Source organism: Marmota flaviventris, chromosome 9 (genome assembly GCF_047511675.1).
Source record: "Marmota flaviventris isolate mMarFla1 chromosome 9, mMarFla1.hap1, whole genome shotgun sequence".
NCBI classification, from domain to species: Eukaryota; Metazoa; Chordata; class Mammalia; order Rodentia; family Sciuridae; genus Marmota; species Marmota flaviventris.
The window spans coordinates 31,917,411-32,061,589 of record NC_092506.1 but is presented as its reverse complement, the minus strand read 5'-3'; the positions used below and the strand labels follow the sequence as shown (position 1 = coordinate 32,061,589).

The following is a 144,179-nucleotide window of genomic DNA, read 5'->3' as shown; positions in this document are numbered from 1 at the left end:
AAGGTTCCTCAAAGGTTTCTGGAGCAAAATGAACAAATTTGAAAAATTCTTGGAATTCTTGACTACATATGCTTTAATATTCCTCTAGAATGCCTGATAAACATTTATTTTCTAATTAACTTGTTATATTAAGGAAATATAATGAGCCGGGCATGGTGGCACACACCTGTAATCCCAGCTACTGGGGAGGCTGAGGCAGGAGGATAACGAGTTCAAAGCCAGCCTTAGCAACTTAGCAAGACCCTAAGCAACTTAGTAAGATCCTGTCTCAAAAACAAAGCAGTGGGGCTGGAGATGTGGCTCAGTGGTTAAATGCCCCTGTGGTACCAAAAAAAAATTATATATATATATATATATATATATGTATGTATATATAAAAATATATATATTATTATACATATATATATATGTATGTATATATAAAAATATATATATTATTATACATAATATATATATAATATATATTATTATATATATAAAATGAAAGTGCTCGCTTCAGCAGCACATATACTAAAATTGGAACAATATAGAGAAGATTAGCATGGTCCCTGCGCAAGGATGACACGCAAATTCGTGAAGTGTTCCATATTAAAATATAAAATGAAAGTAATTCTCACATTTAGCTACAATTCTGAATATAAATCTTAGGGCTCAAAGGCTTAACTTCAGGTGCTGAAGGAATTAAGTTTTTTTCCTTTAAGGAAAAGGTCTATATTCTTTATTACTTTGAAAATAAATTCTGCTTTTAGCTGGGGACTGAACCCTGGGGCAGCTTACCACTGAGATATTCCCCCAGTCCTTTTTTAAATTTTTGAGACAAGATCTTGCTACATTTCCCAGGCTGGTGATCTTCTGTCCTAGCTTTCTGAGTCACTATGATTACAGAGTGGGCCACTATGCCTTGCTAAGGTTATTTTATTTTTAATTATTTTACCTTAGCAGATATTTTTGCAGTGCAGTTAAGAAGATGGAAATGTTTGAAAGGAATACAATTTATATTTTTAGAACTTCCTTAGTTGTATATTCCAGTAAACTATTAATATAATTAGTTGAGTTTCAAAAGGTAGCTTAAAACCGTAGGTGAAAAAGTTAATCCCAACATTTAGTTATTAAACTTTGCCTATATAATAGAAGCTTATTCTACAGCAGTTTAAATTGTTTTTCTTCAACCTAAAGTAACCTGAAAACACTTTATAATTACCTTAATTTTTATGTAGAGAATCAGAATTTGTGCTAAAGCAACCTTAAAGATCATCTAGCTACATTTTATAAGCTTGATGATACCCAGAGAGATGAAGTGACCTGGTATAATTTACCTGGGTCATGGCAGAATTAGTTGTTTTCAGTCTATGGCAATAGAGAATGTGATTTTTTTAACTGTATATATTAACAAATAGAATATCAAGTATTAGTCATTTTAGTCCATGAAATGTAATTTTCTTTTTCTGAAGTTACCCAGCTGGTATTATTAGACATGTAATTGATAGTTATTTTCAAACTTTATCTTCCTTTATTTTATCCTAGCCAAAGTGAGAGAAGATAGATCATATATAGCTCAGTAATGAACTAGGTTGTATTGCAAAAATACTGCTTTAGGAGTCAGGTCCGAGATCTAGTTCTACCAGGGGTCTGAGCAAGTAAATTGGAATTCCTGAGTCTACACTGGAGATGTAAAAAGTAGAGTTTGAATTTTGATGTAATAGTTCATTTTGGGGATGGGAGAGGAAGACACACTAAGCTAATTTTTAAATAAAAATCTGTGTTATACAATTTAGCCACATATAAAGATAATTTAACACAATTCTTAAGAGTGTAGAAATATATCCTGGTTGCAGTGCTTGAAATGGCTAGTAAATTAGGTACTGTGTGTATTTTATTCTTTGCTGTTTAAAGTATTCCCTTCTCCCCCAAGGGAAGATGAGTGGCTCTCTGCTGCGATTGACTGCTTGGAATACCTGCCAGACCAGATGGTGGTAGACATAAGCAGAAACTTTCCTGAGCAACCAGACAGAACAGACGCAGTTAAAGAACTTCTGTTTGATGCCATTGGCAAATTTTACAGTAGTAGAGAACCACTATTAAATCACTTATCTGATGTCCATAATGGAATTGCAGAACTCCTAGGTAAGTAAGATCATCCTGGATTCTAGGCTTTATCTTCTGGAGGAAATAGGAAAAATTGAATCATCCTCAAAATTAGTTCCTAAATACTTCAAACTAGGAATGGATCTGTAATAATGCGTGAAAAATATGTTTGTTCTAAAACTAACTCATTTGGATAGAGGCTTTAACAAGCTCTAAAGTTATACAGAAATTTCTGGTTGCCACGGGAGAATATTACTTTTGCTGGAAGCTTAGGTACAAAACAGCATTCACTTTGGAAGAATTATCAGCACCTTCATCACCACTCCCACCCCTCAGTATGTTCAAAGTGGCAACTGCTCTGCTTTCTATCAGTAAGCCATCTTATTCCATGTCTTGTTGAAAATAAATTGGGAGGCTAGGGTTGTGGCTCAGTGATAGAGCACTTGCCTAGCATGTGTGAGGCACTATGTTTGATTCTTAGCATGGCATATAAATAAGTAAGTAAAATAAAATAAAGGTCCATCAACAACTTTAAAAAAAATTGGGGATTTCAGAGAATCCCTTCTATTTTTCTCAGATGGTAGAGTTGGATATATCACAGTAGCATACATATAATAAAGAAAAACAAGCTGTTCTAGAAAATCAGGAGTTAGATTTAATGCCCTAGATTATATGACAAGGATTTAAGGTATTAGTTGTCAATTTGAGGAAAGGCTGCCTTTATGGTATTGTTCATTCCTTATAATTCCCAGTCTTGTTTTTGCTTTCATAAATAATTTGGAATAAAGTGCTCTATTTAGCTTATACTATAACTTGAGTTTTGGTCCTTTAATATAGTCATATTTAGTCAGTTAAAAGCAGTTTTCTTTTCATTTTTGTAAAGTAAATGGGAAGACTGAAATAGCATTGGAAGCGACTCAGCTCTTTCTGAAGCTTTTGGATTCCCAAAATAGAGAAGAATTTAGAAGGCTACTGTATTTCATGGCTGTTGCAGCACATCCTTCCGAATTTAAATTACAGAAAGAAGTAAGTCTTTTGTCTAAATGTTAACTGTATTCCATATCCTTAATATTTATGAGACCCATCTGTCTGATTATTCCATCCTCAGCATCAAGTATGCTGAAGTGGATAATAGCTATTATTAGATAATACTTCCTTAGTATTAATTTTTTAAATATGTAATTATAGGCTGTGTTTTATTTTTATAGAGTGACAATCGAATGGTTGTGAAAAGGATATTCTCAAAGGCTATTGTTGACAATAAAAATTTGTCCAAAGGCAAAACTGATCTTCTAGTACTCTTTTTAATGGATCACCAAAAAGATGTTTTTAAGGTAAAACTCTGATAGTAATGAAACTTAGCTTATTTGTAATGGATTACTTATGCATAGCTTAAACTACATTTTAATAATATCTTGTTGTTCCTTCTTTTTAAGATTCCTGGAACTCTACATAAAATTGTTAGTGTTAAACTTATGGCCATACAGAAAGGAAGAGATCCAAATAAAGATGCAGGTAATCCAAGAGATATTATTTTTACAGTCTTCTGGAGACAAATTCTTGGTATTTATTTGAAAGTATTTTGCTGTAAGTAGTTCATTTCAGCTAAATTCTAAACACTCAGAGTATGAGAGCCTCCAATGTCAAAAAGCAACTTGCCCAGAGTCAGTCGACAGTATTTATCCTCTTCAGTGCATTTCACAAAATGGGGAAGAAACGCATAAATATAAAAATATTGACTTTTCCAGTTAAATCTGAGGAATAGAGTCATTAACTGAACTTTTTTTTTTTTTTTTAAACTTAAGGGTATATTTATTGCCAGAGAATTGATCAAAGTGACTATTCCAGCAGTACACAGAAGACAACCAAAGATGAGCTGTTGAATTTACTAAAAACTATTGATGAAGATTCAAAACTGTCTGCCAAAGAAAAGAAGAAATTGTTAGGTCAATTCTATAAGTGTCATCCAAACATCTTTATTGAGTATTTTGGAGACTGAGTTTCTAATATATGTTATGTATTTTAAGAATAAATTATGTATCTTAAAGATCCAATCACATTTGTAAATTTGATTTCTATATAAAACTGTACTTAATAAATTTTTTTTATGACCTTATGTGTCAAAAACTTAAGTTATTGGTCAGATGGTGTAGTGCTGTTGAGTACTGGCATCTCTTAGGTAGTTGGTTTATAGCTATTGTGCCCAGTGCTTTATAGAACACCATAGGGATTTAGATGATGCCGCAGTCCGGCTGGGCAAAATAACCGGGAGGTGACAAGCAACTTGAAGATTGAAGCGGGAACTGCTTTATTGCGGGGGTGGGGGAGGCACTGAGCGGGCACTCAAGGTAGCGAGAGCCGCTTTATTGCGGAACAGCAGAGGTATATATACCTAACTGATTTCACAGAGCTTAACTCAATTAGCATCATCTAGATACAGCAGTCAGCCAAAAAGGAATTCCCACCATCTTAATGGCTCGGTGGTGGCGTTGCCTCACAAACCACTCCTCCTGGCAAACTGCCAGGCGCCATCTTGACTTGATTTGCGGTCCCCAACAAGATGATATGACAAGTAGTGTTTATATGAGAATGTACTTAAAAGTGAAAAAGTCTGTAATTACAAATTAATAGACTAGTATGATTTGTGTTTTAAATGATACTCCTTAAAGTTACAAGATACATAGAAGAAACAGTCTATGATAAAATGTATTTGCTTATTACCAATAAATTGTAGACAAGCAAAAAAAAATCAGACCACCCTAATATTTCTGAAAACGTCATCTATTTTTAAAAATTTTTTTTAGACATTGATGGACCTTTATTTTATTCATTTATTTATATGTGGTGCTGAGACTCTAACCCAGTGCCTCACACATGCTACGTAAGTGCTCTACCACTGAGCCACAATCTCAGCCTGAAAACTTCATCTTTTTAAACTTCTTGTGGGAGATTTCAAACAGAAATGTGGGGAGAGTGGAATAATGAACTTGCCCATGTACCCATCAACCAATATCTACAATTATCTACTTCTGTCCAATTTTGTTTAATCTATTTCCTCACGCATTCCCCCCAACAAATTTCAGATATCATCTCACTTCCTGTAAAAAAAAAATTTCAGTGACTATCACCAAAAGATAAGAACATTTAAAAATAACCACAATGTCATCTTCACTCATACAACTGTATAATTTTTATTATCAAAAATGCATTTAATGCTCAAATTTTCTGATGATCATGATTTTGACAGTTTGTTCAAAGAGTGAAACAACATCCATAATGTGCTTCTTAAGTTGCTCTTTGTTGGTTCTCCCTCCATCCTTCTTTTCCTTGTCTATCTCTGCTGTCAAATAAACCTGGTCATTTGTCCTTGAGTTTCTCACAGTCTGGATTTTGCCTAGCCTGTCCTTTATCATGTTCCTTTGTGTCCCATATTTCTTATTAATTGGTCACTAGAGCTAAAGTTTTTAACAACTTTTTAAACAAGTTCATGGTTATTCTGGAGCAACTGTCACAATGTATTTGATAAAGAAGCAATACAGCACAATTTGAAAAAAATTGCAATACAAATTGAAATTGTTCATCCTTATTTTAACCTTTTAGCTTATTATGAGCTGGGATTTTATATTTTAACTCAGACTTTTAATGAGAGGAAAACAAACAATGCATAGTATTCTGCTAGTAAAGTAATGATCTTTCATTTTCTGGTGTAACTGATGCTGGCTAGTCTCCAAAAGGAAGGCTGAGGACTAATATTAATATCCACAATGTATAATCTATGATACCAATTTTAATAAAGCAGGGAAAGTCAGGTTTTTTTGTATAGGAAGAAGGTGGGGTAGCAGCTTTCTTTACAATTAGGTGAAAGAGAAAAAGAGTTCATGACTTAAATGTGAGCAAGTTTTCATAACAAGCTGAAACTGGTGAGACCAACATTGTTGGCAGAACAGCTGTACTATCTGACTTTCAATCTTTATTTTGCACATAATTAGCATGATTATTTGGCAACCAAACTAACACCTTCAGGGGAAGGCAGAACTAACTGGTTAATGATATTCATGCTTCTAAAAGAAGCAACATTTTGACAGAATAATTTCATGGAAAATATGATTGAAATGTTTCCATCAAAACTTCATTAGGATAGAATAAAATTCTAAAAAAACTGGATGTTTACAAGCATTATTAAAGTTTTAAGGCACAGTCTAATGCTACCCTGCATGCCTTGGGCAACCCTCCTGGGTTACTGGGACCATCAGTTATTGTCAGCTGTATGCCCTCATTTATTCATGATGCCTTCCTAGAAACCCATGCCCACGTGTCCACGTGATGCCTAGGTGATTGTGAGCCTGGCCATCACCTTAGCAGAGCAGACCAGTGCTGAGCGTCTCATCCAAGGGCAGCCTCCCTACAAGCTAATGAGACTGCAAACATCAGCTTGGTCAGTTGTTCCATACAGGTAAACCTAAATTGTGGGGGAGACAGAAGCAGAGATGTGATGAAAAATTTTGTGTGTTCCAGGATGGTGACAGAGTAGCAACTCACCTCTACAGCGGCTGCCACCTTTCTCCTCCCAATTCCTAGATAGCCTCGCAGTGAACTCCTTTTGCCTTTCAGTAGTTCTTTCCAGTCCTTGCAGCCAGAGAGCCAACTGGAACATGTATCAATGTACTTAAAGGAAATGGTTCAGAATACATCAAAAGATTATAGGTAAATCATTCAAAATGAAATCAGAGTGGTTGCCATATAGTCAATGTTGCTCCAAGTGAAACTTGCTTATACTAATCCTTCAAGGGAGGTAGGGGACACTTGATGGGTGGAGGTGATTGTAGCTTGGCCACACACAAGAGTTATCCAGGAAACTTGAATACTTCTTGCCTGGCATCACTCCCTGGGAGTTTTCAGGTGATAGTTTTGGAAGCCTCTTTGCCCCCATAGGCTAAAATATAGTCAGGGTTGAAGAACAACAATGTTTTCTTCGTGACTCTTAACACTTCCAGAATATTTTAAGATTTGATTTTTTTTCCTCTCCTAAAGTGAACCTTCATCTGAGAACTGTTCTGTTATTTTTTTAAGGGGAAAATAATGTGCTGATTGGTAAGTGGTTTGAGGCCACTGTATTGCACTTAGCCATCAATACTTAATTTTGTTCTAGTTACAACACATTTGAATACAGAAGATTTATTTTAAGGCATTTATCATTTATGTCCAATTTTAAAGCTTTTTTTTTTTTTAAAAAAAAGCAGTCACATGCTACAGTGGCATGTTGGTGCATGCCGGTAATCTCTGATTCCGGAGGTTGAGGCATGAAGATGGCAAATTCAAGGCCAGCCTCAATAATTTATGGAGGCTCTTGACAACTTATTATTTTTTAGTTGTAGTTGGACACAACGCATTTATTTTATTTACTTTTATGTGATGCTGAGGATGGAACCCAGGACCTCGCACATGCTAGGCAAGTGCTCTACCGCTAAGCCACAACCCCAGCCCAACTCATGACAATTTAATAAGATTTTGCCTTAAAAAAAAAAAAAAAGTCTGGGGATGTAGTGGTAAAGTGCCCCTGGGTTCAATCCCTGTTACCAAATAACTGTCACATGCCTTTTTATATTTTAAGATTAAGCACCATAACTATTTATGTTCCTGCAGGTTAATATTTTACTGCTGCAGGCAGAGCTATCTCGGAGCAGCGACTCTTAGCAAGGCAGCTCCACGGTAGTCACAGGCCCACTACTTGGAACCGAGGGAGACGAAGCTCTGAAACGGGCTCGAGTCAACACGATACATCAGGGAAACCACCTTTTCTGGACAAGACCTGAAACGCCCTCAGCGCTCCCCGTGCTTCTGAACGATCTGCCCGGAGCTGAGCCCTCAGGAGGCGGTTTGCCCGCTGCCTTCCGTCTCTCCAGAAGTCTTGTTTTTTCCTACGGACAACGTGCAGCAGCCCCTGAAGTACCGACTCAAAAATCCAACCGGGTCGGAGCCTCGGAGACTGCTGTTAGGTAGTGGGCGTGGTTTTTTAAGTAGCCAAAATGAGGGAAGGGGAATAAACTTAATTTAGTTACAAAGATGTAATATTTAAGTTTCAAAATCCGGGCGGAGGTTTTAAATGCTATTGGCTCTAAGGATTTTTTTCCATCCATTAACTGACTTCATGCCACCTCCTCAATCTCCTCTCCAGGCGCCCCCTCGCCTGGCACCCGGCCGCGCCTCCGCCTTTCCGTATGGAAACATGGCGCCTCCCTTCGTGGAGCGGGAGCCTCCCGGCCATGAGCACCGCCCACTGGAACCCCTTGGCCGGCAACCGGCCCGCCTTCCTGTGCGGAAATATGGCGCCTACCGGCGCCGAGCCTCTTCGGCCAGCAGGAGACCTAAAATCACTCGACTCTCCGTACAAAAACATGGCGCCGCCCTGCGTCGAGCAAGCGTCTCTCAGATAAAAGCAACCTCCCCCTTCCACACGCTGAGGTGCGGCTGCTCTGGCCGCTGCCCACCCGAGCCGGACAGGAAGGACCGCTTGCGGCGCGGAGAGGGATGCGGCCTCGAAGAGGTAGAGGCTGAACCGCCCCTGCCCGCCGCGCATCGCTCCCGCCTCCTCCGCGGCGCCCGCCTCGCCTGATTCGCGGCGGGAGCGGCAGGAGGGAGAACGCCGACTCCGCGGCAGGTGAGGGGCGCGGGCGCGGAGGCTGGCGGGGCCCTTACAGGAGGCGCGAGGTCGAAAGCACAGCATTTCTTCGCCTTCTCTCGTCGGGTCGGGGCCCGGTGATGGGTTGAGGCGAGGAGGAGGCAAGGGCCGCGGGCCGGTTGAGGCCCACCCTCGAGGCCGCCCGCCGGCGCGTCCCGCTCCGCTCCGCTCCGCTCCGGTCGCTGGCTCCAGGCCCGCCACTCCCTCGCCGACCCAAACAGCTGTTTACAACGGAATCCGGACGCGGGGAGAGAGTGGCGCTGAGCGCCGGAGGGAGCGACCCCCGGTGCCCGTGGACAGCCCCTCTTTTACCGTTTCTGCCGGGGCGAGGGGCTCTGGAGTCCGGCCGAGGCCCGCGTGCAGCTCCGACAGATGCTGTTCTTCGCGGCCGCTGCGTGGATCCTTCCACCCCCGGTTTCCTTTTTAGGCACAGTGGAGGCTGAGGATCGTTGAATGAATGAGCGCACTCAGAGCGCCGGAGTGGCTCCTGGCGGCACCCTGTAGCCCTTTAATTGTGGTTAGCGTTTGTGAAAAGCTCGTGTGCCCATCTGCTGGGCACAGTCCCCGTCTAATCGTCCCCCCAATCCTAGGAGGTATGTAGCTCCGCTTTCCAGGGAGGAAACCCGAGCCACACCGCTAGTAAAGAGCCAGGATCGGACCCCAGGTACGTCTGAGACCCACACCCAGCCCGCCCAGATAGACTGACTCACAGCGATGACACAGGGATTCGTTTCTATCCACACCTAGGGGTTATCAGTTTGGGGGATATAAGTATGCAACAAATGTGGAATCGGGGGTTCTGCCTCTAAGTTCAAAATCTAGGTGAAGAGATTTTTCGTTTGTTAATAAAAACGATCACTTTTACCATATGGCCCCAACCCATCTTTCGTCTTTACCACCTGCCACATTTTTTTTTTCTTTTTCTTTTCCTTTTTTTTTTTTTTTTTTGGTATGGGGATTGAACTCAGGGGAAGTCAACTACTGAGCCATATCAGTATTGTATTTAGAGACAGGGTCTCACTGAGTTGCTTAGTGCCTCACTTTTTGCTGAGGCTGGCTTTGAACTCGCGATCCTCCTGCCTCAGCCTCCCGAGCCGCTGGCCCCTGCTACTTTTCTTGTTTTCATGTGCGTTGGCTTCTGCTCTCCGAGTCAAATGCCCCTCTTTTACCTCTTCTGTCTCCAGACATTTTATAACCGAAAGAAATTCTACTTTAAAATTTTTTTTTTGTAGTTATAGATGGACAGAATGCCTTCATTTTATTTATTTTTATGTGGTGCTGAGGATCGAACCCAGTGCCTCCTTCTGAGCTACAGCCCCAGCCCCGTGAAATTCTACTTTCAAACATTAGTTCAAATGTCCTCTCTTCTGAGAAGGAACTAGTTTCTCCCTTTGTTTTCATAACAGCAATTTTCATGATGCCACTAAGGCTTGAGTTTCATGATCATCCTCTGTAAGCAGTTCTGTCTCCTTCTCTAATCTGTGAGTTTTCATCCCTTTATTCCTATTTAAATAAGCATATTTTGAATCGAATTTAAGGTAGCAATGACTGTCTGATGTCTAGCAACCAGCCCTGTGGGAATTTCTGGGAACTGTGCAAACACTGTCCTGAGAAGAGCTAGGACCTGATGCATCTTAAAAGGTGGGTGGGGTTAGTTTACCGAGCATCAAAGGCCTAGGAATCTTGTTTTCGCTTTTCACTGCACAGGATGAATTACTTCATCTTTTCTGGGCTCCTTCTCATCATGTGAAGAGGATAAAATTAGAAATGTTTTGTCCTGTCTCATACAATATGGTGGTAATATCATCCTTTGGATCTTGGAGCATTTCCATACCCTAATAGGATTTAGCACAGTGAGGAAATGGATATTGGAAAGTAAAGTTGGATTGCAAACGGGAAAATACATTTTTTAAAACATGCATATTAATATTATGGTCCTGAAATTTTCAATTCCAGTAACTTCATTCTGTTTAATGGAGGTCTGTGAAGTTTCAGATAATTATATCAAGCGATTGTTCTCTCTAATGTGCAGAAGAGAGTCTGCCAAACCTCCCTAAAGCAGTTCACATTTCTTTTGATGTTGATTACCTTCCAGGTGTATAATACAGTCTAATTAGTGTTTCTGACAATGTTTTGTGATCTTCAAGTGCTAATGTACAAATGTTAATTATTTTCAGAATTGTAAATGCAGAAAACATTTTGTCTTCTCCCTTAATTAGAAACACCCTAGGAATAGAGGAAAGGGGCTGGGGACTTAGATGCAATTAGAGGAGGCCTTTATTAACTGGCTCAAACCAACGTGTCAGGTGATATTCTTATTCTAATCAGCAACTAATAAAATGAAAACCCACCCAACCACATACTTTCATGATTGTTTGCAACTTCCTTCTTTACTCATGATCTTTTTCTGCTGACTGGCAATGCATGAATAAAAATATTTGCTCCATACCTTTCCCTTAAACACTTCATAAGAGTCAATTGTACCTTTGAAGTCCCCAGGTATTTTTATCCACATGATGGGATTAGGGAACCAACTCCTCATTCCAGCATATTCACTCTCAAACCTGATTATAAGCATTGTTTCCAAGTAGTTTTTCTTTCAGCTTACAGGATGAAGTAAAGAATTTAAGACTGAATTATTCCCTTTGATTAAAACAGAAGCAGACGATTTCTAATGTTGTCTTCTATTAGTTTAAGGTACTGCATTTTTGTGATGTTAGAAGTGGGACAAGAACATTTCAACCTATTACTCTGTGAGGTCCATAAATTTGATAAATTTTATCGACCTCACAGAGTAATTGAATCTGTTTAATTATTGAAGTAGAATATTGTAGTTGGATAAGATCTTAGCAGGTCTGTTTATTTTACAGACCAGAAAACAAACCAAAAAAATTAAGTGTGCCCAGAGTCACACTGGTAGTAACAGAGCTAGAATAATTTTGACTCTTTTTTTTTTCTTTCCTAGGAAAGTGAATAAACTTAATTGAGAATGTCTGAAAACCTTGACAAGTCTCATATAAATGAAGCAGAAAAATCAAAATCAAATGAATCTGAGAAAAGCCTGGGAGGTGCTGTGGAATGTTCTGATGAAGCTTTACAGAAAAAAATAAAGTCGGATGCTTCTAATCCCCAAAGAGTACAAAGACCTCACTGTAAGCAAATTTGACTTTGACTAGAAGAAGCAATACTATCATTGTTTTCAAATGGTATTTTTATTAGGCTTTCTTGTGTATGTGGTCCTGAGCAAAAGTTCTAGTAATATGATAACATTAACTCCCACTTAAGAGTAGCCGTATTTTCCCAGCTGGCAGTCTAGTTGCTTATGGGTTTTCAGTTGCATGAGAAATTAAAAATTTTAGAATAATTTCCCAAATGTTTCTGTCTTTGTCTAGCCCCAGGGCATTCTGATTTCTCTGAAGTCTCTGAGAAACAGAAGGGTGGAGTGTAAATTACAACTTTCATTAAAAAAGTGTTTGAAAAGTCTGAGGCTGATTCCAATCAGGACTGTACTTGTACAGGTTTTTTTAAAAAATGTGAGTTCACCACACCCTAAATTCACTGCCTGGGGGTTTAGTTCCCATGAGGTTAAGGGGACTCAGTCTGCTGAGTCAGTGTGAAGTCATTTCAGGTCCCTGGCAGGGAGCAAGCTTCATACATGAAGGGTGGCAATGGCTGTGTGTATTGCCAACAGCTGCCCCAACTCATGTCTTTTATTAAGAATATATAAGCTTTAGAAGTGAGTCCAAAAATGAAAGTTTTAAGAGGGAGTGGTCATAATCTAAGAATGTCAGTGTTGATGTTATCTCTTTAAATTATAAATGATCAGTAATTCTGCATATTTGGAAGAAGTGCAAACATTTTGAGGTTTCAAGATGAGTTTCTTCTAAAATGATCAAAGCCCTTCCCAGGAATTTATTAGTCAATATTATATTCTTATAGCAAACATTATGGACCATGTTTTAAAATTATTTTAATTACTTAATTTATTTTTAATATTAGGTATTGAACCCAGGAACGTTCTGCTACCAAACTATATCCCCAGACTTTATTTATTTATTTATTGAACCCAGGGGTGCTTTAACCACTGAGCTACATCCCCAACCCTTTTAATTTTTTGAGAGACATGTATTTTTTTAAAAATAACATTTATTTATTTTTATGTGTTATGTGGTGCCGAGGATTGAACCCAGTGCCTCACACAGGCTAGACAAGCACTCTACCATTGAGCCACAACCCCAGCCGGAGAGACAGTGTTTTACTTAGTTGCCAAGGCAGTCTTTAAATTTGTAATCTTTCTGTCTCAACCTTCTTTTATATATATATATATATATATTTTTTTTTTTTTTTTGGTACCAGGGATTGAACCTAGGGCACTTAACCATTAAGCTACATCCCCAGCCCTTTTTTTTTGGCGGCGGGGGGGGGGGGGGGGGGGTTGGACAGGGTCTCACTAAGCTGCTGAGGCTGGCCTCAAATTTGTGATCCTCCTGCCTCAGCCTCCAGGCCTCTGGAAATGCAAATGTGTACCACTGTGCCTGGCCTACCTCAGCCTTATGAGTCTCTGGGACTGATTGTCACACAGATTTTGATAAACTACTAGGCCAAATTGTATATAGGGAAACATGTTACCAATAGCATAATTTATGGTACATGTGATAGGCCTTGTCTCAACATGTATAATTAGAAAAATTTTGTTTTCCTATTTTTTAAGTGAGGGAAATGCACCTATCTCTTAGGGTGGTTGTAAAGATTAAATGAATTCATATAAAGTAGTTAAAACAGTGATTGGCACATAATAAATGCCCAGTGACCATTAGTGGTGGTTCTTACTACTGCTGTAAATATTATATCATCTATTGCATTTCATGATGCCAGGATTGATTGTTGTAATGTGGAGGTACTATATTTGGATCTGAAATGTCCTCCATGTGTTAAAGGCTTGGTCCCCAATCTGGCACTATTGGGAGATGGTAGAAGGTTTGGCCTAATGGAAGAAACGTCATTGTGTGGATGAATTGGGTATTGGGAAGCCTCTTCTTCCTTGCTCTTGTTTCCTGATTACTTCCTGACCATAAAGTGAACACCTTTGTTCCACATGTTCCCCTCCATGGTGTACTGCCTCATCAAAGACTCAAAGGCATGATCATGATCATGAACTGGAACTTCTAAAACTGAGAGCCAAAATAAACCTTTTTTCTTAATTTAATTTATCTAGGTATTTATTACAGTAAGGGAAAACTGACTAATAAAAAATGATGGTTTTATTACCTATAGTTTCTGATAAAGGAGAACTTTCGGTTTGTATCTTCAGTCATTCTTTGATTGATGGCCTTGCCTTTTGTATTCTGTCAGTCTCATGGCCTCATTCTAAATCAATGTCAATCCCAAAATAGGCCATGTTATTTGAAATTGTGTGTAGTTATGTTCCTAAGGCAAGAGTACTTATCCTAGGACCTGTGTTCAAGTTTTAGAGGATCCAGGAACAACCAGCAATGTACATTAATATTTATGCACATATGCAATTCTAGGAAGAAGGTCATGGAAACTTTCATTAAATTTTCATAGAGCTGGGTGTGGTGGCATATGCCTGTAATCCCAGCTATTTGGAAGGCTGAGGCAGAAGGGTCACAAGTTCGAGGTCAGCCCTAGCACCTTAGCGGGAACCTAAGCAACTTAGTGAGACTCTGTCTCAAAATAAAAAACAAAAAGACTAGGGATGTAGCTCAGTGGTAAAGTTCCCCTGGGTTCAGTCCCCAGTACCAAAAAAAGAAAATAAAAAAGTTCTTATAAAAGTCTGCTGTGGTTGCATATGGTTTGTCCTACAGGGTTCATATTCTGATGGCTTTGTCTCCATGTAAGGATCTTGAGGTAGAGGAACCTTTGTAAGTCATGGGGACTAGTGGAAGGTGGTTAGGTCATTGGGGATGCTGCCCTTGAAAAAGATTAGTGTAGTTCTTATGGAATCCTGGTTAGTTCCTGAGAAGGGGATTGTTATAAGAGAGCAAGCCTCGCCCCTGAATCCTGTGCTGACTTCCTGTCTCATCATGTAGTCCCTTCTGTACACACTCCTGCCATTGTGATGTCATCCATCATGAGGCCCTTACCAGAGCAGAACAGATGCCATGCTTTTGGACACAGACACTATGAGCTAAATAAACCTCTTTTCTTTATATAGTATCTACCTTACATATAGCAGTGGGAAACGGACTAATACAAAGGTACATACTAAAATGAGGTTCTAAGGCAGTGTTCTCAGATGTTCCTTTTGGCTTCTTGATTTTCCTCCTTGTAGTAATAGATAGGTATAGAGGAATGAACCCAAAAGGCAAGACTGAGAGCCATGATTTGTGGACCAGATGAGGAGGCATCATTATCCACATAAAGTATAATATTGAATAATTCAAATATTTTCCCCAAGCTGCTGGATTTATAGTATCACTAAAAATCACATTTGGAATTTTGCAAATTAAAATAATTCACAAAAAGAAAGTATCTATTTTCACAAATTATAGTATAAAAATATTTTAAGTGTAGAATTGCTATGGTAACTGGTAGAGAATACTTGAAAAAGGAAAAATGGCTGGCTTGTAAGAATAGATCAGCACTAATCTGAGATGATGATTTGAGTTCAAAAGATAGATCTGTTCTTTACACATAAAGAGCCTTAGAGTAAGCCAAGTGTGGTGGTACATGCCTGTAATCCCAGCAGTTTGGGAGACTGAGGCAGGAGGATTGCAGGTTCAAAGTCAGCTTTAGCAATTTAGCAAGATCCTTAGCAACTTAGTGAGACTCTCTCTCAAAATAAAAATAAATTAATTAAAAGGACTGAGGATATAACTCATTGGTAAAGTGCCCCTGGGTTTAATACCTGGTATTATGTATTTTAAAAAAGGCACAGTGATACAAATAATTCAAAGAAGTTACAATTAAAAGAGCCTTAGAGTAAGGAGCAGTCAAGTCTCACAATTAAAAAAAAAAAAAAAAAATATATATATATATATATATATGTATATATATATATATATATTTTAATTGTAGTTGGACACAATATCTTTATTTTTATGTGGTGCTGAGAATCAAACCCAGTGCTTCATGCATGTTATGGGAGCACTCTACCACTGAGCCTCAGCCCCAGCCCTAACAATGTTTCCTCTAAGACCCTCCACTTCTATATAATTTACTTCTCTCCTCTACCTTCTGCTCTAGAATTTAATTACCTAGTGGCCAGTAAATGATGCTATATTTATTCAGATTACAAACATCAATTATTATTCCAGTTAATAGTTCCCATTTAGTAGTGCTTGCTGTACTCATGGGTTCCATATCTATGTATTTCATAACCAAGTATGAATTGAAAATTCTAAAAAAGAAAAAAAAGTTGTAGTCTTATTGAACACAGACAGGCTTTTATTTCTTATTCCCTAAACAATACAACAGCTATTTGTGTAGCATTACATCATCTAGAGATGATTTAAAGTATATGGAAGAATACAAGATATTTAAGTATGCAGATTTTAGAATCTGAGGAGGTTCTGAAATCAATCTCCCAAAGACTCTTGAGGGATGACATAATTTTGCTTATTAAATCAGTTAGTCTGATTTGCTAAATTAAATCAGAGTTTAATTAGTAAATCCCAGTTTACTAATTATGATTTTAACTATTAAATTTAACTTACTAATTAGTAAATCCCAGTTTACTAATTATGATTTAACAGCTAAACTTAATTTACTAATTAGAGTAAAGTATAATTAATAGCTTAAATTAGCAGAGCCCAATCATCATTGGATGAATAAATTTATAACACTGAGTTTTTCCCTTTTTTTTATACTCCATAAAAATGGATTGGTCGGGCTGGGATTGTGGCTCAGTGGTAGAGTGCTTACTTAGCATGCATAAGGCCCACTGGGTTCAATCCTCAGCATCACATAAAAATAAAATACAGATATTGTGTCCACCTAAAAAGCTAAATAACAAATATAAAGAAAAATAAAGGATCGTCATTTTTTTTCCTACATTTTTTTTATTGGTGCATTATGTATATAACGGTGGAATTTATTTTTAACTATTCATATGAGTTTTTACCTTTTTTAAATTTATGAGAATTATGATGTCTTTATATAAAAACAAACACACACGTATTTATTGAGTGCATACTATGTATCAGGGATCCAGCAGTGAACAAGGCAGTAAACATGTTGTCTCTGGCTTGGTGGAACCTTCAGTCTTGTGAGGAAGACAAATCAACCATTTCTATCCAGTGTAACAAGTGCTGTGGATAACCTTTGCCCTTGCTTTTTCATACTGTTTGGGTAAGATTCAACATCTACCCTCCACACGTGTCCATCTACTTATGTGTTTAGAAACCTTTCTTTAGAGTGTGTAGACTTCTCAGATTCCAGGACACCTTAGAAAAGAAAGGTAAAGAGTACAACCATTCTAAATTAGTCTGCTAGCTTCCAAGAGGGTATGTTTAACTTAAAATATGTTTTTCTATGTCTCTGACAAGACATCAGTGTTCAAAAGATATAATAGAATTTAGCATTATGTCCGTCTAAAACACTAATTATATATATATATGTTATATATATAAATTTTATATATATATACATATATTATGTATATACTAATTATATATTTACATATACACACACATACTGTCTCTTTTTAGTTGTTGATGGATCTTTATTAATTTATTATTTAGCTTTATACTAGATAATAAAACACCAAGGTAAGATACATGTAACCTGACTGTTTTACATGGCTCTTATTATAACTCATATTCTTTTCACAAGTTGAGGTGAGCACCATGGTCTCCACCACATTGCATCTTTGTAAATTTTTCTTAATGAAATTGGTAAATTTGAGAACTCTCAAAAAATAAAACAAAATTTTGTATGCAGTAAATTATTCCTCTAGATATAGATCTGTAGCATATCCTGATTCTCTTAGAATTGTAGCTTTTCTCTTTTTTGATCAGATACCTTCCATTAATAATTCTGATTTTTAAGTAGTCTTTAAGTTGGACAGCTCCGGAGAACTTTCTTTCTGGTTGTCTGATGTTTGGTTCTTGGTGCCATCTGTTTTGTCCCTAGTGTGCCCTAAATACTGAGAATACACTTGCCTAGAATTTGGAGGATTCTTATTCTCATAGAATACCCCTTAGGGGGCTGGGGTTGGCTCACCTAGCATAGGCGGGGCACTAGGTTCCATCCTCAGAGCCACATAAAAATAAAAATAAAGGTACTGTGTCCAACTACAACTAGAACAAAACATTAAAAAAAAAAAAAAAAAAAGAATACCCCTTAGTCTGACTATCTTCTTTTTGCATATGGAGAAACCATGGCCCTAGAAAATTTAAGTGACTTTGTTAAGGTCATACTCAACACAGTCTGGAGGAAGCCAAATTTCCTCCTGATTCTGTGTCCACGTTTTTTTGTTTTGTTTTGTTTTATGTGTGTGTGTGTGTGTTTAGTTGTTGATATATCTTTATGTATTTATTTATTTATATGTGCTGAAAATGGAACCCAGTGCCTCAAACACGCTAGGCAAACACTCTACCACTGAGCTACAGCCCTAGCCTCCTCCACTGCTTTATGACTAGGTAATCAACCAACAGTGTTCCTTATTACCCAGATGCCTGAACTTGTTGAGAAATAGCAAGTTTTCATAAATTTTATATCAGACTTTATTTTTGCACAGTTAAGGTAAAAAAGAACTTTGAAGCCCCGATGAAAATGTCTGAATTTCTCTTTTAGAGACAAGAACTTGATGGAGTTTTCTGGGTGCAATAGTGCATGCATATAACCCTAGCTACTCAGGAGGCTGAGGCATGAGGATTGTAAGTTCAAGGCCAGCCTGGGCATTTTAGCAAGACTCTGTCTCAAAATTAAAAAATTAAAAGAAAGGGACCGCTGGGAGGGAGGAGGGGAGGGGCAAGGGAAATACTAGGGAATTCTATTGGCCAAATTACATTGTGATATTGTGTGCATGTATGAATATGTAACAATGAATCTCACCATTGTGTACAACTGCTGAGGTAGGAGGACAGAGATTGAGGCCAGCCTTGGCAACTTTGCAAGACCCTTTCTCAAAAAAACAAAAACACAACAAAACAAAATACACACAACTGGGGATGTAGCTCAATGGTAAAGAAACTCTGGGTTCAATCCCCAGTGCCAGTGAAGTAGAGGTGGGGGAAGCAAGAACTCAGTGGAGTTTAATAACTCCTGAAGCTTGATACTGATATACCCACAGCAGAAGTTCCATTTGTAGATAATTGGTAACAGAAAATACAAGCTTGAAGCAAAGTATTAGTAATCTTTGTGTATATCTCAATTATGTATTTCAAATATGTTATCTGAGATAAAATGCCTATATGTGTATTTATATATTTTGTGTTTTTTTTAATATTTATTTTTTAGTTTTAGGTGGACATAATATCTTTATTTTATTTTTATGTGGTGCTGAGAATCGAACCCAGTGCCCCATGCATGCTAGGCGAGTGCTCTACCACTTGAGACACATCCCCAGCCCCGTATTTATATATTTGATATTCATATATCTCACATCCCTATTTGAGTGCCTTAGAATTTTAAAACTAGCTTTATTAATGTATAATTTGTATATAATGACATGCACCAATTTTAAGTCCATATGATTTGTGACTACCACCACAATCATGAGCTGCCAGAACATTTCCGTCATCTACCACAATTCCCTAATGCCCCTGGCAGCAAATCTCTTCCCTTTACCTCCTGTGCTTCCCAACCACTGATCTGCTTTCTGTCACTATCATATTGCCTTTTTTATGATATAATATAAATGAATCATTGTGAATGTAATATTTTATATCTGATTTATTTCACTAGGAAAAATTATTTTGTAATTCATCTGTGTTTTGCATATATCAACAATTTCTTTTTATTGCTGAGTACTATTTCATGGTATGGTTACACACAATTTGTTTATCCATTCCGCAATTGATGGACATTTGGATTAGCTCCAGGTTTTGACTGTTATTAATAAAGCTCCCATTAATATTTTTTTGGGGGGGATTGAACTCAGGGACACTGAACCACTGAGCCACATCCCCAGCCCTTTTTTGTATTTTATTTAGAGTCAGGATCTCACTGAGTTGCTTAGTGCCTCACTTTTGCTGAGGCTGGCTTTGAACTCTGGTTCCTTCTGCCTCAGCCTCCAGAGCCACTGGGATTACAGGTGTGCATCTCTGTGCTAGCCCATTAACATTTGAGTAGAAGTCTGCATGGCCATTTGTTTTTTTGCTTTCTTGGGTAAATACCTAGGAGTGGAATTTCTGGGTCATATGGTAAATATATATTTTACTTAATAAGAAACCACCAGACTGATTCCCACAGTAACTGTTTCATTTCACATTTCCCCTCCCAGGTATGATTATTCCAAATATTTTACCTCTATGTCAATACTTGGTATGTTTATCTTTCTAATTTTGGCCGTCCTAGTAGATATGTATTGGTATCTCACCATAATTTTAATTTGCATTTTCCTAATATTCATGATGGTAAGCATCTTTTCATGTGCTGACCAGCCATTTATGTTTTTAGAGAAATGTTTGAATCTAAGTTTAGTTTGGTTTGGTTTGGTTTTGTATAAGGGATTGAATCCATGGTTCCTTAGCCATTGAGCCAAATCCCCAGCCCTTTTTAAAAAAAATATATATATATTTTATTTAAAGACAGGGTCTCTCTGAGTTGCTGAGGCCCTCGATAAGTTGCTGAGGCTGGCTTTGAACTCACGATCTTCCTGCCTCAACCTCCCCAGTTGCTGGGATTATAGGGGTGTGCCACAGTTCCCAGCCAAGTTGTTCCTTTTTTATATGATATTCTTTGTACAAGTCCTTTGTCAGCAATATGTTTTGCAGATATTTTCTCCTTTTCTATGTCATGCCTTTTTTTTTCTTTTTCTTTTTCATTAAGAGTTTTTCAGGGGCTGGGGTTGTGTCTCAGTGGTAGTGTGCTTGCCTAGCATGCATGATGCACCGGGTTTGATTCTCAGCACTACATACAAATCAATAAAATAAAGGTCCATCAACAACCATATATATATATAAAGAGTTTTTCAGAGTACAAGTTTTAATAGTCTAGTTTACCATTTTTTATAGTTTGAACTTTTTGTATCATAAGAAATCTACCTAATCAGAGATCACAAAGATTGTCATCTGTGCTTCCCTTCAGAAATCTTATTATCTTAGCTCTTTAAAAAAAATTTTTTTTTAGTTGTAGATGGACACAATACCTTTATTTTGTTTGTTTTTATGTGGTACTGAGGATTGAACCCAGTGGCTCACATATGCTAGGCAAGCCCTCTACCACTAAGCTACAACTCCAGCCCTTATCTTAGCTCTTAACAATACATTTTTAGTTTTTGTTTATCATAGAGGAAAGATTTCTTTTTGCTACTGGGAATTGAACCCAGAGGTGCTTTACCACTGAGCTACATCCCTAGCCCTCATTATTTTTTATTTGGACATGGTCTTACCAAGGTTCTTAGGGCCTTGCTAAGTTGCTGAGCCTGGCTTTGAATTCTCGATCCTCCTACCTCAGCCTCCCCAGTCATTGGGATTTCATGCATGTGCCAACATGCCTGGCTATCATGGAGGAAAGAATTAAGGGTCATTGTTTTGCACATTAGATATCTAATTGTTTGTTTTAGAAATATCTAATGTAAAAAATACTTAATATTAAAAATATTTAATTTAAAAAACTATCCTTGCCTTATTGACTATATATATATATAGAGAGAGAGAGAGAGAGAGAGAATTAGTGTAAGTATACATATGTGTATATGCCTATATATCAGGCTATTTCTGGATTCTCCGTCTTGTTCAATTCACCTGTATATCTATATGCCAAAACACACTGTCTTGATGATGACTGTAGTTTTATAGTAAACCTTGAAATTACTGTACGTTCTCCAATTTAATTCTTCTTTTCAAAATAGTTTTGACTTTTCTAGGTCTTCTGCATTTTCAGACAAATTTTAGAATCAGTTTGGCAATTTCAACAAAAGAGTCTGCTGGGATTTTGACTAGGATGTGTTTAATCAATAGATAGATTTGGGGAAAATTGATATCTGTTTTCAAGTCACAATATTATTAAGATATCTGGGCTTTGATTTTGGATATATATTATATTTTTAATACTCAGGAAGGCAATTTAAATGGTTTTGTGTTCTTATTAACATTCTCTGAAGATGCTGAGGAGGAATTTTGAACATTTTCCCCAACTTCCCTTTATGTGAATAAATAAAGGTTTTTAGCAGACAATGTATGACCAACTCTCAGATTCGGTTCCTTTTTGGCCGGGAGGGGAAGGGCAGAAGAATAGAAGAAGGAAAGTAACTTAAGAACTTTATATCTGTTAAACCCTGGACAACCACTAACATTGCTTATCTGATTTTAAGGCCAGATCTTATTATCATCCCATAAAAGTAATGTCATCTTCTAGGCCAATACTTCTCAAACTGTGGTTTCTGGGACCATCAGCATCAACCCAAGACTTGTTAGAAATGCAGGTTCTCCAGGTCTGTCCCAGACCTGCTAAATCATGAACACTTCCTCTGATTCTGCAGAAGTTAGAGAACTGTCAGGTTTTTTTAGGAGTTAAGAATGACCTCTTGTTCCTTGGTGCAGAACACCTGGGGAGACTTGAGAACTAACTTTCTGGAAGATAAATCTTTATCAAGATAGAAATCTAGAAAAAGAGATTTAAAAAAAATTTAAAATTTGTTTTAATGAGTCATATATGACAGTCGAATGCACTTTGATACATCATATACAGTGAAGTATAATTTCTCAGTCTTCTTGTTATATATGATGCAGAATGCCACCAGTCCTATAGTTATATATGTACATAGGGTAATAATGTCTGATTCATTCTGCTCTCCTTTTGAAAGAGATGTTAAGGGCTGGGGTGTAGCTCAGTAGTAGAGCACTTGCCTAGCATGCAAAAGGCCCTGGCTTTGTTCCACAGCACCAGAACCACTGCAAATAAGAGAGAACATATCTGGTATTGCCTTTTTTTTTTTTTTTTTCCTTTTAGGGAAGACAGGAGGCAGAAGGGTTAAAACATAAGCCCTTAGCTTATTGGAAAAATGAAAATCTATAAATTAAGTTTTTTAAAAAAATTTTTAGATGTTGATGGACCTTTATTTTATTCATTTATTTATATGTGGTGCTGAGAATCGAACCCTGTGCCTCACACTTGCTAGGCAAACGCTCTACCACTGAGCCACAACCCCAGCCCTAAATTAAGTTTTTTGAAATCTCAATTTACTGTAATTATTTTCTGTTGACCATTCTTAGTAAACACCAGATGTTTTGAGTATTGTACATGATCGCTGCTTCTAGAATTCTACTTTAAAGGAAAAAAATGACAGTGAAATAGCTAAAACTCTATTGCTGTTTGAAAATGTTGGAATATTTTAAAAGATACATAATTGAAATTATTGCCTGGTAACAGAACCACTGCCTTTTCTGTATTTTAACAGAAATTCTAGTGAAGAGAAGCAAATCTCTTACACTGGGTTTTTGTTACAGCTAGTCCTTCTCGATTTGTGACGGTAGAAGAACTCCTAGAGACAGCGAAAGGAGTCACCAACATGGCTCTAGCCCATGAAATTGCAGTAAACAGAGACTTTCAGATTAAACCAGTTGAATTACCGGAAGGCAGGTAAGATGGTTACTGAGTTACCTCGTTTAGTAGAACACTGACTTTTCCCAGTTTTGAAAATCATTCCTAGAGTTGATGCCAATGTATTCAAATACATTTTCCTTTCATACATTATTGCTAAAAATTATTCCTATATTAGAAATTACTAGAGTTGAAAGTGAATCTCAAGGCCACTAATGCTTCAAAATGCAAATTGAGGGGCCTGGGGGTGTGGCTCAGTGGTGAAGTGCTTGCCTAGCACTTGTGAGGCACTGGGTTCATTCTCAGCATCACATAAAAATAAATACATAAAATAAAGGTATTGTGCCCATCTACAACTAAAAAATTTTTTAAAAATGCAAATAAAGGATCTAGAAAGCTGTGAAAACCTTTCATGTCAGCTTTGTCCTACAGTTGGCTTTAGCATCCCATCTGGGTTTTCGTTGCACCAGTTTCTTCATTTCTTGGTGACTGTCCCATTGCACTATGGTTATTGGTTTCCTTGCATTTTTCACCAGATTGTAAACTCCGTGATGACAAGGATGATGGGTTATTCTCTCTATCCCTAGTGTCTGGCACATATAATTTTTTATTGAATCTAAAATTCTATGATTGTAAGGTGTACCTTATTGTCATAAGAAGAAACACTAGCCATTATAATTGTAAAAATGCCATTGAGTTTAAGAAAAATCATATTTCAGAGATGTTAAAATGCAAAAAAAAAATTGTTTTAGAATCAAGGGAATAGGAGAGTAGGTGCTCTTCAAAACAGTTCATTGATGATGGACTCTCAATGGATATGTCTGTAATTTTCTTGGCCTGTTCCTCATGGTCTCGGGTGGATACTGCAGCTCCCAAGCCTCCCAATATACACCAGCATTCCAGGCAAGAGGGAAAGGTTGGGTAGGCTAAGGTTCTCCTTTTGTTAGGAAGGAATATTATTCTTTGGAGGCATGAGGCAGATATCCCCTGTTTTTTGGTAGTTAGATTTGATCACATGCTTCCCCAGCTATGAATTTGAGAAAGTTAAACCAGGCAAAAGGAGTGGAACTGCTATGATTGGCTTATTAGATCACTTTCTTAAATTCGTTCCCAGGTAGAGTCCATTGCTGTCGAACTGTAAAATGCTAGGATTCTGATTAGATGGCTGCTAGGTTGGTGAGCTATCGCGTCACCTATAGGAAGCTTCTAATTATGACGTTAGGGATATTTCTTATATATTTGCAAAGATAGTGCTATTTCACATTAACAATGAAGTATAGGTGGGCTGGGAATGTAGGTCATTGGTATAGTGTACTTAGTGTGCGTGAAGCCTAGGTTTCCATCCCCGGCACCACAGGGGGAAGAAAAAAAGAATTGTTTTACTGTCAAGATTGATTTTAACAAGTCATTAACTATAAGTTCTTATAGTTTGATACTTAGTTAAACTATTGTCCCATATGTTATGGGAAATAGGATATTTTTGGAACTAAAGCTTTACCACCTGTTTATATGCTGTATTAACTGTTTAATTATACGTATCTGGGGAAACCAATATTGGGGAATTAAAAATATTCACTCTGAATTTTCCAATAGTCTTTTTTTTTGGGGGGGGGGAGGGTACCAGGGCACTCTGGGGTACTCAACCACTGAGTTATATCCTTGGCTTTTTTATGTATTTTACTTAGAGACAGTGTCTTATTGAGTTGCTTAGCACCTCACTGTTGCTGAGGCTGGCTTTGAGCTTGCGATCCTCCTGCCTCAGCCTCCTGAGCCACTGGGATTACAGGCGTGTGCCACCACACCTAGCTCCAGTAGTCTTGTTATTATTAAATGCCATTAATTGGACTAATGTTGGCTACCAAATTAGTTGGAAGGTATTCTTCCTAATGAGGCACATACTGAAAAAAAAAAAATCAAACTAAAAATAATGTCAGCTGACACTGTGGTGCATGGCTATAATCCTATCTGCTTGGGAGGGTGAGACAGGAGGATTGCAAGTTTGAGGGCAGCCTGTATTATTTAGCAAGACCCTGTCTCAAAATAAAATAAAAAGGGCTGGGGATATAGGTCAGTGGAACAGATTGCTTGCCTAGCTTGCAAGAGGCCCTGGGTCCGATCCCTTGTACTACAAAATAAATGAATAAATAAATATGTAAAAATAGATTATGTCATCAAGTATATCTGCGAGGTTTTTTCTTGAGTCTTATATTAAGATTTGTTACCCTAGGATTTGTGATTTTTGAAAATTGTTTGAAATTCAAGTATTTTGTTTTTTGATTCTCCCCTCACCTCATCATCTCCAGCTTGGAGAAGAAAGTAAAGGAGATTGTACATAAAGCTTTTTGGGATTGCTTGAGTTGCCAGTTGAGTGAAGACCCCCCGACATATGACCATGCCATCAAACTAGTAGGAGAGATCAAAGAGGTGAGATGAAGAGTGAATTGTACTTAGCAGTATTTATTCAATCTCTTTTCATTACTGTGCCAGAGACTTTAAAGAAATTGACAGATCAAGAAGTTAAATTACCTGCGGAAATGTGAATTGAGTATTTTTGGCTTAGTGTCCTTGTTAAAAAAAATTTTTAAGCAAATCATGGTAACCTGAAGGTATTATTACTCTTGTAAACATAGGGAAAATTTCATTTTGAAAATAACAGAATAATTTAAAGACAACAAAAGTTATTTTACAAAATGTGTTATTTATAAATTTTTAATAGGTTTGGGCACATTCAATTTATATTGGCCAAAAAGTGATTTAGTTTTTGAGATTGAGAAGGCTTTAGGTGAGAGATCTCTCTTTTTTTTTTTTTCCTGTGCCTTTAGCTGTAGTATCAAAGAAGAAATATATCTGTGGAAGCTGAAATTGGTGGTTGCTTCACAGAGTCACATTAATAAATGTGTTTTCCTACTGTAACAGTTTTTTCTTGTATCCAGGTGATGGCTACTTAGAGCTGAAATAGAAGTTTAAATAGCTACTCTAAATAATGTAAGCAGTTTTGGGGGTAATTTTTTTTTTTTTTTTTAGTAAGAGGTTAAAATATGTACAACATACAGTAGCAATTGGTAAGCCTTTATTTAACTTAGATAGTCATAAATTCTTTTATGTTTAATAAAAAGTTATGTTTAAGAAATTTTGTTTAAATTTAACTGTGTTCTCTTGTAGACACTCTTGTCTTTCTTGCTGCCTGGTCACACTAGACTGAGAAACCAAATAACAGAAGTCTTGGATTTGGATCTGATAAAACAGGAAGCAGAGAATGGGGCCCTAGACATTTCTAAGCTGGCAGAATTCATTATTGGCATGATGGGAACACTGTGTGCACCTGTTCGAGATGAAGAAGTTGAGAAACTAAAGGACATTAAAGAAATAGTGCCCCTTTTCAGGTATGAAAATGTGTTGAACACTCTCAGTGCACCTAAGTGCAAAACCTGTTTTCAGATTTAAATTCCTGAAGTCTAGGTTCTCAGTCATTAAAAACAAATTTTTTTTAAAGCAAACATTATCTAAAATGTAGTAAAGTAGGAAGAAGGAAGAAATTCATCCATAAATTTACCATTTAGAGCCACAATCATTATTTACAGTGTGAAATATCTGTGTCCTATATATAGTGATACATTGTATTTTCATTTATAATGATAAATAATTTTTATGATATATAAAAATTTTATAATTATAAATGAATAGATTTAATTATTTATATATCATTCTGTCAGTATTTTATTTTGAAAAATTCCAAACCTGCAGGACAATTGCAAAAATAGGATAAGCAACACAGGCATATCCTTCATGGAGATCTGCCAGTTCTTCACAGTCACATTTGCTTAATCTTTTTATATATACATGAGTATGTATGGACATTCTTTTATATATTTAAACTGTAGCCAAGAAATTTTACATTAATATAATCCTTTAGTGGGCTGGGGTTGTGGCTCAGAGGTGGAGCACTCGCCTAGCATGCATGAGGCATTGGGTTCGATCCTCAGCACTACATAAAAATAAAATAAAGGTATTGTGTCCATCCACAACTAAAAAATAAAAGTTTAAAAAGTAATTCTATTAACACATGCATTAACATGTAGTCCATATTAAGTTCTTCTAGTTTTTTGAATATTACTTTTTTTTTCTCTTTTAGGGGGGCAGGGATAGTACCAAGGGCTTCACGTATGTTAGGCAAGCACTATACCATTAAGCTAAACCTCCAACCCTCTGAATATTTAATTTTAAATATATATGTGATTGTGATAAAATTTCTATGCTAATATAGGTAAAGGAGTGACATGTGGCTGCCTGCTGCCCGAGAATCTGACTTTTGATTAACTGTTTAGCTCAGTTTTTCTGTAAATAGATAAAAATATTATGTATCAAAATCATACTAGACATAATTGCTTAGGGGAAGTTGATCTCTGATTTATAATTTGCATGTGGACTGAAAGATATGGTAATGAACTATAAAAGGGGATGGGTAACCATCTTTTGGATTTCCCTGAATGGGGTAACTTTTATAACTTGGCATGTCCCTCCTGGGAAACCTCAAAGCCATGCTGTAGAGTTGTTGTAAACCATAACAACTTCAGTTGGATGTGGTGGCACACGCCTGTAATTCTAGTGTCTTGGGAGGCTGAGGCAGGAGGGTCATAAATTCAAGGCCTAAGCAACTTAGTGAGACCCTGCCTCAAAAAATAAAAATAAAAAAAGCGTGGGGTTGTAGCTTACTGGTAAGGGATAAAGAACTCTGGGTTTAATCCCTAGTAACTGCCACCCCTTCCACCCCCAACAAAAAAGAAAGAAAAAATAAATTGGCTTTTCTGGGACATGAGACTTTTGAGCTAGGTGAATACACACTGCTGAAGTGGCTCTCCTCACATATGAGTGGTCGGCTTGTGGTTGTGACTGTAATTCTTGCTGAAGAATATGCTTGATGCCTCCCTACAGGCAAACTATGAATAGATGATGCCAAAGGTGGCCATGTGAGTCAGAATGTTCAATTGAACGTAAGAAGACCCCTGGTGGGCATTGCAGGTATAATTTAACATCATACCCTAATCATTTCACTTATTTTTAATTTTTTTTTTTAGAGAGAGAGAGAGAGAATTTTTTATTATTTAACTTTTTTTTAATTTTCAGTGGACACAACATCTTTATTTTACTTTTTATGTGGTGCTGAGGATCGAACATGCCAGGTGAACGCGCTACTGCTTGAGCCACATCCCTAGCCCGCTTAATTTTTTTTAATTGAAAGCTTTATTGAGATAATTGTATGTTCACATGGACATTCAAGACATAATACAATTAATGCAGTTTCCCCCAAGGGTACCCTTTTGCAGATCTGTAGTATAATATGACAACCAGGATATTGACATTGGTACAGTCCACTGAATTTTATTTGGATTTTCTGTTTTACTTATACTCCTTTATGCATATATGTATATTAACTTTAATACAATTTGATCACCTGTGTAAGTTTGTGTATCCCCCACTACAGTCAAGATATTGAACAGTTCCAGTACCATGAGGATTTCTCTCATCATCCTTTTATAACTAACTTATATGATTTTTTTAATACTCTCCATAAGCATTGCTAAATCTCCCTTTTCACAGATAGAGATTGTATGTAATTATTAACAATTCAATTCTGCAATGAAAATCTTCATGCACAGAACTTTTTTTCTGTATTTTAGGTTTTTTCCTAAAGATCATTTCTTTTTTCCTTTTTTGGGGGGAGTGGGGGAGGTCCCAGGGATTAAACCCAGGGGCACTTTACCACTGAGCCATATCCCCAGCCTTTTTTTTTTTTTTTTTTTTAAATATTATTTAGAGACAAAAGTTTTGCCAAGTTGCTGAAGCTGGCCTTGAACTCATGATCCGCCTGCCTCAGCCTCCTTGAGATTACATGAGTGTGCCACCATGCCCAGCTAAGATCATTTCTTAAATGGGATTACTCTGTCAGGGTCTGAGTCATTTTAAGAGATTCTCATTGCATTTTTTTTAAACATTTATTTTTTAGTTGTAGTTGGACACAATACCTTTGTTTTATTTATTTATTTTTATTTGGTGCTGAGGATCGAACCAAGGCCTTGCATGTGCCAGGTGAGCACTCTACCCCTGAGCCACAGCCCAGCCCTCTCCTTGCATTTTACTACAAAATTGCTTTCCAAAAGTTTTGTAAGAAAAAAGGTGTTGTTTCATTTCCAGCTTTATGAAATAGAACAGAGAGCAGATCTTCTCTCATTTCTTCAGTATATACAGAAATGCCCTGCATTGCAAGATTACATCAAACCTCAAAAAGAGCATTGAAGACCTAAGATACAGTTATTGATTGTTGCTTCTTTATTTGTTTGTTTGTCCCTCTTATGTGATAGGCTTGGTGCTGGACATTAGAAGTAAACTAGTAAGAATTTGCAGTCAGGCCAAGATAAATGCAAAAATTCTGAAAAAAGAGTCTTTTGGGGAAATATCTCAGAGTAAACTCAAATTCCTACCATAAAATAAAAGGGTCTGGGGAGGCTGACACTTGAGGAGAAACTGTGATTTAGTGAGACTCTGTTTCAAAATAAAATTTACAAAAGGGCTGCAGATCTGTATAGCTCAGGGGTAAAGAGCCTCTGGGTTCTATGTCCAGTACTGAAGCAAACAAATGAAAACAAAACATTGTATGAGCACAAAACATACTTGGGGTTATTGCCAGTCCACAGGCCACCGATGGGCAATTTCTGATGGCCTCTGGTTTCCTGTGGGTGGATTCACAGAACTGCTAGGAATGCTCTGTCTGAGAGAGAAAACTTCAGAATAGTAGCCTGCCTTGCGGATTTGGGAGATAAACATAATAATGGAGGGAAGGGGAAAAGGTTTTATTTTGGTTTTTTTTTTTTTGGTAGGGGGGGGGTTGAACCCAGAGGCGCTTTACCATTGAGCCACATCCCCAGCCCTTTTTATTTTTTATTTTGAAACAGGGTCTCACTAAGTTTCTGAGGCTGGCCTTGAACTTGTGATCCTCCTGACTCAGCCTCTAGAGTTGTTGGAATTACAGATGTGCCCCACTGTGTCTGGTTAAGATTTTAATTTTTCCTCAAATTGTGCATCCTATCTCATACATAATTCATGTGTAGGTAAGTTTATAATGTAATGTACAGTTCATTCCAAAGGGTATCAAGAGACTTTTGAGAACATTTGATCTTACTCTACTTCTCTGTAGGTCACAACTTAACCTGTACCTTGGTTTTACACTACTTCCTGCAAGTAGGCACTTAGCAGTTCTTGGCATGTGGCAAGAGTGGCTGTGGTACATGACAGGCAGGATGAAAGGCATCCTTGGCCTCAGGTCAGGGCTGTCCACTGGGTACAATCAAAGTACGAACTAGCAATTGATGCCACCAGAAATGGGGCATGAAACATCCCCTAAAACTAAGAAGTACTGGGGTAAGAGGAAAGGAGCAAGGAGAGAGTTAATTTTCTTTCTACCCTAAGAAAATGAAATAACCTACTTGAAAGTGAAAACAGGGTGGCGAACCTATCCTCCTCTTGGGTCTTGGGCTCTGTCCTTCCTCTGTGGTTGCGAGGAGGGCTGACCCAGAGCCACGGTACATGTCTCTGCTGGAAAGGCAGTATGGGGAGGTTCAGGGACACAGTATGAAGGGTAAGGACAGAAAACAGCTTAAAAATTTGCCGAAAACTAAAAAAGAAAAAGAAAATTAAAAAATATTCTCTCTCTCTCTCTCTCTCTCAAAAAATATATTTTTTTTGCAGTATTTTCAAACATTATTTATATTTGTGTTTTCTAAATTTGTTTTTCTTAATTTACTTTTCCCATGATTTTCTAAACTTTTCTTGCTGTCCTTTCTTTTTCTGGTACCAAACATTGAACCCAGAGGGGATTAACCATTGAGCCACATCCACAGAACTTCTTATTTTTTATTTTGAGACAGGGTCTCGCAATGTTTTTTAGGGACTTTCTAAGTTGCTGAGGCTGGCCTTGAATTTGGGATCCTCTTGTCTCTGCCTCCTTAGTCACTGGAATTACAGGTGTGCTCCCGGCTCACCTCTGTTTCTTTAAAGTGTTTATACTTTACAGGTGTCTGGTTTTGAATTCTTTTATCTATTCTCTTTCAGAGCAATTTTTTCTGTGTTAGATCTAATGAAAGTAGACATGGCGAATTTTGCTATCACAAGCATTCGGCCACATCTCATGCAGCAGTCGGTTGAGTATGAGAGGAAGAAATTTCAAGAGCTTTTGGAGAAACAGCCGAGTATGTTCAATGCTTTGTGTTGCTTTTTCATTGTTGGTGATTCGTTTTTGATTTTCCTTTTAGTTGCTGTAACTTGTTGTATAACAATATTGTTTTTTGTGGGGGTGGGGGTTTGTGGGGGTGCTGAGGTCCAGGCCTGTGATTCCAGTCATGGCTGGTAATGGCCTGGAATGTAGAGACCAGAGAGTGGGCTGGAGTGAATGGCTGCTCCAGATTGACTGACAGGGCCTCCATTATTTGATGGGGCCAGGGCTGGACCTACCTCCCTTTTACCAAAGGGAGAAGCAAGGACAGACCATGCACGGCAGTCAGCAATTTATGTTCAATAGCCCAGTGCCATCCTCGCTGACAACACAGACACATTCCTGGCTTGTTTTGTTGTCCTGGTTGCTGCTTGCAATCTCTGGCCATGTGTCCAGGTTTGCCACAATTAAAACAGTCCCCTGTTAGAATTTTTATTTTATTTTTTATTCTAATTTTTATATATGACAGCAGAATGCATCATAGTTCATATCACACATATAGAGCACAATTTTTCATATCTCTGGTTGTATACAAAGTATATTCACACCATTCATGTCTTCATACTTGTTTCTTTTGTTATATAACATTGTTTTCAAAACAAAACTAAAATTATGAAAATATTCTAATTTGGGACTGGGATTGTGGCTCAGTGGTTAAGTGCTTGCCTTGCATGTGGAGGGCACTGGGTTTGATCCACATAAAAATAAAATAAAGGTATTGTGTCCACCTACAGCTAAAAAAGTATTTTTTTCCAATATCTTTATTTTATTTGTTTATTTTTATGTGGTGCTGAGGATCGAACCCAGGGCCTGGTATATGCTAGATGAACGCTCTATCGCTGAGCCACAACCCCAGCCCTAAAAAAATATTTAAAAAAAATTCTAATGAAGAAGTAAAAGCACAAGATATTGGGGCTACATCTAGAATTAAGCATTGAAAAGAAGACTTAATTGACAAGCTAGAGCAGTGTGGTAGGATATAAGAATAGGAAAGGAAAAAGAATGACAATGTCCTAAATTAAATTTTTTTTTTTTTTTTTAATGAAAATACCAGTTTGAGGTAAATGATATTCTTGGTCTTGACTTTGAAACCATGACAAACTTCTTGTGAATGTTCATTCACTTTCTTCCCTCCCTGTGAGGTAAGGCAGGAAATTTGACTTTGTTTCTGCCTTATGTGTATAATTTTCTGGTTTCATACACAGGAAAAATCTCATTTTTATGAGCCTCTCAGATGAATGCAAGAAAATAGATGATTACAGAATCTAAAACTGTTTCATTTCTAGTATGCTTTCTTTGGTCTCTGTATCAGTAGCTGATATTCTGGGTAAATTTCAATCTTCAGATCCAGTTTCTTATGAATCCTGTTGGGTCTCCAGCTTTACTGGTGACAAATAAAAACGGCCCTATCTGTCTAGATGGTGCTGCCTGACCAGATTAGTCAAGACAGTTCCTTTACCAGTTGAGTCATTTAATCCAGACAGAGAAGTCTGAGGGATGCTGAGAGCCAGGAGGAGTCAAGAAAGAGCAGAGTAAAGTAGTCACAGAAGAAGCTCTTACACTGGGAGGCACCCAGGGTTGCAGTTTGACAAACTGAAGTGCCTAGTGTTAGAACCAGGTCCCAGAAGCCAAAGTGCAGCAGGACTCACTGTGGATATGGGAGCACTGCTGTAATCCATCAGTTCAAGTCTGTACTGTCCATATGTACAGTGCAGGATTTCCAGAGCTGGTGAGACACAGAGAATGCTGTCTGTAGAAGGCTAACAGCAGAGTGAGGCCAGATGACCCAGGAGTCAGAACTGAGAGAGAGCTCTGGGGAATCAGTGTACTGGCAGAGAAGAGAGGCACATCCTCCTGCAGCAGGGCTATTGATATGACCTCGGCTGCCCACTTGGTCGATAGGAGACCCCTATTGGCAGAACTGCAATACCTCCAGGACTTCACAGCTGCATTTTTTTTTTTTTTTTTTTTGTCATAATGTGGACAAGATCCTCATGTTCAAAATTTCTGCATCCCTGGCTGAGGATGTGGCTCAAGCGGTAGCGCGCTCGCCTGGCATGCGTGCGGCCCGGGTTCGATCCTCAGCATCACATACAAACAAAGATGTTGTGTCCTGCCGAAAACTAAAAAATCAATATTAAAAAAAATTCATTCTCTCTCTCTCTCTCTCTCTCTCTCAAGAATTTGGGCTTACCCACCTAAGTTAGTAGGGAAAATGTACTGGGGAGAAAATAATCCTATGGGAAGAAAAATTAATTTCCAAAAAAAAAAAAAAAATTCTGCATCCCTTAGGGTACCTGCTTGCTAACTTATTCAGCTCAGAAAAGCCAGGGGAGCATGATGGCTGATGAAAGCCCGATGAGGATCCCCCGACAGTGTTCCCTGCACAGAATTACATACACATCAAACATGATGAGGTCCCAAGCAAACCAGATTGATTTGAGAGTAAGACCTAGATGAAGAAGAAGCCCTTTGTGATGTAGAGGATATGTTAATAGTTGACTTCTGCTGGTGTCTTGGCCCAGCTGTCTTTGGGCAAGAAATTTGCCATCTCATGGATCTCGAGTCATTAGCGCTTTCAGCCACATCTCCTGTAGGACAGGAGAGGAGAAGGGTTAGCTAAACACCTGGCGGGTGGCAAGGCCTGGCTTGGCATGGTATCACAACAGCCTGGGAGGTGGATGTGGTGAATTTCTTTATTCAGGACTCTGATATTCAGACAGATGATGACTTACCTGAGATCATTTTGCTAGTAACAGATAATCTGTGATTTGGACTAAGTTCTATTTGATCCCAAAGTTCAGTCTACACTGTAATCTCACACTGCCAGGGTCATCTTCCCTAAAGTAATAATGAGAAGCATCCCTGCTAGTGTTATAGTAATGTTTGTGGCTTTGTTTTTCACAGATTCCCTGGACTTTGTCACCCAGTGGTTAGAAGAAGCCTCAGATGAACTTATGGCTCAGAAGTACAAACATGCCCTGCCAGCTGGGGGAGGAGCTGCTGGCTCTGGGGACGCTCCCATGCTGAGCCCTGTCGCCATCCAGAATTATGCATACTTGAAGCTTCTGAAATGGGACCACCTCCATAGACCTTTCCCTGAAGTAGGTGCTCCTGGATAATCTAATTGCTTATACTTCTTTTTGTGCAGCTGAGCTTTTTAAGAAGAATAGCATTATTTTGATATAATTCATATACCCCAAGTTCTCTCTTAAAGCATACAACTCAGTGGTTTTAAGTATATTTGCAGTTACACAATCATCACCGCTATTTAACTTAGATCATTTCTTTCCCCCAAAAAGAAACACCATACCCATTGTAGTCCATTCCCTTTCCCTTCCCTCTAATCCCTGCTTTCTGTCTCTAGGGATTTGCCTATTCTAGAAATTTCACATAAATGGAAATATACAATAGTGGTCTACTGTGCCTGGCTTCTTTCATGATACATAATATTTACCCATGTTGTAGCATATATCAGTACTTCATTCCTTTTATATTTTAAATTTTGGTATTGGAGATTGAACCCGAGGGCCCTTTACCAATGAGCTATATTCCCAGCCCTTTTTACTTTTTATTTTATGACAGGGTCTTGTTGAGTTGCTCAGGGCCTCACTAAATTGCCAAGGCCAGCCTCGAACTTGCAATCCTCCTGCCTTAGCTTCCTGAATTGCTGGGATTACGTGCCTACACCTCCATGCCTGGCTTCCTTTGTTTTTGTTTGTAATTTTTTTTTTTTTTTTAGTTGTAGATGGACATAACATCTTTATTTTATTTATTTATTTTTATGTGGTGCTGAGGATTGAACCCAGGGCCTCGGGTTCAATATGCAAGGCAAATGCTCTAACCAAGGCTGAGCCATAACCCCAGCCCCTCCACTGTATTTTTTTATGGCAGTAAAATGTACATTCCATATAGTTACCATTTTAACCATTTCTAAGTGAACAGTTCAGTGGAATTCAGTATGTTCATAATGTTGTATAGCCATTATTATCATCTGTCTCCAGAACATTTTCCCAAACTATAAAACTTTTTACCATTAAGGTTGGGGTTGTGGCTCAGTGGTAGAACACTTGCCTGGCATGTGTGAGATCCTGGGTTCAATCCTCAGCACCACATATAAATAAATAAATAAAAGATCCATTTACAACTAAAAATATTTAAAAAAAAAATCTTTCTACCATCAAACAGTAGTTCTCCAATCACGCTGCTCCTAACACCCAACATTCTACTGTGAACCTATAAATTTGACCACTCTTGATACTTTATATATATAAAGTGGAACCACACACTATTAGTCCTTTTGTGCCTAGCTTATTTTGTTTAATGCCAAGGTTCATCTGTGTTGCGGCATGTGTCAGCATTTCCTTCTTGTTTAAGGCTGAATAATATTTCTGCTATGTGGATAGACCACATTTGTTTATTAGTCCTCAGTTGGTGCATATTTCAGTTCCACTTTATTATTTTGAATTATGCTTTTGTGAACGTTTATATAACATTTTGTGTGGAATACACTTTCAATTCTCTTGGTTACATATTTAGGATTGGAATTACTGGGTGAGTCTAATCTTAACATTTTGAGGATCTACCAAACTTTCCTCAAGCAGCTGCATCATTTTACAATCCCACCAGCAAGGTACGATGCTTTCGGTTTGTGCTGCTGAATTTTTATCTTGTTTTTACTCATCTTGATCAAAATCACACCAGTGGTGTTGCATTACAGCTTTATCTAAAGAAACTTCTTTCCCTTCTGTGCTGAGCAATGTCCAGTGCTTCTAACGACAGCAGTCATTTAAGGGGATGACTAGCATGGGATTCCCTCATTTTGTCTTTAAATGGCTAATTTGATGTGTGCCCTTTCCCTCTCTCTCTCTCTCTCTCTTTTTTTTTTTTTTTTTGAGGATGCTTGAACTCCTTGTTTCTAATCTCAGATCCTGCTACTTCTCTAAATGTCTCTCAGAACTTCCTTAATCTTCCTTTCAAGAAGTTGTAAGTTTCTCCTCTTGACAGGCGTTGCCTTTTGTGCTGGAGGAGGATCTAAAGAGGGTGTTGAACTGGTGGGGCTGTGTTCCTCTCTGAATAGTGCCATGTGCTTTTCTGGAAAGTTCTTAACCTGACATTTCTCTTAAAAGACGGCTGCGGTTTTTACTGGGGACAGAGGTCTGCTCTTGAAATTAATCCTTGGATTTTTTTTTTTTTTTTTTTGTGATGCTAGGGATTGAACCCAGAGCCTTGTGCATGTGAGGCAAGCACTCTACCAACTGAGCTATATCCCCAGTCCATTTTGTGTTTTTTTTTTTTTTTTTTGATCCCTGAAAATCTTTTTCACTCTAAACTCAAGTATATACATTGTTGAGAGACCACAAAGCCAAGTGCACTCACTGCTGTGTAGCACAGTGGGCTAAAAGAGGCTGACAAGTCATTGGAACCAATCAGTTTAAGAACTGGGCATGTCCAATCTTCAGAGGTAGTTTTTCGTTTTGAGAAGAAGTTTGGGCTCTGACCCCAAATAGTTAATGTCTTGATTTGACAACCTCACTGTTTCATAGCCACATCAGTCCTTAAAGTGCATTTGATTAGCCAGCCTGTAGGAACTGGGGTCTGAAACTAGAGCAGCTCAGCCTTTCTGCTGCTCTTTCTTGTACCCCACACAGGTCTTTGGCATGGTGGGACGAGAGCTGTCTCTCACACAGGAGAAGCGGTCATGGTAATTCACTCATTGACTGCTTTCCAGGAGGCTGTGATCTGTCAGTCCTGCTCTGTTCGCTGTTTCTTATTCTTCATTCACTTCCTAGTTCTCCAGAGCCTCCTTTGAGCTAGATACTGAGCTGTCCAGGGCTCTGCCCTCAAGGAACTCCTCCCCTTTGTTAGGCTGCAGGGAGGCTGTCCAGGTTTGTGGGGGACTCGCTAGACTTGGGAGTTTCCTTTTTAGAACTGGGACAGTCCTAGACAAACTGGGAGGAGTTGGTTGTTCCTCTGTCCTTTCTAGTGCTATGATTCTTCTGTGTTAAGTGCTGGCTCTGCCACCCACTTGATGTGCATGTTTTTTCATCATTCAAACAGTCCTGTAAAGTAGGACTCCCCATTTTGCATAGGCCCGAGAGAGTTGAGGAAATTTGTCAGGTTGTGCTGCTGTGAAGTGACACAGTCTGAATTTCCACCCAGATCTGTCTCAGGCTTTTCAGGAGTGTGCTGTGCTACTACAGACTTCCTCAGGGGAAAGGGGCACTGGAGTGGAAGGACAGTTCACTCACAGCTGCCCTGTAGCTCTGAGATGACTAGGTAATCCTGAGGAAGCTGTGGAGGTGGGTGGGAGGCTATGTGGCTTCATCGCCCTCTGCTGGCCAGCACAAATTTCAGCTCAGCAGTGACTTCTCCTGTGTTCATTACAGACTGTTTTGATGGACCATCCACGCTTCCAGGAGCTCCAGCTCCAGCTAGAGCAGCTGACCATCCTGGGAGCTGTGCTGCTAGTCACGTTCAACATGGCAGCCCCTGGAATTTCTAGCCAGGCCAACTCTGCTGAGAAACTCAAGATGATTGTGAAGATTCTGCTAACTGATATGCATCTGCCGTAAGTGGCTGGGAACTGTGGGGAAGACCTTTAGTGGATGGATGGGATTGGGGGCAGAGAGCAGATCAGAGTAGGGCCTCCCAGTGTCAGGCCCTCAAGGAGCTGAGAAGAGACCCTGCTCCCCTGACTGCTCACCCGGTGAGAGCGCAGGAGAGTTAATTCGGGCAATAGGGTCAGATGTTTAGGTATATATAACAAGGCTCTGGGATAGTGGTTTTCAGATATTTGTGATTAGGACCCACAGTAAAAAATTCATTTTCCATTATGACTTACATACATATGTAACTGAAATTAAAACCTCACAAAGATGGAACTTAACCCAGTTATGTTTGATGTATCCTAATAGTTTCTACCCAATTCTTACTCCATTAAAAAAGTACTATCTGCTGCACACTGAGTTGCTTTCACAACCAGCTAGCAGTAAAAACGCAGCCCTGGGACTGTGTAGTTCAGTGTACTGCACTGGCTTAGTGTGTCCGAGGCCTTGTGTTCAACCCCCAGCCAAAAAAAAAAGACCAGACTTAGAGACCAACAACAACCCAGTCCCCAGGACAGTCAGCTGCCCCAGCTGGAGCTCTTAGAAGAGAGAGGTCATTAGAAGAAACAAGATGATTACTCCAGAGGTACAGGTGAGATGGACTTTTCTGCTCTTTGCACATTCCTGACAGGTGTCCTGTGCTGAGTATGAGCGTGTCATTTTATTGCCCAGCAGAATTCACAACTGTGGGCTTACAGGATTCATTCAGCGAGTACTCCTGCGGTGAAGCCCTGTTAGATGACTTACAGCATATGAAACATTTTGAATGGTTCTGAGTAAACCCCATATCTGACAAGGCCCAATTCAGAGGATTCTTCCAAAGAAGCACCCTGGGGCATTCTCATCCTTACAAAATGGAGGGATTTTATTGTGGCACTTGCGCAGAGGATGGGTGTGTTCAGTGCCATCTGGATGCTTCTCCGTGTTGTGACTAGGGGTTGGCTGTTCAACTGAAGCCTAGCCCAAGTCCCTTGCCCAGGTGTAGCCAGAGGCTGTCAGCTAGGTCCCCTGCCAGTAGAACTGCTCTGCAAAACTAACGATGAAGGGCCCTTTCAGTGCTTTTGGGGAGTCCGGCCCTGTACTCCCTATCCACCCTGGCAGTCAGGGATCTGGCAAGGAGTTGAGATGATGGAGGCAGTGAAGCCCAAGGCTTGCTCTCTCACTCCCCAGTAGTTCTACTGTACAGAGGGTCTAGATCCAGAGCAAACCTTAATTTCTAATAGAGTAAGCTCAAAAAATGATAGCTTTTGTTAAAATAGCTCAAAGTTAAATGGCCATCTGGTTCCCAGAGGTTCTCTAGGAGAGTCTTAGGGCCCCAAGGAATCAAGGTGCTTATTTTATTTTTTTCTTTTAAAAATAGTTAATGTGGGGCTGGGGGTGTTGCTAGGTGGTAGAATACTTGTCTAGCATGTGAGAGGCACTGGGTTTGATCCTTAGCACCGCATAAAAATATAAAAAGAAAATGAAATAAAGGTATATGTTCATCTACAACTAAAAATTTTTTAAAAAAAAATAGTTAATGTGTTGGGGATGTAACTCAGTGGTAGAGTGCTAGCCTGAGGCCCTGGGTTTCATCCCCAGGACCACTAAAAGAAAAAAGTTGGGCTGGGGTTGTGGTTCAGCGGTAGAGTGCTCACTTAGCACATGCAAGGCCCTGGGTTTGATCCTCAGCACCACATAAATAAATAAAATAAAGGTATTGTGTCCAACTACAATTAAAAAATAAATATTAAAAAAAGTTAATGCACTCAATGTTTCAAAACTCAAAAGGTATAAAAGGATATCCATTCCCATTCCATGACTACCAATTTCCTGGTATTGTGTATTCCTCCAGAGGTGTTTCAGAATATTTATAAGTCAGTTCCAGGCTTATTTCACCTCAGAGATGCTAGCAAGAACTTGTGCTTTGGGTTATTTGTCTTGGGATAGTCTGAGCCCATCCCCTCCTCGCAGTCCTTTCTAGTGGAAGGAAGGAAAGTCCTTTGCAGTTGGTGTGCACAGCTTGAGTGGTAAGGAGCAAGAGAGACAGCCACAGATTCCCCCTTAACACATCAATCCGCTCCTTGGTGGTGTCACCCTTGCCAGGCAGGGCTGATGGAGCTGGAGCACTGTATCCATGGGTTGCTTCTTCCTGTCTTCCTTTCTCTTCTCTGCTCAGTTCCTTCCATTTGGAGGATGCCCTGACTACGATTGGGGAGAAAGTGTGCCTGGAGGTGAGCAGCTGCCTCTCGCTGTGTGGGTCCTCCCCCTTTTCCACGGAGAAAGAGACCGCGCTCAAAGGCCAGATCCTGGCTGTGGCCAGTCCTGATGACCCTATTCGCAGAATCATGGGTACGTTTGCGGGAAGGCATGCAGCAGGGGGTTAGGGGAAGGCCCCTCTGAAGAAATCTGAGAGGGTTTTATGGGATAATGAGTGCTGCAGGTAAGGATGGAGTGTGATTCATCACCATTGTGATCAGGGTGATTTCAAAGATGGCAAGTGACTGCACAGCCATCATTGTCCTGAGGGTATGGACTTTGGAATCTCAAAACGTGGTTCAGAGTTCTGCTCCAGCACTTATTGTGTGGCATGGCAAGGAACTTTAAAAAAGCAGATCATACCAACCACCTGCCCAGTTTACTGGGAGGACCACCTGTGAGAAGGTAGATATGTCAGGTGCTTGCCATCACGCCTGGCAGCACATGGTAAGTACTCAGTAAATAATGCAATAATTGAAATAGCTAAAAAATTAAAACTTTGATGTAAAAATTAAAAATAAAAATACTATTAAAATATTATTAAATATTAGCTAGGCATAGTGTTGTGTGCCTATAGTCCCAGGAGACTGAGACAGGAAGATGGCTGGAACCCAGAGGTTCAAGGCCAGCCTGGGCAACATAGCCAGTCCTCATCTCAAAATAAAATAACAAAAGGGACGGGGATGTGGCTTAGTGGTGCTTGCTGAGCGTCAGGGAGGCCCTGGGTCCAGTCCCCAGTATTACCAAAAAAATAAAAAGAAAAAAAATCAATATTAGCTAATTTTATCATAATAGCAGTGGTACTATGAAGAATTCTCTATTATTTAGCTTAATTTAATTATTTCATAGTATATACATGTATCAAAACATGTTGTATGCTATATATAACTTGTCAATTAATAAAGCTTGGTAGAGAAAAATTCTATTCTGGAGCTGGGGATATAGCTCAGTTGGTAGAGTGTTTGTCTTGCATGCACAAGGCGTTCCGTTCAATCCCCAGCACCACCAAAAAAAAAAAAAAAAAAGAAAGAAAGAAAGAAAAAAGAAAAATTATATTCTGGTTGATCAAGGAATACAGTGTTCAACATTTAAAATTGAGATTGAATTAATTTTGAAGCCCTTCAAATTCTTTGAGAACAAGTGTTAAACAAATAAATAATGGAAAATTAGCAGGTATCAGTCAGAAGCTGAATGGTCTGTGGTTATATTTCAGATATGGGACTGCTCTAAAAACTATGACTTTTTAGCTGGGCTGGTGGCATTTGCCTGTAATCCCAGCAACGTGAGAGGCTGAGTCAGGAAGATCGAGACACAGGGTCTCTAGTTTAATTCCTAGGTCCTTGATCCACTTTGAGTTGAGTTTTGTGCATGGTGAGAGATACATGCTTAATTTCATTTTGTTGCATATGGAGTTCCAGTTTTCAGTGAGACCCTGTCTCAAAATAAAAAAATTAAAAAGAACTATGGATGTGGCTTAGTGGTAAATTGCCCCTGGGTTAAATCCCCAAGACCGAACAAACAAACAAAAAACTATGACTTTTTATTAAGTAGTATTTTGTGTGAAAAAAGAATTATATGGACAATGTATATGTATTTTTAAAATTTATTCTAATTTGTTTTATGTTAATAACAGCAGAATGCATTTCAATTCACAGTACACATATAGAACAAATATTTCATGTCTCTGGTTATACATAAAGTAGAGTCACACCATTCATGTCTGCATACATGTACTTAAGGTAACGATGTCCATCTCATTCCACCATCTTTCCTACCCCCGGCCTCCTCCCTTCCCCTCTCTCCCCTTTGCCCTATCTAAAGTTCCTTCATTCCTCCCATGCTCCCCTACATCCCCATTATGGATCAGCATCCTCATTTCAGAGAAAACATTTGTCATTTGATTTTTTGGAATTGGCTTGTTACACTTAGCATAATATTCTTCAATTCCAGCCATTTACCTGCAAATCCCATGATTTTATTCTCTTAATGCTGAGTAATATTCCATTGTGTATATATACCACAGTTTCTTTATCCATTCATCTACTGAAGGGCATCTAGATTGGTTCCACAATTTAGCTATTGTGAATCGTGCTGCTATAAACGTTGATGTGGCCGTGTCCCTGTAGTATGCAGTTTCAAGTCCTTTGGGTATAAGTTGAGGAGTGGAATAGCTGGGTCAAATGGTGGTTCCATTCCAAGTTTTCCAAGGAATCGCCATACTATTTTCCAGATTGGTTGCACCAATTTGCAATCCCACCAGCAATGTATGAGTGTGCCTTTTCCCCCACATCCTCACCAACACTTATTGTTGTTTGTATTCTTGATAGCTGCCATTCTGACTGGAGTAAGATGAAATCCTAGAGTGGTTTTGATTTGAATTTCTCTTATTGCTAGCTATGTTTAACATTTTTTCAAATATTTGTTGATCAAATGTATATCATCTTCTGAGAAGTGTCTGTTCAGGTCCTTGGCCCATTTATTGATTGGGTTATTTGTTTTTTTGGTGTGAAGATTTTTGAGTTCTTTATATATCCTAGAGATTAGTGCTCAGATTAGTGCTCTATCTAATGTGCGTGTGGTAAAAATTTGCTCCCATTCTTAGGTTCTCTGTTTACCTCACTAATTGTTTCTTTTGCTGAGAAGAAGCTTTTTAGTTTAAATCCATCCAATTTATTGATTCTTGGTTTTATTTCTTGTGCTATAGGAGTCTTAATAAGGAAGTCAGGACCTAACCTGACATGATGAGGATTTGGGCCTACTTTTTCTTCTGTAAGACACAGTGTCTCTAGTTTAATTCCTAGGTCCTTGATCCACTTTGAGTTTTGTGCATGGTGAGAGATACATGCTTAATTTCATTTTGTTGCATATGGAGTTCCAGTTTTCCTGGCACCATTTGTTGAAGAGGCTATCCTTTCTCTAATGTATGTTTTTGGTGCCTTTGTCTAATATGAGATAACCCTATTTATGTGGGTTTGTCTCTGTGTTCTCTATTCTGTACCATGGTCTACAAGTCTATTTTGGTGCCAATATCATGATGTTTTTGTTACTATTGCTCTGTAGTATAGTTTAAGTTCTGGTATAGTGATGCCACCTACTTCACTCTTCTGGCTAAGGATTGCATTAGCTATTCTGGGTCTTTTATTTTTTCCAGATGAATTTCATGACTGCTTTTTTCTATCTCTATGAGGAATGTCATTGGGATTTTGATTGGAATTGCATTAAATCTGTATAGTGTTTTTGGTAGTATGGTCATTTTGACAATATTAATTCTGCCTGTCCAAGAACAAGGGAGATCTTTCCATCTTCTAAGGTCTTCTTTAATTTCTTTCTTTATCATTCTGTAATTTTCATTGTAAAGGTTTTTAACCTCCTTCGTTAATTGATTCCCAGGTGTTGTTTTTTTTTTTTTTTTTTTTTGAGCCTATTGTAAATGGCTCCTAGTTTCTCTTTCAGAGGATTTGTCACTGATGTACAGAAATGTCTTTGATTTATGGATGTTGATTTTATATCCTGCTATTTTGCTGAATTTATTTATTGGTTTTAGAAGTTTTCTAGTGGAGTTTTTTGGATCCTCTAAGTATAGAATCATGTCATTGGCAAATAGTGATAGTTTGAGTTCTTCTTTTCCTATCTGTATCCCTTTAATTTCTTTCATCTGTCTAATTGCTCTGGCTAGAGTTTCAAGTACTATATTGAACAGAAGTGTTTAAAGAGGGCATTTCTGTCTTGTTCCAGAGTTTTTAGAGGGAATGCTTTCAATTTTTCTCCATTGAGAATGATGTGGGCCTGGGGCTTAGTATAGATAGCTTTTACAATGTTGAGATATTTTCCTGTTCTCCCTAGTTTTTCTAGTGTTTTGAACATAAAGGGCTGTTGGATTTTGTCAAATACTCTTTCTGCATCTGTTGAGATGATCATATGATTCTTATCTTTAAGTCTATTGATGTGATGAATTATATTTATTGATTTCTGTATGTTGAACCAACCTTGCATTCCTGGGGTGAATCCTACTTGATCATGGTACACTATCTTTTTAAATCTGTTTTTGTATTTGATTTTCCAGAATTTTATTGAGAATTTTTTCATCTATGTTCATTAGAGTTATTGGTCTGCACGTTTTCTTTCTTTGATGTGTCTTTGCCTCGTTTTGGAATCAGGGTGATATTGGTCTCATAGAATGAGTGTTGGGAGGTATTCCTCTTTTTCTATTTCATGAAATAATTTGAGGAGTATTGGTATTAGTTCTTCTTTGAAGGTCTTATAGAACTCAGCTGTATGTCTGGTCCTGGGATTTTCTTTGTTGGTAGGCTTCTGATGGCGTCTTCTATTTCATTGCTTGAAATTGATCTGTTTAACTTGTGTGTTTATCATCCTGATTCAGACTGGGCACAATATAGGACTCTAGAAATTTGTCAATGCCTTTGATATTTTCTGTTTTATTGGAGTACACATTTTCAAGATAATTTATAATTATCTTCTGTATTTCTGTAGTATTTGTTGTGATATTTCCTTTTTTATCATGGGTGTTAGTAATTTGAATTTTCTCTCTCCTTCTCTTTATTAGCATGGCTAAGGGTTTATCAATTTTATTTATTTTTTCAAAGAACCAACTTTTTGTTTTATCAATTTTTTCAATTGTTTCTTTTGTTTCAATTACATTGATTTCAGCTCTGATTTTAATTATTTCCCATCTTTTACTCCTTTTGGTGTTGGTTTGTTCTTCTTTTTCTAGGGTTTTGAGATGTAGTTAAGTCATTTATTTGATGACTTTTTCTTCTTTTAAGAAATGAACTCCATGCAATGAACTTTCCTCTTAGTACTGATTTCCTCTTAGTACTTTATAGTGTCCTAAAGATTTAGATATTTTGTGTCAGTGTTCTCATTTACCTCCAAGAATTTTTTAATCTTTGATGACTTTTGCAACCCATGGTTCATTCAGTAGCCTATTATTTAATCTCTAGGTGTTGGAGTAGCTTCTATTTTTTTATTTTATCATTGATTTCTAATTTCATTCCATTATGATCTGATAGAATGCAGGGTAGTATCTCTAATTTTTTGTATTTGCTAAGAGTTACTTTGTTGCATAATGTATGGTCTATTTTAGAGCAGGATCCATGTGCTGCTGAGAAGAAAGGGTATTCGTACACTGAAGGATGAAATATTCTATATATATCTGTTAAATCTAAGTTATTGATTGTATCATTGAGTTCTGTAGTTTAGTTTTTTTGTTTAGCTTTTGTTTATAAGATCTATCCAGTGGTGAAAGAGGTGTATTAAAGTCACCCAAAATTATTGTGTTGTCGTCTATTTGACTCTTGAACTTGAGATGAGTTTGTTTGATGAACGTGGATGCTCCATTGTTTGGGGCATATGTATTTATAATTGTTATGCCTTGTTGGTGTATGGTTCCCTTAAGCAGTATGACATGTCCATCTTTATCCCTTTTGATTAACTTTGGCTTGAAGTCTACTTTATTTGCTATGAGGATGGAAACCCCTGCTTGTTTCTGCAGTCCATGTGAGTGGTATGTTTTTTCCTAACCTTTCACTTTCAGTCTGTGGATGTCTTTTTCTATGAGATGAGTCTCTTGGAGGCAGCATATTGTTGGGTCCTTTTTTTTTTTTAAATCCAGTCTGCCAGTATGTGTCTTTTGATTGGTGAGTTTAGGCCATTAACATTCAGGGTTATTATTGAGACATGATTTGTATTCCAAGTCATATTTGTGTATTTTTATTATTCAGCTTGATTTGGTTTCTCCTTTGATTGGTTTTTTGTTAATACATCCCTTTGCTGATTTTCATTATTATTTTTCATTTCTTCCTCATGGAGTATTTTGCCAAGGATGTTCTGCAGTGCAGGCTTTCTAGTTGTAAATTCTTTTAACTTTTGTTTATCATGGAAGGTTTTTATTTCATCATCAAATCTAAAGCTTAATTTTGATGTATATAAGATTATTGGTTGGTATCCATTTCTTTCAGAGCTTGGTATATGTTGTTCCAGGATCTTCTAATCTGGGTTGAAAAATCTGCAGATATCCTAATTGATTTCTCCCTAAATGTAATCTGATTCCTTTCTCTCGTTGCTTTAAAAATTCTCTCTTTATCCTGTATGTTAGGCATTTTCTTTATAATGTACCTTGGTGTGGATCTGTTTTGATTTTGTATATTTGGTGTCCTGTAAGTCTCTTGAATTTGGTTTTCCAATTCATTCTTCATGTTTGGAAAATTTTCTGATATTATTTCATTGGATGGATTGTTTATTCCTTTGATTTAGAACTCTGTGTGTTCCTCTATCCCAGTAATTCTTAAATTTGGTCTTTTGAATGTTCTGCTCATGGTTTCTTACCATCTTTACTGTGTGGTCAACATTCTTTCCAATTATATATTTTGACTTCATTTTCTGAGGTCCTGTCTTCCAAGTGATATAATCTGTTGGTGATGCTTTCTCTTGAGCTTTTAATTTGGTTTATTGTTTCTTTCATTGCAATTATTTTTTTCAGAACCTCTTTCTCCTTATTGATGTAATCTTTTGCTTCCTATATTTGCTTATGTAGCTCTTTATCAAATGATCTTTTATTGCCTGTATTTGCTGTCTTATATCATCCTTTAATTCACAGAACATTTTAATTATGTACATCCTGAACTCCCTGTCTGACATTTCTTCTGACATTACAAGAATGTAATGTCTTGGTTTGTTGGGGGCACTTTCTTCCCTTGTTTTTTCATGTTATCCATGTGTCTTCCCTTCTAGCACTGTGGATCTGAGGCGTTACAGTTTTTACCCTATAGGCTTATAGTGTCCCTGCAGGCTTCCAGTACCTCTCTTTTATGGGGGAGAACAATGTGAACAGATCCCAACAGAAACAATATACAACCTTAAACCAATTGGCTGCTATAAAGACATTTACTGTTTTGTAACAATATACAGAAATGGTAAGTTCAGTTATAATCTACAATATAAACAATAGGTTTGCAGAAGGGTTTATAGTTTCGAATGGTAGACAAAGAACTAGGGGTGAGGTGTAGGATAAGATGTTGGGTGTGGGGGCCGGGGTTGTGGCTCAGTGGTAGAGCACTCGTCTAGCATGTGCAAGGCCCTGGGTTTGATCCTCAGCATCACATAAAAATAAAAAAATAAAATAAAAGTGTTGTGTCCAACTACAACTAAAAAATCAAAAACTACAAAAAAAAAAAAAAAAGATGTTGAGGGGCTAGGAGGTGAGGATATAGAGTTATTGGATCTTAGCATGAAAGAGAAATCTAAAGAAAATGGTTAGTAGCAGGAGAAGAGAGAGAGTGATTTGGGAGAGACAAGTAAATGGGAAGACAGTAGAGTACAAAAAATAAACATAGATATTAAGAAAAATAAAAAAATGTAAAAATAGGAGATAAAAGAATATACACCACTGCTGTAATATACTATTCAGACATTCCAGTCTTAAGTAGCCTAATTTATGGAAAGTGCTTGGTTTCACAAATGTTGGGGATGTGAGGGCGGGAGAAGAGAGAGAGAAAAAAAAAAAAAAATCTCAGGAAAATACAAGGTTGTTTCTGTTGGAGATCAGTATCTTTCCAACTTCCCTTCTCATCCAGTCAGTGGGGTTGTCTGTTGTTTGCTGGTGTCTCCACCCTCAGGATGGTGAAGGTTATTAGTGGGGAGAGTTAGTCTTGGGGGCGGAGCTCCTGGAGATGGTTTATAGCACTTGCTGTCCCAATGGGAGACTGCACCCCAAGGATCTCCTTGGGCCTGATAATGTGAAGTGGGCGCCTGGTCTTATCTCCTTATCCCCTATAGACTTCGCAATTCCTAATCTTTAATTTAGTCTCTAAACTGTATCTCATCCCTCCACCACCCCTCTTCTACTTCCCAATCAGGAACCTTTCTCTCCGGAGGTCTTGGGGGCTGTGCACCTGTCACGGAAAGCTGTTTCATCTTGGGCAGTTCACGACTGTTTTATCTTGGGCAGTTCATGTTTTATGAGCTTCGGCCACATAGCCTCACGCACTGTGCTGGGTTAGCGGCTGCCGGGCAGAGGGGGGAGTTGGGGACTTTCTGTACCTTGATAGTACTCCTAAACTCCAGCCGGTGTTCCAAGTTGGGAGTCAACCAAAGATGGCTACGAAGGTGTCCCATGATGGAGGCAGCTGCTTTCAGCAATGGGGTATTGGGTCGGGTAGGACTGGGCGATGCGTTGAGCAGCCTGTTCAGAGATGCAGCCCTGTGGCCTGCAGTATTGTGGCGCCCTGTGGCCTGCAGTATTGTGGCTGGTGGCTGTCTCCTGATCCCGTGCAGTGTCCCCAGGTGCAGGCTTACAGCATGTAGGGTTGCAGTGCCCCAAGATGGAGGCAACTGGGGGAGCCTCACATTGGTAAATGGGGTCCACATGGGAGTGGCGCCAGAGTTCCTGCACAGGTCGGTGGCCAAAAGTCCTGCACAGGTGCTAATGCCAGTGGTCCTACTCGGACACCCAAAGATCCTGTGTGAAAGAGTGACCGGGAGTCCTGCACAGCACTGCAGCCATGTGGGAGCAGCTGTTGGGGGTCCTCTAATCACTCGCAGAGAAACAGTATTCCCACTACTTGAATCCCAAGTCCCTGAGCACAGAGATTGCAGCCTCCCTCTAGCCCGCCGTCTTGGATCAAGCCTCAGTGTATATATATAGTTTGTTTTTTTTTTTTTTTTTGAATTTTTTTGAGAGAGAGAGAGAGAGAGAGAGAGAGAATTTTTTAATATTTATTTTTTAGTTCTCGGCGGACACAACATCTTTGTATGTGGTGCTGAGGATCGAACCCGGGCCGCATGCATGCCAGGCGAGCACGCTACCGCTTGAGTCACATCCCCAGCCCATGTATATATATAGTTTTAAGCCTACTTTATCCCAGCCCTTTGTTGGTGACAGTTTAATCTGTGAGTCACTGAGGAGGCAGCTCCTGCGGATCTTGCAGGGCCCTTGGATCGTTAGTGATTATACTTGGTCTTGGTAGAAGGCAGAGAAGTGTCTGGAAAGAGGTCTGGGAAGGTGCTTCTCATCCTGCCATCTCTGTTGTGTTGTTTTTCTGGTACCGGGGATTGAGCCCATGGGTGCTTGACCACTGGGCCATTCCCAAGCCCTTTTCTATTTTTTATTTTTTGAGATAGAGTCTTGCTAAGTTGCTGAGGCTGGCTTTGAACTCACGATACTCCTGTCTTACGAGTCCTGAGCCACTGGGAGGGGGCAAGTGTGCACCGCCATGCCAAGCACATCTTGGTGGTTTTCTAATAGCCAGTTAATACATGTGGGGATCGCAAGCAGCCACTAGGTAGGATGGTAAGAGGAGCTGCACTTCTGGATGAAGCTTCCAGCTCAGGAACCTTAAAGAACCAAACTCCCTCAAGATCAGGAGTGCTGGGGCAGGTCAGCAGCAGCTTCACTGTCAGTGTGGAGTTGGGTTCAGAAAGTATAAGTTGTTTGCACCAAAGAGGATACTCTTGCTCCAGGGCTGGGATATGTCATTTGAAAAGGCTTATTCAGTATAAATGTCCATATTGTTTTTATAATAAAACCTATAAGAATTATGACTTGATTAAATCTTGTTTGACCAATAAGGCTGCATAGTAAAGTGCAAAAGCCTGGTAGAGGGAAAAGGGCTAAAAAATGCATTAGCTGAAGTTATCCTCCAAGTAGAATAAGTTTGCAAATGTCCACGACTTTTGTGATCTTCCATTGTCAGCTCCAAAGAAAGAAGCTCATGGTCCTTTCGTGTGAGTATAGTAGGAAAAAAATAGATCATAAGTCAGTGGTACCAGAATCATCATCATCTTCATCTCCTCCTCCTCCTTCTTACTCCTCATTTGCACTTGGGATTGAACTAAGGGCTTTGCACATGCTAGACAAGCTATCTACCACTAAACTATATCCCCAGCCTAGCCTTAAACTTGTGATCTTCATGCTTTAACTTCCAAGTAGCTGGGATTACAGGCATGTGCCATCTCACCTGGCTCTCTTCCTTTTTCAAACTCTTAATTCTGGCTTCATTTTCCTTTGTGTGTGATCTCAGCAGTGGCTAAGGTTGGTTTCAGCGTGCTTGCTCCTCGGAGCAGAACATGTCAGATCTTTTCTCTGTTTACTCATCTGTACATGTGTTCTTGCATTGCAAATGTGGTTTGATCTTCTCCTGGGGGCCAGATCTCACGCCAGGCCCTGTGCTGGGTGCTGAGGAGAGAATGATAAACACGTTAAGTACAGTTGTTGTCTTCCGGAAGCCAATCATCCTCGGGGGAGAGAAAACGTGGGCGTGGATGAGTGTTCAGACATGCAAGGTGCTGAGTGTCTGATCTAGGGGATTAATGGAGAAGAATTCCCCAAAGAGATGATGGTTAAGCTAAGAACTGAAGCATAATCAGAAGATTGTAAAGCCACCCTCAATGAGAAACAAGTAATCCTTTTCTTTTCCATGACAGAATCCCGAATCCTGACCTTCTTGGAAACCTACCTTGCCTCGGGTCATCAGAAGCCATTGCCCTCAGTTCCCGGGGGACTGGGTCCAGTCCAGAAAGAGCTGGAGGAAATTGCTGTTAAATTCATTCGTCTGGTCAACTATAACAAGATGGTGTTTTGCCCCTACTATGATGTGATCCTCAGTAAGATCCTCCACAGATCCTAACACGTGTGCGCCCTACAGCAGCAGTATTAGCACTTGCCTCCGAACACCTGTTCTCAACTGTACCGTTGCTTTGGAAAATGGCTATGTAGTACATTTAACAGCACTGACTCCAAAGGAAAGGATGTTGTGTATCACTGTTGACAAGACTTGTTGAAGAATGCACTGAATTCTATTTTGAGAGATTGTATTTATGAGTGCAAGTTTACAAATCAAAGAAGCTTTTTGTTATCTTGAGTTTTGTAGGTAACAGCCAGCATTGAAGGAGTTGGCAATCCGTTTCCACTCCTGTTCCATCGTGATTGTAGCAGCCATGTCCTCCCAAGGAGACTGGGACATCTCTCTTCTTTGATCTGGGTAGTTTTTTTTTTTTTCCTTCAGGTGCCCCATGCTGACAGCTACTAGGAGTGAAAGAGACCAACCCATGACTTTACCTCTTGCCCCTCCCTCCGGGTATTTTGTGGTAGAAGGGCTATATGTAGTCTTACTGCTTTTTTCCACCTCCATTTATATTTCCCGCTGTGCCTAGCCTAACCAGGGCTCCAGAACTCTTGTTCTAGAGCAGTTATTTGATTTTTAAAAACTGTTCTATTGGCTGGGAACGTAGCACATCTATAAAGGCTGGCCTAACATGCGCAAAGCCCTGGTTTTGATCCCCAGCATCACGAAAAGAAAAACAAAACAAAAACTACACAGGATGGGCACGGTGGTGTATGCCTGTAGGCCCAGCTACTAAGTGTTGGGTGCAGAGCAGGCTGAACTGTGTTGTCTGCAGGGCAGGCTGAACAGATGTTGGCTGCAGGATAGCCCACGCACTCAAACCCCCCTCTATCTGGTCCTTTATCACCTGTTTGCCTCAAGTCTGAACATTCAACCCTGCTCAAGGCTAAACACTTAACCCCCCCTTGGGCCAACAAGGCAGCTTGCAGACCCAGAGGCCCCATTAGATTTGGGCTATAAAAACTCCCTCCTGCCAGGCCCCCCTCTCTCTTGCTCTTTCTCTCTTGCTGTCTCTCTCTCTCTCTCGCTCTTTATCTTTCTTATGCGCGTTCTTTGTCTCTCTCTTGCTCTTGCTCTCTCCCTGTTCATCTCTTTTCTTTCTCTCTCTTTCCTTTCCTTTCTCTTTGTTGCACTGCTGCAATAAAGATCTTTTGGTTGCTCTGAGTGTTGTGGTCACTTTCCTTTCACTAAGGAGGCTGAAGCAGGAGGATCATTTGGGCCCAAGAGTTCAGGGCCAACCTGGGCAGCGTAGACTCTGTCTTACTAAAAAAAAAAAAAGCTTGTTATTTTCCTCAGAATTATTCCTAAGCCTAAATGATAGAAATGAAGGCTTAGGGGATTCAAAGAAGGAAATTTTTTTACCTTTAAGCCTTGAAAGTTAAGGATGAAATTTTAAAGATATATATATATATATATATATATATATATATATATGTATATATATATATATATATATATATACACACACACACATATATATGTGTATATATATATGTATACATCTTTATATGTATATATACATACATATATTTATATGTATGTGTATATATAATTTAGCATAACATGAAAGGAGAAATATTGTCTGAGGGTTTTATTGAAAAATTTACCCTGGTATAATACACAGATGTGTTGATTTCATTAAAATTCTGAAATTAAATTTAAGTATTTTTAGGTATTTGAGTAGTAATTTTCAGGGAACTTCAGTGGCCAGAATTCCTGACATGCCCTGTGACTGTGAGAGCAATTTGGGTTTCACAGATGATTTGTTCTGTTAAAAAAAAATAATAAACTGTGTCTATATGTGTATGTGTACTTTAGAAAGGACATTATGTAAGAAGCAGAGCCATGAAGTTGTTGAGTGACCTCCAGCTGCCAGAGGTGCAAGAATTAAAATAATGCCAAGAATCCCTTTACTAGCCCTGCTTGGGGTTGACAGGGTGAAAGGACAAGAGAAATGTTCACTCCATAGACTGTCGAGTGATACCAGAGCTGATAAGAAGGCGTGGTTAGCCAGGTGCAGTGTTGCACACCTGTAATCCCAGCTACTCAGGAGGTGAGGCAGGGGGGGGGTCACAGGTTCAAGGCCAAACTTGGCAATTTAGTGAGATTGTTTCAAATGAAATTTAAAAGGAACTGGGGGTGTAGCTCAGTGTAGAGTACGCCTGGTTCATCTCCTAGTACCACAAAACAGTCATGTTGGGGATGTGATGGATTCCTCCTATTATATGCTACAAACTGCTCTCGTGCTGCTTCTTGCGCTAAAAAAGATATGCTGCATTATGTAGTTTGGGAAGTCATTAAAGTTTAGACTCAAGGACAAATTTTCCCTGGTTGATTTAGAGGGTTAAGAGTTGATAAGGGCATAAGAGTCATTCCGTGGGGCTGGGGTAGAGCTCGGTGGGGGAGTACCTGCTTAGCATGTGCAAGGCCTGGGTTCCATCCCCAGTACCTGGCCAAAAGAAAGAAAGAAAGAAAGAAAAAAAGCCATTCAGAAATAACAGTATTTAAAGACTTGGACAAGAAGGTGGAAGAAACTTGGAGCCATTTCTGAATCCCCTAGGAAAGCCAGCAGCTTTTCTGAGCAACCAGGGCATAGGCCACATTTTACTGAAGGCAGTTGTTTTCTCTGGTCCTTCCATTCAAGGAAAGGTGGTGATTTCTGTTTCTCTAGGAAGACTCAATGATATTGATCAGAGGGAGGAGAGCAGGTACCTGTGAGAAAGCATCAGACCCAGAGTATCAGAATCTGTTCTGCTCTTGGTATTTTTGTGATAGCTGATCTCATGCCCAGGGTTATTGGTCTTAGGAGTTTAGGTAGAAATTAGCATAGATAGCATTGCTTCTAATCTGTAAAATGGCAAGTTAAAAAGAGCCAGGTGTATATATGGGTCCCAGGCAGGAGACTCTGGGGTCACTGTAAATAGGCAGACTGGCCATGGTTCAGCTGAGAGTTCTTTAAAAGAAAAAAATTCCACCTTTTGTAGTGTGTGCAGTGTGGTCCCTTCTGGAGTCCTTCTGAGGCAGAGGTCGCTCTGTGGCAGCACTTGGTGGTGATTGAGTTAGGTGCCTGGGCTGCACCCAGGGGCAGTGCTCTTTGCCTGCTTCAGCTGCAAAGTGTTAGGGAGCTCTTGCTGCCCTCGGAGGATGAGGAGGGGTGCTCCATCCAGCTGCTTTCTCACCTCTTCCTAGAGTATCTTCCTGAATCTCAAAAAACTCTTTTCTCTTTAAGAGTTAACGCTTACAAAATTTTCCCCCCTTCCTGGGTTTCTATATTGGCAGAGTTGAGTTCGTTCTGTTGGAAATCTGATGCATATCTAGCAAAGAGCCTCACAGTGGGCATCCCTACCCCAGTGGAGTTCTACCACCTGTAGAAGATAAGTGAGCTGATTTTCTTCCTGGGATCTCTTAGACTTACCAGGAGGGCTAGGAAAAAATCCATTTAGTTTGTTTAGTCACTCAGGAAACACATCCACTTGCTCCTCCCTCTACAGCCTCCCTCCCACACAAACATCCTTTGTAGTAATCTTTTTTCAAAATTGAATTAATTATTGCACTTCATGGTTGGATTTGGCCTAATTTCCTGCCTGACAGGTTTGTGGAGATGAGTGTCTTTCCATGACATTGCTGTTGATTCGGGAGTGCTTTATCACGTGTGGTAGGACTGAGTGCCTGGAGAGCGAGCTCTGTGTCTCCAAGCCACTTGGATTTCACTGTCGTGGTTGACGGACTATTGAGAGCAGGAACTACTTAACTGCTTTGTTGGCTCCACACCAGGTGGATAGACTCTTAATCTAGGTGTTTGTAAAATCTCCTTCCATTGAAAGCGCACTGCAAAATGGGATCATTTATGAAATCATAAAACCTAAATATAAATACAGGTCAGGTAAAGACCGCACTGAAGTGGTGTTTATTGAGTAAATGCAGTAGGTAGACAGGAATTTTTTTCTCTAGGAAGAAAAGTTACTAATAATTGTGTCTTCCTAGGCGTATGCTGTGCACATACTGGCAGGCAGTTCTGAGGGGGCTCCTCAGCGGTTCTGTTTGTGTGGAGGAGCTTATTTTCGGCTCTTCAAAGCCTTAGGACTCCTGGGAATAGAGCAAGTATTGTGGCCACCAACTCTCCTGCTGTTTCAAAGGGACTAGGTGTTTGTGTCTGATTTCCAGTGACCTTTTAGCATCCTCTGATCTGTATGTATAACATTTGTGTTTCATTTTGAGACAGGGAAGTCAAGAGGAAAGACAGGGCACTGTCAAGAAACCAGGGATCTGATCTCTTATGTACTGGCGGGTACCAGCTCTGGCAAATCAGGGCCCATTTCCCACGCTTATAAAATGGAAGGACTAACCTTGGTCTTTAATAAGCTCCCTTCCAGTTGTGACATTTGGTGATGGCAGGATTGTACAAAAAGCTTGAATGAGAGGAAGATCCTGGTTTGAGCGTTTTCCTCTGTTGTCTTCTGATTGTATAATACTGGACCAGTCATTCTCCCTTGGGCCTCATTGTTTTCATCTATAAAATGGGAACACAGTATACTGACACTGTTGCTGGGAGGACTAAATTAGATAATGGTTATTAAAATGTTTTGAATATGGAAAAGGGCTAAAAATTGCTTTATTAACAATTTAAGAAATATATAAACCTCTGCCTGTGGGTCTGCATCTGCTGTTCAGTGGTTAGCATTCACTTCCCTGGAATGGAGCAGGTTTTGCAGACCTGCAGGGAGCGTTCTTGCTGTCCTCTCTTAGGACTGTTGTCTGCCGTCACAGTCTCGAGCCGCAGTCTTATTTTTACTTGTCTCCCGAGCTCACCTTCACCCCAGTGACCTCTCCTCATCTCAACTTAAAATTTAACTAAGTGAACGCATGAATGGAGAATGAGTGGTGATGGATGGGCCATGAAACTCGTTCTTAAAGGCACTATCTCATATAAAAACAATCTAAATAAATAACTACAAACAATATTTGCAGTTGTGTATTTACATTGGGTTTTGTGTTATACAGTTATTTTAACCAATAACCTTTTCAAAGCAACTTTATGGAGCGGGAAAGGATCTATCTTCTTTAAGCTCAATAAGTTCTAAGCCCTCTCTATTTATTATCCTATCAAAGTTCACTTGTACTTTTGGAAAAAAAAAAGTCCTAAAAATAAGTGTCATTAGATGAAACACAGAATTTACTAAAACTGTTCTTCAAGTGGGTTTCTGTCACACCTGACTTATATGTGCTGCCTCCTGACTGTAAGACCCCAGCCCTTTTTGTTTATTATTTTGAGACAGGGTCTCACTAAAATGCTGAGGGCCTTGCTAAGTTGCTGAGGCTGGCCTCAAACTTGTGATCCTCCTGCCTCAGACTCCTGAATCTCTGGGATTACAGGTATATGCCACCGCAACTGACAATGTTGAGAACTACGAAATGCAATTTCTGACTTAAAAATAACCTTAAAATTAGGTTGGGGTTGTGGCTCAGTGGTGGAGCGCTTACCCATACATGAGGCACTAGGTTTGATCCTCAGCACCACATAAAAAAATATTTTAAAAAACCCTTAAAATTGAAGTAATACTCCTCTCTCTCCCTCTCCCCCCTCCCTCTCCTCATCCCTCCCCCTCTTCCCCCCTCCCCCTCCCTTTCCTCATCCCTCCCCCTCCTCCCCCCTCCCCCCTCTCTCCCACCTCCCCCTCTCTCCCCCTCTCCCCCTTATTCATGTTGCCTCTGCTTTTTAAAGCACTGTCATCTTTCTGCTCAAAGCAAAACTTTGGTCAGTGCTCATACAGGGAAGAAACTTTTTAGTAAAAGACTGAATTGTTTCTCTTGACTTCTGTTTATTTTTGAGATGGGGTCTTCCCAGGCTGGCCTAGAACTCTTGGGCTCAAGGGATCCTTCTGCCTCAAGCTCCCCAAGTGACTGGGACTACAGGCATGTGCCACTGCACCCAGCTTTTTTCTTGACTTTTGTTCCCAAAGTTTGGTAAGCTGACATTTTGATAATATGAATGTTTAAGATTTTACGTAAATCATTAAACTTAGTACCTGAATTTTGTTACTTGGTATGACTGATTTCAAAGGCTCTTGAAATTTTTATTAAATAAAGCGTAAGTTTACTTGCTTTATCTCACGGTCAAGGAAGAATTACCAATTTAAATGAAGTTTGCTTTGGGAATGGAACAAAACAGAATGTATGAACCTGGTAATTATACTTTACTACTGTGAAAATGAATTTTTTCCTAATTTTTATTGGTGTGCTGTAGTTGTACATAAGGGTATGATTTGTTGTTAATCTCTCTACATGCACACAATTTTCCCTTACTTCCTTTTCCTCCATCCCCCTGGTCCCTCTCCTCCCCTCTACTAATCTCCTGTTGATTTTCATGAGATCCCCTTCCCACATTTCTTTTCCTCTTTAGCTTCCACATGAGAAAACAAACTATTGACCTTCTAAATTTGGCTCATTTCCCTTAATATAGTGTTCTCAAGTTCCACCTATTTTCCTGTGATTGACACAATTTCATTTTTCTTCATGGCTGAATAAAACTCTAATATATATATATATATATATATATGGCACATTTTCTTTATCCATTCATTCAGTGGTGGACACCTTGGCTGGTTCCATAGTTTGGCTATTGTGAATTGTGCTGCTGTAAATATGGGTGTGTGTTACCAAGGAGTGGTATAGCTGGGTCTTGTGGTATTTCCATGCCTGGTCTTTTGAGGAACCTCCATACTGATTTCTATAGTGGTTGTGCTAATTTACAATCCCACCAACAGTATAAAAGTGTTCTTTTTTTCTCCACATTCTTTCCAGCATGTATTATCGTTCATATTCTTCGTAACTACCATCCTGACTGCAGTGAGATGAAATCTATTTTGACTTGCATTTCCCTAGTGGCTAATGATGTTGCCCATTTTTCTTAGTTTTGTCAGCCATTTGTATTTCTGCTTTTGAGAATCCTGTCAGAAGAGTAGGTAGCAAAGATTTTCTCCCATTCTTAGGTTCTTTCTTCAAATTCTTAAAATTGTTTCCTTTACTGTGCCTTAGTTTTTAATTTGATGCCATCTCATTTATTAACTCAACATTTTTCCTGAGCTTGAAGGGTTCTATTGAGAAAGTTGTTGCCTGTGCTTACGTGCTGGTGTGGACCCTATATTTTCTTCTAGGAGTCACATAATTTCTGGTCTAATTCTTAAGACTTCTATCCATTTTGAGTTGATTTTTGCATAAGGTGGGAGGTAGGAGTTTAGTCTCATTCTTCTACATACAGATAACCAGTCTCCCCAGCACTATTTGTTAAAAAGGCTGCCTTTTTGCCAACATAAAGAATTCTTATCATTTATATAGTAACTGTGGACCAATAGAGGGTTAAAAAATTACCAAATGAATTCATAATTATCAACCAAGGTCAATATGCTGACAAAAATGATATTTTTCATTCTTTTTCAGTGGTATAATTTTGTTATTGATAGTTTTATATTTACTAGAAGGTAGTTTCTATAATTGACTTTTTTTACTTTGCTAGGTATGGCAACATAGATATAACATCTTTGGAGTTTTAGTAGTTAATGCCAGAATTCAAAGCTGATTTGATTTTTTGAGGGGGTAGGTGGGTACCGGGTATTGAACCCAGGAGCAGTTAGCCACTGGGCCACATCCCCAGCCCTTTTTAAAATTTTTTTTTTTTGGTATCGGGGATTGAACTCAGGGGCGCTCAACCACTGAGCCACATTTCCAGCCCCATTTTGTATTTTTATACAGAGACAGGGTCTAAGTTACTTAGTGCCTTGCTAAGTTGCTGAGGCTGGCTTTGAACACGTGATCTTCCTGTCTCAGCCTCCCTAGCTGCTGGGATTACAGGCATGCACCAAGCCTGACCCAAGTAAATTATTTAGAGACAGGGTCTCACTGAGTTGCCGAGGCTAGCTTTGAACTTGTGATCCTTCTGCCTCAGCCTCCCAAGTTGCTGGGATTACAAGTGTGCACCACTGCACCCAGCTAAAGCTGATTTTTTTTCTTTAGTTGTAGTTGGACACAATACCTTTATTTATTTTTTTAGGTGGTGCTGAGGATCAAACCCAGCGCCTCACACGTGCTAGGTGAGTGCTCTATCGCTAAGCTACAATCCCAGCCCCTAAAGCTGATTTTTAAATATAAGATTATTTAATCACATCTGAATTCAAATTCTAAATTATGTTCTCAATGTGTAAGTTTCTTTGAAACCATACTATTTTTACGTTTCTCTCCTTTCTGTTTCCTTCCCAAGTTTTAGCTTTCATCCTGAATCACAACCCTTTAGGCTCAACTAAGTTTTCAGTGAGTAGGTTTTCCAGAAATGAGTTAAGAGAAGATAATTACTACCAAAGAACAAAACTTAATTCTTTGGACTTAGTCTGCATGACAAGTTTTTGCTCACTATAATTATAATTTGGTTAATTGGATATAATTTTCATTAATGCTGTTTAGCTCATGAAAAAAAATTTTGAGTATTAATCATCTTTCAAAATATACTTGACAAAGAATGACACAGTGGGTGAAGGAATTCCCATATTTAGGTTGCTTTTAAGAGCAATGCAAAATGAAATATCTTAATCTGCCTCAGATATAATTAGGGGAAAATGTACTCACATTAGAGGATTTCTAACTGTTTAATTTGCTGTTTTCAAAGTCTGGGAACAGTGGCATACACCCATAATCCCAGCAACTTGGGAGTCTGAGGCAGGAGGATCGAAAATGTGAGGCCAACCTCCAGCAATTTAATTTACTAAGACTGCCTCCAAATAAAAAAGAGAGGTGGTAAAGAACATTTGCCTAAGCATGCACCAGGCCATGGGTTTGATTGACAACACCAGAGGAGGTGAGAAAAAATAAAAAAGCTTTTAGTATCAAAAAGACCAGGAAATGGCATGCAATTAAGTGTACATGACTTTTTCTTGGGGTGTTATCATTTATATTTATTATTTATTTATTGTTGTGCTTAATAGCTGAGCCACATTCCACATTCCAAACCCCCACCCCCTTTTTTGAGATAAGGTCTCGATAAGTTGCTTAGGGCCTCACTAAGTTGTTGAGGCTGGCTTACCTTACTTAGCCTGTGGAGTTGCTGGGATTACAGGCCTCTTAAAGCCATTTATTATTATTAATAATAATATTTATTTACTATTATTAAATTTTGTTACTAGGGATTTAACCCAGGGGTGCTTTACCACTGAGCTACCTACCTCCCTAGCCCTTTTTATTTTTGATTTTGAGACAGGTTCTCACTATGTTGCTGAGTCTGGCCTTGAACTAGCAATCATCCTGCCTTAGCCTCATGGAGTTGCTGGAATTATAGGCATGTGCCACCATGCCCCAGTGCCATTTATTTTAAATGGTATTGGCTACCTGGCCATGTTATGGCTACACAGGCCTGTTATCTCAGTGACTCTGGAGGCTGAGGCAGGAGGATCAGAAGTTCAGGGCCAGCCTGGGCAACTTAAACCCTGTCTCAAAACATCAAAAAATGAAAAAGGGCTCAGAATGTGGTTCAGTGGTAGAACACCACTGGGTTCAATCCCCAGAACTGGGGGGAAAAAAAAAAAGAAAGAAAAAGGCTGAATAATATAAAGTAGCTATTGTAAATAAAATCTGAATGAAAAATTAGAAAGAGGGGTTGGGCTTGTGGCTCAGTGGTAGAGTGCTTGCCTAGCACATGCGAATCCCTGGGTTTGATCCTTAGCACCACATAAAAATAAAGGCATTGTGTTGTGTCCATCTACACCTAAAAAATAAATATAAAAATAAATAAATAAATAAATAAAATAAAGGTATTGTGTCCAACTACAATCGAAAAATAAATATTAAAAAAAGTGTAGAGACATGTTTTTGAAATCCTTTATTTTCTAAAGGACTGTTTTAAAATTTTAAACTACAAAACAGACTCCATACATTCTGCCATAAATAAAAACAAACAATAAGGCAGGACTCTACATAAGCAAACCGAGAACAACTGTTTTTCAGAAAATGTGATAAAATGCTTTACAATCATAAGCCATCCAGTTTTTAAAATAAAACTGTGGAAAACTCACAAATCTTCAAGCGGGACATACAAGACACCCTTGAAGAGGGAACAAAATGTGGTTCTGCTGTTTTGTACTGTTCTCACATTTTTGAAAACCTAATCTTGCTTAGAGCATAGGTCTGTTCCATATTCTAAAATTCACATAAGTTTGTCTTTTTCTCAAGAACCATATGATAGAGGCACCAATGACAATACAACTTTGTTTCCAAGAACCTTGTAACAAAGTATTGTCTCTTTTAAACATATGACTTAAGAGGCAAAAGGGAATCCTGGGTAAGAGTTTTCTCAGAGGCAGGTTTTGAGCCTGCTTCATCGAATTCGCTTCTGCTGCCGCGCTCTGTAGATGTCATGGACAGGGGGGACAACAGCTCCTTTTTCTTCATCTTCATCTGAATCCTCGTTGGGCCTTTTGACAGCCTTGGTGAGTACGGCGTTACTTTCCACTGGACCATTGCCTTCCACAGCCAGCTCTGGGGCCCCACCAGTAATGATCCTCACGGCTTCCTCAACAGCTGCAGAAACAGCAAGAAGACTGTTGGACAGTGTTTAAGATCATGCTACTGTGAAAGAATGAGCATGTTCTACTTTGGATACTTATTAGCTCATTTCTTGGCTTATTAGCACAGCAAGGTAGTATTGCTGATTCTAAACTAAGGGAAAAGACCAAAACTCTATTAAAACTAATTGTTTTCACAAGCCAGATTGGATAGTACATGTTCACATGGATAGAAAAGATAAGCTTATAGGACATTTTACTTAGAATCTGAATAAGTAAGTCTCTCTGTTCAAGAGAGTCCAGCCCACTCCTGGTTTCATTATACTTCTGCAAGTTGGCTGGCTGGTGGGAGACTTCAATAGCAAAGAATAACCAGCTCTCCTGCCTAGGAGACAAGAATGTGAATAACTCTGAAAATGGAGTTCTCATTACTCACTATTTGGTATCTTGCATCTTCGGAAAATTTCCATCAATTCATCCACTTGTACAAAAGGACCCTATTTTGACACATAAATTTTAATTACCAGTTACTGGGAAAGTTAAAATAGTAGGAAAAGCACACAATGGGTCTAATCCCTAGAGCCAGTATATACCATGAAAATAGTGAACAAACCTGGAAACAGATAGGAGGAGGGAGAAGTTTCATCAAAACGACAGCTGCAGGGGGCACTGGAAATACTCCACCAGGGACAGGGTGTAAACCTGGAGCTGTGAGAGAAGGAAAGCATGACCCAAGTGGGATGGAAAAACTTCCGTGCAGGTAAGAGCTAAAATGAAGTAACTCGCACATAATGATTTTCTAGGTTTCTATTTTTTGTTCTGGTCTTTTTAAAATATGCTGTCAGTGCTTAACCCACTTGACCAACTCAAATGGGTGAGACAGGAAATGCATTCTCAACTCTGTGGCCACCTGGAAACAGAAAAGTGACAAGTGACTTTGTGTAAGGAAACCCAGGGGCTGAGCTGAAGTAAGTTTTTGTTGAGGACTTTCTGAGCTGCACATGTCACTTGTTCATCAATCCTATTTAAAGGCAGTTAATCAATAGCATATTTAATCAGAAGGGCCTTGTTTAAAAACGATTTAGAGGGGATACTATTAGTAACTGAATAAATACCAAATAACACCACCAAGGTAAGTTTCCAGATATTCAAGTGATCTGCACCTACAGCATTTTTGAAAACTAAGTATCACTACCAAAATGGGTTACTGGAATCTGGACCACAGAGTTTTGTTTTTTTTAGGACATTCTTAGTTTATCTGGTTCAAAGATTACTACCAAGTCACTTGTCACAGTAACCCTAAGTCTAATAATTAACCTACAATGGAAAGGCCATGTTACTTTCCCCCCACACCTTGGATTTAAATCCACAAACACACCGAAGCCTCGGTGCTGGATCTGAAGTCATGGCTTACGTGCTAAATGCCGTGGCTGAAATGGAATCATCTGCTGGGTGTCTGGTTTAGGGTATTCTGGTTTTCTATCCACTTCATCTTTCAGAACAGGCACTATAGAAGGAGCTACAACTGGGTCTGGAATTATAGCTGCTAGCTTAGCACGGGAGACATCCTGAAAATGCAGAACAGAAGAATCCTAAACCTGAAAAAGGGTCTTATAAATTGTGCAGTTCTACAATCTTGAGGATACAGTGAGAATAATTGGGTTAAAACCACAGAGAGAGAATAGAGAGAGAAGCAAGAAGTTTAATGATGATAAAGATTGTTACTTAAAGGATAGCTACTGACTCTGAAGACTTGGTGTTTTATGACCTTACCCTGACCCCATCTAAGGATCACTAGATTGTATCACCACATAGGTGACAGGAGACAAATTTCTCAAGCTCTTGTGGGAGAGGTTGTAAGATGACAGCAAACATAGGGGTGATTTGGAAGAAAATTCAAGATTTTAGATATTCTTTTGACCCCTCTTTTCCATTAGAATTGAACACATCTGTCTGTTTCTTTAGGTGAGAAGCTTGGTTAGGGGAGGTCCTACTGCATAAAGGTACAAATAAAAGGTTTGCCAGCACCTACACTCACGAGTAAGATTTTGCTAATGAAGAATGATTCCCAACATACTGCTGCGGGGAAAAAGGAACATATATATTAAACAGCCACCATTTGTCAGTTTTCCTCCTGACATCTCCATTTTATAGAAGGGACTAAAGCTCAAAGGGCCACATTTCTCATAAGAAATAGAGGTTTGGGAGCCTGGCATTTGACCTCAACCAATCCAGAGGCATCTTTTCAGTATACTGTCAGGTCTGAAAATGTGTTAACAGGCCCTGTCCCTTTTCACTCTTCTCAAATTTGCTCAGACAGTTGGTGACATCTGGTATTATATAGGCAAATCTAAATGACTAGGGACAATGGGAACTGCTTTTCTCTCTGACTTGCATGTACATAACACATCACTGACCACCACATGAAGAAGTACATTAATTCTTTCCAAATAAGAATAGAAATAGAAATACAGGATGGAAAATTCATATTCAACAAGTAGTTATTTTCATTAACCTTAATTTTCATTTTCATCTTGGGAAAGTTCAAATAGCCTTGTTCTAATAAAGTAGTCTTAAAATGTCTTTGCCTTTTCATTAAGGATCAAGAAGCAGAAGCCACTTATTCTTGAGCAGTGATCCCATGAATACTAAGACTCCCCTGGTTGAGAATAGGAACCAGGGACTGGCACAGAACTAGGGCGTCCACTAAAGAAAATGTCTGAAGCTGAATCATGGGGTAATTTTTCTCAGTTTTAATATGGTTCCAACACAGAGTGAGACTCAGACTAAAAGAGGGCAGTGAGAAAAAGAAGAATGATGGTCGAGAATACCCTAAAGCTAGCTGGCTTAAAGCAATCAAGCGAGGACTCTGGTGTATCCATCTTCCCTTTGGATTTCCAAAATCTTGATCTTTGTTCACATGGGACAGAAAGATCAAGAAATGATTCTTTTCTCAGCAAGGGCTATTTCTGGTGCTTCATAAATATTACATCTTTCCTCCTGACTTAAACAGGTTCCTGGACCAGATTTGATTTTTATGGCTCAGCAGTCTACATAGGAGACTTCCATTCCTATTTGAGCCTATTCCCCTGAGGCCACTGAAGGAGTGCTGTTTTAAGGCTATAAATCTCTCAGGATATTTTATGAATTGAACAAGTTGTCATGTTTCCTCATTATGTTTTACTGAGTAGAACAGAAACTACATTTGGTTTAAGATCTATCAAAACACATTCATCAATTAGAAAAAAGTAGTACGTAAGATGATATTCAGAATTTTTTTTCTTCCCTCCATATACTTTTCCACCACTCACAGGACATAAGATGTAAGGCACAGACAATTTCAGGAATAGAATGAAAGTATTTGTTAAATCTCATTTTTCAATTATTATTTTATTCAGCGACTTTTGATACTTGATGTTTCATAAACCAAGAAAAATCAGTGAATCTTTTTCTTGTTTATTTTTTGCAAATCTGTTCTAAAACTAGATTAATTGATGTTTCAGAATTTACTCATTTAGAATGTTGGTTATCCATAAATTCTTCTAAAACATTGGAAAAACAAAAATACTACAGGCACCTTGATCCTTGGTACATACCTTATAACCCAGTGCCTTTAGTTCACTTGCAGAGCAAGGATATAAATCCATAAACTTATATCTGTCTACCAGCAAAGCTGTTTCTTTGCCTTCGTACTCTTCTTTGAATGCTGTAAACCGTCTTTTTTCCACTTTGAGTATACTGGCGAGATCACCAATATTACTTTCAAAAGCTAGAAACCGGGCCCAGATTTCTCTATAAGAAAAGAAATATAATTAATACTTGGTTATTCTGGTTTTAGGGCAGGGAGTCCATTTATCAAAGAGGAAAAGAAAAAAAAAAAAAAAAAAAAGCCTGAATCTCTCCCCCTTTCTTCTTGAATTATAAAAAGCTCTTTTTTATCATAAAAACTTCCAAACTATAGAAAAAATGGAAGAGTATAATGAATACTTATACCATTACCCAGATTTAATAACAATATTTTGCCATATTTGGTTGATCTTATTTTTGAATATAAATTATAATACTTTACCCTAAATACTTGAAATTTTCAGTTGTTTCTTATTTAGCATACTTTCCTATTCTTTGTGATCCATAAGAGACACTTATCTTAGGGTAAACTAAGTGGAAGAGTTGGAAAAGGAATCCAGACAGATTTCTAATTTCTTCTGAATTTTGTTTAGTGGCATGAATTATAAATACATTTTCATCTTTTCCCCATGAATGTAGATCACTCAGGACAAACTTGTCTCATCATTGTTCCAACGATCAACAGTAAAGGTCTGAGATTACTAAATGTACAAAAGAATATATTGAGTACCTACGATATACCAGGTACAGGGCTATCAGAAAAATCCTACACTGGTAGGTATTATTGTGACTCAGAAAGTGAGGATTGGTGAGGTTTAAAATATGCCCAGTGTCTATGTGGGCTGAGCTGGAAATTAAACCCAAGACCCCAAAGCCTTACTATTTCTACTGTGTTGTTCCTCTGTCTGATATGACTGACAAGAGTCAAAATCACAAACTGGGGGCACAATATATAAAACAAACTTTCAATATGTAAAACAGTCTGCTTTGGATTATTGAGGTAAAAACTTCCGAAGTCCTCATTCATATCAATTTCTAGAGATACAGTAAACTAGAAAGACATTAAATATTTAATAATAAATTAGGAAGGCACTCTCAAAACAATTCTAATCCTTATGGGAAAATAATCAAGTTATGAAAATATTACAGGTAAGTAAAATGAACCTTGGGAGAGAAGGGGACTCTATCTCCTAAAGGCCTACTCAAGCAGACATTCACTCCTAACTGGAGGATGAAAGCTGTCATTTTCACAATGACTTACCCAGACTTCTCTGGAGGAAGGCTTCCAGATGTCAAAACTCGTTCAAACAAAACTCGGGTATTATTGTCCTCTAGGATATTTAACAAAATTTAAATATTAAAAAAGTCAGTTTTACAATTTAACAATATATTTTTACAAGAATTATTTCAACTTAATCCTCACAAAAATCCTCTGCAGAAAGGTAACTATAGTCACACCTGACTTTTACAGATAAGGAAACTTGAGGTTCAAAAGAATTGAGTAATTTTGATTTGTTTATTGTCATTGCATAACAGAGCTGTAACTAGAAACCAGGTTTTTTTTTTTTTTTTTTTTTTACCTCTAGTTCAGCTCTCTGTACTACACTGCAGTTGTAATACAAGCAGTGTAATATTGGATCAAGGCATCCTATTCGTCTTAAAAATAATGAAAATTACATGCCTGCTGACATAATAACTCAGGCTACTAACATTTAAAAAATAACAAGTTCAAACTTAGTTACAATTGAGTTTCTTTTATTTTTAAGATACCAGGACTAATCTACATTTCATTATTTTACCATCTTGTAGATAAACAATAATATCTAGACTGAGAAGCAAATAGTAAATGAATTAAAGAATAGTTGCCAGAGTAGATTAAATTTTAAGTCTTAGGAGTTCCTCTGCAATTGAAAGTGGGGAAACAAAACTTGTTAAACTGTAAGGGACTTTTTAAAATTTAAGAATACAGTAGTAAATCCAACAATCATTGAATTGTATAATTCAAATGGGTGCATTTATGATATGTAAATTATACAATAAAGTTGTTTTTAAAATAACTAAAACAGCTGGGCTTGGTGGCACACGCTTGTAATCCCAGAGGTTTTAGAGGCTGAGGCAGGAGGATATCATGAGTTCAAAGCCAGCCTCAGTGAGGCCCTAAGTGGTTAAGTACACCAGAAAAAGTAAAACTCTAGTATAGAGGGGCCAAGGTTGTGGCTCAGTGGCAGAGTGCTTGCCATGAGGCACTGGGTTCAATCCTTGGCACCACATAAAAAAATTTTTTTAAATAAAAAAAAATACACCTACAACTAAAAAACAAAACAAAACAAAAAAAAGTGAACAAAATTCTAGTGCAGTGACTTTTTTTTTTGGTGCTGGGGATCAAACCCAGGGCCTTGTGCATGCAAGGCAAGCACTCCACCAACTGAGCTCCAGCCCAAGTAACTGGTTTTTATTGCCTTAGGGTATTTATTCAATTTACTCCCGAGACATAAGCCCGAGAGAGAGTAAATGAATTATGCCAAAGAAGTGGCACGAACTTTATTCACAACTTTCAATTTCACATATTAAACTTTTAAAAAATGTTAAATACTGCATTTTATCCTTTTTGCTTTATCCCAAGCTTTGCTACAGATACATTTCTTAGCATCCCACATAGAAGTTACATGCCATGTTCTTTGCCTGGAATAATGCCTTTTTCTCTTTGTCTGGCTATTTCTTATTTTTCTCTCTGTTTTTGTTTTTGGTTCTGGGGTGGAGCCCAGAGGTGCACTACTACTGAGCACATCCCAGTTTTATTTTGAGATGGTCTCTCTAAGTTGCTGAGGCTGGACTGGAATCTGTGATCCTCCTGAGTCATCGGGATTGCAAGCGTGTACACCATGCCCAGGTATTTCTCTTTTTTCAAGATGCAACTCATGAGGCCTTCTCTATGACACCCTTTAGAACAACACTGTCCAAAAGAAATACAATGGGAACCAAGTATGTAATTTAAAATTTCTGAGCCAGGTATGATTGCACATGCCTGTAATCCCAGCAACTTGCAAAGCTGAGGCAGGAGAATACCAAGTTTGAAGCCAGCTTGGGCAATTTAGCAGGAACCTATCTCAAAATAAAAAAGGGGTGTAATTCCATTGGTAGAGCACCCCTGGGTTCAATCTCTAGTACCACAAAAATAAAAATAAATAAAAAATTTTGTTGGTACCATGGATTGAACCCAGGGTTACTGAACCACTGAGCCATATCCCCGGTACTTTAAAATTTTTTTTTTTTTTAAATTTCAAGACAATCCCACTAAGTTTCTGAGGTTGTCCCCAAACTTGCAATTCTCCTGCCTCAGCCTCCCTAGTTGCTGGGATTACTGATGTGTGCCACAATAACCAGCTAAATAAATATTTTTAGAAGTAAATTTTCTGCTATTCTAGAGTAAAATGATAAATTAATTTTAATATAGTTTATTCATTTCAACATGTAATCAATAAGAAAAATTAAGAAATCTTACATTCCTTTTTTTTAGTACTAAATCTGAAGTCTGGTTAAGCAATTAAATTTTGCATGTCTTTGACTTAACACCTGCAATGTGGAAAGCAGTCCATAAATGTTAACTATTTATGATCATTATGATCATTATGACATGCAAAATTTAATTGCTTAATCCTCAAGAATTCTATGGAAGTTTTCCCTGTTCTGACCATTCTACAGATGAGAACATTGCAGAGTAAGATTATACACCTAACTTCATAACTATGCCACAGTGAAGACTGATGATGCAATTGTATTCTTAACATCAAAGTCTTCTGTGACCAGAAGAATATAGTCCTGGTCATCTTTGTATTCCTGGTCCTTAGTAAAAGAAGGTAATGAATAAATGCTTGACAGCTAGTTAGAGGAATGAAGGAACTATCTAAGATACTGAACCTGGGAAAAAACAATGCTGACATCAGATATCATGCTCATGTTAAGAAAATAGTAAGATAAATACATATACTAGTAATTATTCTAAAAAAAAGTAAAGCAAATAGTTTAAGATTAGTGAGGAACATAAACTTCATTCAAGAAAATTTATCAATTAAATGCCCTACTATCTCACTTTTTGAGGTTAAGTCTTTTCCAGAGTATAGTCACTAAACTGAAATTAAAAAATAAACATTTGACTTTTTTATACTATTTAGGATACAATGATACTATCTTTTATATGTGCTATATTTTTCTTAAATACTAAAATTATTGATATATGCTTATAATATCTCATTCTATAATCATTTACACATAATTTCATATTTCTCTTTTTTTAAATTTATTTTTGCTGGTACTAGGGATTGATTGAACCAAGGTTCTCAGACATGCCAGGCAAGTGCTCTGCCACTGAGCTACATCCCCAGCCCGTGTATATTTCTGTCTTAAACCAACTTTTACACAATGTTTATTTTAATAGTCCAGAAGTTGCATATCAAACTGTGGAACCAACCTAGATGCCCTTCATTAGATGAATGGATTAAAAAAATGTGGCATATATACACAATGGAATATTACTCAGCAATAAAAGAGAATAAAATCATGGCATTTGCAGGTAAATGGATGGAATTAGAGAAGATAAGGCTAAGTAAAATTAGTCAATCCCCCCAAAAAAACAAATGCTGAATGTTTTCTCTGATATAAGGAGGCTGATTCATAGTGGGGTAGGGAGGGGAAGCATGGGAGGAATAGATGAACTCTAGATAGGGCAGAGGGATGGGATGGTAAGGGAGGGGGCATGGGGTTAGAAATGATAGTGGAATGTGATGGACATTGTTATCCAAAGTACATGTGTGAAGACATGAATGGGTGTGAATATACTTTGTGTACAACCAGAGATATGAAAAATAGTGCTGTATATGTGTAATAAGAATTGTAATGCATTCCACTGCATATATAAATTTTAAAAATTAACTAAAAAATAAATTAATTTAAAAAAAGAAGTTGCATATCCTGGACTATAGGTAACTAGACTAAATTTTATACACACACACACATGGATGAATGAATTACCTAGCACAAAACCTGGCACATACTAGGACCTCAATAAAAGATGGCTGTATTATTGTCATTATAACAGCAGAATAAAAATCAAGAGGCTAATGAACATAATATCCTTTAAAATTTCTTTCCCAGTAGCCTCATGTAGCCTTTACTACGTGGACATCTCTGAGTATTGGTGGCTAGAGTTTTTTTTGTGTGTGTTTTGTTTGATAATGCTGGGGGTCAAACCCATGGCCTTGTAATGTTAGGCAAGTGTTCTACCACTGAGCTACATCCCCAGCTGACGAGGATTTATTTTTGTCAGTTCTTGCCCAGGAGATGAGAAATGAGTTGCCCACAGTCAGAAATGAACATCAACAACTCTGTGTCTCTTAACTCTTGACTTTGTAGCTTTATCCTACTTATAACAAAACTTTGCTGATCAAAGGCCATTCTGAAGTCAAAAGACATCTATCATTATTCAATAAATATAAACTCCTGGTTGACAGGCCACAAATATTTCTTGGGTGGCTATCAAGTGGGTGGTTTTGATGTGATGTCAGAATTATAATACATTCAAGAAGGAAAAACTTAGCAACATAATTTCAGATGGTTTAATATTAAGTACCATTAAAGCTTCTAGAATTAACTTACCATTGAGGTGAGAGAGATAGTCAATATAGGCCAGGACATATTCTGGGATGTCTCCATATTTCTTCAGTCCCAGCTCAAAAATCTTAAAGGCAACCGATTTGTCCTACAAGTAAAGACAGCCAAGTACTGATTTCTATGAAATGTCAGATAAAATACTAAGAATATTAAAACTACAATACCTAAATATGACAAGATATGAAAGAATTAAAATGAAAATTAAAACCATGTTAAGTAAAAATTACTAAGCTAAAAAATCAGCCAGTGGAGTTTAGGTTCAGAAATATGGGGTTTAAAACAAATAAATAAGCCAGATGCGGTGGGGTACACCTGCAATCCCAGTGGTGGGGGAGGCTGAGACAGAGGATCACAAGTTCAAAACCAGCCTCAGCAAAAGTGAGGTAAAGCAACTCAGTGAGACCCTGTCTCTAAATAAAATACAAAATTGGGCTGGGGATATAGCTTATTGGTTGAGTGCTCCGGAGTTCAATCCCTGATAACCAAAAATAAATAAATAGATAGATAAATAAAATAGAAAACAGAAATATGGAGTTTACGCTGGGCAAGGTGGCACTTACCTGTAATACCAACAATTTGGGAGGCTGAGGCAGGAGTATTACAAGTTTGAGGCCAGCCTTGTAACTGGCTTAAAAAAAAAAAAGGTGGAAGGGGTGCTGGAGATGTAGCTCAGGGGCAAAAGGAAGGAAAGAAAGAAGAGAGGGAATGGAGGAAGGGAGGGAGGGAGAGAGGGAAGCATGGCAAAGCTTGCTTGTAGTCCCAAGTGCCTGAGGCTGAGACAACAGAAGGAATTGAACCAGAGAGTTCATGGCTTCAAGGTCAACCTGGGCAACACCGCAAGGTCTATCATTTTCAAAGAAAAAAGTAAAATAAAAGGAAATTTGGAGTTTAATAAGGCATAAAGCCATAAATTAGCAGGCAGCTAGTGATTTGGATAACATTCCACATCATTTTACAAATAAACACTTTTCCTTTATGAAATGAATTAAAGTTTAATGACAGAAACTAGAACTACTTTTCTTTTAATTAATGTTTTCAGATAAAGAAGACTACTTCATCTTTATATATGTATTTCAATATTTACCTTACTACAGTAATACTCCATGAGTGCTGCAGTAACATAGACATGGTGGCGGGTTCTGGTATCTTCTCTTGCTTTTTTAAATATCATTCGTCCAGATTTGATACCTTCTGCTCTCCTTGCAAATTTCATATATTGAATATATACCTTTGCAAAAAAAAAAATACATATATATATATACACACACACACACATATATATTTGTGTTACAGAAATTAGGCAGAATGTAATCTCTGTAGCATCACTAGCTTACCTGATTCCTATGCTAATGATTCCAATAAGAAAGCAATCCTCAACACCCAAAAAATTAGAAAGTAGGATTATAGAAGATGCATTATTTATAAACTACTTTTTTCTGTTATTAGAGATGCATGCTAATTAATGTATTTTTGTTTTTTGAGATATGATTCATATATCACAAAATTCACCATTTAAAGTATATACTCCAGTGTTTTTTAACATAATCAAAAGGTTGTACGATCATCACCATATAATTCTAGACAATGCAAATTAAATTTTAAGGGGCAGGGGCTGGGGTTGTGACTTAATGGTAGAGCACTTGCCTAGCACATGTGAGGCACTGGGTTCAAGTCTCAACACCACATATAAATAAATAAAATAAAGGTCCACTGACAACTAAAACAATATTTAAAAAAAATTAAAGGGGGAATTCCATTCCCAGTACAATAAATAAATAGATAGATAAATATTGGGCTGGAGATGTAGGTTAATGGTAGAGCACTTACCTAGCATGCACAAAACCCTGGGTTCAATCCCCAGAACCAGAAAAAAAAAACAATTAAATACACAAAGTTGGATAACTAATAAAGTAAAAAAATTGATGTGGTACAAATTTGTTTAAAAAATTAATAGGCTGGGTGCAGTGGAGTATCTTTTTAATCCCAGCAGCTCAGGATGCTGAGGCAGGAGGATTGAAAGTTTAAAGCCAGCCTCAACAAGTTAGTGAGGCCCTGAGCAACTTAGTGATCCTGTCTCAAAATAAAATATATCCTTAATTGCCTATATATATAAAGGGCTGAGAGTGTGGTGCAATGGTTAGTGCATCTGAGTTCAACTCCCAATACAAAAAAAAATTAAGTATATAAATTTTAAGAAAAAATGTGAAAGTACTCGAAAAGACTCCATTAGTGAATTATAATATCTATAAAATTCAATGTTTGATTTAATGCTATATATTTTATAATGTATGTTTAACTTTGCATTTTCTTGGTTTATTTAGAAGGCCCACTATTTATTTTCCAAAGATCATAGAGTAGAACTTCACTGATAAACTATGACCCATTTTATACCTAATACCTTCAGAGTTCCCTACCCATAATGAATGTGCAATGTTTTTTTTGTTTTGTTTTTTAATGAACTAATGACTGTTAGCAGGGACCTGGTTAGTTTGGATGGGTGGATGGATGGATGAAGTATATGAATTCTTCAAGGAAAGGAATTTATTGAGTTTGTCATTTTATTACTGCAGTATAGCACAATATACAGATGCCAGCAATTTTTGCCGGATATATCAGCCGAGTTAGTTTTTAAATGATGACTAAATGTAAGCAATTAGGGCAGTAGAATCCTAATATAAATATACAAAAGAAGCAGTATGGTGTAGTTGGTGTAAAGCAGTGGATCTAGTCATAGGTCTCTACCTTTCCCATCCACTGGAAGAATGGCATTGCACTTCTGCAGAACCTCAGGGCTTTGGATCTATTACTATAGCAAGAATCAGGATACAATAAGTTTGTCAAATCCCTTGCTGGAATGTTCATTTCTCCTATCTCTATTTATTTAAAAAGAAATATTTATTTAGTAACAAGTATGTGGCATAAAGTGGCTTCTAACTATGATCACAAGGAAAGGGTTACAGAAAGCACCTCTGTAGCTTTTTCATACTGCAGCGTTAAAAAGAAAACCAGAGTAGAATTCAAACCAGCATTCGACAGCAACTCTGATGGGAAAGTGATGGCCAGGAGAGGGGTCACATAAGGGAATTTTGGGGAAGGTGAAGGAAATGTTTTGTATCTTGATTGTGATGGTGTCCCATGACTCAATGTTGTTTATCAAGAATCATATAACTAGACAAAAAAAGAGTATATTTTACCATATGTAAATTATCTTGTTGTTAAATCAGACTGTCAAGGTAGAAAAGAAAGATTTGTAAAGTTACTCACCAAGGTGGGGTCAATATCCTCAATTGCCAGAAGTCTGTTATATATACTGTGAACCTTCTCATACTTCATGCGACTCTGAGGTGGTAGAGAAGTGTGTATATATATATGTATATATATGTGTATACACACACACACATATATATATATACACACCCACACATATATATATACACACATACATACACACAAACCCATGCAAGATTTGAGCTCTAAGGAATACAGGAGCTGTATCCCCACCCCCATTGCAAACACCAATGGCTCCTGCACTGAGCATAAATAAATATAAGCTAAGAACTAACAACTGTTCACTCTGTAACATTTCTGGCTAACAAAAGCAATATGCCAGCAAAGAAGTGTACAGAAAAAAAATTAGTCATGCAGTAAAAAACTGAATTATAAAGTTTGAAACATTTTTACTCACCTCTTCATAATCTGCATATGCAAAATAAAGAAGCATATTTTTCTTTAATAAAGTGCTTATGGCTCTTTCATATATATTAGCAGCTTCATCACTAAATAATTTGGCATTATTCATATCCTAGGAGATAAAAAAGAAGGAAGTATGCTTCAATAATTTAAATATAGTCAAAAGTGTTTAAAACTAATAACTGCATCTAATTTTATGTATACATATCTAAAAAAACACACACACAAGACACTCTCAGAAGTCTAACAAAATTCCAAGATTTCTTCCTATTTTTTTTGATGCTGGGGGAACCCAGAGCTTTGTACTTATTAAGCACATGCTCTACCACTGAGCTACACCCCCAGCCCACTATTATTTTCTTATTTTTTATTTTTCTAGTTGTAGTTGGACATGATACCTTTATTTTATTTATTTATTTTTTATGCGGTGCTGAGGATAGAACCCAGTGCCTGGTACATGCTAGGTGAGCACTCTAATGCTGAGCCACAACCCTAGCCCCACCACCGTTATTTTAACTTACAAGATAATCCTGCACATACTGTTGTTCATCACTTAATATTAAAAAACAGCCACTATATTTTTAATTCTAAGCAATCTAATCATATGAATGTCACTAAGACTCAAATTGACATGAGTTTAAATTTTCTAACACTTGCCAGGCGCGGTGGCACATGCCTATAATCCCAGTGACTTGGGAGGCTGAGGCAGAGAATCAGGAGTTCAATGGGGCTGGGGATGTGGCTCAAGTGGTAGCGCGCTCGCCTGGCATGCGTGCGGCCCGGGTTCGATCCTCAGCACCACATACAAACAAAGATGTTGTGTCCACCGAAAAATAAATAAATAAATAAATAAAAAGAATGGTAAGGCACTAAGCAACTCAGTGCAAGATTTGACCCTGTCTGTAAATAAAATACAAAAAAAAAAAAAAAAAAAAAAAAAGAGCTGGGAATAAAGCTCAGTCGTCGAGTGCCCCTGAGTTCAATCCTCAGTACCAAAAAAAAAAAAAAATACACACACACACACATTCTAACACTTAACACTTTGTTACTCAAATTCAGTGCTATATTTTTCAGAAAATCGCTGCCATATCAAAATCACAAAAAGCTCATGAGGAGTGTAATACTTACTCCCTTCTCTGCAAGCAGTTTACTTGACTGTTCAAGATACTGGGCAGCTTCGTACCAAATATCAGGGTGATGGCCAAGGACAAGCAGGCACTGTTCATAAGCAAACATTACTAAGGGAAGACATGCACAAACAAAACTCAATTAAAATAATTATTTTGAAACTATCAATATGCATCACAAGTAAATTTTTAGGCTCAGATACTCAATAATAAATGGTAAATTGGAAATCAAAAGCTTTATCCACCCAAGCCCCATCTGCCCATCATTTATTGTTAATATTTACTGAGCACCAACTTTATGCTAGAATGTTAAAGGCACTGTGAGTATACTAATGAATAAGATCTTTATATACACTAAGTAAGTAAATATAAAAATTACTAAAATGAGAGAAGTACAATATACTCCTAAACTTCACAATAGCAAGATTTAACATAGTTTACAGATTTAAGGCAGGCTTCACTAAAAAACTGACATCTAAAGCAGAACATGAAGGAGGGATAGAAGATGGTCAGATGAGGAATGGGAATAACTTAGTGTAGAGTACTAGCCTAGCATGAGCAAGGCCCTAGGTTCAACCTCCAATAGTAGGTGCAGGGGGTGGGCAGGGGGAGGGTCAGTTGAAAAATAAATGGACAGAGGAAGGATAGGGTAAATTTTAAAAATGACATAGGCAAAGGAAGTAGTATTTGCAAAGGCCTATAGGTGAGTGAGCAGGGCAAGATTGATAAATTCAATAAAGTTCCAAATTCTAGTCTGTCAGTGGCAGAGTAGTTTGCACCAGACTATACTTTTTGAAATATCAATTATAGACGAAAGCTTGGGTGTAACTCTATGGAAAGATGTGTATTCAGCATTCATGCACAAGGCCTAGGGTCCAATCCCCAGTATGCTCCCCAGCTCAAGAGAGAAAAGAAAAATACAAAAGTACAAAAAACAACTCTTACAAATGTACTAGAAAGCCAGGCATGGTGACATATGCATATAGTTCTAATTATTTGGGAGGATCACTTGAGCTCACAGGTTTAAAACTAGCCTAGGCAACATAGTGAGACCCTATCTCAAAACAAAAACAAAACAAATTTTTTAAAGTATCAGAAAATGACCAAAAGGAACAGAAATCTAAGCAGATTGATCCCTTGAAATAAAAGGGAACTATGTTGGGTGAAATCCATATTTAATATTGCTTTTTCTTCAAAGGGCTCATCCATGCCCATGCAACACTATGGTAGCTAGAATTCAAGTAAAAATTCTTACTAGCTCAAAGTAACACAAAGTTGTAGGCTATGGGAACAGCGGGAAATTCCAAAAATGAAAGAGCCAGAGCTGGAAAATCAAGATACAAATGTCCTCAAATCTTTAACTAATCCCTGAAATATACATATGTCGGAAAGAATACAGAGTCCAGCAGGAAGCAAAACCAAAAGACTGACTTGAACTGATATCTTAGCAGCTGCCTATCACAAGGGATACCAAGTTTGGTATTTGAATCTAATCCCAATGGTTTGAGTAAATACCTTAATGGATTTTCCATTATGTTGTAGGAGTAAAGATTATGTCCCAGGACTAAGGAATTTACCCTGAGATTAAGGATAAAACTAAAACAGACCTATCTTAATAGTATAAAACCAAATCTCTACCAACTTTAAGTTATCTGTCAATAAATTTCCTACTAAATAAAACTCAACATTCTTCTGTGAATGTGGAAGATAAAAGAATCCAAAGTCTTTACAATGTATCACTTGTACATTTGTACATTGTCCAAAAGAAAAAATAGGACTGTTTAACAAGTAAAGAAACAGAAAAACTGACCCATAGCCAAGAGAAAAAGCAGAAAGGAAACTATCTCCATGAGCTAATAGCCTAGATGTTGGAATCAGGAGACAAGGACGTTATAACCAATGTTACCTGTTCAAGGGTTTAAAGAAAAAGATGGTAACATACAAAATCTCAACAGACAAGTGGAAACTATAGAAAAGGAACTTAGAACTGAAAAGTATAGTACATGAAATGAAGAATTAAAGTGCGACAGAAAATTGGATAAAATAAAACAAAGAGGCAGTGCACATTATGAAATCTGGAGAACATAAGAAAAAAAGATTAGGGATAAAAAACAGCCTCACTAGATTGGCAGCCATTATGAAGTCAAACAACAACAAGTGCTGGCGAGGATGTGGGGAAAAGGGTACACTTGTACATTGCTGGTGGGAGTGCAAATTGGTGTGGCCAATTTGGAAAGCAGTATGGAGATTTCTTGGAAAGCTGGGAATGGAACCACCATTTGACCCAGCTATCTCCCTTCTCGGTCTATTCCCTAAAGACCTAAAAAGAGCATTCTACAGGGACACTGCTACATCGATGTTCATAGCAGCACAATTCACAATAGCTAGACTGTGGAACCAACCTAGATGCCCTTCAATAGATGAATGGATAAAAAAAAAGGTGGCATTTATACACAATGGAGTATTACTCTGCACTAAAAAATGACAAAATCATGGAATTTGCAGGGAAATGGATGGCATTAGAGCAGATTATGCTAAGTGAAGCTAGCCAATCCCTAAAAAACAAATACCAAATGTCTTCTCTGATATAAGGAGAGCAACTAAGAACAGAGTAGGGAGGAAGAGCATGAGAAGAAGATTAACATTAAACAGGGATGAGAGGTGGGAGGGAAAGGGAGAGAGAAGGGTAATTGCATGGAAGGAGACCCTCATTGTTATACAAAATTACATACAAGAGGAAGTGAGGGGAAAGGGAAAAAAAAAAAAAACAAGGGGGAGAAATGAATTACAGTAGATGGGGTAGAGAGAAAAGATGGGAGGGGAGGGGAGGGGAGGGGGGATAGTAGAGGATAGGAAAGGCAGCAGAATACAACATACACTAGTATGGCAATATGTAAAACAGTGGATGTGTAACCGATGTGATTATGCAATCTGTATATGGGGTAAAAATGGGAGTTCATAACCAACTTGAATCAAATGTGTGAAATATGATGTCAAGAACTATGTAATGTTTTGAACAACCAATAATAAAAATTAAAACAAAAAACAGCCTCACTAATCTGTGGGATAATATCAAGTGGCCTAACAGGCATGTAGTTTGAGTCCCAGGAGGGTTAATCTTCTTACCTCTTTTTGTTATAAGGGTCTGATCCTCTGTACGAAGAGGGTTGCTCTTTTCCCACTGTATATATTTCTTCCACATATCTACCTGCTGAGCTTCTTGAGGAGTATTCTGTGGAGGCACTGAAGGAGCATTGCGGTCCAAGCCTTTCATTACTGTCTCATATTCCTAAACAAGAAGCATTTAAAATTCTTTGGTGATACTGGAACCACTCAGATATAGAGGATGGAGATGATCAGTTTTGAGTATTACCCATGCATAAATAGATTCCCAGGAGTGGGTGAATAGACCACCCAGGGGCCCTTTCTGGAGGTAATCTACGAAGGTTGCTCCCTAGGATATCCTAGTTGACCAATAACATGACTGAAGATCTGGTGGATTACTGCCATCTTTGGAGAAGCTATCTTTTTAAATTACTTACTGGCTACTTTTCCTAACTTCTAAGAATACTATTGAATGGAAAGACATGCACACTATAAGATTTGTCCCTGAGAGCTATGTTATTTAATAAGTATACTCTGAATGCAGAATAGTACAGTTTTCTGATGAGCAAATATAAGCAAATATAAAAATGTATCCTTTCACAGAAGACCAAGCACAAGGAAGAATATGAGCCACTGTATTAGTTCTAGATAGAATCTTGTTTTAACCTTCTCTAAATAATAATTTCTTCTAAATCCAATTTGTTCTATTTTGTCCTTAACATGTCTGCAAAGAAATATTTCATTTCAAATATATCATCTCTTCAGACAGATGTGATGAAGTCAACTGAGATTTATTTACATTAGTTAAGATTGCTAATGACTGAAATATCAAGAGTAACAAACACCAGACAGGAAAGGCCTTGTTATAAACGACAGCCTTGATAATTATTAAAATAAACGCTGTGCTCACTTCAGCAGCACATATACTAAAATTGGAACAACACAGAGAAGATTAACACAGCCCCTAAACAAGAATGGTACTCAAATTCATGAAGCATTCCATATTTTTTATCGTTGAACATCTTTAAGGACAATGTAAATCAAATTTTAGCAACTTGGTTAATAATCTGAAAAGTCTATCAATGTATACTTAAAATTCTGTTTGTATGAAAATGTATTTTCCTCTTTATTTTAACACTATGTAAAAGATATTATGTATATGAAGGTTTGAGAATTAAATGGTCTAATACTCAAAATAAATAAATAAATAAATGGCTTGATGGAATTTCATACCTTTGCTACACGCCTAGCGTTCATGTAATCTCTACTCCGATCTTCAATCATTTTTTTAGCTAAGTGAATATTGATACCCTAAAAAAAAAAAAACCAAAAACATATTATTGTTATTTTTGGTGGATATAGCCACACATCTAACAAACTAAAACCAATAATTAATCACTTCACTGGAATTAAGTGAAAGAGATGCATAGCAACTGATCATTACTACAGGAAAAATAATTCCAAAAACACATCCTTTCACAGAAGGCCAAGCACAGTATGTGTATATATGAATATTTAGATATGAGTTAGCATTAAATAAAAATGGGCTGGGAATATATCTAAGTGATGAAGTGCTTATCTACCATGTAAGGGGCCCTGGGATCAATCCCAGCATCTCTGCCACAAAGAGCATTACAAAAATTATATTTTTCCTGGAGTAGTTGCCCTGAGTTTGATCCCCACCATCAAAACTAAACAAAACCAAACAAAACAGCCAGACATGGTTGTGCACACCTGTAATCCCAGTGACTTGGAGTACTGAGGCAGAAGAACTGCAAGTTTAAAGCCAACCTTAGCTTAGCAAGACTCTGTCTCAAAATAAAAAGGGCTAGGTATGGTGGCTCATGCCTCTAATCCCAGCAGCTCAGGAGGCTGAGGTAGCCAGCCTTAGCAACTTAGTGAAGCCCTACACAATTTAGCAAGACCCTGTCTCAAAATTAAAAATAAAAAGGGCTGGGGACATGGCTCAGATGTTAAGCACCCTGGGTTCAATCCCCAATACCAAAAAATAAAATTAAAAAAAGCAAAAACAAAAACAAAAAAAGGGCATAACTCAGTGGCAGAGGGCCTTTGGGTTCAATCTCTATTGCCGAGAGAAAAAATAAAAAGGACTGGAGATGTAGCTCAATATTGAAAAAATACCCCTAGATTCAATCCCAGTACCAAAAAATAAAAAACAAAGCAAAAACCTATACAAGGGCTGGGGATGTGGCTCAAGTGGTAGCGCGCTCGCCTGGCATGCGTGCGGCCTGGGTTCGATCCTCAGCACCACATACAAAGAAAGATGTTGTGTCCGCCGAAAAACTAAAAAATAAATATTAAAAAAAAAAAACCTATACAATGTGCAACACTGATATCCAGTTATCTGATATGAAAAAGGCTAGAATTCACAAATCCAGGATGCTTAAAAATTAAACTGGATGGGTACAGTGGCCAGCAGTTCAAGAGGCTGAGCAGGAGGATTGCTAGGTTTTTTTTTTTTTTTTGGTGCTGGAGATTGAACCCAGGGCCTTGTACATGCAAGGCAAACACTCTACCAACTGAGCTATATCCCCAGCCCAGGATCCCAAATTTCAAAGCCAGCCTCAGAAATGGCAAGGCACTTAGCAACTCAGTGAGACCCTGTCTCTAAATAAAATACAAAATAGGGCTGGGGAGGTGGTTCAGTGGTTGAGCATCCCCAAGTTCAATCCCCAGGACCCCTTACCCCGCAAAAAATTAAAATGGCTTAGCTTATAGCAATAAACTACTCTGGCTTAATTTACCTCTTCGTACTTATTATAGTCTCTCCAGAGTTGTTCAATATTGATCATTGGATTAACACAACCTCGTTGATAAACTCTTCGGACAGCTGTTATTCTCTGATTTTCTGCATAAGATCCAACTGCTTCCCTGAGATTGAATAAGAAATGTCATCATTATTATTACAGTTAAATCAATTGTTTATGTAAAAATGTAAATATAAAGTATAAAACTATACTTACACGCCTTTTAAAAAATTGATGTAATCTACCCAAATCTAAGAAATAAAACAAAATGTTAGTATCTTTCTTGATACTTTAAGTATATATATTTAAGGGTATAGAATTTAAGTGATATATTTAAAAATTTTAAATTTACCTGATAGGACATAATTTCCATTCCAATTTTATCCAGTGCAAAGTCATAAGCTTGAGCCATTTTTTCTCTGCAATGAACGTGAAAGACATGTTTTTTTTTTTTTTTTTAATGTGTTATCAAAATATGTCTACATTTAAAACCTAACTTCTGGACATATAAGAATAGCACTTGAATCTTTTCTATAAACAAAAATTAAGGACATCATTGTAAGTACATAATTATTTTAAGCTTGTCATTTTTATTAATTTATGAACTATTTCCTTTGTCTACTGCTTGTGGCTATCAAAGAGAAGGCCCATGTCTTATTTATCTTTATATCCTTTAAATTGCCTAATTTTTACATAGCAGATTAAAGTGTGAAAATAATGAGATTTCTCATTAAGGAGGTAATTTATATCTAAAGATTTATTAGCTTGAAAGTAAAATTTAAGGAGAAATAACTCAGGAAAAGATAATCAAGATATAATTCTAGTCATAGAAATAATTTGTTATATACAAAAATAATATCCAAGAAGGTCCACTATTTAGATTAAGCAAAGATGGGTAGGTAGGTGATGTTAAGTCATAATGGGGAATTAAACTACACAATCCTTGGCCTTGGATCAAGTGGCACATTGCATTGAGAGGTACCAGAGCAAGTGTGAAGATGTTTTTTAAACGTTTGACAAGCCTCTCACAATGGTCTGGTGTTGTAAATACATGGTGCTTCAATATGGAAAACCTTCTGTGATTAAATTCTCTAGAGTAAGACTAATACCAGTGGCTTTCTTTTGAAGCACTTTTCTTGATTTCTTAGAGAATCCTGAGTTTATTTTTTTGGTATTGGGGACTGAACCCAGGTCTCAATCAGAATCTCACATATTCTAGGCATGTGCTCTACCCCTGAGCTACACCCCTACCAAAAATCTTGGCTTTAAATCCTTAAGTCTCTTCTAAATGGAAGAAAGACATGATGTTAGTTTCTGTGGAACTAAATGAAAATATCTTGCATTCTTAAGATCTTGATTTTACTTACTTGTAACTTGGTAGTTTACCCTTGGTTTCCCGGACATATGAAAGATAACACTTCCATAAATCAATGTGCAAAACCTTCATAAGGCATCTCTGAAATAGCTTGAAATACAAGAAACTATTATCAGAATTCAGTTAAATAAATTTCACATATACATGAATGAAATGGAACTTAAAAAAACAATTTCAGCTTCTTTCAGAAATTTCTTCTCCTTCCTTCCTTCCTTTCCTTTTTTTTTTCTTTTCCAGTCTCCATAGAGACTGTCAAAAATTGCCAATGCTGACTACATTGCAAGTCATCTCAGTGGGATATTGGGGAAAGTTTTCAATTAGTAATAAGTACACCTTGGATAAACCTCATCAGATGATATTAAAACTGCAAAAAGCTAAGAATTTATTTTCTCATAAATAAAAGGCAAATAAAATTTCCCTCTGGTTTTCAGCTTGGACAGTTAAATCATTTTCATGTTTCTGATCAGTAGAATACAGCTTTTCTTTTTTTTCTCCCCACCACCACTAAATTAAAAAAAAAAAGATAAAGAAAATTATTCTTTTTCTTTTCCAATTTTTCTATGGTGAATATTTTAAGCATATAAAAAAGATCAATAAAGTACAATTCCTATATAATCATTACCTAGATTCAGAAACTGTCAATATTTTACCATATTTGTCTTATATATACAATCATAAATTCCAGCATAAAATACAAGTGTATTTAAAAGAACTCACCTTTTCAACCTTGTCATAATTTTTAGCTTTAATCTGAAGAGAAACAAAGATAATCATAGGATTAGCATTGTTTTTAGAGTATCAAAACACTATTTCTGGATTGTTGACTAATTTTTTGACCAGTTTTTAACCAACCTTGCAAATTCACCTCTACACTTATTGATTAATCTTGCTCTTTAATAATAACAATAGAAGTTAGACCCCAACATGGATAATTTATATAATGGATATAAATTGATTCTATAAGGATTTTCAAAGTCATCTACACTTAAACTTGTGAATATAAAATTTTGTTAAAGTCACAACACAAATACAGAAATATATACAAATAGGGCTTTATGTATCTACTGAAGACAAATTCTACTTAAAGCTTTACCTTCCCTGAATAGCTCCTACTAGAACAATTTGAACACAGCAACAAGATGATCTGCAAATCTTATCTACACTTATTTAGACACTCAGTCATTGCATTGCAGGCACTGTGCTAAGTACTGGGACTACCTCAGTGAATAAGACACATCTGCTAACATTTTTTATGGAAAAAATGAAGCAAGAAAGAGGTCATTATAAGAGATTGTGCTAAGTGCTAAGATGGGGAAAGTACAGTGTGCTACTGGAGCATTTAAGAGGAGCAAAACAACTCAAGAGTTGGGGAATTGCAAAAGATTGCCCTGGAGAAACATTAAGATCTTAAGGATGAAATGGCTGCTAAACAACAGGAGTTATTCCAGGCAGGAGGAAAAACTTGCAAAGGCAAAGATTAAATACTATTAAGTTTCCCTTTCTTATCTTTTGAGTACTTTCATTAATTGTTCAATTGTTACTCTGGTAAACAAATATTTTGGTTGGTTAGAGAAATTCTGACTTGTCTTTTTCTCTCAAGTAGTCTAGAAAAAAATTTTCCAGCTTTCTAGCTTAAGCTGCCTCAGATGAAACAGTCTTCTTTGTTTGTTTGTTTATAACTTGTTCTTTCTCCCTGGAACTTGCAAATCTTCATTTTATTCTTCAGTTTTCATAAATTTTACACCACATGCCTTTGTTCTTTGAGGCACTTAGCCCTGAAGTCAGACCTCTTAGGTTCACATTTAGGTTTCACTTAACCTCCTTTTTCTTCATTGGAGTAAGGGAAATAGTAGTATCTATTTTTCAGGGATATTCTGAGGAGTCAATGAATTAATAAATGTGAAACCTTTAGAATACTGGTAGAGTCAGTACTCAGTAATTATTTATTATTATCACTAATTCTGCTTGGAACTCAGCAAACCCTTCAAACCTATAAATTTAGGTCTTTAGCTTAAGAATTTTCTTCTTTTTAAAATCATTCTTTCCATCTGTCCCCCACCCCAGAACTCTACTATACACCTTAGTTCTCCTGGTTCTATCCTTGTTCTGTTATCTCTAAACTTTCTTTGAATTTTTGCTAATGATTTTAAAATAAACTGTCCATCAGATTTTCCAGGCTCATTTAAGTCTCCATGGGACACTCTCCTTCATTTAACCTTTTGCTCTGTTTATACTGAACTTTGAATTTTATGTTTATACATTATTTTGCTGAGGGCCTGTCCTGACATTTTTTAGTTAATATCTCTTTCTGGTGACTGAATCCTTAGATATACAGTTATTTTTCGGTCTATCCACTGATGCTGTATTGGCAGTCCTAGCATAGTAAAGTTGACTCCTTCTCTACTGTGACAGCTGAGGAGCAGGTGTTGACAGCAAATAGGTCCTCTGCCAGGGACCCACAAAGAAATTCTGCTCAAGAGTAGGGAGGACTCACCATTTGACCCAGCTATTCCCCTTCTTGGTCTATTCCCTAAAAACCTAAAAAGGGCATGCTACAGGGACAACACTACATCGATGTTCATAGCAGCACAATTCACAATAGCAAGACTGTGGAACCAACCTAGATGCCCTTCAATAGACGAATGGATAAAAAAAATGTGGCATTTATACACAATGGAGTATTACTCTGCATTAAAAAATGACAAAATCATAGAATTTGCAGGGAAATGGATGGCATTAGAGCAGATTATGCTAAGTGAAGCTAGCCAATCCCTAAAAAACAAATGCCAAATGTCTTCTTTGATATAAGGAGAGTAACTAAGAACAGAGTAGGGACGAAGAGCAGGAGAAGAAGATTAACATTAAACAGGGATGAGAGGTGGGAGGGAAAGGGAGAGAGAAGGGAAATTGCATGGAAATGGAAGGAGACCCTCAGGGTTATACAAAATTACATACAAGAGGAAGTGAGGGGAAAGGGAAAAATAATACAAGGGGGAGAAATGAATGACAGTAGAGGGGGTAGAGAGAGAAGAGGGGAGGGGAGGGAAGGGGAGGGGAGGGGGGATAGTAGAGGATAGGAAAGGCAGCAGAACACAACAGACACTAGTATGGCAATATGTAAATCAATGGATGTGTAACTGATGTAATTCTGCAATCTGTATATGGGGTAAAAATGGGAGTTCATAACCCACTTGAATCAAAGTGTGAAATATGTTATATCAAGAAATTTGTAATGTTTTGAACAACCAACAATAAAAAATTAAAAAAAAAAAAGAGTAGGGAGGACTCAACCTGCCTCTTCTGTTCTGTTTTAGTTTCCTAGAGGACAAATGATATCAACATTACTCTGGGGTAGAAAAGCCGGGGAGCTGGAGTTGTAGCTCAGTGGTAGAATGCTTATCTAGCATGTGTGAGGCACTGGGTTCAATTTTCAACCACATATAAATAAATAAAAGAAAAGTCTATCGACAACTAATAAATAAATAAATAAATAAAATAAATAAAAGCATTTGAGGGGTCCAAATGTTAATATAAGTAAGCTTCTTAGACCTTGCACTAGGCTTTTTGCCAGCACTCTTCTTTGAGACTCCCACAGAATTTGAGGCCTTCTTGTATCCACAGTTTGGCCAAGTTCAGAGTGACAGTAAAAAGGATGAATTCAAGTTACCAGCTTTCTAAAAGCAGATGAGATTATGTACACTTCTTAAAAGTGGTCTGGAAAACCAAAATGACCCACTGGGAAAATTGGCAAAGAATATAAGTAGGCAATTCCAGAAGTAAAAATGAAAATGGTTAAAATCCATATGGCAGTAGGTACAATCTTCTAAGGGGAGAAAGACAAAATAATAGATATCATTTTATACTCATCAAGATGGTCAAAACTTTAAAGGATATTAATACTACCCAAGCTATGAAAGATAAAGAGATCTCAAACATTGCTGGGTAAAACATGAATTATCAAAGGCTTTATGAAAATAACAGCTATTCAAATAAATATATATACCTTTTAATCCATAATCTCTATCTCATTGCAATAAATTAATATTTAAACATATTTGTGCAAGATTATTTACTGCACACTTTGTAGCAGTAAAAACAATAAGATGGGTGTGGTAGTGCATGCCTGTAATGCCTGTAGCTAGAAAGGCTGAGGCAGGAGGACCACAAATTTGAGATCAGCCTCAGTACCTTAGGAAGACCCTATTTCAAAATTAAAAGGGCTGGGGATGTATCTCCGTGGTAGACACTCCTGGGTTCAATCTCCAGTACAGCGCGCGCGCGCGCACACACACGTAAATATTCATCAATAGGGAAATCATTTAATAAATCATGATGCATCATATCATGGAATATTACGTACTCACATAAAATGAATTAGAGCTATACCAGGTAATTGGGAAGGATTTTTTATAAAGTCTTACAGAAAGTAAATTTAAATGTGTATAACATAATCCATCCTTATAAAATAACAAAAATAAATCCTATGTTTATGGATGATTTTATAAACATAGAGAAAAATATGAAATTTACAAAAGGTTGCAAGATCTTGGTTGGCAGTGATAAAGGTGGAAGAATTGAAGACAAGACACTGTTCTATAACTACATAACTTCATTTATGTATTTCATTAAAATTATATTTATAAATAATTTCACATTATCCCCTATACAAATGGGTCCTGTGTCCTGGTTTCAACAATTATTTCTTCAACTGATATTTGTACAACAAATGTCTAAAAAAAGACACTCTTAACTAATAGAGGCTCTTTGGCTTTTAGATGGCCATTGGTTGACACTCATTAATTCAATCAAAAATTTCATTCGAGAACTCCTCTACAGAGCCAACACTGATGGCATTACCACAGCAGCTAAAAAAATCTCATGATTTAAAAAAACATTATTTATTGTTTTAAAATTTTAAAAAGTATGGGCTGGGGCTGGGGCTCAGCTGTAGAGCGCTCACCTCGCACGTGCGAGACCCTGGGTTCGATCCTCAGCACCACATAAAAATAAATAAGTGAAATAAAGGCATTGTGTCCAATTACAACTAAAAAATAAATATTTAAAAAAATAAATAAAAAATATGGGCTGGTTGTGGCTCAGCGGTAGGTGCTTGCCTAGCGCAGGAGAGGCCCTGGGTTCGGTCCTCAGCACCACATGAATATATAAAGATATTGTGTCCATCTACAACTAAAAAATATACGATAAATTGTGGTATAAAGGTGTATTAAGAATTGTAACGCAAATAATAATAAGAGAGCTCATGTAAAATAAATTTTGAAAAAATTTTTAAAGTATTATCAATCCAGTTTTCGTATAAATTATAGTGTGATAAAATAAAAAAATTTGATAATAATGATCAACTACTTAATCTCACTCAGCATGAGTTTTGCCACTTAGACAATGGGAATGGCACTAACATCTACTTCGAAGGGTTATTCCCAAAATTGAAAATCCAGACATTTCAGGTACTGAAAAAAAATCTTACCAATTAACAAAGCTATGAATGGGAAAAGTATAGACCTTTTATTCTGTCTCCTCAGAACAGCTACATATTCCAAGTAGCTAGAAAGAGCAATAGTTATTATAATTGGTTTCACTTGACAGCAGAGCAAAGTTTATGGTCCAGATCACATTCAAATTCCATTTTGGTGAGACTTGGACAATACCATGTCTTCAGCCAGCCTATCACTAGTCCATTTCTTGTCTTTAAAAATAATTCTAATTAGTATTTACTAATATTTATATATAACTATCTTACTTCTAAGTTAAATATCCTTAAATATATTTAGCATAGTCATGTGCATTTGTACAGGGATCCATTTTGACAGATAGCTAAAGAAAAATTCTAAGATTTTTCCATCATTTAACAGAAAATGTATTCATTGTACGCACATAATTTTGCAAAGCTTACATTGCGTATATCTTATTTATTAAAAGTATGTTGTGGGGCAGTGGGTATAGTTCAGTGGTAGAGAGCATGCTTAGCATGCTTGAGGCTCTGGGTTTGATTCTTGGTACCACATGCACCAAAAATAAATAAAAGAAAGAAAAACAGTAATATTATATAATTTTTTCATGGGAGGGACCCCTAATAAAATCATTTGGGTTGAGGATATAGTTCAAGTGGTAGAGTACTCACCTAACACGTGCAAGGACCTGTGTTTGATCTCCAGCACCACAAAAAGAAACAAACACCTTTATAGAAACTGGGGAGGTAGCACAGTGGCACAGTAGGTATTTACTAGCATGCATGAAGCCCTGGCTTCCATCCCAGCACATGTATACACACAAAAAACCCACACCAAAATACTTTAGTCTCTTAGTTGAGAACAACACTTCTTAACTTTTAATGTACAAACAATCATCTGGGTTGACTGTTAAAAAAATGTAGATTTCTGTTTTTAAAATTTTTTTTTTTAGTTGTTGATGGACCTTTATTTTATTCATTTATATGTGGTGCCGAAAATTGAGCCCAGTGCCTCACACATGTGAGGCAAGCGCTCTATCACTGAGCCATAACCCCAGCCCTAGATTTCTGTTTTGTTTTGTTTTTTTTTAAAGAGAGAGAGAATTTTTTTAATATTTATTTTTTAGTTTTTCGGTGGACACATCTTTGTTTGTATGTGGTGCTGAGGATCGAACCCGGGCCGCAAGCATGCCAGGAGAGCGCGCTACCGCTTGAGCCACATCCCCAGCCCAAGATTTCTGTTTTTTAACAGAAATTATTCAAAGAAAGACAAAGATATCAAGGAGCTCACACTTTAGAAGCAACGATCTAGAAAATTACCAGATATTTACTTAATATTCACTAACAACAGAAGGATATTTAAAAGTGATTAGAAATATACCAAAACATAACATACATGTTAGGGTGATAAAATGATTTTTTCAAAATTTCTATAATATGAATATATAAATAATTACAAGAAAAAATTTAGGATAATCTTTTTAGAGGCATCAATCTTTAATAACTTACAGGCAAATGATAAAAAATAGTTAATAATACAGAGAACACACATGGCTTATAAAAAGGGTTGTGGATCTACAAATGTGAGGGAGAGATCTTGGTATTTTTCACACAGACAAAAAATAAAAACTATTATGACTGGGTAGGATAATTTTTAATAATTATTCTTCTAAGTATATCTTATTTTTTTGTTTGGAGTTTGTTTGTTTGGGTAATGAGTATTGCCTTAGCCTTTTTTATTTTTTGAGACAGGGTCTCGCTAAATTGCTTAGGGCCTTGCTAAGTTTTTGAGGTGAGGCTGGCCTCTAACTTGCAATTCTTCTTGCCTCAGCCTCATGAGTTGTTAGTATTACAGATGTATGACACCATAGGCTGTTTGTTTATCATAAATATTTGCTATTACTTTTTCTTTTCTTTTTGTGGTGCTGGGAATTGAACTCAGGGTCTTGTGCCTGCTAGGCAAGTGCTCTAACACTGAGCTACTTTTACCTTACAAATTAGTCATTTGAATTTTGCTAAGATATGAAAAGTTGCTATGGAAGGAAAACAAATTTTTTAAATTGCCTAATAATTACTTTTATTTTATAGAATGGGAAGATAACTGGAATATCAAGATTAAACTTAAATTTTGATTAGATTTAAATAAGTGGTTATTTGGGAGAGTAAAACAAGTATAAATTATAAACACAGATCTCTTCCTAATACTTTTGAAAACTTCAAATTTCCAGTCCTTTGTTAATTTTCACAAGTATTTAAGAATTAGTTGGTCATCAGTTGTTTTGAAAAATAAAATTTGAGGAATTATTGCAACTTGCAATTTGAGGAATTAGCACAATGTGAGGAATTAATGCAATTATGATGTTCACTTATAGATAATTTAATTTTACTAAGTTTAAACTTTACAGAAAAAAAATCTTACTATACCTTTATTAATTATAGTAATATCTGTTTTTAACAATTCAGATTACCCATGCCCTTTACCTGGAATATTTTTGTATTGGAAATCTAAAGAAGCCATAGTATTGAGCTTTCAAAAATAAAATCAATTTTTCCCAGCTAATGTTAGGAACATTTCATGCTTCATTGACCATTTTATGCAATGTGAGCAGTGTAAATGCCTATAAAATTAACATCTTTCTCATCAGAGAAATAAAGCCATCTGTCAACAGGATTTGGGCAGATTTCTTCAAATTTAATGTTTTTCCTTATTCCTTGAGGGGAAAGAAAATCCCAAAAAATAATTTTTTAAAGTGTGTTTTTTTTTCAATTGTCTATTATAAGGATCATTAATAAGTGTGATTAACTTGAAATGGCTCAAAAATGTGTTTGACAATTAATCCAAATCATTTAACTCTTGAAAGGATATCAAGCAGAACAAGAAAAAGTCTCTGTATATTTTGTTTACATTTTTACACAATAACCATTTGGGACAAGTCAAAGTTTGTATTTTTCCACAGTACTGAGCACACAGTAGAGGTAGGGCTAGGATCCACCTGAGTTCATATGGCAGTTGTTTTAATAAATATGATGAATGAATCAGTGAATTGCAGCCCTACATTCCTGTTTCCTACAACTTTAGTATAACACATATACTCTTTATGGGACTTAATCAATTTAAATTTAGTTGAGGTACAGAAGTTATAGATTCTGCTGATTGTCCAAAAAGCTTAACTTAATCTTGAAAGCAAATGAAATCCTTGGCTGCTCTTCAACCTTTTATGCCCTGAAAATTATGCTTTGAAAGATTATAGAATATAAACATGAATTTGGAAAACAATGAAGAATGACTTTATAAGGTCTACAAGCAGGACTTTAATCACTGGAGTAGTCATAGAACAACTCCTAATTTTAAGGAAAAGTTATCAGCAAAGGAGTTTCTGCAAATAAATTCATTTAAAAATATATTTATTTTTAAATTGTAGGTAGACACAATCTTTATTTCATTTTTTATGTGGTGCTGAGGATCAAACTCAGTGCCCCCACATGCGCTAGGCGAGCACTCTGCCACTGAGCCACAACTCCAGCCCCAAATAAATTCCATTTTTATTCAACAAATAAGTATGTGCCTGCTGTGCAGCAAGCTCTTCTCTAGCACTGGAGAAGCAGTGGCAGATGAGTTATATTTCATGAGGGATCAGGTCAACAACTAATAAAGATAATTTATAGCTTTTTCACATCTATTTCCTAATTTTCAATACAAAAAATTTTAGTTTCTATAATATATGATTTTCCTAAATATAGACATAAAGGGGGATGGGGGTATAGTTCAGTGATAGTCTGCTTGCCAAGCGTGCACAAGACCCTGGATTCAATTCCAAGCACTGCAATGTGTGTGTGTGTGTGTGTGTGTGTGTGCTTTTCAACCTTTTATGCCCTGAAAACTATGCTTTGAAAGATTATAGAACTCTCTCTCTCTCTATATATATATATATATATACACACACACACAAATATAAATGTATACTTACATGTACGTCAACTTAGACTTAGTAGTTGGCCCAAATCTATTGATATCTCATAGATACTAAGCACTTCAAGCACATAAATGTGCCATAGAATTATTTGCCAACTATGAGTGAAAATTATTATAGGCCACTGAATTATACTGTTTGATGGTTGAAATTAAAATGTACTAAACAATAATCTGCTTATCTTTAGGTCTAGACTAAATTTGCTTTTGATTCTTTGTACTAATCATATGGTATTTCTTGAGCCAACTAAAAATTATTGGTTGTGGTCGGGAAGTGGAGCACAGTGGTAGAGTGCATGCTTTCTGTACATAGGCTATATGGGTTTGATCTCCAGCATTACATACAAAAAAGTATTTATCATTTGTTCTTAGGACTTGTAAGTGGATACAGGAATATGAACCTGAATCCCATTTAAAACCTAGTTGAAATCATAAACTAATTCTGGAACCAACACAGAACTGAATTTACTTTTAAATTGTCTCATATATGCTCCCTATAAAATTCAGAGGAAAAGGAGGACTATGTAAATTAGATAACAAAAAAAAATTTCACTGAATAGATGGAATCCAGGTCATTGTTAGAACATGTGTGTCAATGAAATAACATGAATTTCTTAAACTTTCTGTGGAATACTGAAGACATCCATGTGAGAAACAATATGTACTAGAAAAACAGGTTGGTCAACTGTGGTGAAGCTCCCTTATAGAGGACACAGAAAGCCAAGCAGAGTTAAATCTGAACACAAAAAAACCTTGATGTCACTGAGGCTTTTATGGTAGGTGATAACAATGACAAAAGTAGGGAAAGATGGTTCATCACAGTGTTTTGGGGCTGAGGGGTATACAGGTTGGAGAGAACATAGGTAGCTTTTGGTGCTGTGGGATGAGGCAAGCAAGTATTAGCTTCAAGAACAGTGAAGATGCTCTTGCTGTCATCTGTGAGGAAATACTGGTCTGGGCACTGGGAAGGGACAGCAGGTAAGAAAAACCAATAATGTAAAAGAAGAAAAAAATAAATAAGTAGATTTTTTCCCCCTATGGGAACAAAAATGAAACATGTTATGAGAGTTGCTGTAAAGTTTCTCTTTCTTTAGGTACAACTATAAATAAGGTAGGTAGAAATTGATTGAAGTCAGGAAGTAAGGGATTGTTTTCAAATAAGCATGTGTTAAAAGTGTTAAAAGAAATGTTTATATATACCTAGGGCATCTAATACATAAGGAATTAAGAATATACAGACAACCAAAGACTCATTTTTTGAAATTATACATTCCCAGGCAGGACAAAGGAAGCAAACTCCAAAGAGAACTGGAGGTAAGAGGAGAAACATCTCACCAATAATAAAGAGACCTGGTGGATAATGGAATATGCCACAGGCCAAAAGGAATGAAGGTACAGAAAAGAAAAGTGGAGCTGGCAATAAGAAAGTCAATGCTCGTTTATTACAAATTTTAAAAATTGAAGCAATTCATTTTCTTAGAAGTTGAAGTTAATAACAAAACACTGCTAATACTAGTAGCATTTATTAAATACTTTATGTGTAAGCAGTACTCAAGTTTGCATGCATAAACTCATTTAATCCTTCAGAACATTCAGATTGAGTACTATTATTCCCCATGTAAAGAAGAGAAAACTGAGGCACATGGACATATTTAGTAACTTGCCCAAGATCACACAACCAAGTTCTTAATCATCTTACCATATTACTCAAGCATACAATTTGCCTGAGGATATTCACTGAAAGAGAACTTGTAATACAGAAAATTAGGAAACAAATGACTAATAGCATAATGATTAAGGAAGTTATGCTTTGTCTAAACAATGGAATGGGTTTCCACAGACACACACACACACATACACACACCACCCCTTTAAAAGCAATGATATATACTACCAAATGGAAATAGGTTTACAATGCATTGTTTAAAAATAATTTTAAGAATATCTACTAGCCAGGAGCAGTGGTGCACACCTAAGTCCCAGCACGAGGGAGGCTGAAGCAGAGGATCACTTGAATTCAGAAGTTCAAGGCCAGCCTGGGCAACATAGCAAGACTCTTAAAAATAAATAAGTAAAATTAAATTTTTAAAGTGTATATAAAGTGAGTATATTCACACTTTTTATGTGGCTATCTAGAGTGCAAGAGACACAAATGTAGGAGGAATGCACATAAAAGAAACTATAGGCCAAGGGCAGGGGTTGTAGCTCAGAGGATGAACACTTGCCTCATATGCGTGAGGCACTGGGTTCAATCCTCAACACCACATAAAAAATAAATAAAACAAAGATATTGTGTCCATCTACAACTAACAAAACAAAACAACCCCCCAAAAAAACTATAGATCAAAACTGATTCCAGGGGAGGGTTTATCAAATTTATGTGACATTTCCATAATAATTTTACCCAAGTGAAGAGAAACAAAAAATTTAAGAGAAAGAAAAGTTATAATAAATTCCTCTTTGTAGTATCATTACAGTTTGGACAGTAAATTACTCTTCATAATATCACTAATATTTTCCTCTGAATGTAAACATTCCCATTTCAAATCCGTTTTTAAGTGCTCTTAGATTCTTATCCAGACCTACAAAGCTTAATTTCAACCAGGACTGCTGAAAGGCAAAACTGTGACCCAAATTTTTGTCTAAATTTATAGGGCTCTGTCAATGACCTCACTTAACATGTATAGATAGCTTCAGCCTGCTTTTTTTACTCAAGTATAAATTCTCTGTAAATAGTTTGTCAACATCACTCCAAACATCACCTTTCAAAGGATAATTAATCTGAAATTTTTAGAGTTAAGAAAAATTCAGCAGAGTATTTACTTTTTGAGAAAAGTGAGTATAGTCATGTGCCACATCATAATCAACAGTGGATCACATATACAATGGTGTCCTATAACATTCTACCAGCCAGTGAAGTTGTAACCTATTAGTTCATATAAATAAACTTCCTGATGTTTGCACTACAATGAAACTGGCTGCTGTCACATTTTTAATAGTTAACCAAATGTTGGTAGATTTCCTAATTTTGATAGTGAGTCCTATCAGAATATTGTTTTGATAAGAATGAATGGCTATAATTTCATGACTCAATGGTTTTGTTACTCTGCCATTCATCATGTCATCTGGAGACCATGTTATCCCTCAAAATTAATGTCTGGCACAGATATTTCAAATGAGAATGGGTACAATGGTTTGAGATTCTCCAGTTATCAGGGGGGTCAGATGATCAGGTATAAGACAATGATCTTAAAAACTACATCATCATGCCGGGTACAGTGGCATATGCCTGTAATCCCAGTGACTGGAGGCTGAGGCAGGTAGATCACCAAATTTAAGGCCAGTCTCAGCAATTTAGCAAGACTCTAAGCAATTTTGAGACCCCCCTGTCTCAAAAAATAAATGGGCGTGATGTACCTCAGTAGTAGGCATCTCCAGGTTCAATCCCCAATACCAAATAAATAAATCTATTCTGTACTGATACCTCAGTTTGTAGTTTTTCTGAATTATCATAATAAGAAAAATCCTTCCAAAGTTAAAATATTATTCAAAAATACAATTTAACCAGGATTGTGACATGAACTACCTTAGAAAATCTCAATCCTCTCTCATTTGCTGAGTTCATTTCCCAAAAAGTCTGGAGAAACCATTTACTTAAAGCTCTTTAGAATTCTTTCATCTGCTACTCACCAGGGAGTATGCAATTTGAAAATTGATATTTAAAAAAAATGTACTTGATTTATCATTGGACAAAAGCTTTATTAACTTTCTAGTTGCAGATAATTTCGTCACAACTTTTATAGAAATTCCTAGAAGAATATCATTTAGCTGAGTTTTCAGTAACATCAATGAATGTGCATATTTCTTTATGCAATTTTGTTACAATTTAATTCTTATTTTTTTTTTTTTTTTTACTTTTCTTTTTTGGTACCAGAGATTGACGCTTAACACTTAGCTATATCCCCAGCCCTTTTTAAAAATATTTTATTATATAAGAACATATATTTATTTATTTACTTAGAGACAGGGTCTTACTGAATTGTTACGTGCCTTTCTAAGTTGCTGAGGCTGGCTTTGAATTTGGGATCCTCATGTCTCAGCCTCCCGAGCTGCTGGGATTACAGGCAAGAGCCAAGATGTCTGGCTATACTTATACTTTTATAGTGAGGAATAATGCATAACATTTATACTAGCTACTATGGTGAGTTATAATTCACTTGGCTTTAAAAAAAAAAAACAGGATTAAACTTCTACAATGAAGTAGATACAAATTCAGCTGATTGCATTTCTATTTTTTAAGCAACTTGCCCACTCTTCCAGTATTTATGGCTTAACATACTATTATAGAAATAAATAATGTTCTCATTCTACACAGGTATAAGACATTTCTTGAACTAAAATATTTCATGTTTTTTAAAACCAAAACTGCTACTCCTAATTTGAGGTCAGGATTAAGCACTGCCACCTTTACACAAGATAGCATAATCACTATTTCTATTATAACCCAATTCCAGACTTCTCAATCCTGTATTTATAGCTTATTTTTACTTTATTATTGCAATGATCTCATTTCAAGTACCTTTTAAAAAATGCCTACCAGATAATCTCCCAATCATCTTTTGCACCAAAATTACACATTTATTCAACCCAGTTCCCTGTAGTTTTAAACAAACTACATGTTAGCCTTTCTTTCTAAAAATTTGCAGCAGCTTTTAAATCATTATCTGTCTCAATTTGAAAGATCATACCAGCAACCTTTGATAGTGAAATTCAAATTCTAATAGTAAGCCTTAAAAAACCTGTGTAAAAATACAGAAATAAAATTGTTACTTTCTTATAAAGCAAAACTCTTGAAAACCAATGAATATGGAAGAAAAGACTGGTTAAACAACATATACCTAGAATATTGTGCCATCACTAAAAGTGAGTTTGGTAGGCCAAGCCTGTAATCCCAACTACTTGGGAGGCTGATGCAGAAGGCAGATTTCAAGTTTAAGGCCAGTCTGGGCAACTCTGAAAGACTCTGTCACAAGACTCTTGTGTATGTGGTACAGAGATTGAACCCAGGGTTCAATAAAATAAGACTGATTAAAACCCTCTGAACTATATCTCCAGCCCTTTTTTATTTGAGTCAGAGTCTCACTGAATTCCAGGCTGGCCTCAAACTTGGAATCCTCCTGTCTCACCCTCCCAAGCTGCTGGGATTACTGGCCTGCACCACCATACCCAGTTCAAAATAAAATTTAAAATGTAGCTTAGTGGTAGAGGGCTCGTCTAGAATCCACAAAGCCCTGGTTCAATCCCCAGTAATGAACAGACCCCCACGTCCTCCCAGAAAGTGAGTTTATAAAACATAGTAACAAATAATCAAATTAGAGAGAGGGAGGATGAGAGAGAAATATACTACCATGTGAAAAAAAAATAAGCTACAAAAAAGCTTTAAGGCTGTACAGACATATCTAGAAAAGTTAATAGCAATTTTGGTTTAAAGATAAAAAGTAAAATATGGACTTTTCCCCCTTTATGACTGTAGTTTTCTAATGTTTCTAGAAAAATACCATGTTGTTTTCTTTTTAACAATCATGATCAGTTCTTTTTTTCCCATCTCTCTTCTCTTTCATGTTCCATTCAATAGTATACCATTATGCTTGCCTTTTAAATTTAGCTATTTAATTCCAAAAATTTTGTCATGTACTTAGCTCAAGTAACAATTATTAATGGAAGTCTACCATAACTGTATTTTTTTTTCAGTAGCCCATCTAGGTATTATTCTACTTATTTGAATATTAGAAAACAAGCAAGCTAAAATCATTTGGAAAATTCCACAAAGGCATTGACATTTGTGTTTTATTTCATCGTACCCAGAACAGTGGACAACATATAGCAGATACTCAATAAACAGTTACAGGTTTATAAAGAGTGCTAAGTATTATGATTTCAGTCAGTTTGGACTAAAATGATTTATGAAATAAAAGACTGATTAAAACTCTAATGTGGATTTAAAAATTAGTAATTTCACATGATTAATATCTTTCCATGAATATAGGTAAGTCAATTCCATTTTTCCACTAATTCTCTTGAATGGAAAATGGTTCTATTTCTCAAGCAATTTTGGTTCAAATAGCCAAGGAACAATTGAGAAATTAGGGATTTTGAAAGTGGAGATGTGAAGAGGTAAAAAACAGCTAACAAATAATCCTTCTAAAAGCCAAAGAAAAAATTGTTAAAAATATTATATTCTAGGGCTGGGGTTGTGGCTCAGCAGTAGAGTGTAGAGTGCTCGCCTAGCACATGCGAGGCTCTGGGTTTGAGCCTCAGCACCACAAAAAAATAAATAAATAAAGGCATTGTGTCCCACTACAACTAAAAATAAATATTAAAATAATATTATATTCTAGAAGAATCACAAAGATTGAGAAATATATTTTTTCTTCTACAAGGCTTGTTTTTGTTTTTTTAACTTTATTTATTTATTTTTACATGGTGCTGAGGATAGAAACCAGGGCCTTGCATGTGCAAGGCAAGCGCTCCACCGCTGAGCCATAACCCCAACCCCTACAAGTCTTGTTTTAAAACTGAAATTTTGGCCCTCTTTTAACGTACTGAGTCCTAACTGAAAATTTGAATTTTATCACTAGAATAGTTGTAAAACAATATATTAAGTACCTAAAAAAAGATTTCCCACTTACTCATAAATTCCTGACTACATTTCTCCAAACAACTATATTTAGAGGCACAAAAGCATGCCCTATGTTCCCTCAAAATTTCTTACAATATTTAAAATTTTTTATTTTCATTTCACAGTTTATTTCCTCCAAATATGTGATAACATTTTCCAAACTGATACCGTTAAAAGAAAAGAATTAAGTTAAAATTACATATGGAATGCTGCCATCAAGGTTTTTAATAGATGAGAAACAAAGATCAGAATTGTAAAGAAAATTAAAGGGGAAAAACTGACTAGTGACCTTTAGGTCAAGATGGAAATACTTGGGGGGCTCAGTGGTGAGTACTTGCCTTGCATGTGAGGTACTGGGTTTGATTCTCAGCACCACATACAAATTAATAAAATTTTATTCACTAATTAAAGGTCCATCACCAACTAAAAAGATGGCAATACTTAAGCCAATAAATTGTGGTGGCAATGGGGTTATTTCCTATAATCTAACAAATACAATGGTCATTATTTCTAGTTGATTCTAACATATGGTTCTAATTTTGACCAGTTTTAATATAACCAATTACAGTGGACTGAAGAGATTATGAAAAGCTGTAATATGTAGAAAAATAGTAAAATAACAGTTTCCTAATGCTCAATTACTCAAAGCAGTGGATCTCCTGGCAGCCCTTTCTCAATCACCACCTATATATGAGGAAGGACAGAGAACAGGCCGCAAACCATCATTCTGTTCCCCTCCCCACATCCCACCATACTCCCACAATATGCATACAAGCAAGGTGTAAAAATAACCTAAGGACAGACTTTCAAATTGTTATAGTTAAAATTCATCGCTGGAGCTGGTATGGTGGCACATGCCTGTAATCCCAGTGGCTCAGGAGGCCAAGAAAGAAGAATTACGAGTTCAAAGCTAGCCTCAGCAAAATCGAGGCACTAAGGCACTCAGTGAGACCCTGTAAATAAAATACAAAATAGGGCTGGGCCTGTGGCTCAGTAGTCCAGTGCCCCTGAGTTCAATCCCTGGCACAAAAAAAAAAAAAAAATCATTGCCGGATAGGAGGGTTTGTACTTCAGAAAACCTCCCGAAAAGAAAAACTCATTTTGAAATGTTTTATATTAAGTAGTTAGATAAATATAAAACTTAGTTGAAAGGGATCTCCATGATTCTTGAAAGATGTATTCACAATTTTTATGTCTATTAATTTCTATAAAATAAGCTATTGAATTGCTCAAGAAATTACTGGGATTTGTTTACCTTCACAAGTATTTTAAAGGCAAATCAATTTCAGGAGGGGAAAAATACAACTAGCAAGAGAAACATGCTATAAAATCTACTTAAAACTATTTCACATACAATACAATTCCACTACATGTCTAATGTTGAGCTGCAAATCTATAAAAAAAGCAACTTAGAAGTTATATTAGAAAAATAATTTCATATTTAGGTTTAATCTAAATATGAAATGAAGGTTTGGCCCACTAAAAACCTAGGCATAAAACATGCAGTTGAAAGAAAACTTAAAGCATGGCATATTTAAGAATATCCAAATAACAAAAGAAAATATTGGTTTTTCATCTAAGAAAGTATCATTCCCTTGACTCACACATTGAGAAAACAGAAGTATAACAAAAGTTAACACATACACATAAAAATTATGTGATTATTTGTTGATTATTTAAATGTTATACCAAAATTATCTGTTCTTTTGTTGTTGTTCTTGTTGTTTGTAGTGCTGGGAATCAAACCCAGAGCCTTGTGCAAGTGAGGCAAGCACACTACCAACTGAACTATATCCCCAACCCCAAACTTATCTAAGTTTTTAAATAGCAAAGTGTGCTAAAGTTTCCCTTAATTTCTCTAATGTGTTCCTGCAAATAAAGGAAATAAAAACAGAAAAATGAACCAAGACTAATTCTCAGAAAAAGAAATCTCAAACATATGAAAATATTCTCAATCTCCAAAGAGAAATAAAAATGAAAATCACACTAACATGAGCATTTTTTTACTCATGAGTACTGGCAAAATTTAAGTGTAAAAATACATTGTGGGTAGAAGTCACAGTAGGTAAATAAACTGTTTCAAGAAGTATGGATGGAATTTAAAATTGTGACGTGTACAAGATCATTTGGATGTATAAATATTGTTTAAAATCTCAAAAACTCCTTAATCCAGCAATTGCAAATCTAGGAATTTAATTTATAGAAATATTTACACAAACAGAGGTGGCATGTATATAATTACTCACTGCAATAATGTAATAAAATAAGTTGGTGAAGAACTTAAGTGTCCGTCAATAGTAGAGATGTTAAACAAAATAAGGAATATTGTTTGCTTGTTTAAAAAAAAAAAAAAAAAAGAAGAACCCAGATTTCCAAATTGTACTTTGTTAAGAAAGGAGGGAAAAAGATACAAAACAAATTCAATAGACATCTATTAATGTAAAAAAGAAAAACATGCATGTGTGTAAATTAAACATTTCTAGGGACAAAACTGAACATTATCACTGGGGAAGAGACCTAGTGTCTCAAAGACCTAGTGTACATGACTTTTCACTGTAGGTCCCTTTCATATCTTCTAATTTTTGAACCTCATTAAAATTATTTTTAAACTTCTCTTTAGGTGATACATAACCTTTTTAGCTATTTTTACATGTTAAACATTCCTGTATTTTCACCATCATTTCTCAAAACAAATATTACAAAAAATGTGCAAGAGAAATAGGATATACATTATGTATGCAGAAATTACATCTATAAACTTAAGTTACCTAATAATAATTTTTAAAAATATTTTTAGTTGTAGATGGACACATCACCTTTATTTATTTATGTGTGCTGAGGATCAAACCCAGTGAGTGCCTCACACATGCTAGGCAAGCGCTCTAACCCTGAGCCACAACCTTTTTGAGGCAAAGGATTACATCACAGCCTCTAAACACCTAGTAGAATTTAAGCACTTAAAAAAAAAACTCAACTAGGTGGGGATGTAGCTTAGTGGTTGAGTGCTTGTTAAGGCCTTAGGTTCAATGCTCATTACCACAAAAACAAAACCAAAAAAAACCGTATTAAGTCAGAACAGATAGCACACACCTGCCTGTAGTTCCAACTACTGAGGAGGCAAAGGCAGTGGGATTTCGTGAGCCCTGGAGTTCTGAGCCAAACTGGGCAACATATTGACACCTTTATTTTGTGATAAAAATTTAAAAAGTTAAAGAGACCCTATCAACCTTAAAACAAATAAAGCATAAAAAACAATTAAAAACTATTAACCTAAATACAAAAAAGAACAGAGGCACTATTATAAAAATCTCTGTAGTCAGGTAATTTTCAAACATAAAAATAAGATACTAATTAATGGAGATACTGGTGTAACCTAAGATTATTAAAGACATTAATTTCCAACCAAGTAAAAGTGTATATAGTATTAAACATATACAAAGTCACCAAATGAATATGCCTGGGTAAAAATTTGACTTTAAATAAAACAGAAATTACTTGTTTGGTGCCATAAACTATAATTACTGGCACCAAAACAAAATTTATGTCTACTTACAAATTAAGAAACATAAAAATAAAATTAATAATCAACTTTGCCCTGAAAGAGTGAAAAATATACTATCAATTATAATTGTAATAAAAGTCCTTTTACTTTGAAAACTTTGAACTGAATGTCTAGCAGGGGAGAAAGCTTATTAAGAAAACAAAGTGTGGAGCTATAGCTTAGCAGTACAGTGTATGCCTAGTACCCACAAGACTCTCGGTTGTATTCCCAAACCACAAACCACGAAGAGTAACACAATAGAAACGGAGTTTCTTATTCTTAAATATATACATACTGTATATATGCACACATTTGTTTCAGTTACATGCAATTGGAAATGTACCAAAAAATGAACTTTGCCAATGTTATTTTATTAACCTTGCCTAAACATGTCTTTTTTTCACTACCATAACTTAAATATCTTGTTCTCCAGTTAAAACATTAAAAACTGACATACTCTTATTTCCACTGTATTCTGGATTCCTGTATTGCTGTTGAGAAGATAGTGACCTAACCACCATTCCTTTGAAGGTCATTCTTTTAAATGCACCCCCTTCTATAAATCTTTTTAATCTTTAGTTTTCTGTAACTTCATTTTCATATGTGGACTATTTTTTTTAAACGCTTCTGGGAATCAATGAGCATCCTGAATTTCTTCATTTAAATCTTCAATAATCTGGGAAAATTCCTGGAATTTCTCTCTTCAAGAAATTGTTTCTGACCAACATTATCTCAACTCTTAGAACTTCAATTAGGCATAATTTCATTTTCTCTTTTCTTCTATCTCTTAAGCATTTTTTTGTATTTACAATTTCATTGTCTCCTTAACCTTCAAATAGGATTCTTTCAGTTCTCCAATTCTCTCTTCACCTGTGTCTAATCCGTTATTAATCTAATTCAACCTTAATTCTAGTCTCTGAAATATGTGGAGGTTTCTGCTACATGCAGTTTCCTTATATGCTTAGTTTCTAACTGAATTGCTCCTTTTCCTCTGAAGATTATTTGTGGAGCTTCTTTGAAGCCTACAAGGTAGGTGGCATCACTCCAGTGAAGTCTCAGTAAGTCATTACCAAGCACCCAGTGCATTATTCAGACAGATTCATCTTAAATTCAGGGCTGCAGTTTTGCTGAACACCTGTTATGTTCATTTCCACAAATCCATGCAACAACTGTTACAACATCTCAGGATTTCCCCTTTCCAGTCTTCTCAGATGAACGCAACTTTGCTTAGTCCCTCATGAGTTGTAAAACAACATAGATTTTCTTCTGGTTTCTTGTCACCAGTCTACAGCCTTTTGGGCACACAACATTAAGGCAAGTGCAAGTTCCATTGGGCACATCACCCTGAGCAGGCCTTAGATTTTGACTTTTGCTGCCTGAGCTTCTAGAAGCCTTCAAAATTACAACTCATGTTCTTCCAGTTTGGCAATGTAAAACAATTCAAGAATTTTGCTTATCTGTGTCCCTTTTCTTTTTCCTCTCAGTTAGATATTGGCCTGGCAATTTCTTACTGTGTAGTTAATTCTTCAAATATAAGATGTTCTTGAAAAGCAACTAACTCTAAAATCCAATGTTCATTGAAACGTTAAATTCCAAAGGTAAAATATAAAATTGGAATCCAATTAATCAAATACATTTCCTAAATTATGGGATTTCCAAATAAGTGTAATTAGTTAAGTACTTTGAGAGATTTTATAAACCCAGCAATCTGAATTAACTTTTAATATTTGTTGTGCCTATATGAAAGTTCTGGGTAAAACAAAAAACAAAACAAAACAACAACAACAACAAAAACCCACAAGATTAAAACAGTAAAACTGACTTCTACAAGATAAAAATTATTAAGCAAATGAAAAAGATTTAACACAGACTGACTGTATTTTTTTAAAAAGTGAAAGCTAGATTCATGTATTTTATATATTTTTTGAAAAGAAATCTAAATGATAACTTTAAAACAGGAATTTATATATTTTTGAATATATAAATGTCCCAATTTTCCACTCAAATTGGCACTACGTAAATAAAACAAAATTAGTTAAACTTGTCAAGGAAAAATGAAGTTAAAATGTTTATACTTCACTACTTTGAGAAAACAACCCATGAAATTTTACAAACCAACATGTGATAAGTCAAGGTTTTATCATTTTATGTTCACATTCAACTATATCAGAAATTTTACTCAATATATATGTATAAAATTTTATATATTGGGCTAGGAAAATATTCTCCATTAAGAGGTATAATTTAAAGTAAGAAAGCCAGATGTGGTGGCACATTGCTATAATCCCAACTCAGAAGCATAAGGCAGTAGGATCACAACAAATTCAAGGCTGGCCTCAGCAACTTATGAGACACTGCCCAAAAATAAAAAAAAAATAGAAAGGACAGGGGATAAAAAGCATCCCTGGGTTCCTGCCCCAGTATCTGCCCCCTTCTCCCACCAAGTAAGAAAGCTTAAAATGCTAATTAATTTAATTGGATAATCATTTTAAAAAATAAATCTTTCTCTTGTCATACATTAAGCTAATTCTAAATGTCAAAGAATCTTATTCAAAAATACTTAAATATTGGTGTATTAGGCCATTCAGATGGGTCTCTAGCTTCAGCCTCCCAAATAGCTACCCTAATTCTATCCTGCCCAATAAACATTCTTTTTAGTGTTCTTTATATAAGACAGATTTTTAAAAAATTAATCCAATGTTAACAGTGATGATACTGGCCACTTACAATTTTATATTTATTAAAATACTACTCTGTTGTACACTGATATCATAAAAGCTATACTATTTACGGAAATTAGAATTCAAGGTAGAAAATGTTATTATTCCCCATCATGGATTTTTCATTCAACAAATATTTATAATGCTACTATATGCAAGCATTGTTCTAGCATATCAATGTGCAAGAGACAAATTAGAAGCACAATCAGTAAATTGTTCAGTATGTTAGAAGGTGGTATTACTAGATGAAAAGGAGAGGATGGTAAAAGAAGAGGAGTTCTTCGGTGTTGAGAATGGGGGTGGCAATTTTAAATATGGTAGACACAGATCTCACTGAGAGAGCAACATTTCTGTAAAGATTTGAAGAAAGCAAAGGAGCTAGTGAAACTGCTTTCTATAGAAATATGGTTAGGTAGATAAAAACGTAAAAAAAAAAAGTGTAAGATGAGTATGTTTCTGGATTAAAAGTTTAAGGAACACCAGGGGAGTGGGACTGGGGAAGCAACTTTACTGTATAGATTGATTATCTGTTCAGCAAATATTATGCACAAAAATGTATACCTGATGATATCTTAGTATCCATTATTTATCAATCAGCCTACGTGAACTGTTACAGAAACAAATGATTCTTAAAACATAAAAATGTCAACTTTTCATATAATTACTAGGGATACAGATATAAATTCATGAAAAAAAAAATCACCGATTAAAAAAAATCCTATTTCTTCCTGGAATAGAACCCTGCTTATTTTAATGTTTTTGGAGTCTAGAAAAGTAGACAAACCTGAATAAAAACCAGGTTACAAACTCAGTGATCAAAGTTCCACTATAATCCTCAACCACTTTTAATGCTATGAAGACATTTTACTTAATACCATCTTTCAAAAATATCACATCAATTTCTTATTAATATTTCCTCTTACAAATTCTTCTGAATACTTTCCTCTTCATAACACATTGCCTAGATAAGCAATCTACCCTGACAAATTTTTTGGTTTCATAAATCAAGAAAATTAAAAACTTTGAAAACATAATCAACTGATTTAATTTTTGACAGATGTATGGAAACCACTGTTTACAATATTTATGTATTTCACAGGTGTTCAGGTATTTTGAAGGTTTTTAATTATTTCAAAGGTATTCAGAAGATATCAAGACACTAGTTTCAGGATTCTACACTATTTCAAGTTTTGATAGTAGGATCAAAAAATATTAAGTTGTATCTTTTAATCTGGGTTATTCTTTGTTCCTTTGGTACAACTGTCCCATTTAAAATACATCTGTGTGTTAACCTAAGTTTTAACCAAAAGAGGGGGCAAAGTTTCATGTTTTTTCATTAAAAAATGCATAATAAATGAACAATTTTTTCTTTTCCTAATCAGAATAACTTGGGAACTGTACAACATTGCACAAGCTAAACACTTGATGATGTAGTGTCTTTGAACTAGTAAAAACATGTTACCCATGGTGAAAATATTTCTATGCATCAAATTGTTTCATGCAATTGCTCCAAGTTTTGCTTACTATGGAAAAAAACTATTCTCCGTTAGAAAAGGATTTCTCTCTAAAAATGAAACTTCTGGTTATTTTAATGTCACATTTTCTTCAAACTGTACGAAGACTATTAAGAAGGTTTTACAGCTTAATTCTTTAAGATTCAAATATAAAATTAACAATTAATGAAACCAACATAATTTCTAACCAATATGCAACTGAGAATTAAATAGGAAGTCTGCACTTGTTAACAAAATATGGGTCCAGAATTATATATGCAACTCTCAACTTTTTCTAGAGCAAAATTATATTCACTTTATTGCTTTAGCCATTATAAAATTTCATGTATTCTTGAATTTTCTCCAGTTTTATTCCCAAACAGTCTAGCTGCAATTGTAGATTAACTATTAGATTATTATACTCACATATTCCTAATAAGAAAAAAATTATAAAATAGCCACAATCATCTGTTTATAACACTAGAAAGACTAGAAGCAATATTCCACATAAAAACCAGGCTAAATTTCTTCAACTCAATTAAAGCATGGTTTTCCTTTCTCTGTAGGGTCTCTATATTTGAAGTTCTCTACTTCCAACCTTTGTTCAGAAGTTTTAATTCTTTAAGAGGATTTCCTTATCTACTCTCCCCAAATTTTCTCTATGTAATCGTCTCCTATATCAAACAATAAATTTCTTTACTGAGGTGTCCACAACACCTAACACATGGTATGTGTTTACTAAGTAGATACTGGAAGTTTAACAAATTTTAGAAGCAGTTTAGGAAGACAATTTTTTTTTTTTTGATATGTAAAGTGAAACCAAGACTTTGAAACAAGTCACATATAATGGTGTTTGCCTACAATCCCAGAGACTTGGGAGACTGAGGCAAGAGGATCACAATTTTGAGGCCAACCTGGACAACTTAGCCAGACTCTGCTTCAAAATAAAAAGGAGCAGGGATGTAGCTCAGTGGTTAAGCTACTCCTGAGTTCAAGTCCCAGTTACCCACCCACCTCCAAATCTGAAAGGAGACTTTTTTCTTTTTAACCTACGATGTTAAACCTATGAAAGTACACAGATGGTGTGGAGCCTGAAATAGTTCCAAATGACTTTTTTGAAAATCTATAAAGCCAAGTCAATTGTAGTACTGAAAGAGTTTAAAACTTGGGGAACTTTTTCATAATATAACCAAGGCAAATACACCAACAGGCACTTGTAAATTTCATTCTACTAAAAACTTACCATGGGGGTACTTTTAAGAACTATGCTTTCACATGTAAAAGTACTCACCCAGAGGGTTTGTTTAAAAATTCTGCCTGTATAAATTTGTATAGACTCCTAAAAGTCACAAACTATATCTTATACACTCTTTTTAAATAGATATTCTTTATATCTATAAAGTATCTTAGAATAACCATCACTGATCACTTTTAAGTAAACTTCCACAGTTCTGCCAAGTGTAGTACACACATCTGTAATTCCAGCTACTTGGGAGGCTGAAGTAGGAGAATCCCAAGTTCGAGGACACTGTCTTTCAAAATGAAATAAAAGGGGCTATGAATGTACCTCAGTAGTAGAATTCAAAAGTTTAAGTTCAATTCCCAGTACAGACAATAAACACATAAATAAATATGTACTTACATACACACCAAACTATAGTTGAATTGTGACAATCTTGGAATTGCAAATTTTGGTACCAATGAATAATTCAAATTTTGACATACTCTCATGATGGTTTACTTACAATAAAATTGATGAATTTTATCAGGTAATTGCCTAAAGAATATATTTCAGTTTTCAGTGACATGGACTGACGATGTTAAAAAAGTTTATTTTCAATATCTAGGCCTGATAAACCATCTATTACCAATAAGTGAAAATGCTGATCTAGTTTCAATAAATATGATTTTCCCATAAACTACAGATAATTTTCTAATATTTTAGAGACAGCTAGATATGCCTCTGATGTCAATCATTCATTTCTATTTTTGCATGAAGTTGTTTCATAATCTCAAATATTAATGTCTTCCCCCCCAAAAAAAGAACATATTAACAATGAGTAGTCTAGTCTATAGCCTCTCAGAAACATTTAAGACTTCAATACTTTTTTTTGAAAGAGTATTAAGACAAATTAAAAGGATATAATTCTCCACTTAAATACTTAATTTTGGCTAAATTAGAAACACATGATAAAGATACAACTCACGATATCGAGTGGTTAAAAAGTGTTCTTATGAATTTAACAAAAGCCCCCAAATTACAAAGCCCTAGCCATCTTATGCACAAAATTACTATTATTTGAAATTAGATCCAAATACAGCTAAAAATTTAAAAGACTAAAGGGGTGCAGTGCATGGAAAAGCAACAAGTAAAATTCTAGATAGTATTTTTAAAACACACTGAAAACAGTGGCACATGCCCAGCAACTCAGGAGGCTGAAGCAGGAGAACAGCAAATTCTAGGTAAACTTGGGCAACTCAAGGAGTTAGACTTGGGGGGCAGTAGAGTGCTCACTGGTAGAGTGCCCTTGGATTCAATCTGAATAGGGACTGGGTATTCACTATACATTTTCTTGAAACTCACTCGAGATCTATCAGAATAAAAAAAAATTGCGAAGAAAAAAAATTGAACTTGCTTAATTAAATGAACAATTTTGTATGAAGCCTAATTTTTGTTTGCATGGAAGTTACTGCACCACGCCATCTTCTAAAAGATTTGCTGAAAATTCCATTAAAGCAATTTTTTTGACTGATTGTTCATAAAAGTCTATTTTTCCAAATATATGCCAAAATCCTGACAAACTTAATATGAAGACAATTAAATAAAATAAAAATACAGGAATATGTTAAATAAGCTAGGTACAGTGGCACATACTTGTAATACCAGCGACTTGGGGTACTGAGGCAGGAGGATACCAAGTTCAAAGCCAACTTCAGCAATTTAGCAAAGCCCTAAGCAACTTATTGTCTCAAAATTTTGAAAAAAGTGTTGAGGATATGGCTCAGTGGTTACGTTCCCCTAGCTTCAATCCCAGGTACCCAAAAACAAAAAATCCGGAAACTGTTGAACAAAGAAAAAGGGAGTCATTTATAAACCCACTGTATTACCTATTTCCATAACTGTACTATACTCTAAATTTCTTTAGTGTAGTGGCTAGTGATTAGGAGCCTAGATTAGGGAATTAGAATTCCAGAGTTTAAATCCCTAGCTTTCCCATTTATTTCCCAGTAATTTAAGCCTAAACCACTCTAAGTCTCAGAAAAACTGAATATCTTAAGGTAATGGGAATTATACATTCCTACATCAAAGGGTAAATTTGACTAATTTTAAGTTGTAATGATCCATAAGTACTAATCAGTGCATGGAATATATTCAAGACCCAATGTTACAAATTACTGAGATAATAACTGCAAAAAATGAAGAATCTACAATAAAAAATTTTTAAAGGTAACTTTTTTATTTATAAAAAAATCTCATTCAGAAAACATTGTTACCTCCAAAAGTATCTTAAGTAATACTATAGATCTACATTTAAAATATAATAACTGAAAAAACTGCATACTTAAAACGAACTGCCAAGTTAATTCCATGAATAGTTTGGGAAATCTTAACTAACTGCAAATACATTAAAATTTAAAGTAAAATAGGTTAAAATAAAAATATTTTTTAAGTTCCCCTTTCTGTTCCCTTACTGTAAGGACAATTCTAAAGACAACTCTGGTCTAGAATACTTCGATGTACTTTTCCATTTGTCTTAACTTACAAACAACATGAGCTCATATTAGTTTTCTCTTTTGACAGGGGAGCATCAAGTTGAAAACAGTATGAAATGCGATAAACTAATACACAAAGAATAACAGAAAAAGATCATTGTTGTGATGTCAAGTAATTTAATCAGTAATAGAATTTAAAAAAATAATCAAGAACAAGGGAAAAAAGGATTAAATTAGAACATTATTGTTCCTTTAAAATGGGTTAATGCAAATGTGCCACCCTTATGTGAGATGTTAATAAGAGCAAACTGCCACAGGAGAGGGAGGATGAGTGGCATATGGGAACACTGTGTGCTTTACAATCAATTTATCTATATACCTAAATTGCTGCAAAGATAAAGCTTATTAATTAAAAAAAAAAAATAGGACTAAAACTCTCCTGATATTGACAGCCTCGTTTTACAAAGTATTTTGTATGGTGTAAAAACAGTTTCTAAGCAATTATTGTAGTTGATCTTTTAGCCATTACCTTATGCCAGTCATTAAATTTTTGTTTCTTAAAAAAAAAAAGTGAGAAAAATAAATAAATTTTAAAAATGGGTTAATGGTTGGTTCTATAGGAAAATATTCTATATAAGCTGTTCATAGCAAACCATAAGTAACACTGAGCCTATGTGGAAGTTACATGGGTATTCACTATACATTTTCTTGAAACTCATTCGAGATCTATCAGAATTTTAAAAAATTGAGAAGAAAATAGTTGAACAACATGCTTAATTAACTGCCACCGTAATTTAATGGAAGAGCTTTAGGTCCCAGCAGTCATAAATGCCCACCTCCAAATTCTGTCATTCCTATTCTTACATACTACAATTTTTGAGTAACCTGCAAATTCCTTGGATTTCTTTAAGATTATTTTAAAAATATCACTTCTACTCTAGATTATTAGGCCAATATTACATTAACACAGATATTGAATAAAGTTCTGTCCTTGTAGTTGAGGAACATGGCAAAGAACCACCCCTTCCCTTGCTAAACCTGAGATAAAATTTAATATAAAAAATATTGACTTTTTGTGAGTACTGGTTCTTTAAATCTCAATTATCAATTCAGGAGATTCAAATTCACAATGGACCAGCTCACTTATCTAATAAAGTTGTTTAAACACAACATTAGCCAACACAATTTATTTAGATGATCTTTTTGACACATTTTCTAAGTTATTTTTAAAGAGATCATTGATTTTTAAAAAAAAAACTCTTGTAAAATACTGAATAATTTGCAGGTCACAGTGGCACAACATCTACAACTTCAGCCACTTGGGAAGCTAAGGTGGAGTATTGCAAGTTCAAGGCCAGCGTAATCATCTCAGGGAAACCCTGTCTCAAAATAATCATAAGGGTTGCAGATGTAGCTTAGTGGTAAAGTGCACCTTGAACCCGTGTCCCTCAAAAAACAAAAACCTCACTTGATTAAGTAAACCAACAGTTATTTCCAGTAGGTTACACTGGTTCATATTAAAATTTAAGTTCCTATACAATGTAACTGTGTGGATGGAGCAGGTTTTTTGGTTTCTTTCCCTGTAGGCTAAGAATTGACAGTCATTACTGACAAGAGTACATTATTTTATATTGGGAAAACTTGCTAAAAAGGCACTTTAATCTTCCAAATAGTCTTATCGAAATACACTCACTAGTAAGCTGCTTACAAATGGGGGGAAAAACAGTGTGGAGAGAAAGTTAATACTTCCCAGTTGTTTCCAAACATAATTAAACTTTGAGACACAGAAAGAGTACCCATTTACGTTGAGCAATAAACATTGAAAAACACTAGCTAATAAGGAAAAATATTGCTGGTTCAGGGAAAAATCAACAGGTTCAAATGGAAGGGCAGTTTTTGGAGGAAAACTGATTAAAAGTATTGTCAACCTGCCCCCAATATAATACTTTAAACTCCCTTATGACACTACACTTTTTGAGAACATTTTATATGGTATTGTCATTCTGTACACTTGTTTTTTTAATAAAATTTTACATTACTGAATAAGGTTTATTTACAGTCTCAAAGTAAGACTTTTGAGGGGTGGGTGCTGGGAAACCAACCCAGGCACTTGTAAATTCTAAGAACGTTCTCTCTACCCTGGAGCTCTACTCTCTGCTTTCACGTCATGATTTTTTGTACTAATTACAAAAGAAAAATTATTAATTACGCAGTGGAGAAACTGGTCAACACCTAAAACACACCATCAAAATTGACATGACTAGCTGGACATGGTGGCATATTCCTGTAATCCAAGTGGCTCAGGAGGCTGAGGCAGAAGGATCCCAAGTTCAAGGTCAACCTCAGCAACTTAGTGAAACCCTGTCTCAAAAACAACAACAAAACAAAACAAAAAAACTGGCTGGGAGATGTGGTAGTGGCTAAGAGACCCTGGGTTAATCAACCTCTAGTACCAGAAAAAAAAAAAAAAAAAGACATACATACATACATCACCAATAAGGGGCAAATGAACATCATGCCATCTCTGGATGAGTTGGACTTAGAATGAGTGACCATTTCTGTAGCTTTTCAGCTAAAACATAAACCTAAACTGGATGAGTAAGCATGAAATTTAAGGACTGGGAAACTTCCACATCAAAGGAGACTAAAGAAGGCTGGGGATATAGCTCAGCTGGTAAGTGCTTGTCTTGCATACACAAGGCCCTGGGCTCAATCGTCAGCACCACAAAGGAAAAAAAAAAAAAAAAAAGATTAAAGAGAAATGACAATTACATATGTTTAGTGATCTTAAACTAGATACTGATTAAGAAAATTGCTATAAAGGTCATTGCTCTAAAAAGTAGGCCATAGATGGCAAATGTTTAATTTCCTGAGTTCAATAATAATTTATATATAAAAGTATATATTTGTTATTGGAAAACACAAATACTAAAGGTCATAATGTATGCAACTCATTGCTTAACCATTCAAAAAGAATTGACAAAACACATATAGATGGCCCTAGAAATCTGTGGGTTCAAACAAATTTAACCAACTGCAGACTGAATATGTAGATTTATTATTATTCCCCAATTACTTCAGTATAATTAAGCACTATTTACATAACATTCACATTGTACTAGATATTGTAAGTAATCTGGAATGAAATATATGAAATAATGTTACATGCAAATATGCCATTTTATACAGAATTTGAGTAAGCATCTATAGAATTGGGGTACTGAACAAGAGATGAATGCATGTCATAATATTAACTACTGACCAATCTGAGCAAAACAGATATGGGAGGTTTTTTTGCATTATTCTTGCAACTCCCCATAACTGTAAACAATTTCAAAGTACGTTAAAAGTTCATTATAAAAACTATTTAAATTGTATATGCCTACTTGTATCCTTTAAAAGCAAGGCTTTCTGTTCAACCCATGCAAAGCAGATTAAACCATGTGATTGGCATACAATTTGCATGTTCGATTCTAAATACTAATAATCTAAATAATGTTTTAAACATTTTCTCAACTACCATATCAAAATTATAAGAACCACAGAATCTTCAAATTTCTTGATTGCTACACAGTAGCTAACAATGATAACCAAATGGCAAAACACTGTTTAAATACAAGAAATGTTATTGTCAATCTGCCCAATATAGTACTTGAAACTCTCAAGACACTTCACTTTAATGAGAATATTTCATAGTATTATCATTTTTCATATTTGTTTTGTAGATTACTGAAGTGATTCTCAATTAATGAAAAACCCCATTAAAAAATCATCCTTGGTTTGATTTAAAAACTGTTGAATTTTGCCATTAAGAAAATAAAAAGATTTATTTTTTAAAAAGGACATGAGTTTAAAATGGCTGAACACTTGTAGTGAAAAATCCCCAAATGAATTGAAACTTGGCTACAAAAGTAACCGGTTCCTTTGAAGACACTCTGTTCCACACCCCTAAAAGAATTAGTACCCATACTATTCATAAGACTCAAATACAGGGTCTTGGGCTGGAGCTCAGTGGCAGAGTGCTTGCCTAGCGCATGTGAAGCCCTGGGATCAATCCTTAGCAACACGTAAAAAAATAAAAATAAATTCTGTCCATCTAAAACAAAACTATTTAAAAAGCACTCAAGTACTAGTTGAACAAATGGATGTTAAATGACAAAACTGAAAATATTGATTTATGGTATTCTTCTTTAAACTAATGTTAGATACTACAAAAAGCTGCAGCTAAAAAATTTTTTTAAGCCACATCTAGGTTGAGTGACCTTCCGGTGAGATTTAGGACTTCCTTAGAAGTTACCTGATTCTTAAGTTTGGCATCCATGTTTTTACTTTTTTTTTTTTTAAGCTTACGGAACCAGAAAATTGGGTTTCAAACCCAGAACAATTCAGTAAAATATTGTCAAAACTAAAATGACTATTCCTGATCAGATCTAAAATATCATACTATCACCAAGCATGTAGCACAGGTTTCACTGATTATTTCTTGGTTATACAGGAAAAACAAATTGTTTTTATTATGCTGATGAGTATAAGGAATGTTCTGTCACACATAAACTGTACTGACAGCAGGAATACTTGATTACTGCCCTCTAATGCCTCAGTTCCTGAAACTGGCTGAATGAAAACACCTTAACAAAAATATATCATGTATCCATTCTTCAGAGATTGAAATGTGGCATTACTGGGATGCTAACCTAGTAGTTTCTATGCTTTTAAGGCATCTCGGCTGACCAAGCAGGGAAATGTGTAAGATCTGGCTCTAAAGGATAAATTTGATTATTCATGTACAAAATGAGAGGACCAGAAGTTGGGTGTGGTGATGCATGCCTGTAATTCCAAAGGCTCAGGAGGCTGAGGCAGGGGGATTACAAATTCAAGGCCAGCCTCAGCAACTTAATGAGACACTCTCAAAAAATAAAAACAGCTGGTTCAATCTCCAGCACCAACAAAAGATAACAAAATGAGGGGGCCAAACAGATACAAATTTCTAGTTTGCAAGATAGCATCCATTTTGGCTTTAAATATGCAAAACTCATAGTATTCAATCTAGCAATTGAAAAAATGGAAGAAAAATCACTATTAAATGGCCAACATTCTTCAAGTCCAATATGAAAAACTGCAGAAATTATTTCCATAAAATAGGCCATTTCCCATATATAAATTTTTGGGTAAGGGAAGACCTTTCAAGAGCTGAAATTTCACACCTAAATAAAAAGACTATTAAATCATAGAACATTTTCTATCATAAAATTAAGAGCTGTTTTCATAAATATCAAAACAGCTTTAGTAACTCATCTTTGAACCTTATTACATTTCAACATTATCCCAAGACTACAATTCAATATTGCTTTGACATGGCAATGTCTTCAGAATTATCATTTCACATCTCCAAATAGGATACTTTTCTTTGGAGGTCTCTCAGCATACAAAATGGTAACTTACCCACATTATGATTCTTTGAGCCTTATTAAAGCAGATGCAACTGTCAACAAGTTGTATTCAACTTGTTCACCATTTTTTTTGTTGTTGTTCAAATTGCTGTGAATTCTGTTATGTGGAGGGAAAAAAACCTATAGACTTCAACCTGTTACACCATTATAAAAAACCAACTATTTGTTTTCTGGTAGAAATTTCTTAAGAGCAAAACTGTCTGGTAATAAAAAGTTTAAGCCTAAAAATAAATTCTTTACAAGCTAATAAATACATTCTTATCCATTTATAAAAGTGGAGCTTTTTATAGGTATCACTGGTAATATTTTAGACATCTTCATTTCCTGGAAGTGCCTTGCAGATGCATATAAAGTAACTGTGTGAACGCTGATCTACTAAACAAAATAAAAATAATGAAACAAGAAAATATCTGAGCCTTTGATGTTAAGTGGTCTTTTTGTTTTTTTAAGCAAGTGAATTGCAATCTGGTTCTATGCTTAAATGCTTACACCCTGAAAAGGCTTTTATGTGCTGAAATTAGTTCTCTTCCCAAATATAGCTGTTTTTAGCTCTGTAATATTATGAAGGGCTTAAATGTGTTTTGTTTATTCACAGATGCCATGTTGGAGAATATCTCTAATACCTCTTGGGAAGGGACAGGGAGCACAATTCAGAAATTATTCCCTACGATTTTTAAAAAAATATTTTTAGTTACAGATGAACACATGTGGTGTTGAGAATTGAACCCGGTGCCTCACATGTGCTAGGCAAGCACTCTACCTCTGAGCCACAACCCCGCCCCATATTCCCTTATTTTAATGACTATATTCACGATAATTTTAAAAAGGATTAGGTATTAAATAAATGTTATCCTATAAATACCCAGGAAATTTTATGCTAAAACACAACTACATTCAAGAAAAACAATGAACCACATGATCACAATTTTAGAATGTATTTTGTCATTCATAAATCTAGTTAGATATATCCTTTCCCATATTTTCAGGTATCATAACTCTTATTAAACAAAATAGAATAAGCCTTTAAAGAGAAAATGATCATTTTTTAATGTTTACTAATGATTGCTGAAGTTATAATTTTGTATGCCTGTGATACCAGTGATTTGGGAGACTGAGGCAGGAAGATCCCAAGTTTGAGGCAAATCCCTGTCTTAAAATAAAAAACAATAAGGACTGGGGATAGAGCTCAGTGATAAAACATCCTGGGGTTCAATTCCCAGTACCAAAAATAAAGCTGAGAAATATAAAGGAAATTAGGTTGATTAGTAAAGTATTATGCTTGAAAGTGGCTTTTTTTACATAAAAGAATTACCCAAGCCAGGTGCAGTTGGTGCATGCCTGTAATCCAAACAGTCTGGAAGGCTGAGGTAGAAGGACTGCAAGCTCAAAGGAAGCCTCAATAACTCAGGGAGGCCCAAGGTAACTTAGTGAAACCCTGTTTCAAATTAAAAATATAAAAATGGCTAGGGATATGGCTCAGCACCTCTGGGTTCAATCCCTGGTAACAAAAATAAAATAAAAATTACCTTGACAATACAAAGAGAAAACATAGGTTTTATTTAAAGAAATTTTGTAACCCTAGTGACTATATCCTTTTTTAAAGTTTCAGTATGAAACGTCTTGGGAGAAAAGGCCCCAAATCGGAGGGAAAGTGTATATATAGATCATGTTAGTACAAGTGATAACACCTAAATGCTGCTATGATATGGACAGGGAAAAAGGATGGAATTAGACATTTTAATAAAACCTAAAACAGTTTACTGTTTGTAATGATGAACACACAAATACTTCTTTTACTTATCAAATAGTACTTTAGTTTTTCAAAGAACTTTCAGATATTTGATCACTCAGTTGTGTTTGCAAGTACTTTCTGTTGTTTTACATTTCTATTCTACATTTATTTATGCATTTAAAAAACTGTGGATAAAAAAAGCATATTGAATTTTAGAGTAAAATCTGAATAATCACACAGACATGGACCAACATTTATTACAAACAGGAAAAGTTTGGATCTATAAGAGTACAGAATTTTTTTTTGAAGGGCAGCAAACTGAAGTATAAAAAAATAAATCACCATGATCTATATAATATTTTTACCTGCATTTAAAAATCACATTCATTCTTAAATATATACAAAACATTATAATACAGTAATTTAAATTGCTATGTAAAAGTATTAAACAGTGTCAACAGCAGAAAAGTTTTATTTCAATTTAGGTCACTCATGATCCATCCTGAGTTCACCTCCATTTTCCAAGAAGAAAGGTTATTTTGAAAAACTGAAATTTATAGTTCACAACCTAGTATTTATAAGGAAAGAAAAACCAAGTAAAGAATTCATATTTTAAAGTTTTTAAAATAAAAAGCAATCAATTCTCTATATATTTTTATTAAAGAATTACAACTTTCACAGACATCAGGTTACATTGTTGCTATTATCAGCAGCATTACCTTCTTCATTTCTCCTTCAGCTACCAAGAAAAACATCCTTCTGTTGGAATATTTCTTATCAATGTGGCTCAATTCAAAACAAATTACTTCTAACAATATTGTAGCTCATATGTTGTCATATCGATCACCCAATTACACGAAAAACTACAGAAACCATAGGAGAAAGGGAGGCTTAAAGGAATATGGTGAAATTGTACAGCTTTTTGCAATTTTGTGCTGAGTGACCCTTTTGATCACTGTAAAAAGTGATTCTATAAAGAGCACTGAGACTGATTAGGAGAAGAATACAAGTGTTAAAATAATTTTGTATTTCTTAAAACAAAAATAAAACTGAATTTAAGTCATTTGTATACAATTAAAATTAGATATTTTAAATGTTTCCTTTCATAAAACTAGGAAGCAACAGTTTTATATCACAGCAGATAGATTTAGACTACTGATAATTTATCTCTTTATGAATACTCCTAAAATAATTTGCTCTTATTATTTTGTTAAAGCATGTGAAGATGAGGTTTGGAATGCAGTGTAAAGAAAGCATTTCAAGGAAAAGAGACAAGTATCATTTCCCAAATATTATACAACACTAAAAAGTAACTTGGACTAATGTTCAAACTTATGTAGTATGTTACAAAGAACATGACCCTAAATGCCCATTTGCTAGAAAGCAACTTTACCTCCATCGGTTTCTATATTGTAGCAAAAAAATAAAAGTGGGTAATAAGTTAAAGATAACATCTTAAAACCCCAATTTTATAAAGGCAGGTAATACTAAACTCTAATGTGAGAAAAGCTAATATTAGTATCATTTAACTTCATTTTAAATAAGTATAATATGCTCTGATTTTCAATGTGTTTCAATTTCAAAAATATTTTTTTTTTTTTCTGCCCCTCAGAACTTGAGCAGCATGTTCAAATAATTTCTCCAGGGAAGAAATTTACTTTTCTTAAAGATGTATATATTTTTTACTAGAAAATATTAATATATTTAGAATTGTACATGAGTTCGGCTTAATATAAATAAATGAATGAAACGTCACAATTTCCCCACCATGAATTACCAAGTTACAACAATGTATTAACACAACTTTATTTTCTTGAGAGTGCATACAGGATGTTATGTAAACACTGTTAGTATTACTTTCAATGTAAAAACATTCTTATTATTAACTCAGATATTTTAAAAGTATTATAAACAGGTTATATGTCCTCTCCAGATATAAAGGTCACATTGAATAATGTGACCAAACAAAATTTTAGCCTTCCACAGGCCCAAAAAAAAAAAAAAAAAAAAAAAACCCCACAATGTGAAAATAAAAATAGAGAGCAAATCAGTAAAGACAAAAACACAGCTTGGGTATGCATTTCTGAAACCAGTGTTCAATGTAACAACTGAATTCCTAAATCAGAAGTGTAAAAATTTAAATATACATATTTGGTACCACTTTTCTCAATAGATGATTTATATACAACATACATATTGCGTGTTTATACATACATATTTGTGTACTTGTGTATATGAATGTGAAATAACTGCAAACATTACCAATAAATCAGGCAACTGCAAGTAGCTGTGAAATACACAAAATGAGCCTATTATTTAGACAAATTTCAGCCCCTGGGAATAACATATGTTCTTTTTCAGATTTTTTTTTTAAGAATGCAGTTTTTATATCAGTTAGAAAATGGAAGAAGCAAACTCATGGTATTCATAATTACAGAATGCAGTAGTATCTGCCAATTTCAATTTAGCTTATGCTATAATAAAATGCATTGATAATGTCTAAATGCTGGAGAAGACTCAAATTATTACTTTAAAACACAAAAAAGATTATATATTATGTTCATTTCTGATAAGTTTAAATATAAGCTAATGTGTCTGTAAAGTCAGACTAGAATGTAGACCAGGTGCAGGTGATCCAGGATCCTTGCTTTAATACAAAGCAGCACTGGCTTCACACTCAGGCCTTACCAGTTGAGTTTCATGCCTGCCTACTCTGGCGATTAAAATATAGAAGGAAAAAAATGGTCCAGAGAATAGGGATGAAAATTTAAGCATATGGATCAAAACTACCAGACTCCACATAAGGCACAATCGCATTCACACATACAAACACACAGACCATATACACAACCTCACACACAAAAATAAAACACACATGATGTTCTTGCTATGGTCCAGTAACTTCCCTCCCACAAAGTAATACAATCTAAATTATAGCACAAATTTAGTGAGTACACTGTAGCCTCTATTAACTCTACTGTTGGTTGGGTCCATTTTGAGGACACATCACAGGTGACACTGTGTTGTGCTGAACTCTGTTCAATACTGCTGATGGCTGAGGTCCTTTAACAAGGTCTAAACAGACCCACATAATATAAAATTTCAGCTACAGTGAAAAATGTTGAGGCTGCAGTGTACTTAACTACATTGAGAATTTATATTACAAAGTTAACATTAAAAATAAAAGTACTGCTTAAAGTCTTATAAAGGAGTTATAAAAAGAAATGGTTATCATTTTCAGCTAAATGTGGATATCAATTATTCGCATTTCACCATTCCATCCTATTAATTTATAACCTGAAAATGATTTCTTGGTGCTGATAGACACATTAACACTTTAAGAATGGGATCCTTATTCTTTAAAGTAAACATTCCTGGCTTCAAATTTCAAGACAGATTATTAAAAAAAAACACAAAAATCAAAGTATCATCAGGAAAATTATGATTAAAAAATTTGAGTTACATTAGCTTATACCTGCATAATGTAAACTTCATCTTAAAAATGAGTGCTTACAAAGACAAACCATGCATTTTCACAAAATTAAAACTTGATATCATTCTTCTCTTATGTTTGTTTCATTTCACCAGACACTCAAAAGACTATGAAACTAAGTTAACATTTCTGTATATTCATATAATCCCACATTCATATTAGTTTGTAAGTAGAAATAAAAAGAAAAATGAGTTCTAAATAAATGACACAGGAGGCAATAAATTGACACATGACAAGTAAATAAAAGGCTAAAGCACTCCAATACCATTGAAACTGTTTTAATGTTGTTGCAACTCCAAAATGCAACAATCATCAGCTTGTCAAAGACCCAAATTTCAAAAATTCATTTTAATTATTCCTTCATACCTATTTTACAAAATAAAGGCACGAGACATTTAAATCCTCCTTGTCCTATTTGTGCTATGTTCCTAACTTGTTTCCTATCTCTACTGTGTATGCTGCAATTCCCATCAGATGCTATATATGAAAAAATAAAATAAAATATTAACCTCTGCTTCAATGTACAGTTTCCAGAATCTGCCAGAACTTGGGAACTGGGCAACAAGGCGTTCATAAGTCTTCCGTGCTTTGTCTATAGGTTGATTCTAAAATTGAAAACCAATAAACAGCATTTACAATGTTAGGATTATGAAAATATTATTTACTGCAGAACCAAGTAGTGTGATTGGACCCATAGAGAAGGAAATGTAATCCTATATCACTAAACCTGTGCCTCTCGAATGAGAATGCTCCAAGCATCAAGGTCATATGGATTCTCTTCTAATTTCTTTTCCGCTTTCTTCACCTTCTCTGGGACATACTCAGCTGCCTGAGGAAAAAAAAATAAATAATAAACTAAAGTTATTGTTTATAAAAATCTCATGCCCAACTTAATTCAAGAACACAGAACATGCCAGTCTCTAGAAGCAATGTCACAAAGCATTAAAATGTCCTCTTATAAAAGAGAACTGCATTTTATATTAAAAAAATCTATGTGTACTGTATACATAATCAGAAGTCACATGCATAAAAAGAATGAAATCAAGTGATCACTATTTTTTATTTAATTATGATATTTTACCTTTAATATCATTTTATGTAAAATAGCATATCATCAGTCTCAAACTTTATGGTCGTAGGACCCCTATACTCTTAAATTCAGTCAGAAGCCAGGCATGGTGGAACATGCCTATAATCCCAGTGACTTGGAAGGCTAAAGCAGGTGGGTCAAAAGTTCCAAGCCAGACTCGGCAACCTAGCAAGGCACTAAGCAACTCAGTAAGACCCTATCTAAAAATAAGTAAAATAAATAAATAAAAAGAAAGAAAAGGGGCTAGGGATGGTAGCTCAGTGGTAAAGCACCCTTGGGTTCAATCCCCAGTACAAAAAGAGGGGAGAAAAATAGCTTTGTTTTCCATATTTGCAAATATTCTCTGACTTTTGTGTGCATGTATGGTGCTGGGGATTGAATCCAGGGCCTTGTGCGTGCGAGGCAAGAACTCTACCAAACTGAGCTAAATCCTCAGCCCTTTGAAAACTTTTTTTTTTTAAGGCAGTTGAATTTTTCTCATCTGCTTCTGCATTCAATCTGCTGTCATACCATGTTATATAGATGCTGAAAACTTCCACTGTACACTCATTAAGAGAATGTCTTAGATGTCCTTTTTTGTTTGAGATGGGGGTCTTTCTATATTGTCCAGGCAGGTCTAGAACTTCTGGGCTCAACCTGCCTCAACCTCTCAAGTAAATTGAATTACTGGTATGTGTCTTAGATTCTTTTCTTTTTTTGGTACCAAGGATTGAATCCAGGGTGCTCAACCTCTGAGCCACATTCCCTACCATTTTTATTTTGAGACAAAAATCAAAAGTTGCTAAGGCTGGCTTTAAACTTGGATCCTCCTGCCTCAGGAGCCCCTGGGAATACAGGCATGCAACAAGGCACTTAGCTGGATCTTATGTTTCTTATGAAATGATTTACACTCACATATCTTCTGAAAATCTTAGAAGCCCCTGGGGGGGTCCCTGGACCAAATATGAGAAATACTGCAGTTAGAATATTCATTCTGAGCCACAAAATGTGAGCATGACATGACACAGAAATTCTATTTTGATGAAAGAAATGATTCACATATATAAAGCATAAAGAAAACTATGAAGAAATCTGCAATGAAAGGGATTTAAAAGACATGCTAAAATATTAAGCACAGTCATGTCTGGGTAATAAGTAGTGGAAATAAAGGTAAATTTTCTCCCCTTCTAGTATTATCCAAACTCTTTAATAAGATGGCTTTTGTTGTTTTGCAGTACTGGTAACTGAACCCTGGAGCACTGCGCCACTGAACAACACACGGAGCCTTTTATTTTCAGACAGGGTTACACCAAGTTGCCCAGCCCTGACCTGGAACTTGCAACCCTTCCTCCTCAGGCTCCTGAGTACCTGGTATTATAAGCATACATCCACACACCCAGCTGAAGGTGGTTTTATTTTTACAGAGATTTAATTTTGGGGGTGGGAATGTAGTTCAATGGGTACAGCCCTTGCATAGCATGTATAAGGGAAGCCCTGGATTCAATTCCTAATACTGTAAAAAAGGACAAAAAAACAGAAACCCTAAGATAGTAGCTACCACCTGAGGCATAAAAAACTTCTTTGTTCTGAATACTTCTGTGTACCACCAAAAAGAAAGTAATGCTCAAATAAGCCAGATAAAAATTGTTTTTTTCCAGGACTTCTTGAACCCACAGTATGGAATATACATTAATAATATTTGAGGATTAAAAAAAGAAAGCATTGCCATCACCGTTTTTCTTTTCCTTTCTTAAAGAATTATTTCATGTAACAATTTGTTCAGAGAAACAGATTACCTAGAAGAAATAAGCTCCTTTGAAATAAACTGCACCACTGGCAAGAATTAATTTATTTAGAATGAAAAACATTCTTGGGGCTGGGGATGTGGCTCAAGCAGTAACGCGCTCGCCTGGCATGCGCAGGGCGCTGGGTTCGATCCTCAGCACCACATAAAAATAAAGATGTTGTGTCCACCAAAAACTAAAAGATAAATACTAAAGAAAATTCTCTCTCTCTCTTAAAAAAAAAAGAATGAAAAACATTCTAAAAGACTACTGCAATTTAAACTAAAATTATGTTGTTTTGCCGGGTGCAGAAGTGCATGCTAGCAACTCAGAAGATAAAGGCAAGAGGATTGCAAGTTCAAGACCAACTTCAAAATTTAGCAAGGACCTAAGGACTTAAGGAGACCCTGTCTCAAAATAAAAAAGCTGGAGATATAGCTCAGTGGTAAAGTGCCCCTGGGTTCAATCACCAGTACCTAAAAAATAAAACTATGGGTTGGTAACAAGCCAATCAATGGACAATATGATTCAAAAAGAAGCAATATATGTAAAATCAGCAAGTCATAAAGGTGGCATTTCATATCAGAATGGTGAATTATTCAATAAATATAATCTACTGTTAGAATAATTATGTCTACTTTATCAAAACAAAGTCAAGTTTCTATTTACCTTTTCTACCAAAGTAAGATATATCAAAAATTTAAACATAGACCAACAAGGGTTTGGGGATATCACTCAGTAGTAATGCTAGGTATCTATGTATGAGCAAATTATCAAAATACAAACTTAGTATCTCCGACCCATGTGACAAAGCACTAAATTTATTGGTGTAAAGTCCAGTTTGCAATGAAAGAGACCAGTGACTCAAAAAGAAAATGGATGAAGGAGGCTAGAGGCATATCTCTAAGAGTGCTTGACTAGCATGCATAAGACCATAGATTCAATGCCCAGCACTTCTAGGGCAGGGGCAACGCAGATGAACAGTACAAAGAATAAACACATTAAAATCAACTTTTTTTGTTTTTGGTACTGGGGACAGAACCCAGAGTTGCCCTCCCAGTGAGTTATATACCCAGACCTTTTCTCATTTTGAGACAAGATCTCCCTAAGTGTCCTGGAACTTTTGATCCTTCTGGGTCAGTTTCCTAAGTAGTTGTGATTACAGACATGTATCACCACAAGGGCTATAATTAAATTTTTAAACATTCAAAAAAATGCAAATGAAATTCTTATAACAGAGATCAAACATCTTAAAATTAACACTGCACTGGCAAAAGTATGAAGAAAGAACCCAAAGGTGTTTTATCACTAAGCAACATCCCCAGCCCTTTTTATGTTGAGAGAGCATTTCACTAAGGTGCTTAGGGCCTTGCTAAATTGCTGAGTTGCTGGGATTACAGGTGTGCCCCACTGTACCCAGTTTAAAGAGACATTCTTAAGTTGACAGAGGGCAAGTAGTAATACTGATCAAAATTAGATATGATGGTGTCATGCCCCTCACCCCACCCCGATTCAGCACCAAAACCAAAACCAAAACTGTTCAACAGGAGAATCAGCCTCTGGGACAGGAGTCTGCTGTTATTTCTCCTTTTTTAGCAAAGCAATAACACTTCTTTTTCCTTTTTCTCAAAACTGTGTCCTTATTACAGGACTGGCACTGGTGACAAGGACTGCGCTTTGGGTAACATAACCAACTGTCTTCATTTTTGCCAATGATTTCTTCTGCCTTTTTGAACTTACGGATCACCCACAATTCAATTTTTGATCTGTGTGCTTTTTTTCCCGCCTTCTCTAAATTGAGGTTTTGGCGCCGTGTTCAGCTGGTATCTTTTCTCAAAATCTGGATATCTGATGGTTATTTCTCAAACTCACTAGATACTAAAGAGAAAACAAGGGGTTGAAAAAGCCTTTGGAAACTAAGCTATTGCTGGGTTAAACTGCTTAATTCAAGACTTACATTAAACCTGCAAATGAGGATCTTAAAAATCTATAAAAATACAATATGTTCGGGTCTGTTCAATGTGTTTTCATAAGTTGCTGATGTACAGAAAATAGCTCAAGATTGTTTTCTCCTGAGTCTTCACTAAATCTAGGGCTTCAGAGAGGTAAAATTCTAGATAACATGAGTCACTCTATAGGCAAAGAATACTAAGATTTTTGGTCCTCAATTCCACTTCTAGCAAATTGTCCTATTGCATATGTGCATAAAAATGTTAGTATACAAATGCATAGGCTAAAAATTGCTCACAACTGGAAATAATTTAAATACCCATGTACAAAAGGGCCAGTTAAATAAATTACAGAAAATTGTAGTCACTAAAAATAACAAGGCACACAGCATAGTAGTGCACACCTTTAATCACAGCAGCCAGGGAAGCTGATGCAGGAGGATCCCAAGTTCAAAGGCAGCCTCAGCAATTTACCCAGTCTCTAAGCAATTTAGCAAGACCCTATCTCAAAATAACAGATTAAAAGAGGGGGCGGGGGGACTGGGGATGTGGCTCAGTGGTTAAGTGCCCCTGGATTCAATCCCTGCTAACAAACAAACAGCAAGGCAGGGCAGGCAGCAACATACTACCATGTCTGCAATGACAGGTTTTTAAAACTCCCACAGCAGCCAAGCATAGTGGTGCATGCCTGTAATCCCAGTGACTCAGGAGGCTGAGGCAGAAGGACCCCCAAGTTCAATGACAGCCTCAGCAACTTAGTGAGACCCTGTCTCAAAATAGAAAAATAAGAAGGGCTAGGATATAGCTCAGTGGTAAAGCACCCCTACATTCTATTCCCAGTGAAAGAAAGGGAAAATAAATAAATAAATCAGGGCAGCTTGGTACAGTGACATATCCCTGAATCTCAGCTACCCATAAGGCTGAAGCAGGAGGATCAAGAGTTTCAGGCCAACCTGGACAAATTAGTGAAACTCTGTTACAAAAAATAAAAAATAAAAAACAGGACTGGGGATGTAGCTCAGTGGTAGAGTGCCCTGGCTTCAACCCCCAATACCAAAAATAACAAAACCAAACCAACCACCACACACAAAAATCACCTTACAATGTTCTTGGGTATTCTTCTGGAGCTAAAAACCTATTTGGCTAAATATTAACCCACCAAGTTGAAAAAAAAGTATCATGTGTGTATATTATATACATATATAAAAATATTTTTAGTTGCAGATGGACACAATACCTTTATTTATTTATTTTTATGTGATGCTGAGGATTGAACCTTGTGCCTCACACATGCTAGCCAAGCACTCTACCACTGAGCTACAACCCCAGCCCTCCTATATATATTTTATAAAAGACTTGGAAGTTAGATTTTAACATCTGACCAAGCATGATCACAGCAAGAGGTATACGTGACTCTTTATGAAATAAACCATTCTGTCAGTGATCTGCAACCCTGAAAAGTACATTCAAATCACCTGGGAGACGGAGATTTTAAAAGATGTTCATATTCCACCCTAGATCAATTAAACCAGAGCCTCCAAGAATTCATGTAGTTTTTTTTTTTTAAAGCTTTCCAGGTGGTTCTAGTCCAGACTAATTGAAAACCATGGTTATATATTACTAACCATTTTTGGTGCCACAAAAGATTTCTGCAGTTTAGTAAAGCCTATGATCCCTTTCTCAGAATAATGTTAAGTGGCACAAAATAATTCTCTCCTTCCTTCCCTTCTTTTGCAATACTGGGAACTGAATTCAGGGCCCCATGTGTACCAGACAAACTATCTCTGAGCTTTCCCAGCCCTTTTTCTTTTTTTATTTTGAGACAGGGTCTAAGTTCTGAGACTAGCTTTGAATTTGCAATCCCCCTGCTTCAGTCTCCCAAATAGCTAGGATTATAGGCATGGGCCACTAGGACTGCAAATTCTAAGGAATTCCAAAGGAAACCAACTTGATATTAGCTACAGAAATGTTTTTTGAAACAAAATTTACACATAATAATATATATTAAAATATCAAAATGGCAATGAATGCAAACAAACTTTTAAATATGTCATATATTCAAATATTTATGTCACAAAAGCTGCTAAAACTACTATTCCGGTTTCTGGTACACATTAATAATGGAAGGAAATGCTCCATTTTAATTAGACATTAGCAAGAAGTTTATTCCCCTGGTATAAGTAGCACACACTTATACTTCCAGTAGCTTGGGAGGCTGATGCAGGATGATCACAAGTTCAAAGCCACCCTCAGCAATTTAGCAAGGCCCTAAGAAACTTAATAAAACCTGTCCGGAAAAAAAAAAAAAAAAAAAAACCTAAAGGGCTGGGGATGTGGTTCTGTGGTTAAGCACCCTTGGGTTCAATCCCTGGTACAAAAAAAAAAAAAAAGTTTATCTCTACCCACTACCCAATTCATGGGACCCCTAATATTCTAATATACAGGCACATAGAGGATCATCAGGAGTATCATTACATCTCTATTTTCTCTGGTCAATGATTAGTCAAACATTCATAAAACAATCTATATAGTTAATTCTCAATTGACTACGTTATGGATGGATGCTACCCTAACAACCAAGAGTATACACTGTAACCTGTGGCTCCATTTAATTTCCACCAACCTCCCCCCCCCCCCCGGTAGAAAAAAAAAAAGGCTTTTGCCACAGTTAGAAACTAGTAGAATAGCCAAGTTTGAGAATGTGGCATTTCTGTCTTCTGGACTGGTGACATATTGCTACAGGGCAAAGGAAAACTGAACAGTTTTCTAGAATCCACAACAGAACTTGGGCCTCCATGAGGAATGAAGCTGACCAGGCAAAGCAGCACATGCCTATAATCTCAGCTATTCAAAGACCGAGGCAGGCAAATTTCAAGTGGGAGCCCAGACTGGCCAACCTATCTCAAAAATAAAAATAAGCCAGGCATGGTGGTGCATGACTATAATCCTAGCAGTCTGAGAGGTTGAGGCAGGAGGATCACAAGTTCAAAGCCAGCCTTAGGCAACTTGAGGCCCTAAGCAATTTAACGAAATCCTGTCTCAAAAAGGACTGGAATGTAGCTCACTGGTTAAGCACCCCTGGGTTCAATCCTCAGTACACACAGATAAATAAATAAATGAACTGGGACATAGCTCAGTGGCAGAGCACTTGTATAGTATGCTAGAGGCCCTCCGTTCAAACCTTAGTACAGGGGGAGAAAAAAAAAAATTGTACTACATCCTGACTCTGCTGCAAAAGCATTCCTATCAGTCACTTTACAAACAAGGACAAGTTAGGACAACTTAGGACAAGTTTCCAATGCCCATTTGTAATGGACTAAAGTCATGACTGTTTAGTACAGCCAAAAGAACAGCTGAAGAGAAGGGGGAAAAAAAAAACACCAGCCAGCAGCTGTCCCAGGCTTCTATGCCATCTTTCTACCAAAACAAACTATCAAAATACAGCTTTTTTGTCTTTGGAATAATTTATAATTCCGACATAACTCTTCAAGGAATATTAAAGAAGAATGAAGCTCCACATCAAGTGAGTAGAACAAAATTTAGAGTTTTTCTCAAAGCATGTACATTATCAATTACTTAATTTTCTAATTTAACTTCTCTGTGAAAAATAACATGTATATAACTGATTAAATGTTGGGGGGCTGGGGATGTGGCTCAAGCGGTAGTGCGCTCGCCTGGCATGCGTGTGGCCCGGGTTCGATCCTCAGCACCACATACAAACAAAGATGTTGTGTCCACCGAAAACTAAAATAAATAAATAAATATTAAAAATAAATAAATAAATGTTGGGAGATAGTGTAAGTATATATTTAACCTTTTAACTTTCCATTTTAATGACTTTATTAAGCAGTGACTGATAATATACAATTTACCCATTTGAAATAAACAATTCAGTGATGACTTTATGAATATAAAGTTGTACAACATTACAAATTTTTTAAAAATTTATCACCCCCAAAAGAAATCTACATCTACTAGCAGCCACTCCCATTTCCCTCCAATCCTCCAGCACCAAGCTACCACCAATCTACTTTTTCTCTAGAAAATTGCCAATTATTTCACATAAATGGAAAACATACAATATGTGGATTTTGATTTCTGGCATGTTTTCAAGATTTGTGTTTAAGCTTATATAAAATATTTTTCTTTTTATTGCTGAATAATATTCTATTATATGGGATAGCCTGTATTTTATTAAAGTCATGTAGTAACTCTAACATTGAGGAATCACCAGACTGCTTTCCAAATGTGAAAAGCATTGAAAAAGGCCCAGGTTCTCTTGTGAACCATTTTACATTAATACCAGCAGTGTGTGAGAGTTCCAATTTCTCCACATCCCCAACATTTGTCATTATCTGTCTTTCTGATTACAGACATACTAGTGGGTATGAAAGGTTATCTAACTGTGGTTTTGATTTACATTTCTTTAATGGCTAAAGAGGTCAGGCATCTTGGGCGGGGCTGTAGCTCAGTTGCAGAATGCTTGCCTAGCAAATGTGAGGCACTGGATTCTGTCCTTAATGCATCATAAAACCACATAAAATAAAGGCATGCTGTCCATCTACAACTACAAAAAAAAAATTTTAAAGGTCAAAAGCATTCTCTCATATTGCTTATTGGCAGTCTGCACAAATCTTGGGAAGAAATCTTTATTCAGTCCCACAGCCCATTTTTTAATTGGGTTATCTTTTATGACTGATTTTTTTTTTTGAAGCTGTACATGGACAACATGGCTTTTTAAATTTATTTCTGTATGCGGTGCTAAGGATAGAACCCAGTGCCTCACACAAGCTAGGCAAGTGCTGTCACTGAGCCCCAGCCCCGGCCCCGGCCCACTAAAGTTCTTTAGATATATATTAGATACAAGTCCCTTATCAAGCATGGTTTCCAAAAATTTTCTCCCATTCTGTGGGCTCCCTTGTCACTTTTCACGTTTAACTTTTTGTATGAAGTTAAGTAACTCATACAGAAATAGAACTAATGACTTTGTCTTTACAGGCACCAAGCACCATTCAATAATTCTCAAAACTTTTTATTAAAAAATTATACTCTCAAAAACTGAGAAACTACTGGAGACAGCAGAATACATCTGTAAACATAGATGGGGGCGGTTCAAAGTTAGCCTGAGCAACTTAGCAAGACCCTGTGTCAAAAACTAAAAAAGGTGGCGGAATGTAGCTCAGTGGAAAAGTACCCTTGGGTTTAATCACCAGTATAAGAAAATAAACATCTTCAAGTCAATATAAATAACATTTTATGAAAATATATTTTCTAAAAACAATGAATGGTACTGTTTTTGTTTTTATCCTTTTTTTTTTCTTTTTTGCAGTATTTGGGAATCAAACCCAGGGCCTTGAGCATACTAGGCAAGTGCTCTACCACTAAACTCCTTTTACATTTTTGCGACCTTTTAAAAGTCTACCTATGAATATTCTGCTTCTGCTTTCAATCTGCTACAATATACTGGTTTGGATAAAGTATATTAAGAAAATTCAGTCTCGCCGTAACATAATTGGAGAACGGGATAACTTTTTAATAGTCTTTTCTTAACAGTGGATAACAGTTAAGAAAACTCAGTTAAGATAACAGTCTTGGGAAAACTCCATGAATTATACTTTCTTGAAACTCAAAATCACTTTCTATATTAGCTCTTAACTTATTAGCTCTTAACTTTTACCAGGGCCATGGGAGGGTAGGGTGTGGAGAGGTGACAAACAACATGATTAGAAGAACTATATAGAGGGGCTAGGTTTGTGGCTCAACAGTAGAGCGCTCGCCTCGCACATTCGAGACCCTGGATTCGATCCTCAGCACCACATAAAAATAAATAAGTGAAATGAAGGTATTGTGTCCAACTACAACTAGAAAATAAATATATATATTTTAAAAAGAACTATATAGAGGTATGGGTATAGCTCAGTAGTAGAGAGCTTGGCTAGCATACATAAGGCCCTGGGTTTAAACTGAAAGGGACCAAAAACCCAAAAACACGATGATATAATTTCTTCTTCCTATTATTACAGAGGTAAAACGGACTAAGTTTTTGCTCCAAATAAAATTTTGAGGAACGGGGTATTATACTAGGCTCAAACTGAATTAAAAGAGAGATCATCTTAATACATGTGATACACATAAAAGAGGGGGGATACTTGGATGCACTGGCACACCTCTATAATCCCAGATAATGGGGAGACGGAAGCAGGAGGATTCCAAGTTCTAAACCTGCCTCGGAAATTTAGCAAGACTGTCTCAAAAAGTTGGGGATGCCGGGTGTGGTGGCACCCGCCTTTAATTCCAGCGACTCTGGAAGCTGAAGCAGGAGGATTGCGAGTTCAAAGCCAGCCTTAGCAACTTAGGGACCCCCTACGCAACTCAGTGAGACCTTGTCTCAAAATAAAATATGAAAAAGGGCTGAGGATGTGGCTCAGTGGTTGAGTGCCCCTGAGTTCAATCTCCTGTACAAAAAAAAAAAAAAGTTTGGGGATGTAGCTCAGTGTCCCTGGATTCACTCCCTGGTGCTGGAAAAAAAAAAAAAAAAAATTAAAAACATAAAAAGTGGTGGGGATGTGGTGCAGTGGTAGAGAGCCTCTGGGTTCAATCCCCAGTACTGCCATTAAAAAAAAAAAAAAAAGGTATTGGGTTAGGGGGGATGAGATAGTAGGTTAAAGGACTCTTGACCATCAGCAACTAAAAAAGCAGATCAGCCTCAACCCTGGTTTTGTAATGAGTATTTTCCTCTGTATCTAAATATAACTGAGGGAGGTTGTCAATAAAATACTATTCTCAAATAATCTGGTTTTTTTCCTACTTATATCAAATATGCATTTTGTTAATATTTTTGGTACTGGGAATTGAACCCAGGGGCATTTTACCACTGGGCTACATCTCCAGCCCCCCCCCCCTTTTTTTGACACAGGGTCTCAATGTCATATACTATGATGGCTCCAATAGATTATAATGGAGCTGAAAAACTCCATTACAATATAACCTAGTGATCTTTGCCATCTTAACATACAAAAGATTACTCATGTGTTTATGCTGCTGCAAACAAATCTACTGCATCACCAGTCATATAAAAGTATGGCACATACAATTACTTACTGTATATAATACTCAATAATGAAAATAAACAGCTATGTTATTGTTGTATGCATCATTTCTTAATGATTATAACAGTGTATAGTCATCATCTTAGTATATACTATTTTAATAAGTTTACTACAAAACAGTATGCCCTGTAAGAACAGCAATCATCTCATATATTTCATGTATTATTATTATTATTGTTATTTTGCAGTGCTATGGATGGAACCAGAGTCTTGGACATGCCAGGCAAACACTTGACCACTAAGCTACACCCTTCACAACTCTTCAGAGGTCCTGACTGCAATACTTTCTCTGGTGCTTGATTTAATCTTGTGTTGTTTTGTTCATTACGGCATTAGAACAGGGAAACAGACTACCACACATACACATCCTCCAGAGCCATAGGTCCTAACATCTAGGTTTCTATGAAGACCATGATATCCACATGACAAAATTAGGAAACAGCCATCATTAACCAGAATGACTATTATACAATCTGTTCTGTAATACATGTTTGCAAAACGTCACATACCATTAAAAATACAGTGACACCAGATTCAAGTCATTCTAACAAATTTTGGCTACAATATTAAGAACTGCACATAATATATATTTGAAAGTCCTAAGTTTCTCTGTAGTTAACTTTTTGTTTTTCAAAATTAGAAGTAGACCAGAGTAGCACTCTGTAAGACTCTAAGAATAGTAACTTAATTAAGCCAACTCACATGCCCAAAGAATAAAGTATTTTATATGACTGGTGGTAAGGACTAGAAGCCAGCTTAGTTCTGTGTTCCTTTATCAATGCAACTGAACTCTACTATTGAGTTTTGGGGAACAAAACTGAACATATATCCTTTATTATGAACTCTTCAATCCTTCCAAAGACTAAAATTCTACACATGCAAACAATTAAAAAACTTTTAAAATAAACTACACTTATTGAATAGCTTATTAAATTTGCTTATTCATCCCCTAGGAAACAAATGGCTACAATATACATATAAGTGCTGAGGCTATAATTTGGTGATATAGCATGAGGTATACAAGGCCCTGTGTTCTATCTTCAGCACCACAAAATAACAAAATATATAAATAAAAATCTTGACCTTTTTGGTATTTGGAAGACCAGGCTCTTTCAATCGAGTAGCCAAGATATTTTGTTAATGATTATAACAGTGTATAGTCATTATCTTAAAAATAAACCAAGTTAAACAATAGAAAAACATCAGTTAAGGCATAGTCTTGCGCTTCTCATTTTATTCAATATTTAATGTATATTAGTCCCACCACTTTTTTTGAGACACGTTCTCCCTAAGTTGCCCAGGCTATTCTCGAACCTGTGATCCTTCTCTCCTGCTCAGCCTCCTAAGTAGCTGGGACTTCAGGTGTACCACACCATCAGACTTCAAATACCTTTCAGATCAGTTTTCACACCATTACCAGCTATCCAACAAAACAAAATAACTCAAAATTCACAATTAGATCTTCAAAAGACATATACATTTAGAAATATGGTAGAAAAGTTTAAAACTATGACTTTTTTTTTTTTTTGGCAACTGCCCAACTAATGAGTACAAACAGCCAAGTACAGACTTTGCCCTTCTAATAATCCCTGTGTCCCCTGATACAATCTATGTTGAAGAACACAATCACTCCTAACAGTTCCTTTCTGTTGTAACTCTAAGAAAAACCAATACTAAGCACAGATTAACTATACTGAGGATAAAAATCACTGCCACATACACTATCTTCTAATGTCTGGTTTCCCTAAGAAATATTAAGAATAAAGATCTGGAGTTGGAGATATAGCTCAGTGATAGAGCACATGGTTTGATCCCACCACCACAATAAATAAGAAAGCCCTTCCAAAGAGTAAAAGAAATACAATAAAATTGAAGTCAATTTGCCCACTCAAAACTGTTAGAGTAAGCCAGGCACAGTGGCACATGCCTGTAATCTCAGAGACACAGGAGGATTCCAAGTTCAAAGCCAGCCTCAGCAACTTCATGAGACCCTATATCAAAATAAAAATAAAAAGAGCCGGGCATGTGGCTTATGGGTAAGCATCCCTAGGTTCAATTCCCAGTATCACCACTCCAACACAAAAAAAACACCAGAAATATGTTCAAGTAAAAATCATTAAAATACAAGAAGGGAAAGAAGAAAAGGCTATTACAGAAATTTTTACTAGACAGATTAAAAGATAATTCAACCCAAAGAACACATTGTGCAACACACACAATGGCTCTTTTACCTCTTCCTAACCCCACATATATTTCCTTAACTTCAAATGGTTACTCAACAAAACAAACAAGGTTGCTGGTTTCATTCCTCGTTAATAAGTACACTGCAGAACATATTTTTCATATTTTTTTTTTGTATCTTCCCAAACATATTTTTCGCTAATAGGAAAACACTAAGTTGTTGAGACTGGCCTCCAATTTACACTTTTCCTGGGTTGCTGGTATTATGGGCAAAGGCCACTATATCTGGCTAGAAAAGACATTTTTTAAAAAGTGAAATACAGGATTGGGGATGTGTCTAAGTGATAGAGCCCTTGCCTAGCAGGTACCAGGCCCTGGGTTCAAGCATCAGCACCAGGAGAAAGGGTTAGTTAAAGTAGTCTTTCCTGAAGAGTGTGAAAACACAATTTGAGAGGCTTAAAGGTTCAGATAAATGGACTTGTCCAAACAAAAGTTCTTTTCTTCCTCTTATCCAAGCTATCTTTGAAATAATCCACTTGTATGCCCCAAATACTAAACTTTGTATAAATTAGCTATACACCTGTCATCCCAGTAGTTCCTATATGCAAAAATCAATCCACTCATTGAATCATATAAGACTCAAAATAGTATTCTGTAGGGCTGGGGTTGTGGCTCAGCGGTAACATGCTCACCTAGCACATGCAAGGTGCTGGGTTATGTCCTCAGCACCACATAAAAATAAGCAAATAAAACAAAGGTATTGTGGTTTTTTTTAAAAAAAAATAGTACTTTGTAGGTTTTTAACATAAAGCTGAAGAAGGCAGTTCCTTCAACTCAAGAAGCTTGGAACAGATGGGGAAATAACGGCCTATTATATGCTGCTGGAGTAGTGCACAAGGTTAAATGAAGGAAGAATGAGATCAAATTGTACCAAGCAGTAAAAACACATACAAAATAAAAATACAGCTGTAATTCCAAAAAGAATCAGATGTTGCAGGGAGGAGCTTTATCATCATTAAACTGGCAAAAAAGTAAACTGTTGTGGTGACAGTATGGGAGGAAGGGCACAGGACTGGATATAGTAAACAAGGAGCTCCAGAATTTCCTTAAACACTAAAGCAAAACTGAATTCCTTCACAAGAATTTAAAAAAATAAACATTAGCAATAATTTTGCTTCTCAATAATCACTGCTGTCTTTCAAAGGCCACAAATCACAAAATCATAATATTTGGGGGACAGGTACTAAGGCTAGAACCCAAGGGTACTCTATCACCAAGCTATATCTTACCCCCATTTTTTTCCAAGGGTCTCCCTAAGTTGCCCAGGCTGGCCTCAAACTTATCCTCCAGCCTCAGTCTTCCAAGTAGCCTGGATAATGGGGAAGGCACCATAGTACAGGACTAACTTCATATTTTTTAGTAATAAATTAAGGTATTATCGGGTCTACTCTACAAACTTGAGAGCTTCCATGCCAACTGAAAGGCTAAAAGAAGTCTACACCTGTTACCTTGTGGGATCTTTCTCCACCCAATCCATCCCTTGTAATCTTTCCAAAATAAATCCATGATTCTAAATAATTTGGTTTTATTCTTATTATTCTTTAATCTTGTTTATAGTCTTTTTTTAATGATCTGATTCATGTCATTTTAGGCACTCTTTCTACTGACTTTCAATGATCACTGTCTTACATAGAGAGCAAGGTACAGTTCATTCTTCTTTCTTTACAAATCATTTAATTACTATCTCAATTAAAACTGAATTGTATAATATCTGGTATTTGCTTCAATCTATTAATGGACAAGAGAGCAAGTGAAGGTATGATATGAAGATGAGCCACTCCAGGGGCTGGGGCTGTAGCTTGGTTCGTTCCTCAGCACCATGTTTAAACACACACACACACACACACACACACACACACAAACAAACAAAATAAAGGCATGCTGTCCATCTACAACTAGAAAGAGAGAAAGAAAGGTAGGTAGGTAGATCAGCCACTCCAGGTATGTAACTGGGAGCTACTTGGGAGGCTGAGGCATGAGAATAGCAAGTTCCAGGCCAGCCTAGGCACACTTAGCCAGACCCTATCTGAAAATGAAGAACAGCTGGGGATGTAGTTCTATATATGCAGTACAGCACTCAAGTTCAATTCCCAGTAGGGAGGGCAGGAGGCAGGAGGACCCTAGTTTCAATTTCCAGCATCACACTCACAAAAACACTTTTTTCAGGGATTGAACTCAGGGAAATTCAACCACTAAGCCACATCCTCTGCTCTATTTTGTATTTTATTTAGAGACAGAGTCTCACTGAGTTGTTTAGTGCCTTGCTTTTGCTGAGGCTGGCTTTGAACTTTCGATCCTCCTGCCTCATCCTCTGGAGCAGCTAGTATTACAGGCATGGGCCACTGTGCAAGCGAAAAAAATATTTACATTAAAAGATTACATAAAATCTTTGCAAGGCATGGTGGTGCACACCTATAATCCCAGGAGGCTCAAGCAGGAGGCTCAGATTAGAGACCAGCCTGAGCAACTTAGAGGGACCTAAGCAACATAATGAGTCCCTGTCTCAAAATTTAAAAATAAAAGGATTGGGAACATAGCTCAGTGGCAAACAGCTCCGGGTTCAATTCCTAGTACATATAATGGGAGAAAAGAAGAAAGAAGCATCTCCTCTTTACATAAAAGTATAAAGCAGTAAGTTGACACAGAACAGAATTTATTTAAAAAAAATTTTTTTTTTGGCCAGGCATGGTGGTGCATGTGTGTAATCCCAGCAACTCATGAGGTTGAGAAAGAACTGCAAGTTCGAGCCCAGTCTCCAAAACTTGGTTGAGACCCCTGTTTAAAAATAAAAAACACAAAGGGCTAGGGATATGGCCCAGGAGTAAAGTTCTCTTGGGTTCAATCCCGGTGGTGGGGGGGGGCGCTGGGCATGGTGGCACATGCCTGTAATCCCAGGGGCTCAGGAAGCTAAATCAGGAGGATCAAGTTCAAAGCCGGCCTCAGCAACTTAGCAAGGTCCTACGCAATTCAGGGAGACCCTGTTTCTAAATAAAATATTTAAAAAGTGCTGGGGATGTGGCTCAGTGGTTAAGTGCCCCTGGGTTCAATTCCTAGTAACAACAAAGGGGCAAGGAGGGATTGCTGGTTTTTGGTGACAAATTGTGTTGTAGGTGTTCATGGCACTTTTCTTTCAACTGTTCTGTGTTTTAAACGTTTCATGATAAAATTGGGGTTGTGTATAAATCTTCATCACCATTTACCCCTATTAAAACATCACAGTTCGGGCTAGGATTGTGGCTCAGTGGTACAGCACGTGTAAGGCACTGGATTCAAGCCTCAGCACCACATAAAATTTTTTAAAAAGGTATTGTGTTAATCTATAACTATTTAAAACACACACACACCCCACAGTCCTTCTCCAGGTACATTGACACACCCTGGTAATCCCAGTAACTCTGGAGGCAGATGAAGGAGGATCACAAATTCAAGGCCAGCCTCAGCAATTTAGCAACACTGCCTCAAAATAAAAAGGACTGGGATGTTGCTCAAGCATAAAGTACACCAGGGTTCAACACCCAGTTCAAAAAAGTTATAAAATATTCAAGGTCATGACAACATTTCTTCTCAACAATTTTAGGCAAATTTAAGAATTAACAAGCAAATCCTGGCACACACCTTTAATCTCAGCAGCCTATAATCCCAGCAGCTGGGGAGGGTGAGACAAGAGGATTGCCAAATTCAAAGCCAGCCTCAGCAACTAAGGCCCTAGGCAACTCAGTGAGACCCTGTTCCTTAACTAAAATACAAAAAGGGCTGGGGATGTGGCTCAGTGATTAAGCGTCCCTGGGTTTAACACCAGGTAAGGAAAAAACTAAAAACCAAAACAAAAACAAAAACCAATGAATTTCAAAGCATGCAATGATATCTCAATACCCTACCTCCTTCGCTTTCAGATGCAAAACACCAGTCTACAAAATGATGCATGAAATAAACACTTTTTTTTCGGTACTGGGATTGAATGGAAGATACTTAACTCCAGAGCCACATCCCCGTTCTTTTTTTATTTTGAGCCAGTCCCACTAAATTGTTGAGGCTGGCCTCAACTTGAGATCCTCCTACCTCAGTCTCCCCAGTTGCTGGGATTAAAGACGCATGCCACCACACTAGGCCTTAAAAATTTGGATATAATTTAAAGATTTTACATTCGTGGACATCCTAATTATCAGTACAATGTAAATACTGTAAAGATTTCCATATTGAAAACAGTCCTGAAGCAAAAGCCCAACTTTCCCAACAAATGAAAATTTATAGTTACCCAATCTATACAATAAGTAACAGACCTATTCCACGTTATAAACTGAGAACTAAGTGTATTTTGTTGCTATGGCAATGGAAAATTGCAAGAAAAAGACTTTGTAAGCTATCCTCCATTTTAAAAACTATCTGTTCCACCAAGACTAATATGAAAAAATAAATATCTAAACATACCAGACCTTACATCGAAAAGCACATTTAATGACCTCTTTCATAAAATTAGTTTCCTTTTCACACGAAAAGGTAAATCCAGTCTACAAAATTCAGAACATAAAGAGCAAGCCACTTAATTAAGAAGGTAAATTTTAAAATATCTAAATGTCACTCATATCTACTACTACTAAAACAGACGCTTTTATTTACAATAACAAAAAAGATATCCCGTTTTAGATTTATCAAATTCTGCAACGTCTGTGTAGCCGCAAAAACGAAAATGAAATGTGGCTAAAAGGGAGAAAAGTGAGGAAAGCCACAGAACTCCCCAAACCTCAGCATAACCATGCTGTATTTCTAGGCTGCTTCTTCTATCACTCACTCTTTCAAGGATTTTTCCGGATTAGTTTCATCTCAAAATTTTTGTTCTCAAGCTAGTAACCTATTTCTGCGTAGCGTGTATTGTGGAGGAGGGCGGACGCGAAGGAAACATTGTCAAGTTTTTGAAACAGCAGATACATATTAACATAACCAATTCCTCATCAGGCAAACACCAAAATGATACCAAATAAAAAACATCCCAACCGGAGCATTCCCATGAATCTAAGACGAAGCAGCCTCCCAGCTATTGTCTAAGTTCAACATTTATTCGTTTTAACGCTTAAGACAGAAAATCAAAAAAAAATATTTAAATCTAGATCATGTTCCCCTTTCCCACCATTCTTCAGTACAGGGTCCCTCGGGTTCACTAACTACGAACATGGCTGGAGTACTCGGACGAACAGACTCGTGGTGAGAAGAGGTCGCCACGAGGCCCCGCAATCTCCTTCCTCACCTGCTCCGTGGCTCCGTCTCCTGACATGGCCTCAGATGATTACAGCGTGCGCACTGGCGGACGATGGGAAGCTAGAAAAGAAAAATTAAACTAAAAACAACCCCCAAACCAGCAAAGTAAGCCCCTGCCCAGCGGAGTCAGACCGCCAACACGAATCGCCACCGCCCACTCAGATATGAATTAAAATGGCTGCGCCCCTGCCGGCGGAGAAGGGGGTGTGGCTTCCAATTAACTTCCGGGGGCAGAGGGCGGGGCTAAGCCTCCACTCGCCAGTTATTCTGGGCGCGCAGACTCAGGACAGCTCTCAGGGGGCGGTGCCAGTGCGTGAGCTAACATCACGGCCCTAGGCTGGTGAGGCTGTTGCGGAACTGGCTGAGACCGGCTGACGAGCGGGAAGCTATTGGCTTGGAAGCTCGCGCGCTTCTTGGAATTTAATTATTAAGTGGTAAAGCCCGCTTTCTCACTGTGGACGCCTGACTGCAAATCAGTTGAATTCAGGCAAACCAACCATCTTAGGGAGCAATGCTAAGGTTTTTATGCTTTTTGTAGTTTCTTAAGGAGTCCGTGGAAGTTTTCTGCGGTTTCGACTAATGCATGCTGGGGCGTAGGAGGAACCCCAAATTAAGCACATATTAAGTCTTATAATCGCTTTCTCCCGTTGTATAATATAAGTCTGGAAGAGCCGGGTTTTCAGCTGAACATCTCGTTTTCCAGTCAAGGATCGTTATAAAAGGTCTCATTCCTGTCTCCTCTTCCATCCCCTGCTCAGAATTGGGGATTGAACCAGGGGTGCTCTACCTCTAAGCTATACACCCAGCTCATTTTTCATTTTGAGACAGGATCCGGTTAAATTGCCCAGGCTGCCCTTAAATTCCCTATACTCCTGCCTCGGCCTCACAAATTGCTGGAATTACAGGAGTGCGCCGCTGGACTAGCAACACTTGCTTTTTTCGCTTAGTATATCTTGGTGGTCACACCCTACCAGTGAATTTAGGAATGAAATAATGAAAATCTTTGTTTTTATCTTTTTTTAAACAGTTGCATACTTCTACTATGATTGTAGCATAGGGCTACCCTATCCTAGATGGTATATTAGCGCACCCCTGTAATCGCAGCAACTAGAGAGGCTAGGGCAGGAGCCTCGCAAATTTAAGGCCAGCCTGAGCAAGTTAGCAAGACCCTCAGCAACTTAGACCCTGTCTCGAAAAATAGAAAGGATTGGTGATGTAGCTTAGTAGTAAAGTGCCCCTGAATTCAGTCACTGGTACACACAAAAATTACCCAACCCTGTTGATATAGTTGTGTGATTTCTAATATTTTGCTGTTGACTGAGAATAAAATTAATGGAAAACAAAGAAAAAAATCTTATTTATTTGGTGCTATTTAGGACTGCAATTTGGGAAAACACAGACTCCAGCAACCATTAAAATCCGCTCCAAGGTTTTACAAAATTGGCTAAACTGTTTTGTAAGAAAGGGGTTGGATCCCCTCTCAGATTATGGGTGGTTTGGAGGAAGGAGTCTGATGTGTAGAAGTCAGCAGAGCTTAACAGTGTTGGTTTGGCAAATCCAAAGGTCAACTCACAACTGGAGGGAGAGAATGCTTGCAGCCCACTTATAAAGATCTCATATCTGAGATCTGACTAACCTCTGAGTCCATTTTAAGTGCCCTGAATCAATACTACTTCATTTTAACTTTTTTCTGTTGATAGCTATAAAAATAATATATCTACAAATAATCCTCTCTCCCTTCCCTAATCTTGGGAAACAGGGTTACCTTTCTTTCCCACCCTAGGCAGAGTTATCTGTCCTTGAACACACATTCACCTCAGTAACAAAGTAACTCAGACTTCAGGATGTCCCCAGAAGAGCTCAGAAATGACTGTCTCCCAAAATAATAAGTGAATTATAACTCCTGACAGAACATGTGTAACCAAAAGCTCAGTCCTTGTCCTCAATGCCAATCTAATAATGAAGACAAGGTTTTGAGGAAAAAAGTTTTCTTGCTTTGCTAGCAAAGGAAAAACACAAGGGACTCCTATCCCAGAGCCTGTGATTCTCCTCATCAAGGGGAGCAGGGTTGTTTTTAAAGAGGTGATTCAGAGAAATGAGATTAGGGAGGAGAGGTCAGGGAAAAGAAGGTTGGGAAAAAGAAAAAAACATGTATGTTTTAAAACAACAAGGGATATAATTAAAGTATAAAGTGAACCCCTGTTACATTTCCCCACTGTCAATTTCTAGCTTCCATTTCTATGGAAAGTGGGCAGTGACCTCTCCAAGTTGCTTCCTGCTGAAAAGGGATGAGGAAGGGAGTCTTTAGAATGGGAAGCTTTTTACTTGTTGGCATCCTCTCTTCTAAGTTTTTGTTTTGTAGTTACAAAGGGTAGAAGAGCAACAGAGCAATAAATGGAAAGACACATATACAAGGGCAGTGATAAACAGGGTAGTCAGAATGAGGTAGAGAAGACCTAATAAAATAGATTTAACATCTCTTGGTATCCAAGAGAAGAAGTTGGAGAACCAGTCAGTTAGGCCTATCCCCATCCCATCCAAAAGGGATGTGTGGTGGTCAAGGGTCTGTTTTAGCCAGGTTGCTTGTTGCCCGATTTTTCAATACTGGTCTCCACCTGTGAGAAGGTGTTAATATAAATGTAGCAAAATTTAGCTATAGCACAAATTCACCCTTGCTCCGTAACAGTCTAATGGCTTGTAGTTATCTAGCACTACCTTGGCCAAGGAGTCCAGAGAAGTCTGTAAATTTGAGATGGACAGGCTGTCTCATTGGCCAAGGTAGAGGTTTTTGACAGATTTCAGAGGACCCAATGTTGTGCCCCAATTCCCCATGAAGGTAATAAGGTGTAACCAAAAAAGTATTGATCATCATCAGGAATTCCACCAGGGAGGTCCCGGGCCAGTTGAGTAAAAAGCTTTTGGGAGTTTGTCCAGTGAGATGATTTCTTTAAGGAATAAATTTATAAAGGTGTCATTGAATTCCCTAGAAAACATTGGGTGAGAGTTGTGAAGTTTCTGAGACATTTGGTAGCCCAAGAACAGTTATTAATTTTACAGACTAACACATGTCCTGCAGGGGCACAGAAAACCATTGTTTCTCTAAAGAAATCCCAGTAGGTCCCCAATGAGGAAATAATACCCAACTTTAAATCCTGTTCATTCCATCCAAGAATGATCTGGAAAGGAGTAATCAGTTACTGCTGTAATCTTGTCTGCAGGAAATTGGACAATATGTTGTACACACAAAGGTAGTTGTTCTTGTTCCAGAGGAGATCTCATTTTGAGATATCCTGGAATGCATATTCCCTTATGGCAGGTAAGTGGTGTTAAATAAAAGGAAGAGTGAGACAGGAAACATTGAAGACACTCTCGGCTGGATAATGCATTACTCAAACAGGACACATAATGGTGCAGGTTTTCAGGTCC

The 144,179-nt window shown here is 36.8% G+C and overlaps 3 protein-coding genes and 3 non-coding genes across 8 annotated transcripts in view; 4 read left to right on the top strand and 2 right to left on the bottom strand.

The window, feature by feature from the left end:
* Depdc7 (DEP domain containing 7) overlaps positions 1 to 4,127 on the top strand; it is a 21,267-nt gene extending 17,140 nt beyond the window's left edge. Inside the window, exons 5-9 of the mRNA XM_027936645.2 lie at positions 1,913 to 2,124; positions 2,969 to 3,111; positions 3,294 to 3,419; positions 3,522 to 3,600; positions 3,891 to 4,127. Of these exons, the coding sequence (XP_027792446.1) occupies positions 1,913 to 2,124; positions 2,969 to 3,111; positions 3,294 to 3,419; positions 3,522 to 3,600; positions 3,891 to 4,084 (754 nt within the window). The 3' untranslated portion in view covers positions 4,085 to 4,127. The remainder of the gene's footprint in view (positions 1 to 1,912; positions 2,125 to 2,968; positions 3,112 to 3,293; positions 3,420 to 3,521; positions 3,601 to 3,890) is intronic.
* Positions 487 to 593, top strand: LOC114093844 (U6 spliceosomal RNA). Its single transcript, XR_003582933.1, has one exon. It is a non-coding gene; the product is annotated as a U6 spliceosomal RNA (small nuclear RNA).
* A 4,288-nt stretch (positions 4,128 to 8,415) lies between the features above and the next one.
* On the top strand, positions 8,416 to 52,350 carry Tcp11l1 (t-complex 11 like 1). Of its 3 annotated transcripts, none has more exons than XM_027936751.2 (10): positions 8,416 to 8,743; positions 11,730 to 11,916; positions 23,341 to 23,473; positions 25,738 to 25,858; positions 26,597 to 26,817; positions 31,541 to 31,677; positions 34,608 to 34,804; positions 38,090 to 38,271; positions 40,467 to 40,639; positions 50,987 to 52,350. In XM_027936751.2, exons 2-10 carry the CDS (start codon positions 11,754 to 11,756, stop codon positions 51,187 to 51,189), a joined length of 1,530 nt encoding a protein of 509 aa, XP_027792552.1. In that variant the 5' UTR covers positions 8,416 to 8,743; positions 11,730 to 11,753; the 3' UTR covers positions 51,190 to 52,350. The 3 variants fall into 3 exon arrangements, with proteins under 3 accessions (XP_027792552.1, XP_071472413.1, XP_027792554.1); XM_071616312.1 differs by lacking the exon at positions 8,416 to 8,743 and adding an exon at positions 9,369 to 9,428; XM_027936753.2 differs by lacking the exon at positions 8,416 to 8,743 and having other exon boundaries at positions 11,836 to 11,916; positions 23,292 to 23,473.
* Positions 52,351 to 61,033: 8,683 nt separating this feature from the next.
* Positions 61,034 to 140,944, bottom strand: Cstf3 (cleavage stimulation factor subunit 3). The gene is made up of 21 exons (XM_027936531.2): positions 140,743 to 140,944; positions 122,076 to 122,177; positions 121,858 to 121,953; positions 83,807 to 83,839; positions 83,082 to 83,179; positions 82,067 to 82,133; positions 81,931 to 81,965; positions 81,712 to 81,838; positions 80,180 to 80,257; positions 78,968 to 79,130; positions 75,843 to 75,952; positions 74,710 to 74,826; positions 74,289 to 74,363; positions 72,109 to 72,252; positions 71,010 to 71,112; positions 66,619 to 66,688; positions 65,327 to 65,522; positions 63,145 to 63,298; positions 62,344 to 62,438; positions 62,167 to 62,227; positions 61,034 to 61,746 (listed from the first exon to the last, which is right to left on the bottom strand). Exons 1-21 carry the CDS (start codon positions 140,767 to 140,769, stop codon positions 61,544 to 61,546), a joined length of 2,154 nt encoding a protein of 717 aa, XP_027792332.1. The 5' UTR covers positions 140,770 to 140,944; the 3' UTR covers positions 61,034 to 61,543.
* LOC114093847 (U6 spliceosomal RNA) lies at positions 79,849 to 79,955 on the top strand. The gene has a single exon (XR_003582936.1). It is a non-coding gene; the product is annotated as a U6 spliceosomal RNA (small nuclear RNA).
* On the bottom strand, positions 83,327 to 83,465 carry LOC114093865 (U4 spliceosomal RNA). Its single transcript, XR_003582951.1, has one exon. It is a non-coding gene; the product is annotated as a U4 spliceosomal RNA (small nuclear RNA).
* Positions 140,945 to 144,179: the final 3,235 nt, after the last annotated feature.

Coding starts and splice junctions, on each gene's coding strand:
- Tcp11l1 (XM_027936751.2), top strand. CDS start 11,754: ATGTCTGAAAACCTTGACAAGTCTCATATAAATGAAGCAGAAAAATCA. Junction 11,917..23,340: donor AAGAGTACAAAGACCTCACT/GTAAGCAAATTT, acceptor TTTTTGTTACAG/CTAGTCCTTCTCGATTTGTG. Junction 26,818..31,540: donor GAAATAGTGCCCCTTTTCAG/GTATGAAAATGT, acceptor ATTCTCTTTCAG/AGCAATTTTTTCTGTGTTAG.
- Cstf3 (XM_027936531.2), bottom strand. CDS start 140,769: ATGTCAGGAGACGGAGCCACGGAGCAG. Junction 121,954..122,075: donor TTCTCATTCGAGAGGCACAG/GTTTAGTGATAT, acceptor TTTCAATTTTAG/AATCAACCTATAGACAAAGC. Junction 81,839..81,930: donor ATCAATTTTTTAAAAGGCGT/GTAAGTATAGTT, acceptor ATTCAATCTCAG/GGAAGCAGTTGGATCTTATG.